Below are 140,079 nucleotides of genomic sequence, written 5' to 3' on the forward strand. Positions count from 1 at the left end.
AATAGAGATGTTTTAATATTCCCTCAGCTATGTGTATAAGGATGTTGAAAGTCATAAGAAAGTATACAATCCTGCACAGTGTTGACCATCTCAGGACTAGAGAAGAGATGACACTCAAAATGGAGGAAGGAACAGGGTGTGACCCTTATCCACCATCTTCTCCATCCGTATCGTGTGTGGGTGTGTCTGCATGTTGTGCAGACAGGTACTTTCCAAACCTTTGCTGCGTTGTGTGGTTTTATTGTTGCATTTTACAGCTTGATGCTGTTCAACTAAACCATATCGATATACAGATCGTTCTCTTCTTTCTTTCGGTTTACTGCATGTTTTATTTGATATCATTGGAGACTACTTAGTTTTGTTTCTTATCAAACCCACATACACCCATCAAAACCATTTGAATACACACATCAGGATGGATCTTTTAACAACTAGTAAATTATTTCTCAGGTTTTGTGTCATAGACCAACTGCATTTCTTAAAGCAAGGCCTCCTATAGTTCACTCATAAAGGCATTATTGTCGGCTCCACTGTTTATGGTCCCAAACATACATATACAAAATATGGGCGTTTCAACAACCATGTAAGGTCGAATATGGGAGTTGACTGGGTGTGGACAAGGAGCTTGTTCACGTGCCACAATCACAAGTTAATTGGAGTCTATGAAGACAAACGTGTGATATCGGTGGCTTACGCAGTGGTCATAAATCTGAGAAAAACGTTGCATACAGTTTTCCAGTTTTCTCCGTATGCACTTTTACAGATGAATTTACACAGAGTGTGATACAATTGGCCCCTGCTGGGGAGCACAACCATATACACGCACACACACATATATAAATACACACACATATACAATCACACATTGTTGTTCTCCATGTGTCTGATCTATACAGACTCTGAGGACTACAATGTGGAGGAAGGAGGTGAGAGAGTTAAGCACGTCTCTGACATCCTTGGTTTGGATGCTGCAGAAAGCAGCTTCAGATTATGAGGCCTCATGTATCTGTATGGAAATTTTTATTTTTAGGTTGAAGTATTAGGCAAGATTTACATCTTAAACATTCAAATACCAAATCAGATACAACGTCTGAGTAGAACAAAGTTTTGTGATTTTTGCTATTCAATTCAGTGCACTTTATTTGTTCTCGAAAGGCAGTTTGCAGAGGAATGAAGTACAGTTTAGCAAAAGGCTACTGTACTATCAAAGGACAATGGACAGGACTTGACAATACACTTTACAGGTATTGATTCAGGATTCCGGATTTACGCTTTTACAGTGAAATTGTAAAAATAAATTGGTTGGAGAGTTTGAGTCACAAATATTGTTTGCGTCTACAAATAAGGGGCTTTACTGATGAACATTACCTGGCCTGCTGTGTGGCACTGGACACTACAGGTCACAACACAATGAGTGGCTCAATAGGCTGATTCATCCTGGTTACTTATTCAATGTAGTTTAATCTTGAACAAACACATATTGATATCATTATTACGTATGTTAAACACTTATGTCCAGAAAACGTACTTTCCATTCAATAGACTGCACTGCTGAATCAGTAAAGTTAAGGTCAAATTAATTTACGTATAGCTACAGTAGCCTTGAAAACCAAAAGACCAAATGTAGCTCAAATAAATGTTTCACAGTTGTGATTTGTATTGTCATAAAATGGCCAATGTCTGACCTTGTCTGACCTTATCAGTTATTCTTAGCTTATGATATAGCTTATAATAACTAATAATTACTTTTTATTACATTACATTTACATTACATTTAGTCATTTAGCAGACACTCTTATCCAGAGCGACTTACAGTAAGTACAGGGACATTCTCCCCGAGGCAAGTAGGGTGAAGTGCCTTGCCCAAGGACACAACGTCATTAGGCATGGCCGGGAATCAAACCAACAACCTTGTGATTAATAGCCCGATTCCCTAACCACTCAGCCATCTGACCCCCGTTATAATTATTAGTTATTAATAACTAATAATTAATTCGTGATCCCCAATTTATAAATGCAACATCTGTTAGGGGCACTATTTCTTCATAAAACTGTCAGAGGATCAACCAAGACCAACCAACAGTATTGTACCAATTACTGGTAATGAAATGCTTGACTCCCAGACTTTCTCAACAGTGTAGACATCTTTCTAATAACATTTACTTAAAAAACATAGATACTGGTTAAAACTGCTCACAGAAGAAGCAGACTTTACTTGCCTGGACATAAGGTTGTGTTAGGAAGGAAATTAAATGTACTGGACTGCACAATGATCCCGTTGGATACTATGAACTCAAATCTGTACAAATAGTGCAAGGATTTATACAGCAACAGCTAGACTTGGAGCCACTTTATGTACACTAGTATGTAGCACAGCTGGTACATGTTTTGCATTACTAGACATGACCAGGGTTTCACGCTTTCTGGTAAGATGTTATAGATTTAAACGTTTAACTGAATGGTTATTGTTTATATTTCGTATTGATCTTGTAAATGCTGCAGGAATAATGCCCCCCCCCCCCCCTTCCCCCCCCACACACACACACCACCACCACCTCTTTAGTAGTAGTCTATACTGCTCTACTGTACTGACTAACATGTCTGTATATCTTCACATTCTGTCTCCAGGGACACACTCCCTCAAGTATTTCTACACTGGATCCTCTCAAGTCCCAAACTTCCCAGAGTTTGTGGCTGTAGGAATGGTGGATAACGTTCAGATGTTCTACTACGACAGCAACAACCCAAGAGCCATGCCGAAACAGGATTGGATGAACAAGGCAGCTGAAGGAGATCCACAGTACTGGGAGAGGGAAACTGGTATAGCAGTGGGTACCCAGCAGGTATTCAAGGCCAGCATTGAGATTGTAAAGCAGCGCTTCAACCAAACTGGAGGTAATGTCAAACACATCCTCAGACATTTCCATACAGATACATGAGGCCTCATAATCTGAAGCTGCTTTCTGCAGCATCCAAACCAAGGATGTCAGAGACGTGCTTAACTCTCTCACCTCCTTCCTCCACCTTGTAGTCCTCAGAGTCTGTATAGATCAGACACATGGAGAACAACAATGTGTGATTGTATATGTGTGTGTATTTATATATGTGTGTGTGCGTGTATATGGTTGTGCTCCCCAGCAGGGGCCAATTGTATCACACTCTGTGTAAATTCATCTGTAAAAGTGCATACGGAGAAAACTGGAAAACTGTATGCAACGTTTTTCTCAGATTTATGACCACTGCGTAAGCCACCGATATCACACGTTTGTCTTCATAGACTCCAATTAACTTGTGATTGTGGCACGTGAACAAGCTCCTTGTCCACACCCAGTCAACTCCCATATTCGACCTTACATGGTTGTTGAAACGCCCATATTTTGTCAGGTTTCTCAATAAACTTCTCAATTAACCTACTGTGAACAATGAATGATTCTTAGTGAAAAATGGTTAAGGCAACAAAAAAAAATGAAAAAGATCAAATGTACTCAATGTGAAATGGAGATATTAATTAGCGAAATAGGAGGAGCATCTTGTTTGGTGGCCTTAGGGTAGCAGTTACTTGAACGCTGATGGAGTAAAAAAAAAGAATTAATCAACCTATTGTGCCCTTATCGAAACGTGTGCAGTCGATGGCACTGATCACATTTGGGAAACCGGTTTTCGCTGCAAATTGCATTTTAATGTTGGCCTGTTCAACCGCAGTATAAAGTCATCTAATGTACCTTGGGGACAGGTGGATCATGTCATCCCACACCTCAGGTGTCACATGACTGAGGGTGGATTGGCTTATCCCCAACCTGTCTGCAGCTCCTGCTGAAATGGCCCAAATTCACACATTTTCTTTCTGGCTAAATAGGCTGAAGTGAGATAATTGGCATCATTTGTAGATTATCTCCACAATTGACTCCCACTGTAGATCAAGTCAAACTGTCATTTGTTATGCATGCACTTCCTGTTTGCCTCTCGGTCGCTCTGTGTCGCCGCATCACATCTCTAAACCTGGCGTACGCACGGGTTCTAACGTGTGCAGAAGGTACGCAGATTCTCACGTGTTTTTTCATAAATCTGAAACTCTGTGTAGAAACACCCGTACACGTTTCTGCCTATTTTCATGCGTACGCACCTTTGTACATTTGGCCCCTGAGCTGTAGACTCCCTGCCTGTCTCTGAGGGAACAGCAGAGGGCAGCAGAGCAGCAGCACGTCTGACTCTGAGATCACACACACACACACATACACACACTCACACACTCATACACACATCACAACATTACAACATCACATACAGAGACTCAATATCACACAACGTTTTATTCCCTACAGACACACTCACATCCAAGTCACTTGAACTTGAACATGCACACACACACACATCCACACTCATATACACACAAACACACACAGTCTGACAGTAAAGGAGTCTGGGATATGATGTCAGAACCATCATGATCTGCTGAGACTCAACATCACACAGTGGAGCTCACTATGAACACACTCATACACACCCTCAGGACACACTCCACACTTACACACGCATCAGGACCAGAGTACACACAGGACTACAGTCAGACACACAGATGCACATGTATGGACGTATCACTCTGTAGCACACACACACTGTCCAGAGGTGTTGGATGTGAAGCTCCAGTACTGTATCAGTCTTGTATCAGCTGTAGTAACAGACTGTAGTCATAGAGAACACAGAACACACCCTGGGCTCCAACATTCCACTGTTCATCTGCACCATCAGTAAAGTTAGAACACATCCAGGTCTGAATTCAGATGTCTGCTTCTCACACAGAGCCAGACTGTCATCCCACAGCTACAGTAGTTAGACTCTATAGAGTTGTCTAGGTGGGGGTCTGATATCGGTACAGTCTATAGGGTTGAGGCTGGGGCAGGGGGAGTAGGGGCAGGGAGGCAGGAGTGAGGCTGGGGCAACAGGAGTAGGGGCAGGGAGGAAGGAGTGAGGCTTGGACAATGGCAGGAAGGCAGGACTGAGGCTGGGGCAGGGAGGCAGGACTGAGGCAACGGGATTAGGGACAGGGAGGCAGGAGTGAGGCAGGGGCAGGAAGGCAGGACTGGGACAGGGGGTGTAGGGGCAGGGAGGCAGGACTGAGGCCGGGGCAGGTGGAGTAGAGGCTAGGAGGCAGGAGTGAGGCAGGGGTAGTAGAGGCAGGAGTGAGGCTGGGGCAACGGGAGTATGGGCAGGGAGGCAGGAGTGAGGCTGGGGCAGGAAGGCAGGACTGAGGCTGGGGAAGGGAGGCAGGACTGAGGCTGAGGTAGGGGGAGTCAGGGCATGAGGTAAGATTGAGGCTGGGGCAGGGAGGCAGGATGGAGGCTGTGGCAGGGGGAGTAGAGGCAGGGGGAGCAGAACTGAGGGTGGGGCAGGGGTGGGGAGGCAGGACTGAGGCTGGGGCAGGGTCAGAAGGGGCAGGGGGAGCAGGTGTGGAGTGGGGTCCCAGCAGGCAGCAGAGCGGGGGTCCAGGTAGGGGAGCAGGGCTGAGACAGGGGACTGGAGACGGGGACCAGAGTCAGAGCAGAGGGAACTGGAGCAGAGAGAGAAGCAGCATCAGGCCAGGGACAAGCAGGCACAGCAGGAGGACTAGATCAACACAGGAGCCAACGTCCTGAAGCACAGCCTGAGAGAGGCTAGGAGCTGCAGTCTGGGAGAGGCAGGGTTGAGGGTTTCTAGAGGTCTGGATGGAGAACACAGAGCAGCTGGTGGGCTGTGCTCTGCCTCAGCACACCTGTCTCCTCTCTCTCTGTCACACACACACACACAGGGAGGGGGAGAGAGAGAGAGCTGGGGGAGTGGCAGCAGGTTAGGGAGACCCAGGAGGAGAGGAAGAGGGCGTGGCAGGAGCTGATGTAACAGTGTATGACTCACCCAGAGCCCAGGCCCACTAGCTGGGGGTAACACTGTGGTCCGTCGGACTGACTTCAACAGGAAGGAGCGTCTCTTTTGTGTCTTCCTCCAGTCGCTGTGGTCCATAGTTTAGGGTTTCAGGACACTTCTTCTAAACGTGTGACGTCGACGATGACATCAGCTGTCACTGGTATCAAACTCCTGCAGGGTCTTTGTAAGAGGCGTTGTGGTGCGCCCCTGCATGTCAGCTGATGTGCAGGAACAGCTGTTCCTCAGCCAGCTGGCGTCAGCTCTGCAGGACCATGAGAGCCACCCTGCAGTCGTCTGGACATTCTGGTCTCTCAACAAGACTGTCTTACTCAGTGTGGATCTGTATGTGTATGTCAGTTATGTCTGTGTATCTGTACAGAACCACAGGTTTGAAGTGCACTTGTGTGTGCTTCTGTATCATATATAATGTAGCTGTGTTCATTTTGATGTAAAGTACGTAGTATTTGTGTGTGTTCCTATTGTACAGTAGTCTTACCATGGAATACTGTACAATACGTGTTTGTATTTATACTGTACAGAATGTTGTGTGTTTGTACCATATCTTATTTGACTCAGCAGGCAGACAGTACTGATGTTGGTCCCCTCTCTCTCTCTCTCTCTCTCTCTCTCTCTCTCTCTCTCTCTCTGTCTCTCTCTCTCTCTCTCTCTCTCTCTCTCTCTCTGTCTCTCTCTCAGGTGTACACTCATGGCAGCAGATGTATGGTTGTGAGTGGGATGAGGAGACTGGAGCTACAGATGGGTATAATCAGTTTGGTTATGATGGAGAGGACTATGTATCTCTGGATCTGAAGAATATGAGATGGATCGCTACAGCACAGACGGCGGTCATCACCAAACACAAGTGGGACCAGGACAGAGCCTTAACTGAGGGCCTGAAGCACTACCTCACCCAGATCTGTATTGACTGGCTGAAGAAGTATGTGGACTATGGGAAGAGCACTCTGAAGAGGACAGGTAGAGTCACATGACCCCATCAATGACATATAACTATGTACACACATTCTATTCATAAGATGAAGACAGTAGTAAACCATAATGTTTTCTGGAATGTGTACTTCAGTGAACATGTAAAAATGTGTGATGTTTGTTTGTGTGTTTTTCTTGTATATAATTTCTCTCTCTGTCTCTCTCTTCCTCCAGTCCCCCCCTCCGTGTCTCTGTTCCAGAAGAACCCCTCCTCTCCAGTCACCTGCCACGCTACAGGCTTCTACCCCAGAAGTATCATGGTGTTCTGGAGGAGAGATGGAGACCAGGTGTACGAGGATGTGGAGCATGGAGAGGTTCTCCACAACGAGGATGGAACCTTCCAGAACAGTGTTCACCTGACAGTGAAGCCTGAGGACCTGGACAGCGGGAGGTATGAGTGTGTGGTTCAGCTCTCGGGGGTTCAGGAGGACTTTGTCACCAAACTGGAGCGCTCTGTGGTGGAGACCAACCATGGAAACACTGGAAGGACCAACCCAGGTGAGACCAGCAGGGCTGAGAAGACAAATACAAATATACATTTGTTCATGTACTTCTCACATGAGGAGGATAGAATGATGGAGGGATGACTAGGAAGATTTATTTAGTGTTGTATCTCTATGTTCTGTTAAATCTAATATATACTACTGGTCCTTATTCCTATATGCTACTGGTCCTTATTCCTACTTATAAACACTTTCTTACATACAGTACATCTTTTTCCCTGAACCTTGTTGGTACCATGCCATGTTTAAGAAGTGTTCTACCTGGAGGGTTCTGCTACTGGTGACAACACACAGAGTTCTAGAATGTTTTTAATGTTAAGGCTCTCTCTTTCTCAGAGTGACCATCTGATCTCTTCCTAATGACTCCATAGAATGTGACATCACCAGCATGTGAGGCTCCAAGCTGCAGTCTGAATGTTCTGTGTTGGTTGTTACAGGTGCAGAAGGTTCTGGTCCCTCTGGTCTCATCATTGGAGCTGTGGTTGGTGTTCTTCTGCTGGTCGCCATCGTCTGTGGAGTCGTTATCTGGAAGAAGAAGAAGGATGCCAAGAAAGGTGAGAGGAGAGGAAGAACTTAAACCTCATCACTTTGTGTGTAAGGATGTCTCTAGTGCTCATAGTGGGGATGATCTATGATTTTACATTTACATTTTAGTCATTTAGCAGACGCTCTTATCCAGAGCGACTTACAGTAAGTACAGGGACATTCCCCCGAGGCAAGTAGGGTGAAGTGCCTTGCCCAAGGACACAACGTCAGTTGGCATGACCGGGAATCGAACTGGCAACCTTCGGATTACTAGTCCGACTCCCTCACCGCTCAGCCACCTGGCTCCCATTATGATCATAATTCTTCTAGTGATATTAATAATGCTGTGTCATCTCTGTTTCAGGCTTTTCTCAAGCTAACAGTGAGTATTAAACTGAAGTATCCAGACAGTGTACTATATTCACAGCATATATATTTTCACACAGATACCTATATGTGCATCACATAGACAATCCTTCTTAAACTTAAAAAAGAAAGTTTCTGGTAGTTCAACATTGTGTGTGTGTATCCATGTGTGACTACTTTCATGTCAGTTGTGTGTTCCTGGTCAGCTCAGTTGAACTGCTCTGGTTGTTTCTCCATGCAGCTTCTGATGATGGATCTAACTCCTCCAATAACACGGCACCAAAAGCATGAGGCCTCTCTGTTTAACCAATCACAGGTGAGTGTCTCAGGAAGTTTGTGTTTATCACAGTAACATGTTAAACTGGTATTTGAGACCTGATTCATCAAATCCCTGACTGTCATGAAGAGTCTTGGTTAATTCAGTGTGAATGTGGAATGGTAGTTTTATACCATAAAAGTTAGTGTTTACTGTACTGTGGTTTTAATGTGTCCTAACAGGAGAGAGGCAGAGACAAGTGGAGGATGGAGAGAAACAAAACTCACCAATCATGAAGTGCAGAAAGGAACAACGGCAATTTTACACTGTCTCTGATTACTAATCTGGTCTTAGTAATGAGCAATTAATAATATTTTGATCCTGAAAAAATGTCAGGATTTTATGTTCCATACAAACTACCTTGTACCATGACATACAGTAATTCTTGTTTTCATGCTTCACCAAAACATATTTTGTTTCTCTGTATTTCTGCTCAGCTGAATACTCTATTACTGTAAATATTATAATTAATGGGGCATGTTCTGCCATATTACATTATCTGTGATTATCAATGAACTGTCCAGTATTGGGTTCCTAGGGAGTAATGACGTAATGTTTAGAACACTGAGTTTGTTCACAGAGATAAAAACATTCCATGAATATAGTCAGAGACTATAGAGAGGTTTCTAACTGGGTTGAGATCAGATACTGTATGTATGATCATGCTGACAGCCTGGAGACAGTAGACAGATGACTCAGTGCTTCTGATGTTCAGATCAACAGCAGACTTCTCCTCTCTTTAGCACCAGTCTGCAGGAAGGCTCTGTTAGTGTGTAACTGTTTACTGTATTACACTAAAGGAACAACCTTAACCCAGCTTTATGACATCAAAACGAGGGGAGACGCTCCCCATTAGTCTCCTAAACATGTTAGAAGTCAGCTACACTCTTCTATAACTAACTGGAGAGACCATCTTAGAGTGACCAGCATAGAGAGATCTCAGTGAGTCCTCAGAGACCAGCTGCCAGTGGTTGTACTGTCATGTTGTTGCTGCTGGAGGCCTGGACAGTGGTTTCCTCCTGTTTCCTCCTGTTTCATTATCCATCTCTGATGGGAGCTCCATAGATAACAGTCTATAACATCTCCCCCCATATGTTGATTTAGTTCAAATATTACATTGTTTTGTGCAGCAGTGCTCTGCTATGTCCTTGTATAGCCGTTAAGCCTTCAGGATGGTGTACAAACTACTTTCACTCTTAGACAGCTTAATAACATAATTAACGTGGGGAGAGGGTTTGTTTTGATCCATGTGTCGGATATGTTTCTTCTGGTAGACAAATCCCTTATAGTGTTTTTTTGTGTGAAATGTTATTGTTCATCTCTTGATCTCTTATGTTTAGGGCAAGATGAGAGATATTATCACTTGTGTGATACATTTTCAATTTCAGAAGCTTCAGTGAAGATGCTTCTTTTGTCACAATTCTGATCTTTGGGCTTGGTTTATGTGGTTTAAATAAAAGGAGTTCACATGTGTTCTTTGTGTGTCCTGCTTGGAGAGCTTCAGTCAGTAATATAGTCAGTGATCAGAACTACATTCACTGTAATTGTGTGAGACTAGTTATGGGTATGATCACTACATGGTATGTATGGATTGAGGGTTTGCAGATGAAACACCAATGCACTGTAGATGTAACTGTTATTTGCTGTTTATGGCGTGTAGGCTGTCGTAGAATAATATTATATATATATATACATATATAATATAATATATATGTTTTCAACCAATTCTCAATGTTTGAAACAGCACTGGAACTCAGCAAAGTTTGAAGCAAAGTGTTTATTAGAATTCAGAATGACAGAGACTCCAACAAACGTGAGCAAGATCCTGGGATCAGACTGGAATTTCTCTTATATATTTTCCCAATTATTTTATGATGTTCTGCAATTGGTACAATACTTGTTGGTCACCGAATGCATTATGCATTCTTACCCTGCTGGTTTCCTTGATCTTAGGAGATTCAGATCAGGTGCTTTTTGCATAGAAAACTCCCATTTTCAGGCCTGCTCTGGCTTGAAGGCCAGCTGCTAGGTTCTGGGCATAGGGCCATAAATGAGCCACATGGTAGCTGGGCCTTGTAGTTTTCTATGGAAGAAGCATATACACAGAGTCTTCTCTCACACTCAGCCCCTAATCCAGATCTTTACATTTTGGGCTTAATATCTTCTACGTTCTAGTGGCAATAATAATCAGTCAACAGCTTTGCATCTGGTTTTCAGGAATATAGAATATGCTAAAAAGGTGATTAAGAGTTTAAATCATATAAATCCATAATCATTACCCATCTTCATAATTACAACAGTAGGATGTTTTCGCACAACAAGGCCCCATTGAGTGAACATTTTTGGGGCTATATCTGTTCTGCAACAATGGAAGTACATTTTGCCTTGAATGTTACATTCCAACAGGCAGGTGTCCCAGCATTTGTTAATTACAAACTTTGTGTTGGAACATGATAAGTTACTACATTCTCTTAAACATTATTTGGACAGGATTGTACTGCAGGAAGTAGTATATTGCTAATATCCATCTGCATAATGGCAAGAAAAAGGTGAAAAAGAAAGACAGACAGACCATAATAACCCTTAATGGTTGTTGTATGCAAGGAAGTCTGATGATCTGAGGCTCTTTTGCTAGATCCAGACACTGGAGGGAGTGGCACACTAAACCAAAACGGCCTCCACAGCATTTTGCAGCACCATAGATAGATAGATAGATTAGATAGATAGATAGATACTTTATTAATCCCTTGGGGAAATTCAGGTATCTCTCACAGCTCTCATATTTATGTACAGACAATGCAATACAAACAGACAATACAATAAGTAATGTACAGTGTAGATAAGATGTATATGTAAATTATAGGTGTATAGTGCAAAACAGTGTGAAGTCAATCATATATTAGAGTTTTATGACAGCTGGGACAAAGTACCTCCTAAGACGCTCAGTCCGAGAACGTAGGGTGTTGAGCAGCCCGCTACGAAGGCTGCTGGACTGTCCTGCCAGGACATGGTGGAGGGGATGATTAACATTGCCCATGATGGCCAAGAGCTTGCCCCGCATCCGTTTCTCCACCACAGTCCCCAGTGTGTCCAGGCTCTGCCCCACCACTGAGCCTGCCTTCCGGACCAGCTTGTCCAGCCGCCCAGTGTCCCTCTTGGACAAATTGCCTCCCCAGCAGACTGCAGCATAGAAGAGCACGCTCGCCATTACTGACTGATAGAACATGAGCAGCATCTCCTTGCAGACCTCAAAGGACCTGAGTTTCCTCAGGAAGAACAACCTGCTCTGTCCCTTCTTGTACAGTGCACCTGCATTAGCCGACCAGTTCAGCTTGTCGTCCAGATGCACCCCCAAGAACTTGTAGGTCTGAACCACAGCGATATCCTTGCCCTGGATATTAATAGGCTGCAAATGTGGCTTAGTCCTACGGTAGTCAATGACCAACTCCTTGGTCTTGCTGGTGTTAAGGAGAATACCCATGTAATACTCTTCTGTATTCTGGTATACTCCTAGTTGATCAGGGGTTCACCCTACACCAAGATAATGACGTAAACATACCTCCAGGCTATGTCAGAACTACCCTAGAAGAAACATGACAGTAGGGTTCAAGTCATGGACTGGCCAGTGCAGTCTCCAGACTTAAATTCCATTGAGTTGGTTTTGGAGGAACTGGAAAAAGGGTCAAAGCAAAGCAACCTACAAGTGCAACACATGTTCCCCTCTAGGGGGCGATGTGACTCCATCACTCACTGTGGGAGCTTCACTACACCTGCTGTTGTTGACCATGCAGGCAGGCAGGGGCTTTCCACCACAGAGAAGGGAGGAACTCAACCATGCAGGGCAGCAGGCCTACAGAACATCAAGGTCTGGGTTCCAGACAGAGTGAAACTGCTACTATAAATGACACCCTGTTTTGTGTGGGAGTGGGGCTCCCTAACCGACATACAGTAAATTAACTTCAGTGTACCCACTTTGTTACTTATGTGAAGCCTACTGAACACATCCACACTTGTGGTTATGGGAGGTGGTGACAAGTGTTAGAGGACATTTACATGCATTCATGTAGCAGACACTTTTATCCAACGAAAAGCACAAACAATATAGTAAGTATAGCACATAGTCAAGATCTAGAACAGTTCTGACTGTATTACAGTGGTTAGTGCCAATAAACAGTATTTCAACAGGACACAATGCAACAACAACATCATAGCTGAAATACATCATTAAAGGTCAAGTCCACACTCCTAGGATCTAACCCAGTGAGGGGCAGGGGAGGGTGTTATTCATCGGACCCCGGGTGAACCAGTTCACTGAGGTCTGTGGCACTGGCAGGCAGGCTCTCCCTAAACACACAGGCACAACGTTCTACAGATTCGACACAGTTCTGGGAGTTCTACAGTTCTACAGTCCAGGGCTGTTATGTCACCAGAAATGACAGAGACCTCAGATGTACCTCAGACATGGTGTGTGACCTCTGAGATCTTAGGGGACATGCACCATGCTGAGAGGCTGGCTGGATAATGAAGCAGGACCTGGGTGACAAAGGTATAATGTACCTAGTGACAGGGGTGACATAGATCTCTCTCTCTTTTCATCTCCTCATCAGCTTGCAGTTGTCAACATTGGTTTGCCAGCCACTCATCGCCAGATTGTTGTTAAATGCTACACGATATCCACAACTCCTTCTTGCTCTTGCTCTTGACGAAGGCGGTCGCATTTTTCTATCCTCCCCTCCCTGACCTTCCCTGCTTGGCTGTGTCTGTGTCTTGTCTTGTCTCAAGATACTCTCTCATCATCACTCTCCGAAACTAGAAGCATGGAATTAATTAGCTGGTCTCTTAATGCTATTGACACCATCTTCTCGAAGAGAAGCTCGGGTGCGGGGGAACCCAACTGTCCGGACGGGACGTTCGCAGCTGGCTACACGATGGACGCATGGGAGAATTGGCGTGTCGTGTGTCTAACGGCGCTTTCCGTGGAGGACGTTGAAGACATCTTCATATTCGGAACCATGATTACAGGCTTTCTGCTGTTTGGAATAGGCGCTGGCTTTGTATATCGTAAAATCAAGGAAACGGCTGCAGCCGTCAAAAGCCCCGTTAGGCTGCCCGATATGATTGATGCGGTGGGCAGAGTTGCTGGAGCTCAGTCTGTGAACTTACAACGCAGCATTGATTACAACAGGGATAAGTTTGCGGCTCTGCAGAGGAAGATGGAGGACTTGGAGACCTTCCTGAAGGGTGGACGCGAAAATTGAGTTGCGGCTACTCGTCAAAACAACTACCCCAATCTTATCCTCTTTCGGCCCCGTAACCAGCACAAGCCCTGGCCAGGGTCGTCGCTGGAAAACAACTCCCCTGGAGAGCGCTGAAGCGAGACTATCTTGCTCCTCCCTTCCCCCCCCCCCCCACCGACATCTGTGGTTTGGTCTCTTCCCGGGTCATGACCAAGGATGTCTCCTGGCCAACACAATCTGCATAGGGAGAATCGGACTGATTGTGGCCTAGGTCGAGGGCGCCAACCCAGACTTACTCACACATTAACTTTCACCTACTACAGATATCACCACCCCCCCACCCCCATCCAACGCCTTCGCCTGCTTGTTTCCCCAGGGTGGCTGGCGGGTCTGTGTCCAGCACCTACCATGGCTGCAGGTCCAGATGCTGCTTGTCTACCCCCCCCCCCCCCACTCCCCGTTGCAAGTCACGTGTTTTTGTAAATGTTGTTGTGCTTATGTGCTGAGGTTTTTGTCTGTTCCCACACTGTACTCCTCTAGGAGCATTGTCTGGGTGTTGCCTTTTTCTCTCCTCCTCTCTCCTCATGTTATGCTGTAACTTTCTAGTTGGCGCCGAAATTGGCTGCCTAGGTAGGCTCTCCTACCGAAGTAAATTCCTTGTCAGTGCAAACTTTCATGGCGAATAAAAACCCATTCTGATTCTGATTATATCAGTCACTGGATGAGGCTCTCCACCGGATCCCCAAGACCGACAAGATCCTCCTCCTTGGGGACTTCAATGCTCGGGTGGGGCAGAGTGACAGGATATGGAAAGGAGTGCTTGGCAGGCATGGTATTGGTCAGGCCAGCATGAGATTACTTACTCTCTGCTCTGAGCACAACCTGACCATAACCAACACCATCTTCCAGCAAAAGACCAAATATAAAACATCCTGGATGCACCCACGCTCTAAACATTGGCACCTGATTGACTATGTCATCATGAGACGTTGCAACATCAAAGACGTTCACATGTGCCGGGCCATGAGAGGTGCAGAATGCTGGACAGACCACCGGATGATAATGGCCAAAGTCCACATGAGCGTGCGCCACCCCACACGGAAACGTGGGTCCAGTGGGAGACGCTTAGACTGCGCCCGTCTGGAAGATACCAGCACAAGAAATGAGTTTCGATGCTCCCTGGCTGAAAAACTTGAAAAGCTAGAGCTCACTTTTAGTGGAGAGAATGCCACAGACCAGCAGTGGACCACTATCAGCTCAGCCCTTCATGAAGCAGCAGCCCACTCAATCAGCTATAAGACCAAGAATCACCAGGACTGGTTTGACAATAACTCAGACACCATCCGTAACTCGCTGAACGCCATGCACAAAGCACACCAGGCTACCTTGAAAAAACCCTGACAGCAATGGCAGAGAGCGAGGCATGAAGTGCAAAGGACCCTGCGGACAATGCAAAACAAGTAGTGGACAGAGAAGGCAGAGGAAATCCAGTATTCCGCTGATAGAAATTATATGCATAACTTTTACAATGCAGCCAAATCTATCTACTGCCAAACAAACCACTGCATTACACCCCTGAAAACAGCAGATGGGCTCAGAGTCCTAAAAGACCAGAGCAGTGTACTGGAGAGGTGGGCTGAACATTTTAAGACCCTGCTGAATCAGGACTCTGAAGCAGATCACACCATCCTGGATCAACTGCCTGAACTTCCACCGATTGACAACCTTAACCAGTCCCCGACCTTCCTAGAGGTTCTGTCAGCCGCTCCCTGAAGAACAACAAGTCTCCGGGCATTGACAATATCCCTGCAGAACTGCTTAAACAGGGTGGTTACCTCTGTACAAGAGCGTTACATCAACACATTATGAAAGTATGGGCTGATGAAAACATCCCACAGCAATGGAGAGATGCCAAAATTGTCACCATATACAAGAACAAAGGTGACAAGACCATATGTGGCAACCACAGGGGTATATAAATCCTTGCTGTTGCTGGTAAGGTCCTGGCCCAGGTGTTGCTGCAGAAGCTACTCAACAACATCACAGAGTCACTGCTCCCAGAAACACAGTGTGGCTTTAGAAAGAACAGGAGTACAGTCGACATGGTATTCACAGCCAGGCAACTTCAGGAAAAGTGCAGGGAGCAACATCAAGACCTGTTTATGGCTTTTGTCGACCTCTCCAAAGCCTTCGACACTGTGCAGAGAGACCTACTGTGGGACATCTTGCTCCGGTTTGGATTCCCTAGCAAGTTTGTCAACATCCTCCGTCAGTTTCATGATGGTATGAATGCTAGGGTGACAATCTGAAATCAGAAGTGGACGTCATCATCGGCCTCGATTGACAACTACAAGCAAACAAGTGTGTGTATGCATGAGAGTGTCTTTCTGTTAGGGTTAGAGTCATGGGAACATTTAGAGGGAAGCCATCATCTTTTTGTGCCCAAGGGCTCTCTGTTTCTGAAAAATGGAAGTGCTCTTCTTTGTCACCTGTCCGACTGTTCCGTAGGGCAAAGACCACCACTCTGGGCTGTAGAGACCGCTGCCAGCATTTAAAGAGTGAGGAGACGGAGTGTGTATGTGTGCGGGGGAAGGGGTGGGCTATTGGGTGTGTGTACATTTCTGTGTTAGACAGAGAAATAGGCAGTATAGTATTTCAGTCAAGACAATCACGTATTAGATTTGAGCATTTATTGTTACATGACATGGACATGTAGATTTGACTTTGGCGGAGTGGATGATCTAAGGGAAGCACTCCCTGCCTCCTCGATGCAACACATACATACATGACATATGAGGCAGGGAGCAATAGAGATATAATCCCCCTGATTGCTACCGAATCAGAGCACGTCTGTGGATCACCAGTGCTGAGCCAAGATCTTACGGAGACATTCTACCATGATTGTGATCCGGTAACCTCTCACCCATACAGGGCAGAGTTACAGCTATCTCTAGAGACCCATTCCTCTAGCGCCCGTCGGCAACCCCAAAGATGTACGCAAGGCGCATGTGCATGTACTATTAATGTCGCTGTGTGAGAATGAAATCAACAAATGTGTCGGCAGAGCACCCGCCGTTCCCTGGAGTCCAGGGAACGGTGATCTCTAGAGATATCTTGATTCGGACACTATGGATTCTGATTGATAGCTACCAGATCAGAGCACGTCTGCGAATCACCACGCCTAAACCGAGATCTAAAGAGATATTCTACTGTTATGGGTTAACAAGCTGACCCATCCACCATCTGTAACGCAGGCTCGTGTATTGGCACACTGCAAGTAGTAATTTGGCCACGTGGCCGCAAAGCTCGTTCACATTAAGCTCATAGGTCTCTGGACTCCTACAATGTCCAGGGCATTGGGGCGTACATAGCGCTCGTAAGCTGAGGACGACCAGTCCCCATCATCTCAGCGTGCCTAGGCACTTGAAGATGCCCAGGTGGCAGCCCCAATCTGGAAGCATTGCGATGTATACCAATCCAGGGACAGCCTGTCAGTGTATTGCTTGTTTTTTGTGTTTTGGCCACTAGAGGTCCTCATGCCCGGCTTGCTCAGCTTTGATTTTTGTTATTAGGTTCACCTGGGCCTCGTTCTGTTAGGTGTATTTAGGGGACTCTGTCTCATGCCTACCTTGCTTGTTGTTTAGGTTTTTCTGATGCCGGTTGCCTATGCAAGTTCTGAGTTTTGTGTTGGTTGGAGTGCTCCTTTTTGTTATTCTTACTTTTGCTGAGCCAATTAAAACCTTCAGCCTCCAGTACCGTGTGTGTCTCACTTTTGGGTTCACCCTCCTCCAGTGGCTCAAGAAGTGTGAGTGGAACCCTCACACTGGAATGATAGAATGAAAGTAGAAGTAATCTTGATTCTGAATGCTGCTCTCTTGCCCCGTTCATCAGCAGCCTGCTGAGGGCTCCAAACACCTTACAATAAATTGAATATCCGATACCAGTGTTTAACATGTCTGCGCTGTGCGCTCCTTCGCCCCTGCTTAGAACCACTGGTGGATGCATCCTTCATCCACCAGTGTGGATTGAAATACCTTCCTCATGAATTCGCCAGCAGACAAACATAGGCCTACATGTGCACCGCGCACGCACCCGGGCCTAAGGTCTAGCACCGTCGGAGAAAGGGCGGCATGCTTGCCTATCGGAACTCCTGAAATGAAACAAGACAGTGCGCCACACCGTCTCTATAGCCTGAATGAATGCGGTGCGCGATGTGAGATTCCCACACTCTGGTCCACGTCAGCAGTCTGACTAGATTGATAAGCACAGAACCTCCTTATGATGATGTGGACCTTGCTTCGATATCACAACAGTAACCTTTCCCTACGCAATAACAAGCAATCACGATGGAATACAATTTGTGTAAAGCCGTGGAATACGTCTCAAGTGCCAGGAAGTTAACTCCGTGGGCCACAGGGCCTTGTCCGGAGAGCGCGATAACCCCCAAACCCACGGAGGGAGCCGCGTCGATACGAAAATAGAGGCGGCGGACGACTCCACGGAATCGTGATAGAGAACTGATGCCGTGCCAACGGCCGCGCAGCCTACTCAGAAACGCAGATCCGACCGCAACCGTCGTCTACATTATCCCGAAAATTAGCCACGCGTCAATAAGTCCAACAGACGGGACGCGAACCCTGGGGCATGATGCATAGCGGAAGCAAGTGCCTCCGGGCCCCGCAACGACAGCAGGTCACGCACAGCCATAGAAGCGGCGCCTGAAGCGGCACTCACGAAGCCGAGGACGCTCTCCAGGTATCCAAGGGTAACGACGCCCGCATGAAACGCTATCAGTAATTGACGAAAAACTCAGGTGAACGGGCCTAAGGTCTACTCAAAGGACAGTGAAATGTCCACGCAATCAAACGCGTCCGAACATCAAGATGCACCGCGGGCGGAGACGATGGAACATCCACTACCAAATCGTCCAGCAGGTGCACAATGCCGACTGGTGCGCATAACCATGATCCAACACGGAGCCACCGACAGCATGTTGATGCGTGCGGGACGATTAGGTGCCACTGAGAGGCATGCAGCAGAAAGCGCGGCCCAGGGGTTGTTGCCTACAGACAGGCTGAGAAATAGCTATCTGCTTGAGATGTGAATGCTAGAGTTTAGTCCAGGGGTGGGCAAACATTTTGGCTCAAGGGTCACATTGAGCTTTTGAAACCAAGTGAAGGGCCACATACTATATGCGTGACAAAACATGTGAAGCCTTTGTTCTTTTTCACGTTGACACACAACTACTAGTGTACTGTAGGTATACATATGCTTGCAGAACAATTCTGTCACTGTACCATCTCTACCCTTGTAAAGTACAATCAAAGTCACAGCCACAAAAAGTAAGTGCAAACTTTAAAAAAAAGTATGTTTATATGACTGGAGACATAAAAATAGGCATATATGACATACTGTATATGACAGCAGATGTCTGATATACAGCACTGTAAAAACCACCTCCATTCTAAAAGTACAATCTGAATGACACAAATACTAAGAGCAAAAAGCATATCATTTGGTTCATGTTGAACGGCCTGTTTATGACAGCATATTAAGGAACAATTCTCATTTCACCTCCATTGTGAGCCATATTTACAGTTCTCAAATCATCTCAGCCCACAAAGCACCACAACCAGTTATTGTATTTCTTGCTCTTATTGTATTACTTGTATTGTAATAATAATAATAATTGTAATACGTGTTCATTGTCAGATGAATGGGGACAAAAGGCCTGTATCCAAGTGTATTGCTGGATAGTTCTCAACAATAACCATCACCATAAAAAAAAGCCTAAGACTGTTGAAAACAGAGAAAGAAAGCATAAGCCTTGCCTACCCGTCTTGGTGCTTTGGGTATTAATGTGAGCAATGGGTCTGGTCACCTCTCTTGGCAAGGGCATCAAAGTCTGGTGTCATTTTTGAGGTAGAGATCCTCAGAACAGCTGACAAGTGGTCATTTGTTAAATTTGACCTGTGATGGGATTTCTTGTAGTTCATGACTGAGAACATTAGTTCACACACATATGTGGACCCGAATAAAACCAGCATCCTCTGGGCGTGTTTTTTCATGTTTGGAAACATTGTTTCATTCAGTGAGCCATAAAACTGGTCTATTGTAGCTGTTTTGTACTTCTCCTTCAAAGCACTGTCACACTGGAAGTCGATGAGCTCCAGTTGTGTGTCTGATGGTGCTTTCTCACTGTCGAAAGATAGGGGGCATGATACAAGCTCTACCTCAGTCTCAATCTTGCTAAAGTCTGAGAAGCGGCGGGAGAACTCGGCATGCAGGTCGATCAAAGTGCTACTGTAGCGCGTTCAGTGCTGCCAGTGTCAGGAAATGAGCGAGAGAACTGCTGCTCATTTGTCTGGAGAACAACAGAAGTTTGGCCTTGAACGCTTTCACGTTGGAATACAGTTCATGCACAAAAACACCCTTTCCCTGGAGCTTCATGTTTAGATTGTTCAGATGCCCCAGTATGTCCACACCGAAGGCAAAGTCGGCCAGCCAGTCTGTGTCTTGTAACTCGGGGAAGTTGTCAGCTTTACCAACCGTATCCAGGAACATACCAATCTCCCCTCTCAGCTCCCACACGGCGAAAGACTTTCCCCAGGCTTAGCCAGCGCACATTTGAATGATGTAACAAGTCCTGGTGCTCTGCCTCTGTGTCATTGAGCAGCTGAATGAACTGATGATGGTTAAGCCCCCTTGCCCGTATAAAGTTTACAAGTTTCACGACCACTTTGACAACATGTTCGAGCTTCAACACACTTCTACACAGGGCTTCGTGATGAATAATACAGTGAAGAAATATCAAAATTCCTCCGAGTTTGGGCTTTCTTCTTTAACTTTGTCTTGTAATCTTTTTAGTAGGCCAATGTTCTTACCGGTTAGATTTGGGGATCCATCTGTTGTGACGTTTGTCAGTTTACGCCACGGTAGATACATTTTTTCCAAGCAGGCAGACACACTGTCATATAAGTCAGAGCCCCTGGTTGTCCCCATCATCGATTCCATTGCAAGAAGTTCCTCTGTTATTTCAAAGTTATCATTAATTCCTCTGACAAAAATTAAAAGTTGAGCAGTGTCTTGATGTCAGTACTCTCATCCAGTGCGATAGAAAAAGATTGAAGCCATCTGCTTTCTTTTTCAGCTCGGCGGTTAGCTCATCTCCTATTACTTCCACTCGCCTGGTGATGGTTTGGCGTGATAAGCTAATTTTCTCGAATTGGCTTTTACTATCAGGACAAAGTATGCTAGCAGTCTCAACCATACAGTCTTTCACAAACTCCCCTTCAGCAAAAGGCTTGCTATGCTTTGCAATTGTATGTGCCACTATGTAGCTTGCCTTAGTTACCGATTCTTGAGTAGAGGTCTGTTTAGTAAAAATATTTTGTTGGGCTTTTAAGTTCGTTGCAAGTTTAGAGGCCTTGCTTGCCTTTTCCTGAGAGGACAGATTGCTAGTGTAGTTAGCATGCTAGCTTGAGAAATTACCACTTAAAAACTGCAATACTTTCTTGGCATATCAGACATACCACCTTCTGTCCAACATTAGTGAAAAAGTATTTTGATGTCCAGTCTTCCTTGAACACACGACATTCAGAGTCCACTTTTCTCCATTCTTTCTGTCAACGTCGTCAAGAATGGAGGTGACCATGAGCGCATTCAGATTGACTGAATGTAGGCCTAATACAAGCAGCTGCTAGGCTGCTTGTATTAGCACCATCTATTGGAGTTTGTTTGTATGGCATGGAAGAAGTAATTCTTTGGCCAAAAATCGCAACTCAAATATAATGACATTTAATTAGTTTTAAAAATAGCTTGCGGGCCGGATTGAAGGGCCGTACTTTGCCCCCCACTGGTTTAGTCCATTCCCTCCAGAACAAGATGACACAAAGAGGGACTGTTGCACTCGTTGGTTAGTCGTAACTGATAACCTATGTACTCGCTGTGAATCGAAATATTATGACTTGAATAAAAGCGTCTGCTAAATGACTAAATGGAAACACAATCACAATAACACTGATAATATTGAATGTGTCAAAGCATGTAATGCAGATAGATGTCCCTTCATGCGATGATGCAACAGTACCCACACGTTAGCATCGACCCACTACTAGCCACAACGTTGGGGCACTCTGACACAACCATGATGTACCGGCCAGTCCTTGATGGTAGGCGATCTTTGAGCCAATGCGAGTTACGCCGGGCCTGGCTACCCGCATCGTTGCAACCGCCATCAGGGTGGTTCTCAGAGGGTGCAAATCCGGGTGAATGCCCGAAACCTCCCGCAAACACCCCCAACAACAAAAAGTCCCCCCCAGGATCGCAAGAGCCGGAAATATCAACACAGGCGAAAGCAACAACCGACAACGCAGGAATACGAACAACATTAGCAGCAGCACTGATCATGCAACAAATGCTGAGTGTGTGTGTGCGTATCCGTGCGGCCTTTTAATGTCGTCTTATCGGACGTGGCCCATGGGCTTGTGCTGGCTAACACAGGTGTGGTAATGAGCGGATGACGCTTGCTGCCCTATTGCCCTGCCTGAACTTGAAGTTGAAGTAATAAAAATTAGTTGAAGTAATAAAAATTAGAGAGAAGGAAAAGGAGTAGGGTTAACAACATGAGGTAGAAGAGAGATGAGAATGAGATAGTCTTGGCATGAGAAGGAGAGAGGGAGAGAGAGATGGAGGGAGGAAGCAACAGAGAGAGGTAAAGAGGCAGAAAGGGAGACAAGGGGTGGGAGCAAGAGAGAAAGGGAGAGGGCAAGAAAGACAGAGAGCAAGACGAAGAGAGAGACAGCGAACAGTCACATCTGTCATCACAAAACTGAAGTTGAATTCTCATTCTAGCCATAACAATGGCGACAGATTGAGTTGGACAGGGTTCACAGACTGTTCCTCCAGTGCCCCAGAAGCAGACAAAGCAACGCGGGTCGCACTGCTGTTATTGGAGAGCTCCACTGTTACACAGAGCTTGGCTGGGTTAACGCAGGGCATAGCTTTGAGAGACTCAACCATTCTCCATCTAACACACACTCTCCCTCTTGCTCTTTGGTTTCTTCTGGTGCATTTTGAAACAAGTGAAGGCAACAATTGTATTTGCCTTTGGCCCTTTTCCCATGCCTCCTATTAATTATAAAAATATTGCTTTCTGGTTTTTTTCTCTCTGTCTCTATTTCTCTGGGGCCAAATGTATCTAACTTTACATTCAACTGTAAAATAATCCATACAGATTACAAAACACAGTACGTTTATTTTTTTCTGAGATTTATGAACACTGCGTTTGTAAAGGGTACGCATGTTTGTCTTCATAGATCAATCAATCAAAATCTATTTGTACGGCGGATTTCATACACGGAGGTAACACAATGCGCCTCACAGTAGGAAGGAAAGAAAAAGGGGGGGGGGGGGGGTTAAAAGACACATAAATAAATGTTCCATACATGTTAAATAAATCCATTTTACAGTGAGTGATAAGCGAGATAGATTCCAATTTACTTTGTAGGAGGGTTTGCTTGTGTAAGAATAAGTATACTTGATCTAGTATTGTTGACGGGACACCACCTCAATATTGGGGTTAGGACATCGAGGAAACCTACGTTAAATATGTAATAATCAGTCGTCTGAAGGAATTAATTCTTTCTAAATGTAGAGCAGATCAGATAATGTGCGAGATAGATTCCAATTTACTTTGTAGGAGGGTTTGCTCGTTTAAGAATAAGTATACTTGATCTAGTATTGTTGACGGGACACCACCTCAATATTGGGGTTAGGACATCGAGGAAACCTACGTTAAATATGTAATAATCAGTCGTCTGAAGGAATTAATTCTTTCTAAATGTAGAGCAGATCAGATAATGTGCGGGAATAGATTCCGCAAATGAAAATTATACACAATCATTTATTGAAATACATGGAAATATAATTAACAGTAATGGAGATTGTTATTGGTTTAGTAAGATTTGGATGGGCTAACAAATGTAACAATTGGGGACAAACTGTGGAAAAAAATAAAATAGCGGGGAGAGTGGATAGAAAGATGCTGAGTGGACTTTACAAGCCAGTAGCATCACCACGAGTTCTTTACCTCTGCTGCATAACTAACTTTACAAGCTTGATGTTAAATGTCTCGTTTTCTAGAATTTTGTTTGTGTCCTATGGTGTTTTCAGGTAATATAGGCCCTTTTAGGCAGGTAAGTATATAAGCCTCTCGTTAATCCAATATTTTCCAGTAGCTTACTTTTAGATGCTTAGTGCGTTTTGAAATGTATATACTCTTAATGCACATATATTTGCCTACCATTCATTGTAATTTTTTTGTTTTGTTTGTATAACACGTAATGTTTCCTATGATGTAGTATTCATTCATGCTATGTGTGTGCGCTTTGTAATGTGTTGGCACTTCACATTCTCCAGGAGAGTGCTCGATTTGTCTAATTTCAGAGAGGTCAGGGAAGAATGTGTCAGAAATATTAATCTATCAAGCATTGCACAGTCAGTCAGTGAACAAGTTTAACCCTCGTGCTGCCTTCGGGTCACATGACCCAAAGGTTCATAACGAACCATCGTTGTGTTTACCCAATTTTACCCAATACAAAAACAAATAAAAATAATTTTCTTTTAACCATTCCAATGTGGGGGGTCTGAGACAGCCCGACAGTTAAAAGAAAATGCTTCACTCTGTTTTTGTATGAGGTAAATTTGTCGCAATACGACGGTGGGTCACAATGACTGATGGGTCAGAATGACCCGAAGATAACACAAGGGTTAAGAAAGCTTTATTGCTTGCGGCCGGCCCACAAGGAGACAAAAACATCACACGCCATTGTGCTACAAAGTTTGTCTGGTTCACAAGTCTTCAGGTAAGACCATTTATTGGTGAGAAGCCTCCTCCCCTGCATATCAGCTGTCAATATGATCGATCCCAGAGACAGAGTGCGCGTGCACGTGGAAACTTACAGAGTTCTCCGACCCTAGGCTTGACCATATGATTCCCTCAACACAGATAAGGTTTATTGCACCTCTAGTATGATAATGGTCAACCTAGGTCAGTTTGTTTACGTAAGCCTAGTGTCATCTATAGAAATGACTAAATGTAAATCATGTGGGGAGAGGGCTCTCTACTGACCAAGGAATGCTAGCACCAGTATTTTCAGAATATAACCTTACATTCTGTCTCCGACAGCTCCCCCCTGAATATACTGAAACATACAGGTGATAACATCAAACCACAGTTAATAAGAAGTAAAACATAGGTAAAAGAAATAGTCATCCAGTCAAATGGCAAAAATGGATTCAGACATAACGGGTTTCGCCCTATAGGGTTTTCCCGTTATCACTTAATCTACTGGTCATTCAACGTCTATGCACCTCATGGCAGACCTGGACTTCATCTCAGATCTCCTTAACCACACAATATCAAATAAAAACAAACATTGCAACAAGGAAATTAATACATAAATTATCAGGATACCAACATGCCTACTTGTTGTACATCTCTAAAACCATCAAACATTCAGTAAACTGTCAGTCAGGTTTTTCTAAGACAGTACAGTGATAGTTGAACCCAGGCCCTGATGTCAAAGCTCCTCTCCATGTCAGATGATAAGCATTTCTCTTCCAGGTCAGGGAGCCATAAACCTCAGTTAAACCTGTTTAAGTCACCCCAGATTTAGTCTCAGATGGACTCCCCCGGTCAAACTTATCTCCATTTTATAGATGGCAAAAGAAGCTCACCCTTCCCCCAAGGTGATCTCCTACAGAGCGGTTAGGACCTTAGGTCAACAGGCATTTCTCTCCAGCCTGCTGCTAAGACACACTTTGGCACACATCCTGAAATCTCCTTAAATGTTCTCAATTTCTGTTTCTTTTCAAATTAATATAAATTTTCTGTAGTACAAACAGGTTTCTCAAAAACAAAACATTAAGCTTTAATGCAACTCCCAAATAATACTTCATTAAGTCACATAAATGAAACAGTATTGTTATCTCCTCTTCCGACAGTCTATAACTGTTCTCAAAACATTCAAACTTCTGCCCTGGAACATAACAAATAAACTGGAACATCTTTACGTAACTGGTAGAACGTATCATGATAGGACTGTTTGTACCTAAATTTTATTCCACAGAAAAAGTTGTTTACTTATATCAAAAACTTCACTTCAGAATCTGTTTAACATTTGCATTGTTACCAATGAAACAGTTAAATCAGTACATCCATAGTCATAGCACCATTTAGTTCATACGTTTTTCAACATACAAAACGGAACGTCATTCCCAAGACAATTCCCATTGTTATCAAAGTCCAATTTGCTGAAACGGATGCCATGATTGTGTGTGGGCATGGTGATTGTGTAATCTTCTCATAGGCAATGTAGTCTAGTTGATTAAAACGGCAACCTCAACGCACTGAACTCTGCACTGTGCCTATAGTATTCCTTGATTTGACACAGAACGCGTTTCCTTTGTTTGACGCTATCAAACAAAGTTCACGCTTGCAATGACTCACGTGTACCATGCTATCTCCTCGATTATCACCTCTGAAACTAGCTAGGAATGACCCTGTTCACCTCGGGTCATTTCCAGGACTTTATGTGTCAAATCCGTCACCACAATCCAGTCTCCTTAGCGGACCTCTCACTGGATTTAAGACAGCATCTCTCTCCTGTCTGTGAATTTCAGAACAAAGTAGACTACACAGTAATTAAAATTACATTCTCAGAGGTCAGTTGAAAGCAACTGACTCGTCCTCGCCCATTCCTGAATCTTTACAACATTTGTTCAGCTCAATAAAGTTCATGCATATTATGTTTTATCTCAAATAGGGTAAGCTAAAAAGTTTTTTCTTACATTTTTTCTTGAATAGTTTGTAAATCTATGTGCTGTAAACACTCTTTCGTTATCTCCATCCCTCCTGTTTGAGACATGATTCATCCCATGGCTCAAATCAATACATAACGAAATAGATTCTTTAGTAACATAAGTTCCTCCTGTGAATTTTCATAACCCACCAGTTTGGTGACACTGCATATCTCTCTCATATCTGTTTCTTTGTTCCCTTTTTAGAAAATCAACTGTTAGTCTCATTACTTTTCTTTCTCTGATTCTGATTCTGTCAACTGCCTGTCTTCCCCCCTGCCATCCCCCCTGACCAATCTGCCCACACAGCTGACCTTCCCTGCCTGCCTTGCACCATCTCCTTGCCCTGCCCTCATTCTCCTACCCCCACAACCCTTCATTAAAACACCCCTTACTCCATTCCCTTTTCCTGTGCTGTCGTGTGTTTAGATCCAACTGTCTATTCCTGACAAAGTGTGTTTGATTTTACTTTGTGTACATGCATGAGAGAAAGAAAAAAAGAAGATAAGAAAGAAAGAAAAAAAGAGATGGAATGAATGAATGAATGTCCTTTTAGGAGCTACAGTCACAGATGTTGGAGCTCCCTCAACACTTGCGTGTGTATCTCTGACAGTGTGTGTATTTGTGTGTGTGTGTGTGTGTCTGTGCCTTCCTTAGTCATCATTCTGGATCCCAGGCATGCACACATCAAGCCATCAATTATGCTTAACAAATCATTCCCTGCTAAATTTCTGGCTCCTAGGGATAGACAGTGGAGGGGGCTGTTTGCAGAAGGTAATGGAATTAAAGAGTCTAGATTCAAGAGCTGACAGACTTGTAGACCATCACGTTGTATTGAACTGACCAGACAAGCAATTAAACACAGAGACAGATATCTCAGATGGAATCTGCTCTTGATGGCTGTCATCTCTGGACTGGACCACTACTCACTGGTAGTTGTGAGAGAGAAACTCAGTCAGTAGACTCAGTCTAATCAATACATTATTATAAGTCAATCTCCGCAATCAGTCCAATCAATCAAACTCAATAAATGTCCACTGATTTAAATCGCTTTAAAGTAAAAGCACTTTAAAGTGATGTACATTACTCAAAACATTAAGGGAACACGTAATCCTCACAGACACTATGAACAGTATCAACACCAAGTCAATTCAACTTTAGGGATATCAATCTGTCCAGTTAGGAAGCCTAAGAGATTGTGAATCAGGGTTGTGGTGCAAATGAAATAGAAAGAATCATCAGGTCCTTCAGTGGTGCCCCGTTCTCTTCACAGATGAGAGCAGCTTCACACTGAGCACGTGACAGACGTGACACAGTCTGGAGACGCCCTGGTGAACATTGTGCTGCCTGCAACATCATCCAGCATGACTGCTTTGGCGGTGGGTCAGTGATGGTCAGGGGAGACATAACCTTGGAGGGTCTCACAGACCTCCACTGCTAGCCAGCGGTACCCTGACTGCTGTTAGGTACCAGGATGATCCTTAGACCTCACACTGGTGCAGTGGGCCCTGGGTTCCTCCTGGTGCAGGACAATTACCCTCCTCATGTGTCCAGAGCATGAAGGCAGTTCCTGGATGACGAAGGTATTGATGACATTGACTGACCCTCATGTTTCCCAGACCTGATTCAAACTGAGCACCTCTTGGATGTTATGTATGGGTGCATCTGATGCCACTAAGCAGCACCAAAGACTATCCAGGAGGTCACTGATGCCCTGATCCAGGTCTGGGAGGAGATCCCCCCAGGACACCATCCAGGAGAGATATTGAAAAATACATGGAGAGACAGCCCAGATGAGAATCCTGAAGGTTGGTATGACAACAGAAAAGCTCTCAGTTTAGCATGACATTTTGACATTTAGATGATGATTTAAAACATTTAGCTAATTTTAATCGGTTTTATATTTTTAGTAAGACAAGAGTTTGTGTTCTGCTGAAATTCAAGCTTTTTCTTAGAGCTTCATGAAGAGTTAACAAATGATGTTCCTCCCCCACTCCATTCTGGTGTCTCTCAACCCCTCACACACTGTGGCAACCCATGGACCAATGGCACCTTCAGCACCAGGGACAGCGCCCCCACCCAGCACCCAAGCTCTCCAAGTTCAACACCCCTCAAGTTCCCCACTCCTCATAATTGGGGGACAGCACAGCTGCACCTCATTCCCTCATCAGTCACTGCCTACAAAAGCAGAGCCACAGCAGCTCAGAGGGAGAGAACACTACCCGAGGGCAGAGGAGTGAGAGCTGGTGTGCAGCACCACACAATGTAAACATGCACTCACCTGTTCTTTCTATGGCCACTGTGCAGGAATAGGCAGAGACATTAAGAGAAGCTTCCAGAGGCAGAAGAACCTCCAACGACCACAATCCTACTAAAGCTGACCGCTGACCTTTGAGTTTTCCTTTTTGTTTTTCACTGTTCATTAAATGCCCAGCTGTGCAAGTCTGACTTCCTGTATCTGACTCCTCTGATCTGGCTGTGCTACACATACAGGTCTCAGTGTGATTACCTCACATGGTGGAGCATGAGGGCACCTGAGACCGCTACCCAGCCCAGAAGGATCGGAGTGAGCTCAGGCCAGAAGAGGAAGATGGACAACTCCCTAGCACGCCTGCTTCAAGCCCACACCCAGCCAGACCAGGACCTGGGGCCCATGCAGGACCTCCTCTCTCAACTGGTGACACAAATCACCCCATCAACCCTGAGGGCTGCTCCGGTGACTGTCCTCACCACGCTGAAGCTGGAAGACGATATCACCTACCTGGAGAAGCAGAATCAGCAGAACTACATTGATCACTTCATCCAGACGCTGGAGAACTTCCAGGTAACAGAGGAAATGATGGTCGAGCAGAGTCCAGGAAGACACAGCGGGCTCTGGTTTGTCCAGACCACCAACGGCATCACCACCATCACCACCCAGGCAACACCTGCTCAGCCCCGAGGCCGTCTGGAGGCCGTGTCTGGAGGTGCTACACCTGCAGGGAGCAGGGTCTTCCTGTCTCAGTGCTGGTTGTCCAGGATTGTTCCATCTCTCATTGGTTCTGGCCAGGGGAGTCCACCTTCCAAGGACAGCAGCCAAGGGGAGACCAAGACGCCTGTGCTGCCCCCTCCTCCAGAGCCTCCTCTTCCCCCCTCTCCCTCCTAGGAGGAAGAAGCTCCGTCATGCCTGCAGAGTGCACGAGCCACAGAGGAGACGCTCACAGCATCGGAGAGACCTCAGGTCGACCCAGCCACTACCAGAGACAGTACCCTGCTGACTGAATCTTCTCTGTCTCAGTGTGGTTGTCACAACACACTGTCCAAGACACACACACACATATCAAGACAGTGGTCGGTTTCATGTACATTTCACTATAAGCTGCACTAATGTCTTGTTTTCCAGAGGTATAACCCTCGGTCTCTCTCTTTCTGTCTCATCCTCCATAGCCTTTAGTGAACCATCTGTTGAAGAAGGGTAGCATGTAGAAGTTGTCATGTTCACACTAAGGATACCTCTTAGCGACTATCTTACTCCTCTTCCCCTCTCCTTGCTCCCTTCATCCTCCTCCTCTTCTTCCTCCACCTCATTCCTCTACTCCTCATCTTCCTCCACATTTTGCTCCTCTTCTTCCTCCACCTCATTCCTCTCCTCCTCCCCTTGGCTCCTCTCTTCTTCCTCCTCCTCTTCCCTCCATTGGTTTCTCTTCCCTCCTTTTTCTGCATGCGTTCCTCCTCATTCTCCCCCTTGTTCCTCTTCTCCTCCTCTCCTCCTCTTCATCTGTCTTGGTCGAGAAGATAAATTGTCAGGCGAGGTTCTAGGTTCTCTTGCAACAGAACAAAATGGAGTGATGCTGCTCACCCCCCCCCCCACACACACACAAAGACGCTCACATACACACATACTCAAAGTATCCCACTCACACACATCAGCCCTACAAATAACCCCAGTGTGTTCTGGTCCGCTCCACTGGACCAGAACACAACCACTCCTCTAGCCCAGCGGGCAGAGCCTGCCGGGCAGAGCCCAGCGCTTCCACACCTGGGAGTACGACCCCAGAGGGCCGCTCCACAGCCAAGACATCCAGGTAGATCAGCTCACCAAGAGTGGGCTGACCACTGGAGAAGGCCCCACTGTGGTTGACCGTATTGTGATGGACCGCTGCATTAGTGGTCCATCACCACTCACGCCCTCGTCACCTCCAGCAGGGTCGTCACCCTGACCTGGCTGGATCTGACCCAGAGACCACGGGGCCCGGCCATCAATGCAGCATGTGTCCATGAGGATACCAATCTGGGGAGGGCATAATAAACCTGTTTAGTGTGGTGAACCGTGCATATAGATGTGTATGTGTGTGTGTGTGTGTGCGTGTGTGTGTCTACACACTATGTCTTCATTTGCCTTTGGGTACTAAGACTCACAGGCACCGATACTGTGGGTGCTCCGGAGCTCGATCACCACGTGTGCCAGACTGCCAGGAGGCTACGTTCATTTAAAATGAAACATGATTCTTAATTTCCCACAGAGCTGATTGTGGTTACGTGTCAGTTAAACTTTTCATCTCCAAACCTATCTGCATTAGTGAGAAGTGGCGCTGTCCTGAGTTGAAAGATAGCCTACTTTACAGCTTTATTATCGAGTTAATAGGCGTGTGTTCGTGGTGGCCGCTGTCCATTTCCTAAGGTTCTGAAATGCGAAAACATTTTTACAACGTTTTTTTTTTAAAGGGCGTGCGCCCGTGAGCACCCACGGAGGAAAACATAAATCGGCGCCTTTACTTACTGTCCTGCTCACTCATATCCCCCTAGCAAACAGGGCTGTTGTGATGATCTATGCAGTTCCTTTGCAAATTCCACTGTGATTGCGTTGTATATTTATACATGCTGTACATTAAATGAAGGTGTGAGATATGGGGAGATTCAGTAACTGCAACTGTATCTTTAATAGTTTTATTGTCGCATTTATCTCCCTGCCCTAAAGGAGTGCTACATCAACCCAGAGGAACAGGGAGGGCCAGCTTGGCCAATGTACAGCTTGGTGTGATGTGCAGTATATCAGTGTCTTTACTCTTTACTGTATGCGGAAAGGTTATGTTTTTACAATGCATAGCAATCAAATGAATTATTGTTATGTAAACCAGTCAGAGGTTAATATTTTTGGGACTTGATTGAGTAGCGGATCACCAGGTCAAGGAATCTGTGAGAGATTAGGCACAATGTAGCCTACCGCTAAATTGGGGGAATATGGAACATTTTGGAACAAAACTGGAAAACTGAAGTTCCATTTGGAACCCCTTTCAGCTCTGTGGGGGCTATTTAGAACTCTAAATGGTTCTTCAAGGCCTTAGACAAAATTCTATGTTAAGGTTTCTATTGTTACAAATGTACTGTAGACATTCTGAAGTTCCCTTCAGGGATGGTGGTTGTATGATATATAAGAGTGTTTATAATAAGACCTACAACAAGGGGCTGCTACTTGTGCTACACGTGTTCTATGTAACTTCAACAACGGAGAAACAGTGACACAGTACACACAACAGTGGACCACGCCAAACCAAAAAAATATGGATTTTATTACTTTTTTATTAAAATAATTCTGCTTTGGAAATTGAATAAACTTACAAAAATACACCACCTTTAATTTAGCATATGGAGGTAAATCTCTTTGAAATAAAAAGGTTTATAAGAATGAGAGAATCTCTGCGGTTTAGCTGGCAACATTCAGAGACTTGTTTGTAACATTCATGTTGTGTATGAAGAACCAAAGAAGAATACATAAAAGAGACTGTACTTTCACTAATAACCAGAAACACAACAGTGTGTTCTTACAGTCTCCTGTGCATCTCCAGTCCTCATTCACTCTTACATCAACTCTCAGCTTCTCATCAACTCTCTCTTCCAGAAAATGTTCAATATCAGACATCGCTGCATGATATGACATCATCAGCCGGCGCCATCAGAAGTCTGCAGAGCGGACCATCATGATCGTCATGGTAGAGGAATAGATCAATAGGGATGGATGGATAGAAAGTGAGTGAGATAGAGGTCTTACTGAATAGTGGGGAGGAGGGATGAAGAGAATAGTAGGTTTAAAATCAACCAATGGTCCTTACCTCCTGATGCCATCTGGGCACACTTACAGCTGCAGTGGTCGTTGTCCCTGTCCTTGGTGCTGAACGGGGTACCAGGGTGGGTCAGACTGCTGGTTTTGCCTGCTGTGCCACTGAAGCCCTGCGTATGGAGGCTGGTAGAGCAGAGAGGGAGGGAGGGAGGGAGGGAGGGAGGGAGGGAGGGAGGGAGGGAGGGAGGGAGGGAGGGAGGGAGGGAGGGAGGGAGGGAGGGAGGGAGGGAGGGAGGGAGGGAGGGAGGGAGGGAGGGAGGGAGGGAGGGAGGGAGGGAGGGAGGGAGGGGAGGAGGGAGGGGAGGAGGGAAGAGAAGGGAGAGAAGATGAGGAGAGACAGGGATGAGGGAGAGAGTGGGTAACATTACATGTAAGCTAGCTGGTCCATACACATACATACACGGCACAAATATATACTGTGAACACACTCGTACACAGTGTTGCTTAACCTGACACCTCAGTATAAATAGAACCCCCTTATTCCACTACATTTCTAGTTAGCAGGGTCTAAAAGTACATTTGTTGGGCTAGTCATCCCACTTGTTCAGCAGTAAATTCTCTATCATGAACTGGCTATCCGTGACACATAGCTTATGTGATTTATTCAAAGGTTGTAATTCCAACAGTGTTTAACCAGGCTTGGGTAGGAAGTGACCTATCAGGAGACTTCACTGGCACCACAGCCCTCTATCCAAGGAGACCCAGCATGAACCCAGTACTGTGGGGATGTTAGCCAGGGAGCTAATAAAACTAGCACATACTGAAGGAGATGAGATGGAACAATATCTCTGTGGTGGTTGGCAGCAGATTTAACTGGGTTTGCCACACACAGCGAACAATGGGGTTTCAAAACAACAGAGGTCTTTAATGCGTTTTACTCCACAGAGACTTTTGTGCTAAGCTAACAGAGGAGCTAGGCGGCCTAGAGTAAGTCCTCCAACTATTCCAAACTTAGTCATCTGTTAAAAAGTTTGCAACCTTCCAGTAACTGTTGAATGTAACTTCATGTGTTAGTTAGGTTTTCTTATCTTGAACACACTTTGGGTTCAACTCCAGGCCTCGGTTTAGACTCCTGTTAGCAATGGAGGGTTAGAGGATTGTTAGCAGCAAGCTAACGGTACACTAGCACTGAGGTTTCATTTCAGTTGGCAGTTTTCTGGCAGAGGCAGGTGCTGTGCAGGTGCCAGACAGGTTTTCCCAAAGGAATATGTTGGGGCAGCGCTAGCTGTGGTTATGACTGGAGAGACAGAAGCAGAAATGTGGCAGCTAGCCATCCTGTCAGATCATCAGTCTGACTGGCGGCCTGACTGACTGACAGAAGGAAAGGTTGTCTTAACTTCCTCTTGACTTGATTCCTATACATTTTAAAGCATGTTCTCCCTCCTCCCTCTCTCTCTGGCTATCTCTTTCTTCCTCTCTCTCTCTCTCTCTCTCTCTCTCTCTCTCTCTCTCTCAATTTATCTTCCTCTCTCTGTCTATCTCGGTCTATCTTTCTTTCTGTCTCTTCCTCTCCCGACAGGCAATGAAAGAAAAACTAAGCCTGGATAATGGTCCCTAATTGTGAGAGATTCCTGCCCACTATGTACAACTGTGAAGTATATTACTGTGGAATTATGCCTTTAGGAAAGTGAAGGGCTCTTAAATCTCTTCACGATTACACAGTTGCCCCTATTGTGGTTCCATGTACATAAAATTATGGCATAGTGACAACTGTTAAACTAAAAATTGTTCAGTATTGATCAAGATTTTTAATTGATGTGATTATTTTACACGTAATTCATACAATCAGACACTTGTAAAGATGTGCTTTTGACAGTTTGAAGATTACAATTATTTATGTTAGCTTGAACCACTTTGAAAATGACAGTGCGACTTTCCCACATTGAGATGTGAATGCATTATGTTTGCTGAGGAGAATTCTCTCTCTCTTTATCACATAAAGACATTACCTGCCACAGTCCCTCCAACATGTAAGCCCATAAACTCAACCATTTCCCCACTCCCCAGTAACAGATTGCAAAGCCCAGTTACATTCTGGTACCTGTAGTTCTTGTCCTCTCCATTTATGTAGAAGTGGTCGTAGTGTGAGTAGGCTTGGTTCCCCTCTCCATCCTGCAGCAGGACATGCAGACTGTACTCCTGGGAGATGGTCACATGGTGGATGACATCATTCCCCAGCCAGTACTCTCCAGAGGGGTCCCCAAAACCCTGGAGACAGGGACAGGGAGAGAGGAGGGACAAACTGAGCCTGCATAAAGACATACGGGAGACATCTAGTGTCACACACGATCTGTGTTTGTGTGTGTGTGAGACAGGGAGAGAGAGGGAGAGAGACAGAGAGAGAAAGGGAAAGAGAGAGATAACCTAGATAGAATGAAGAAAAAGACAGATCATACACAAAGACAGATAGAGAGCTCAGACAAACATGACAGATGCCAAGATGTAACACAAAATGTTAAATCTGAAATGAATGTGTTTTAATTGTGGTTGAACTGTAAGCTAACTGGTAACTGATTTAAATTTTTGGTTCTCGCTGTGATATATTGTTTTATTACTGTTGCTTGCTTTTTCCCACAGGTACATTTGCACTTATAGCTGTTCATGTTGTTTGGTTGTGACTTGTTTAACTACATGCTCTTATGGTTCTTCCCTTTGGCACTTACTTTGGTTGTTCACAATGTGTGCTTCATGTTTTGGCTACTCGCGATGTTTTTTGGCTATCTTGTTGTTATGATCAGTGACCTATGCACTTTGTAAAGCTCTCTCTTGGAAGTCGCTTTGGATAAAAGCGTCTGCTAAATGAATAAATGTAAATGTAAATGTAAGCTCCTTTGTTGATTGTTAAGGAATATCCTGGGAATAGTTTACAATTTGCAGACAAGGAGTTAAGTCAAGAGGGGGTGAAAGATTAAGAGGAATGTTTGTTTGACCTAAGGTGCTGACCACCTTGTGGGACAGTTGACCCTTGGGGATGGGTGAGAATCTTTTACGGCCTTCTATCCAAGATTCTTGATACAATCGGGTAGTTTGACTAGTGGGTGAAATCCGAAGACATGAAGTCTAGGTGATTTAAGAGTTAACAAGTTTTTGGGAATATGTTGATGAGAAGATGCTGGATTACCTTTACCTGTAACCTGATAAGACATTCATTGTGGAGAAAAAGTTATCCAATGTCTATATTGATTGATTGGCTGTTGCCTAGGGAGACCAGATGCTTGACAAATTCCAGGGTAGTCCTTTAAATATCAAATCTGAAGTTAGGTTGGGCATCAGAACTTGTGAGACGCTGTTTGGGCATACGCTAATTGTGATCCCATCACATGGACAGGTGGTTTTGTGTTATTGTCTTATGTTTGTGTGTTGATGATGGTTACGTTGGTATTAAGTTTTGTTTGAATTTAAAGGCTCATCTGGGGGGTCTTTATCACTCGGCTGAAAGACATTTGCGTTACGTGTCCTTCAGTAGATCGGTCTCAGAGTACTCTGATAAGTATTTCACGGTATTGAATAAAGAATTTGTATTAATCCGGCATTTTGAATATTTGAGTGCAGTGTCTTCAGAATTGTCCATTACAACAGACACACACACACACAGCAGAGAGAAACCTTGGCTAAACGTTAGCTGAACGTCGACACGCAGCATCAACCAACCGTTATCTAGCATCACTAGAGCCCCTGTCCTCCCACTGCACTGCCACGGACAAATATATATCATTCACTTCAGAAAATATTGTTCTTGAATAAGAAAAAATAAAGAAAACAATGAAAAATAACATGGGGAAAAGCAGTTTGGAGATCTCTGTTCACACTGTGTTTCATTCTCTAGCAGGCTGTGTTCATTTATCTGCTACAAAAGACGAGAGACAAATTGCGTCTGGTCGTTCAATCACAGGGCAGACTGGTCTCCTGTACACACAGGCTGTTATTTCAGTCAGGCACAGAGAAGTGGATATCAACACACAAACATTCCTGCTTATTTCTGCTACGTCGGAGGAATACTAACCACTCTCTTTCAGGAGGGACACCAGTGGTAAAACCATCTTGTTTTTGTTATTAATCACTTAAATCCAAATGAAATGTGGAGGTATGTTGTTTTTGTTGTGGTAGAGAAAATCACTTAGTCAACATTTTTTCATATTTCCTTAGATATAGTCCCTGGTAAATACTCTAAGAGGTTGCTATATACTTAACGTATTTGAATAACATAAGTATAACTAACAGCCACTTAATCTGTCTTTGAAAATCAGTTGCTCTTGCTATGTGAGTGATGGGAGTATTTGATGAGTAAGTGCCTTGAATGCATGAGTATGTGTGTGTGTGTGTGTGTGTGTGTGTGTGTGTGTGTGTGTGTGTGTGTGTGTGTGTGTGTGTGTGTGTGTGTGTGTGTGCGTATGTAGTGGGAGTCAGGTGGCTGAGCGGTTAGGGAATCGGGCTAGTAATCTGAAGGTTGCCAGTTCAATTCCCGGCCATGTCAAATTACATTGTGTCATTTGGCAAGGCTCTTCACCCTACTTGCCTCGGGGGGAATGTCCCTGTACTTACTGTAACTCGCTCTGGATAAGAGCGTCTGCTAAATGACTAAATGTAAATGTACTGTATGTGTGTGTGTGAGTGTGTGTGTGTGTGTGTGTGCGTATGTACCGTGTGTGTGTATGTACTGTATGTGTGAGTGTGTGTGTGTGTGTGAGGAGGGGAGGGGCAGAACAGACAGGGAGGATAAAGCAGGTGTATAAACAGGGAGTGTGGAGGGAGGAACACACACGGGCGGCCAATCAAAACAACCACAGGTCACTGGGGATCGTGGGCCTGTCAGTATCCCACGCCCACACACACACATACACACACACACACACACACATACACACACACACACACACAGACACACACATACACACACACACAGACACACTGATACTGTGTTCAGTATCTGATAATCTGCTGTGCTCTAATGATGCTCTTGTGATTCAATCTTAAGTGTTTGAAGCCTGTGGAAACATTCTTGATGCCCCTGGTTGTTGGGTGGAAAATGCATGTCGTAATTGTTGTCTCTGTATTTCCATGGCAACTGGTACACTATTGTGAATCCTTCTGAATGACACCCCTGAGATTATTTTAAAATGTACTGTTTTACATGTCTTGTGCAGTGTTGTTTTGTGATTAGAAACAGAGTTTTATAATACTTAATATTAGATATTTTAAAATATACCATGTATCATAATGTGTTGTGTAGTCCTTGTAAACGTACAGTTTTGTAGTCCTTCCAGCCACGATGGAAGTCCACTGATCCGTCTTTGCGATGCTGTAGAACCGTCCAGCCTCCTCCTCTCGTCTTCATGTCACAAAACACCTGCAGAGGTGAGAACACACTTCTGTTAAGACCTGTAAACACCTGTAGAGATGAACACACTCCTGGTTAGACCTGTAAACACCTGCAGAGGTGAGAACACACTCCTGGTTAGACCTGTAAACACCTGCAGAGGTGAGAACACACTCCTGGTTAGACCTGTAAACACCTGCAGAGGTGAGAACACACTCCTGGTTAGACCTGTAAACACCTGCAGAGGTGAGAACACACTTCTGGTTAGACCTGTAAACACCTGCAGAGGTGAGAACACAGAGAGAGAAAGAACGAAAGAAAGAAAGAAAGAAAGAGGGGGAAGGAGAGATAGAAAGAGTGGGAGAGAGAGAGAAATCCTGGCTTCAGTCACCCTATCGATCACTGTATGTTTTCTGTTCAACCTGATTACACATTCATCCTATGTAGATGTGTTTGGAAGGACGAACACTAATGAATCACAGCTATTCATCTCTCAGGCAGACAGAGAAATGTTGCCCAGTGGGGAAAATAGAGCTACATCTCAGTCTCTCTCAGGACTCACATGCAACAGTGTATGAATCACTGTTCATACACTGGGCATTTGCCCGGTGGGCCGACGCATTTTTGGGCAGAATCGCCGATATCATTTATATGTTGTTTTTTTTTTTTTTTGGTCGGGCCGCCCCAAAAATAACCGACAGCGGCCCATTGGTAAAAACATTTTGGTCGGGCCGGCCTATAGAGAACTGACAGCAGCCCATTGGTTAATTTTCTTTATTGGCACTGGCCTGACCCAATCAAATCCAGGAACCCCCTTCCCCTGAATCATAATAGGTGCGTTCGACTTCATGCAGCGCCGGCGTCGCCTGCAGCCTCCTGCAGCCTACTGCAGCCCGGCTGACTTGAAGCAGCCAATGGCATTCTCAGATTCAAGGCAGCCGGCTGCAGCCGGCCGCCGGCACTGCATGAAGTCGAATACACCTAATATCGCCTCCCGCACTGCAGGCCTTGAGACACGAGCTGTTGGCTAATGCGTATGCTGGTTTAGCATCGTTAAAGTTTAGCATCGCTAAAATGGAGAAACGACCACCAAAGCGCAAGGGAGGCGCAGGGAAGTTAAGGGAGAAAAAGATAACAGATCTACAGGTGAATGCCACAAAATGTGCAAACATTTCTAACATGTTGGGGGGGCTTTAGCTGCTTCAACATCAGCATTACCTGTAGAGGAAGGAGGAGAGGTGGCTGGTTCAGAGAGGCAGAAACATACTGACAGGGTCAGCGAAGAAGCCGAGGAGGAGGAGAGTGACCATGACAGGGCCATGGGAGCGAGTGAGGAAAAGATGGAAGAAAGAGTAGTTGACGACATGGTAAGGAGTAGGCAAATTAACAGGGACTCAGGAAGGGAGGGAGGCTGTGTGTGTGTGTTTGCATTGTATTTAGCAGACACTTTTGTCCAAAGCCACAAAATATGAATCTTACAATAATTTAAATGAACAGTAAACAGTTTTAAAAGTTGCTAAGCCAATATTAAGCAAAATAGTAATAATAACAATACAATATCAAATATCAATATGTATATATTTTTTTATACCATATACAAATCATAACTCTAAGAATTAATTAATTATTTAAGTGTAAGATCAACAGATAAGTCTTGAGACCCTTCTTGAAGGATCCAAAATGATCACATGAACGCAGAACACTAGGCAACTCATATTATAGAATGCATGCATATTTTAAGGACTGTCTGCAGGGAATGTGTCTGACCAGTCACGGTGGGTGTGGGCCGCCAGGGCCAAAAATGCCTGGGCCGATTTGTTGTCCCAGTCCAGCCCTGCCTGTTAGTGGAAAAACTCTGTTCCGAGTGTGTTCTTGATGGCTTGAAAGTATTTGTTTTGAGGTATTGCTTTTCCTACGCATTTCAAAGTAATCGCAAACTATTGTATTCATCAAATATACAGATATTATTTATATGATATTTATCCCACTTAGTACTGCTAGTTTATGTACCCTTAGTATAGTTAGTCCACATATTTAAATTTTAGGTATATGTTTATTGTATGCACCTTCCTGCCAAAGCAAATTCCTTGTCTGTGCAAACTTTCATGGCGAATAAATCCCTTTCTGATTCTGATTCTGATTCTACAGAGTGACAGTGTCTTCTGGACAATGAAATGATTGAGATATTGACAGTTGTAGTACTGCATGTGTAAAGTGGAAAAACAACTTGGAGTTGAACAGAAGTTGTTAATACAAGGATTAAAATAGGATTGGGAAAAAGTCCATTTACATTTATTTATATGAAGCTTCACTTCAACAAAAAAGTAAAGGTTTAAATATTAGAGCGGGTCTTTCAAACTGAGAGGAACATACTTGGTTGACAAGAATCTAGAACGTAAAAAGACTGACCCTCTCCCAGAAATAAAAACGTTTTATTTTTAGGGTTGCTAAGAATGAACCTACCCACGTCCATGCAGGGCCCAAGTCCTCCTTTGGTGACAAAACTCTGACACACAGGTACTGCTGAGTGGACGCCCTCCGCTGGGAATTTCCGACACGGCAAAAATCTGAAAGCTTTCTAGCTCTTTTCTACAAAATAGATCCTTCAGACAAGGTCAAACCAGGGTTATTGTTGTTTTTCACAGAAAGCTAAAGAGAAAAAATAAGTAATATTCTGTGATCATTATTTGGCTCCATTTGTATTTTCACCCAGTGCTCTGGCCACCAAACCAACACGCTCTGTTCAGGAACCAAGGACTCAAATAGATGTTTATGAGAGTCAATTCCCTAATAAGGTTATGAGACTGATTTTGAACAGACTAATACAGAGTATTCCATATTTTAAAAGAAACACAATTTAAATGCTGACAGAAAGTCCTGTGTTGCCATTCAATGTTTTCCCCCTGGTAACTGTCTGCAGCTACTGTAGGTTCACTGGGGACACCAGGGGTTATTACTCCTTTTTCAAATATGGTCTTATTGTTTGGACAATAATACTCACTGGTGGAACAGACTGTCAGATTTTTATTCTATCAAAAACAAGCTCTGCTACTGGAAAACAAGGAAAAATCACAGAACCCCTATAGTAGAACTCATGAAACTCATGAGTCCAATGGACCAGAGCTTCTATTAGAAATCTAGAAGATTCCTCCAAAGAATGTTTAAATCAATGACTTGATCACAGGATAGGCAAACGTCAGGCCAAATTTACAGCCCACACAAATATGTGATTTAGTCTCTGGCTCCTTTTGCAAACCACACATACACTTAATGACACACACACAGAGAGACTCTCTCTCTCTTCTCTCTCTCTCTTTTTCTCTCCCTGAATAGAAAAATAGGGCAATTTAACCTGCCCCACTTTAATATAACCACCCAGTTTGGCCGCGCCAAGGGCCCGAGTGTGTACCAGCTTGCATCTATGTAAACCTGCTAGGCTCCACTGCTGGCAGCAAACACACAGTAGTACTGCCAAACACTGGCTGCTGTGACCACAGGAAACAGAAGAGGAAGGGGGGAGGGAGGGAGACACAGAGAGAGAGAGGAAGAGTGGGAGAGAGTGGGGGAGAGAGTGAAAGTGAGGGAGAGAGAGGTGGGGGGGCAAGCGATACAGGGAAAACAGAGAGAGAAGGCTTTTGTGAGAAAGACATTGTGTTTCACTCTAATAAGGAAGTGGTTCCAGCCAGAAATGTGAGGGTTGGTTGGGTGGGGGTGGGGGGGAAGTGTCATCCACTGGTGGGTAGCTGGTGATGCAAGTTCTGTGTGAGCGAGCCAAGGCTGCTCCAGGTCAGTAAAAGGGCCTCCTAAGCTAATGGGACTTAGCATTCAGATGCACAATCCCTCACTGTGGGGCCCTGAGGCTCCTGATGCTGATTATGAGAGCTTCCTGAACCTCGACATGGCATTTCCACCTCACCTCGATGCCAGACAGCTCTGCTAGCGCTGCATTACACTAAACATACCCTGACCTTCCAGCATTCCACGTGGCCGCCTCACAAACAATACACCAGCTTAAGATTGTGTGTGTGTTTTCGTATGTGTGCATTATCAAAACACCTAGAATAGACTGTTTTGGAAGCTCATGTCAATTTTTACCTGAAATGTTTTCAGGTAAAAGAAAGACAAATGTGGACAAACTGATATCAAAGAAGGAACGACATTTGGTTACACAGTATGTTAACAACATGATTCCCTTTGTCAGGAGTTCAATAAAGTTGCTGTGACTCAGCAGTCTCCTGAAGATTTAAATAGGAATCACAAATAGTTTATTTGAATAAGGTATGACCTCTATCACCTCCACCATGAGAGTGTCACATGTGTGAGTCATCCATCCATCTATCTATTCCATCTATTTATCTATCGATCAATATATTGATCGATATATCGATTTAGCAATATATTGATAGATATATCGATATATACAGTATATACAAATACAGTGTATTTATGTCAAAGACTAAAAGTTTGGGTCCACGATTGACCTCTGACCTTGACGGTGCTTGTGGAGTTGGGGAGCCGTATGCTGTAGACGCCGCTCTCTGTGACCCCTGACCTGAAGAGCTCAGCACAGTCCCTCAGACTGGACCCCTGCTCTATAGGAGGGGTGGAGATTTCTAGAACAACAAGATTCACATTCTGATCAAGACATCAGCAAGAATCAACCTTCAACTTCAGAAATGACAAATGACTTTTAGTAAATAATATAACAGTAATGTTAATATACAGTATACAATATAATGTTCACATCAATTAAAAAAAAAAAAAAAAAAATTAATTTGTCCAACTGAACTCTTTTAATCATGTTTAGATCTAACAAGATTTAACATATGCATAAGCAGCATGTTTGAAGTTAGAACAGCTTGATTCCTCGACCTCCACACATCCCCAGCCCAGAGTCTCACCGTTGCAGTGTGTGACCAGAGCCAGGAGCTGCTGCACGGTGTCTGTGAGGGAGGCCTGCTGTCTCTGCAGCAGGCTGCTGTTGTGGCTGGACGCCCCCAGCCCTGCCTGCAGCTGCCCCACCAGCCAGCTCTGCCTCTCCACCAGCTCCATCAGGTCCTGCTGCTCCCTCTGGTGCCTGGCCTCCAGGGAGGAGACCCTCTGCTCCAGGAGACTGGGGGACACATGGGGGTGGAGGGGGGGGAGGGGGGTGAGAATTGGAGAGGAGTGGGGATTGAGGAGTGAAGAGGAGAGGGAATTGGAGAGGTGTGAGGTCAGAAGAGGCAAAAAGAGGAAGAAGCAGTAAAGGAGAGGAGAAGGTGGTGGAGATAGGAGAGAGGAGAGGAGAGTAAAGAGAATTGGAGAGGAGTGGGGATTGAGGGGAGGAGAGAGAATTAGAGGAGTGGGGATTGAGGAGAAGAGAGAGAATTAGAGGAGTGGGGATTGAGGAGAAGAGGGAGGATTGGAGAGGAGTGGGAATGAGGAGGGAAAGATAATTAGGAGAACAGAAGAGAGGAGAGGACACAGTAAAGGAAACAAGAGAAGTGATGGAGTGAAAAGAGGAGAGGAGATGAAGGCTAAAGGAAACCTTGTTGTTTATCCATTTCCTTTTTGCAGCACAGGGCACACAGTAGAATGAGCAGCCAGTCTGGATGGAGAAGAAGGCTGAGTGATGGAGGGAGGGGAGAGTCTCATTGGTTCAACATCACAGAAACACCTGTACAGCAGTAGTGTCTGCAGATGGACTTGCAGAACAGGCCTCTCAATCACCACCCAGAGGCAGGGATATGACAAGCCACCATCTTGTGTGTGTGTGTGTGTGTGTGTGTGTGTGTGTGTGTGTGTGTGTGTGTGTGTGTGTGTGTGTGTGTGTGTGTGAGAGAGTGAGAGAGAGAATTACATTGTGAATGGAGTCGAAGAGAGATTGGGTTTATACAGTGTGTGTGTGTGTGTTTCTGTGCACGTGTATGTGTGTGTGTCTGTGTCCGTGCACGTGTGTGTGTGTGGCTGTGTGTGTGTGTGTGTGTGTGCATGTTATTGCTAGCTGCAAATGAACATCATAAATCCCCGTCCTGATCTTTATAGCTGTGACTAACGACACTGCGGCCATTATTTATTGAAACAATCCAGCCGCCCTGATTGGACAAGCTACTTCCCAGCATTCCGCTCCCTCGCCCCGCTCTCCAACACGTTCCCTCCATCTCTCACCGCTACACACACACACACACATTTCTGCTCACACCCTCCGAGGACACTTGTCTCTGTGAATATCGATCTCAATGGCACTTTTATTTCACATTGTCTTTGTGTAAGAACACTTGGCCAGCCAATCCACCGTGAAGCACGGCATGTGTTGACTTGTGATTGGACGAGGGTGAGGGGGAGATGATGTCATGATCCAGGAAGGTTTCAATTGTTTAAAGAGGATCGAGTCTTTTACGTTTTTTTCTGATTCTGAGTGAAGCATGTCTGTGACTTTTTCTCAAGACGCTTGAAGCTGGGAAAGCATTTTGCTCATTAGAACGTTACAGACTTTTAACATGACATCTTTCTCTCTCTCTCTCTCTCTCTCTCTCTCTCTCTCTCTCTCTCTCTCTCTCTCTCTCTCTCTCTCTCTCTCTCCTTCTCTCTCACCCTCTTACTCCTTCTCTCTCTCTTTATCTCTGTCTTCTGTCTCTCTCTCTCAGCCTTGGGAAGGGATAGGTCCACATGTTCTGGTAGTACACTACCAGTAGTCGTACACTACCAGAACATTTCTCACAGATTAGCATGTCATTTGTTGAAAAACCTAACTCTTTCTTCTTGTTGAGTGGGCGGTGGATCAAAGCTCACTCACAGACCCCGAGGCTACAACAGTAGCCCCTCTGAAAAGCAACCAGAGATTCATTCCTCTTCTTCATTCCTCCTCTTCTTTCTCTTTTCCTTCCCCTCCCCTGTCCTCCTCTTCTCTTCTTCTTTCTCTTGCAAGTATTCTCCTTTCTCTTTGTCCAGATCTTCCCTGAATGCATCTGTACTGTCACCACCCAGTGCCAAGATTGACTTGTTTCATCTACTGACGCATCATGAACCTGGTGTAAGCATGTACGGTGGGGGCGAAGGGTCAAACAGACCCAGATGGGCAACTGTTGGCCGGGCCAGATAAGTCAATTATCCAGAACTTGTTCAGGAGGCTAAGATGATAAACAAGCAGATAGACAGACATAGTATATGCACTCTCTACACACACAAACACACGCCCATACACAGGCAAGTATACACACACATGCACATGTGAGAATACAGACACACACAGTTGAGAATGTAGACACACACAAATATATAACGCACACACACAAGTAAGAACACACAAAAACACAACTGAGAATACACACACACAAGCACAGGCAACAATGTACACACACACAGGCGAGGACACACAGGTGAGAATATACACGTAAAGTACATACACACACAGGAATTTGCACACCAATAAAGAGTGTGCAAGAGTACAACACAAAAATACATACATCCAAACACACAGTTCACATACTCTCTACACACTGTGCAGATACACACACATACGCAGACACACATAGTCACACACCTATGCAGACACACGCACACACATATAGACACACACACACAAACGTTTACCTGTTTTTGTGGTTGAGTCGTGAGATCTCCTGGGTCTGCAGCAGGATGTGGTTCTCCAGGCGGCTGGTGAACAGAGAGTTCTCCAACAGCTGGATCTCCAGCCTGCTGGTTTGGTTCAACACCTACAAGAGGGAGGGATGGATGGAGAGAGGTATGGAGGTATGGAAGAAGGAAGAGAGGGATAGAGAGATGAATATATTATGGGAGGGAGGTATAAATGGAGGGAGTAAGAGATGGATAGAGAGAAAAAAACAGGGAAGGGTGGAGGTTGAGAAGATGGATATATGGATGTATGGATGTATGGATGGATGGATGGATGAAAGAGGACGAAGGGAGGGAATGAGAAAAAACTGAGGATAGTTGAAGGAGGGATAGATAGATGAAAAGTTGAACAGGTGGATAGAGAGCTGGATTTTATCGACAGTGAAAAGAGAAGGCTGACATGTCAATCCACCTGTGTTTTGAAATAAACAGTTAAAAGACAAATATTTGCTCTGGTTGCCTCATCATGCATCACTACAGGGACAGCTAACAAAAGGAGAGTGAGAGAGAAGGATGCTAAAGCTACAAAGAATGAGAATTGTGAGGGATTAAAACAATCTGTAATAACAGCCATGTCATATCTACAAACACATCTGTGTTGTGGTACTGTGGGGACTTGTGTTTGAACTGGCTAGTTGTCAGTCACCTAGCTTGACCTAGAACGTCAATCAGAGTTTACTCAGCCCAAATATCACCTGTTACAAAGAGACAGTCACAAACTGTTGACCTGAACTTGTGTCTGGCCTTTTCCCAAAGTACATAACCCATCAGATTCAATTGAACTTGTGACTTTAAAGACTTGCTAACATATGATAACTTCCTCATAGGCAGTTTGAGTATTGAAGTTGCTATGATTTTAGCAATTGTTAGCCACTAAAATGAACACTTTGTTGTTAATTTTAACTCTTCTTTCCACACTAGAATCAGTTGATGTATAATTAGCAAGATGTAAGCTTTTTAGAGTTGTTTCTTACACTTAAGCTACAGTTGCTAACGTTACCTAACCATTAGCTACTTAGAGGTCAGTAACAATATGTTAATACTGTTACAAGACCAAACTGTTTTCCACTTGGCTGCTTGTTATTGGCGGACCTGGGTCTCCACATCCGTCAGTTTGCGGGTCTGCTCAGCTGATTGGCTCAAGAGGTTGGTTCCCATTTCCAACATGGCCACCGTCTGGGTTTGGACAGCGTTCCTCTTCATCTCCTCCATCCTGGAACGCACGTTTTCCTGGATGTAGTTCTCTAGCTGCTCACAAGGGACACAGGAAACCCATTTCATTCCATTTATATTTATGAATTTAGACTTCTATCCAAACCTTTACATTCCATTACCATTATCTTAACATTTGCATTCAATACTTATCTAAACCTATACATTCCATTTACATTAGCCTATTGACTTATGGGTGTGGGACTCGAACCCATGAGGAAATTTACAAAGTAATGTAGGCGTGGAACCAGCAGTGGGGTGTGGAACTCGAACCCACAACACACTGTACACTGCAACAACACTGCAGGATGGAACATGACCTCGTTGGGATGAGCAGGATTCATAACCCGACATACACATCCCTGTCATCCCTGCTTGGTCCTTGTTGCAGAGGAGCTACTAAGCTCCTGCTGAGTTAGTCATATTTTGCCTGTGGAGGTTCAGTTGGCTTGTCAAAATATCATCTGAACTGTAATTCATCCCTGCTCTATCTAACTGTATTCATAATCCCTCTCCTGATAACACAGTAAGGAAGCACAGCATTCCACACGTGTGTCCTGCTGGTGCAAGTGCACGTGGGAGTTGGAGTTCATTAATTACCTTTCATATTGCGCTTGATTGCTTTATACTGGAGTGGCTTGGAACATGACACAATGGACACACACACAATACAATAACACACATATACACACACACCTAATCCAGAAAACACACACATACATACCTCAATCAATCCAAAACTCGTTGTACTTTATAGGAGTAGTAAAAATAAAGGCCCATCCGTCTCAGGGCCATAAACAGATTTCTTTATTGATGTGGCTACTTTGTGAGAACAGAACATGCTAGACTCATCCACACGTCACTCTCTGGTGTTTTTGTTCAAACGTTTCCATTGCTGAGTTATGGAATTCACTCTAGCAGGAGCTGCTTGGAGCCTAGCAATAAATCAGGGCTGGGTATTGTAAGGTACACATTCATATTTATGTCTCTGAAGAGAAGATGTACAAATTTAGTCTAAAGGGAGAATATTCTTCAGAATAATTCTGCTAATAGGTGGCTAGCCACAGCAATGAGGGGTGAGTGTATTCAAACAAGGCTATGATTATTGGTTTTCACAATAAAACTGTATTATTCTGAGAATAATAGCACAATAGACACTGGCCACAATAGCGCCTTCTGTTTTCAATCAAATACCGTATAAAGACAAGAAAAAGTAAAGATTAATCAGCATAAAATTGTTGACTTTGGAGTCATTTCTGGCTCTATAATTTGTTATTTTTCTCTCTGTCTCTCACTTTTTGTGTCTCACTCTCTGTAAACCTAAATATATCCTTGCTACTGTGATGTATAGAGACATCTGAACAGGAAAGAAATACATTATGAGCAGAGCTGGGAGAAGAGATTAGTAGTGGATTACCCTCTGCCTTCGAACCTCAAAAGGGAGGAATATATCTGTCTTTCTATCCCTCTCTTCCTCTATTCATCTTTCTGTCACTCTCAATCTTTCTCTCATTCTCCGTCTCTTTGTCTCCCTCTCTATCTTTCTCTCCCTCTCTATCTTTATCTCGCTCTCCTTCCTCCCTCCCTCTTCCTCTTCCACAGATATCAGAACACAGCCCAGCGTGTCTCCATCACAGTACATGATGTAGTTCAGTCCCTGAGGTCAATACAAACTCCCTTCCCTGCTGTCAGAAACACAGCCAGCTAGTAGATCCTATGTGTGTGTCTGTCTCTGTGTGTGTTTGTGTGTGTGTGTGTGTGTGTGTGTGTGTATGTAAATCTCTAGCATTAGGCCCACAAAGAATGCTGTCTGAGCAGGAATATAAATGGATAGCAGAGGTGTAAATCAGCTTAGAGGATATCCACCACTTGATGTCTTCATTTGCTGAGTCAATAGGATCATTGTTCTCTATCTGTAAGAGTTACACAGACAAGGGAGTTTGCGACTGTGTGTGTGTGCGTGCGTGCGTGCGTGTGTGTGTGCGTGTGTGTGTAAGAGAGAGAGAGAGTTAAAAGCTTTTAGTACATTTAGCAAGTTTAAAAGAATGATTGTCTTAATGAAATTAACTTAATTATTATGTGAACAAAGCAGGCCACTTAAATCTCCTTAATCTCCAGACTCTAATGCAGGATACAATTAACTCTACCAACATTTAGCACATCAGAGACCGCACACACACACACACACACACACACACACAGCTGCTGGGGGGAGCAAAGCACACCACATGGGGGGTGTGGGGGAGGATGGAACAATCCCACAATGCTGTGTTCTTGAAACACTACAAAAATAATCTGGAACTGAATATTGCAGCCCTGATTTAAGAACTCACTGTAGTAACATGCTGGATCGTGTGTGAGTGTGCGTGGGTGTGTGGGTGTCTGAGGTGTGTGTGTGTGTGTGGGGGGGGGGGCAGTCTTGGGTGTGTGTGTCTGCATTTGTACAGCAAGACTATTGCCAAGATTATCTTCCGATTCCTTATTTTAGAAACACACACACACAATCGAACACACACACACCCTCATTACAGTAACAGTTATAACACTAGGTAGATGACCCCTGAACTAGAATGGTTCAGAAGTGTTAAAAAATATACATAGACAGTTCATTGGTAAGACAAGGTTTGTGCTTGTGAAAGCTATTAATTACCAGTTTTTGTTTAAATGAACTGAAACATTATTTTGTGTGCGTGTCTGTGTGTGTGTGTGTGTGTGTGTGTGCGTGTGTATGTGTGGCGGAGGAAGACTACTGGTTTAATGGTCTGATGCATATTTGGCTGATATGCTGAACGTCTTGTCTTTCCTCTCATGCTACAGGGACTCTTGGCTACCCAGCGGTCTTAAATAGAGACTCTCTCTCTCTTTCTATCACACACATACACACACACACACACATACTGTCAGAAGGCCAAAAGAACACTGAGTATCCAGTTGATTATAAATGATCACTAAGAAATGTTACTGATGAGGCCTTGTCAACTCTACTGCGAAGACTGTGTCATCATTATCAAGTCATCATCTGTATGATGATGGCTTTCACTACATCATACAGACTGCTGGAGGAGGAGAGGGTGAGACAGAGAGGAGGGAGAGAGACTAGGGAGGAGAAAAGATAGGGAGAGGGCGAGGGCGAGGAGAGAGGTAGGGAGAGGAGGGTCAGAGAGAGGAAAAGGAGGGAGGGAGAGAGGAAAAGGAGAGAGGATAGAGAGATTGAGAGAGTGAAGGTAGGAGTTGGGGTAAGGAGAGAAAGACAGAAGATGGATAGGATGGAGAGAGATAGAAAGAGAGAGAGAATAAGGAGAGAGTGAGAAGAGAGGAGAGGAGAGGAGAAGAGAAGAGAGGAGAGGACAGGAGAGGAGAGGAGAAGACCCTTGAGAAGACTATACCAGTTATTGTTAGCCAACACACACACAAACACACCAAACACATAAACCAAACACATGCACCAACATATACACAAAGACACTAAACACAAACACAAATACACGCCTCCCTTCCCCCAGCCAGCCCCTGAGGTACCTTACCTTCTGCAGCCACAGTGTGTTATTCTCTGTGGCGCTCTCCAGGACCTCCAGCTTTCTCTGGTGCCAGGAGGGCCGTGGCTGGCCACCACCCCCCTCAGGTTGGCCTGGGCCTGGGGCTGGGGCTGGGGGAGAGTCCCTCTGGAGGGAGTTGGTGACCCGGAAGTCCTTGAGGGGCGAACAGTGGTCGACCTCGGGCAGCAGGAAGGTGTAGCTGCAGGGGCCGTGCTGCACACGATGTGGGCGCCGCTCTGAACCAATTACCACAGCCGACAGGTAGACCAGGTAGGTGAGGGACAGGGCGAGGGGGAGGCCCATGTCGGGCAGGGGGAGGAGGGGGAGAGGTGAGGGTTGAAGGGTGGGGAAGGTGTGTCCGGTGAGTGTGCCCCTACTGTCTGAGTCTCTGTTGACTCAGTTGTTCTCTCTCTCTATCTCTCTCTTTCTCGTTCTCTTTCTCGATTTGTTAAAAACACACCAGGTTTCTGTCTGGCTGCTGTGTATCCTCCAGTGTAGTCCTGTATCTCTTCTGTGGCAGATGCATCCAGCGGTCTTCCCCAAAACTCAGCAGTGCTCCATCATCCCCGCTGTGTGCTGTCAGGACAGACAGACAGGCAGGCAGACAGGGAGCGAGGAAGACAGACAGACAGACGGTTGCCGGGGCTGGCCGGCTGCAGGGAGACGGGATGTCTTCCTGTTTGCCCCCAGCAGAGCTTTGCTGCAGGAAACAGGCTGAGAAGTACTTTATCTAGCCTCTGGTCTCCTCTTTTCTTCTGGTTGTTTCTTTCCGTCTCCCTCTCTTTTTACTCCAGCTGTGGTGTCCGTTCTGCCTGGATGGAGAGCTGAGAGGAGGAGTGGAGGAGGAGGAGAACAGGAGGAGGACAGGAGGAGGAGAAGAGTGGCTGGTTTGGGGATGTTGGCTGAAATGGCAGGGCTCTTAAAGTTACTGGAGAGTGTATGGCTCTCTACACCCCCTCCTTACTTCAGTACATAATCACTCAACAGCCCCTTTCCCTTCCTCGCTCACTCTGTTATCCCTCCCCCCTCCCTCCTCCCTCCCTCCCCCCTCCCTCCCTCCCCCCTCCCTCCCTCTGTTCTACATCCCTCCCTCCACCGTCCCAACTCTCCCTTCCTCCTTTGTAACAGAGGGGTTAGAAGAGGAAGCCACAGATATGCACACTGCAACCACCACAATAGAAACAACTGGGAACATTCTCTGCTCGTTATTTCTCCCCCTCACTTTCTCTTTCTCTCTCTGTTTTTCTTGCTTTCTTTCCCTCTATCTCTCACCCTCTCTCTCTCTCTCTGTCTGCTGTCACAACCCCCTCCTGTGGATTGGTTTGGTCCCCACCTGTAGGAGAGAGCTGGTCTGGTCAGAGACATGTTTGTGTGGACTGAACCATTATGAACGCGGCAGGGAGGACCTCCACAAATCCTCCTTCTGAACAATAAAACGTATCCACACAATAGATGGACAATTCAAATGTTATATTACACTTTGTTTGTAACCTTTTTGTTGTAATATAATACTGACTTTTACTTCAACTTTGACTTTAATATTTAAAACCAGATGTACATATTTGTTTTATGAACTTCAATGTGGGGAAGTAAAAATATGTTAAATTAATAAATAAAATCTAATTTAAAAAAGTTTAACCATATCCAGATTAAGATTTGTTTTTATGTTTATTTGCTAATAAGTTTAACTCTTGAATCTCAAAGAGACCTTGGCCATGTTGTTCCCACGTGAAGCAGAACTATACATCAGGAGTTGTTATTGCTGGAGGAGAGGAGTGCATGTAGACCTAATCCTCTGGGTCTACTTAGGATCAAGTTGCCAACACCACCATGGATTCATGGCCTCCAGTCCTGCTACCCCTTCATTACCGTTCTCTCTTTTTCTCTTTCTTTCCATCTACAGGCATCTGTCTCTCGCTCTTCTCCATTTCTTTCTTTCTTTCTTTTTCTTCTTTCAGTCTTTCTCACTTTCTATAGGTATTTCTCTTTCTCAGTCTCTCTCCTTTTCTTTCCCCCCCTACCTCTCTTTTCATGTCTTTTTAGTCTCTCCTTCTATATCTCCTGGTTTACCCAAATCTTCCCGTTGCGTGATGAGACAACCGAATAGGCCTACCGTGGCACCGTTCAGATCACGTCTTGCCGGCGCTTCTCTTTGAACCCCTTGTGTGTTCACCTCACTCTGCGTGCTAATGACGCTGATCTGCAGCACATAAACTCGTTCAATAATAACCGTCAAGTCGACCCCGAGGTTGGGTGGCACTTGTGCACGGAATTATTCAGACGTCAGACACGGTTATACTGATTACACACGTAGACGCGCCGGTTATTTCGTCAACGGGAGATATCCACTGTGCGTTGTGAACAGCGCGTTCACAACGCGCTGAAATAGACCTGGACCCAATCTTAGTTTTTTTTTATTACAGAGACAGACAATTGATTTGCGTGCATGATGCTCTGGGATGATAACGTTGTTCTAGGAAGTAGTGAATAAGTTATGATGAAACGTGATTTTCCTCCCCAGACTCCCCAGAAACACTGTTGAATCACTTTTCAACCCATTTACCAACGTTCTAACAACACTGTGGGAACTTTCACATTGGGTCTCGATATTAAACGGCCTAGAGATACTCTCCAGACTGAGTGATTTGCTGAATCACTTCCAAGACCATAGTCTACACTTTGCCCAGAAAAGCCATGTTCCATATCGCATCTCTTGATAACACTGAGTTAGTTGAAAAGCAATATTCATATTTCCCCAAACTCTTATTGCAAAATGGCCATTACAGAATTCTATGTTTGTAAACTAAGAACAATGTTGCGATTTAGATGCTGCTTCTAGATGGATTGAACATGACAACATTGTATAGTGGTTGGAGGAGGAAGGGTTGTCCTCTTTGTAGAATAATTATTGTTTTTTGGAACTCACTGACAACGTAACATTCTGTTGAAAGTTTCAGAATCTTGCCCTCCCGCATGGCTTGTATTACAGTAAATGTAGGCTACACATATTTTTCACACTTTATAGTATTTGATTTATTTTGAGGCAATTTTCATCTTGAGGAAAAAAAACTGTTGAAGCACACAGTGGAATAAAACAAAATCTTAAGTAAGTTACTCTAGTAAGCTACTTACTGACATAAGATGCATCAAGTAACTTTAGGTGTGCCCTAGCATGGCATCACCATATGGGCAAGACCAACAGCTAAACTCATAGATTAACTATCCATAGAAAATGATGAAATATGTATGCTGTATAACTTGCTGTAGTTTTGTGTTTGTATGAAGTTGTGTAGTTTGTATTTCACTTCTTGATTCAGCTCATAGTCACACATATCAGGTTTGAATCTAAAAGCACCACCTTTCCTAACCTTCCCACACACACACACACAACCTCATACACACACACAACTTCATACACACACACACAACTCAGTCATCCAAGTGTGGTTACTCAAGAGCTGATAAAAGAACAGCAGCAAATGTACACATTGTTGGAGGTGCTGACAGGAATTTGATTTCAGTCCAGACTTCCTCAAGTAAAACTCCTTTTCTACAGTCATGAACATTACATCTCTTCTCTCTCTTCTCCAAACTTTGCCCTTCCCTGCTCTCTCTCTCTCTCTCTCTCTCTCTCTCTTTTTCTCTCTCTCTTTTTCTCTCTCTCTCTCTCTCTCTCTCTCTCTCTCTCTCTCTCTCTCTCTCGTGCCTCCCACTCTCACAGTGTATATCTCTTTAACGCATGCACGTACGCACACACTCTTACACACACACTCTTTCTATACATGCCTCCCCCTCACAGTGTGAGTACGGTTGGTTGTTGGAGACAGTCGTGTCTCATAAACTCTGTCAGCGGACTGAGAGATGAGTGAAGACAGGAAAAACAAACCCATGATGATACTGCACCACCAGGAACTGTTCAGAACTGATCAAAAGAGTGAGAAGAGGAAGTCTCACAGACCTCAGACACACACAGAGGAGAAGACCCACTGAAACGTTGTTACATTTCATCTACTTTTCAGAGGGGGATGCCAGGAGCCAGAAGAGAAAACCACATGACCCTGTTGAATTCTTCCCACATCGAAAGTGAATTGCATAATACATGAGTTGTGCTTTATTGACATCTTAAACACATACTAAATGTTTATAGTTCTACTCAGGTCATAGCTCATGGCATCATGTCATTAATCGCTTGGGAAATGTTTTTCAAATTTAATGCAAATCAAAACTGAAAAGATCTCGCTGGGGCATAACTGACCTCAGAGCTGTAGTCTAGATACATCTGCTTTGTTAAATTAGGATTAGTTCCATCATTTTCACTGGGCTGTAGTTACAAGCTTCCCAAGAGGTGTGTGGTTTGTTTACGTTACTCAGAGTTAGGTATTTCCCTTTACTCCCAGTAGGCCCAGAATGAGACCAGCTGGTGAATTTGAAAGTGACTCCCAGACACCCTTCTCCCTGGCCTGGGTATGGGGATCTATCTACCGTAGAGTGTCTTGTGCTGTTGCCATGTGAACATGAAAACGTTAAATGCTTGTGAATGCACCCAGGCACCACACCTTTGTGGCCTGGAGGGAGTTAAAACCTACTTCGATTGTCCATCACTCTTCACAGTAATCTCCTGTCAGGATTCAGGAGAGAGCAGAGAGAGATAGCAGGGAGCAAGAGAGTGAGAAGGAGAGAGATAAAGAGAGAGAATGAGAGAGTGAGAGCAGAAAAAAGAGAGAGAGCAGAGAGAGATAGGGACACGGAGTGAGAGTGAGAAAGAAGGAGAGAATGAGAGAATAGAGAGAGAGAGAGGGGCAAGGAGACTTGGAGTGAGAAAGGAGAGAGAGAGCAGCGAGCGACAACCCAGACCTCCCTGAACGCCCACTCCACACTGAACAGGGGCCTGCCTTCCAGAGAGCGTTCAGAGGCAGCATCTGTTTAAGATCTGTTCATCAGCTGCTTTGTTATCCTCCTTCTTGTCAGCCGGGGCCAAATGAGACAGATGAGCGATGTGCCAAGCACAGGACTGCCTGTGTCTGTCTGTGTTAGAGCACCTGTCTGTCTCTCTGCACCTGCCTGTGTCTGTCTGTGTTAGAGCACCTGCCTGTCTCTCTGTACCTGCCTGTGTCTGTCTGTGTTAGAGCACCTGCCTGTCTCTCTGCACCTGCCTGTGTCTGTCTGTGTTAGAGCACCTTTCTGTCTCTCTGCACCTGCCTGTGTCTGTCTGTGTTAGAGCACCTGCCTGTCTCTCTGCACCTGCCTGTGTCTGTCTGTGTTAGAGCACCTGTCTGTCTCTCTGCACCTGCCTGTGTCTGTCTGTGTTAGAGCACCTGCCTGTCTCTCTGCACCTGCCTGTGTCTGTCTGTGTTAGAGCACCTGTCTATCTCTCTGCACCTGCCTGTGTCTGTCTGTGTTAGAGCACCTGTCTGTCTCTCTGCACCTGCCTGTGTCTGTCTGTGTTAGAGCACCTGCCTGTCTCTCTGCACCTGCCTGTGTCTGTCTGTTTTAGAGCAGCTGTCTGTCTCTCTGTACCTGACTGTTCCTGAAGACAAGCAACAAACTGTGGTGAGCCGCTTAGTGGAAAAAAAGCTACAACCATGAGAGTGTGACTGAGAGAGTGAGAGAGTGTGTTGATATAGGTGAAGACAGAGAGAGTGAGAGAGAGAGTGTAGATATAGGTGAAGACAGAGAGAGTGAGAGAGTGTGTTGATATAGGTGAAGACTGAGAGAGTGAGAGAGTTGATATAGGTGAAGACAGAGAGAGTGAGAGAGTGTGTTGATATAGGTGAAGACTGAAAGAGTGAGAGAGTGTGTTGATATAGGTGAAGACTGAGAGAGTGAGAGAGTTGATATAGGTGAAGACAGAGAGAGTGAGAGTGTGTTGATATAGATGAAGACTGAAAGAGTGAGAGAGTGTGTTGTTATAGGTGAAGACTGAAAGAGTGAGAGAGTGTGTTGATATAGGTGAAGACTGAGAGAGTGAGAGAGTCTGTTGATATAGGGGAAGACTGAAAGGGTGAGAGTGTGTTGATATAGGTGAAGACTGAGAGAGTGAGAGAGTGTTTTGATATAAGTGAAGACTGAGAGAGTGAGAGAGTGTGTTGATGCAGGTGAGGGACCTGGCCTGATGCAGGAAGGCCTCAGCTCATGTGATACACACTCTACCCAGTGAGCCACCATGGCGGCCCACACATGGACTACATCATAAATAATTTAATACATGTAAGCGTGTGTGTGTAGATCAGCCAAGCATTGTAAAAAGACGATTTAACAGCCTTCATAAACCCGGGACAAAACAGATCCAGATCCTCAATCTCTCCCTTAATTCAGTCATTTCCATCTCTTCAATCTCTCTTCCATCTCTCTCTCTCTCTCCTTCAATCACCCTCTCTTTCTCCCTCTCTTGCTGTCTCTCACCTTCAATCTCTCTTTCTCACTTTCTCTCTCTCTCCCCCCTCTCTCTGGCAGTCTTCTCTCCATCCTGACCACCAACCACTCCTATCAGAGTGGGACTCATGTCAGTGCTGGTGTGTGATCTCTCCCTGCACCAGTCACAGGTTGTTCCCCCAGCAAGCTGCCTCACATTATACACCATGCAAACATTCTTAGATGTTTAAAATCAATCAGTGCAACAAGCACTTTAGGAGACTAGTAGCGGCAATTTCACACCACTAGCTAGTTTGGAAAAAGAATACAACCCTTTCCCGTATATCCTGGTGATGATGGGGTGATGATGAAGGTGTACCAGCCCTGTACCCAGAAGGTCTGTGTCATGTAATCACTGTTCAGGTCACTCTCCTTCTAGTCCTGTTACCTGCAGTCATATCGTCTCCAGTGACTGTGCACATGTGTGTAATGTAAATCATATGTGGGGGCTGTGTGAGTGTGTGTGTGTCTGAGGTGGGGCACCTCTGGTGTTGCTTTGTAAGGTTGGGGAATACAAAGTATTTATGGTTGGACCACATATTGGAACCAGCTGTTTCCAGCTCACATATTCAATTTTTTTTGTGTGTGTGAGTGTGTGAGTGTGTTAGGGCAGGATATTATCCCCACTCCCCCCACACCCCAGCAAAACCACCCTCACCACCTACAAAACATCAATGACACATCAGCAAGCCTGTTCACCAGATCTAGGTGGCTTGTGTGTTTTTCCGCTCTATAGTGTGCATTTAGGGTAATTTATAAAACCATGTATGTGTGTATGTCTCTGCTTACAGTGTGTCCACACAAACCCTATAGGTATCTGTAGTTCCACATGCTTGTGATTCTACATGTATGTCATTCTTAATGTTGTTTCCTGTCAAGTATAAGGTGACCTTTGACCTCACAAACACTCAGTTGTCAATTTCCTCTTCCTGGATGAAGCAGCTGGGTGTAGTTATCCTTTTTCACCAGCCAGAGGGTATCCTGTGTGTATGTGTGTGTGTGTGTGTGTGTTTGTGTACTGAGGCCCCTGAAATCTGGTTTTGACACCATCATGTGATTGGTCCTCATTAGTGTCTTACCTTTATCGCCCACCAGGCCCGCTAGCCGGCTTTGTGGAGGAGCTGGACATGCTCCTCAGCGTCCTCCCGGATGATGGAACCCCCCTGATAGTCCTTGGGGACTTCAACATCCACCTCCAAGGAACTCAGGCCGTCGACTTCTTGTCTCTCCTGACCTCCTTCGACCTGACGCTGCTGAGCACACCGGCGACCCACAAGGCAGGCAAACAGCTAGACCTCATCCTGACACGTAACTGTATCACTGACTTAACCTCTGTAACCCCACTGCATATTTCTGATCACTACTTTATCCAATTCTCTATCTCTCTCCCTCCAACTCCTTCTACCTCCCCTCCCCTTGTAACTTTCCGGCGCAACCTCTGCTCCCTATCCCCCTCCCATTTCTCCTCTATTGTAACATCCTCCCTCCCCCCCATTGACGAGTTCTCGTCCCACCCCACTAACACTGCCACCGACACCTTGTTAACCACTTTAACTGCATCACTTGACTCTCTCTGTCCCCTGTCAACCAGGCCTGCACGATCTTCTCCCTCCTGCCCGTGGCTTACGGATGTTATTCGTGAAGAACGGTCCACCCTTCGGGCAGCCGAGAGGAGATGGCGCAAGTCCAAAGGCGGTCTGGACCTTGATAAGTATCACTCCCTCCTCAAATCCTTCTCTTCTCACATAACTGGTGCTAAAACCCTCTACTTTCTGAACAAAATTAACTCTGCTTCAAACCCCCACAAACTTTTCTCTACCTTCTCCACCCTTCTTAACCCACCTCCCCCACCCCCTCCCTCCACCCTGACAGCAGACGACTTCTCCTCCTTCTTTGAGAAAAAAGTCGCCGACATTAGCAGTCGGTTCCCTAAACCCACCTTTCCTACCCTCTCACCCTCCATGACTGACCCAACTAAATGTCTAAACTCTTTTTCTCCCCTGTCTGAGGCAGAGATCTCTGACCTCATTCTCTCTCATCGCCCCACCTCCTGTCCCCTTGATCCTATACCCTCCCCTCTCTTTCAAACCATCTCCCCCTCCATCATAACTTTTCTTCTCCATGTCCTAAACTCCTCTCTCACCTCTGGCACCTTCCCCTCTGCCTTCAAACAGGCTAGAGTTACCCCTCTACTCAAAAAACCCTCCCTTAACCCTGCCGTTCTCCAGAACTACAGACCGGTATCACTGTTACCCTTCCTTTCAAAAACAATTGAACGTGCTGTATCTAACCAACTGTCTAACTTTCTCTCTCAGAACAACCTGCTTGACCCCAACCAATCGGGCTTCAAGACTGGCCACTCCACAGAGACTGCCCTCCTTTCAGTCACCACTGCCCTCCAGTCTGCCAGAGCGGCTTCCAGGTCATCCGTTATCATTCTGCTGGACCTTTCTGCAGCGTTTGATACGGTTAACCACCAGATCCTGCTCGCCAGACTTTCTGAGATGGGCATCACTGGCACTGCACTCCAGTGGATCTCATCCTACCTGTCGGGAAGATCCTACCAGGTTTCCTGGGGAGGCAAACTGTCGGGCCCTCGCCAGCTCTCCACTGGTGTCCCACAGGGCTCCGTCCTTGGACCCCTCCTCTTCTCTCTGTACACCACCTCACTTGGACCAATCATCACCTCCCATGGCTTCTCCTACCACTGCTACGCTGACGACACGCAGCTGTACCTGTCGTTCCCCCCGACCGATCCGGGGATCTCAGCTAGGATTGAGGCCTGCCTCACAGACATCTCCGCCTGGATGACCGAGCACCACCTCCAGCTGAACCTCGCCAAAACAGAACTTCTCATCATCCCGGCTAAACCCTCCATCTCCCACGATCTCTCAATCACCCTGGGATCTGCGACGGTGACCCCTTCATCCTCTGCCAGGAACCTTGGGGTTACCATGGACGACGAGCTCTCCCTCACGGCCCACATTGCTGCGGTCTCCCGGTCGTGTAGATTCACCCTCTACAACATCCGGAAGATCAGGAGATACCTGTCTGAGCACTCCACCCAGCTGTTAGTCCAAGCACTCGTCCTCTCCAAGTTGGACTATTGCAACTCTCTGCTCGCTGGTCTCCCAGCATGTGCAACCCGCCCTCTTCAGAGGATTCAGAACGCGGCGGCCCGCCTGGTCTACAATCTACCCAGACGCTCCCATGTTACCCCGCTCCTCATCTCTCTCCACTGGCTACCTATCATGGCCCGTATCAGATTCAAGACCCTGGTATTGACCTTCCGAGCAGTGAACGGGACTGCACCCGTCTACATCAAGTCTCTCCTGCAGCCTTACACCCCCACCCGCCACCTACGGTCTTCTTCAGACAACCGCCTGGTGGTCCCACCGCTCAAGACCGCCCGGTCCCAACACAAGCTCTTCTCCTGTCTGGCCCCCCAGTGGTGGAATCAACTCGCCACCTCCATCAGAGACACTGACTGTCTCTCCACCTTCAAGAAAAGGCTCAAGACGCACTTGTTCCGGGAGTACAACGGTACTTAGGAACGGTTCGCTTGACCCGATGTTAGTTTCCTTAAGGATCACAATGACTCTTGCTTAGAGACTTGTTGCTCTTGTGGTTAGTGGTAACTGATTTAAATTTTTGGTTCTCGCTGTGATATATTGTTTTATTACTGTTGCTTGCTTTTTCCCACAGGTACACTTGCACTTATAGCTGTTCATGTTGTTTGGTTGTGACTTGTTTAACTACATGCTCTTATGGTTCTTCCCTTTGGCACTTACTTTGGTTGTTCACAATGTGTGCTTCATGTTTTGGCTACTCGCGATGTTTTTTGGCTATCTTGTTGTTATGATCAGTGACCTATGCACTTTGTAAAGCTCTCTCTTGGAAGTCGCTTTGGATAAAAGCGTCTGCTAAATGAATAAATGTAAATGTAAATGTACCTTTCACAAGTCTTCACAGGTTTCTGGTGTTGAGAATCAGTGTGTGTGTGTGTGTGTGTGTGTGTGTGTGTGTGTGTGTGTGCGCGCGTGAAAATGGTACAGGAAAACTGCTTTCATACCTCCATGTTTTATCAATCAGGATATTCTGGAGAGAGGCCTTCCATATACCAGCCTGAGGTGATGGATAGTAGGTTTGACCAGCTGTCTCCGGTGTTTACCCACATCTTTAACACCTCCCTTGAGACATGCCATGTGCCAGCCTGTCTCAAGTCCTCCACCATCATCCCTGTACCCAAAAAGCCAAGGCCAACAGGACATAATGACTACAGACCCGTCGCCCTGACCTCTGTGGTAATGAAGTCTTTTGAGCGCCTGGTGCTGGCACACCTTAAATCCATCACTGACCCTCTACTGGACCCCCTGCAGTTTGCCTACAGAGCCAACAGGTCTGTGGACGATGCAGTTAACATGGCCCTCCACTTCACCCTACAGCACCTGGACTCCCCAGCATCCTATGCCAGGATCCTGTTTGTGGACTTCAGCTCTGCCTTCAACACCATCATCCCCGCCCTGCTTCAGGACAAGCTCTCCCAGCTGAACGTGCCTGATTCCACCTGCAGGTGGATCACAGACTTCCTGTCTGACAGGAAGCAGTGCGTTAAGCTGGGAACACAAGTCTCTGACTCCCGGTCCATCAGCACCGGATCACCTCAGGGCTGCGTCCTTTCTCCTCTGCTCTTCTCCCTGTACACCAACAGTTGCACCTCCAGTCATCCGTCCGTCAAACTCCTGAAGTTTGCGGACGACACCACCCTTATTGGGCTCATCTCTGGTGGAGACGAGTCTGATTATAGGTGGGAAGCGGCCAACCTGGTGACCTGGTGCAGCCAGAACAACTTAGAGCTCAATGCTCTTAAGACAGTGGAGATGGTTGTGGACTTCAGGAGGAACACAGCCCCACTCACCCCCATCACCCTGTGTGACTCCCCAGTCAACACTGTGGAGTCCTTCCGCTTCCTGGGCACTATCCTCTCCCAGGACCTCAAGTGGGAACTGAACATCAGCTCCCTCATCAAGAAAGCACAACAGAGGATGTACTTCCTTCGGCAGCTGAAGAAGTTCAACCTGCCAAAGACAATGATGGTGCACTTCTACTCAGCCATCATTGAGTCCATCCTCACCTCCTCCATCACCGTCTGGTACGCTGCTGCCACTGCCAAGGACAAGAGCAGACTGCAGCGTATCATCCGTACTGCTGAGAAGGTGATTGGCTGCAATCTGCCTACCCTCGAGGACCTGCACACCTCGAGGACCCTGAGGCGAGCGAGGAAGATTGTGGCCGACTCCTCCCACCCTGGACACTCCCTGTTTCAGTCACTCCCCTCCGGCAGAAGGCTGCGGTCTATCAGGACCAATACCTCACGCCACAAAAACAGTTTCTTCCCTTCCGCTGTTGGCCTCTTCAACAAGGCCAAGGGACCACACTGACTCAAATGACTTATTGCTTAAAACACTCTGCTTTTGCACTGCACCACAACATGGTATCTTGTACATTTGTATTTTTTGTAATATTTGTATTTTTGTATTTTTATATTGTAATTTACGGCAACTTATATTTATCCCACTTAGTACTGCTAGTTTATGTACCCTTAGTATAGTTAGTCCACATATTTAAATTTTAGGTATATGTTTATTGTATGCACCTTCCTGCCAAAGCAAATTCCTTGTCTGTGCAAACTTTCATGGCGAATAAATCCCTTTCTGATTTCTGATTCTGATTTCTGATTTACACTGGCTGTTTGAAGCAGGCACATTCACAGGACACCCATACGTGCATTAAGGTCCTTCCTGTAATTATATATTTTGCTTCTAATTTGTAACCACTATGACTCTCAGCTAGGCCTGAGTATAACACTCAGATCAACTTCACCCACTTTTACAAACATACCTACATACACACACTGGACACACATACACACCTACATACACAAACACATACACACACGTGCACATTCATACAAAAATCTATTCACTCTTGTACATACCTACTTTTTCATACACACACAGACACAAACACATGCACAAAAACACACATGCACACACACACACGTATGGAGTATCTGGATCTAGCTCCAGTGAAAGCTTGTGAATGATGGTTTTAATGTTCCATCCTCTCCCATAGACCATCCGTCACACAAGCATCGCTCAGACATCAAGGAGAGAGGGATGGAGGGTGAGAGAAGGAGGGAGGGAGGGAGAAAGAGAGATATGGGAGAGGGGAGGTATGGGGGAGGATGAGAGAGAAGGAAAGACAGAAATATGATGGTGGAGGAGAAAGGAGGTAAGAGATTAGGGGGAGCAGGAGGGGTTGAAGGAGAGATAGAAAGAGAGGAGAGAATGAGAGGCAGAATAGGAATGAATGAGATGAAGGGAGAGAGGAAGGGATGGCGTGAGCAGAAATGAATGAGACAAGCAGTGCTGTGTGGTGGAGGGAGGAGAGAGGGAGGAGGGAGAGATCAAATGGGGGAGTGAGAGCAGAGCTGGAGAGAGAGATGAGAGTCATTTAGACAGACTGATGGTGATGAGAGAAGGCTTGAGATCTCTCAAATTGTGATAACGGTACAGCAATGTGTGTGTGTGTGTCTGTGTGAACAGTATGGGCGTGTGTGTGTGCATGCTTGTGAGTGTGTGTGCATACTTGTGTGTATGCATGCATGTGTCTAACATTGAGGCTGGGCCTTATAGGTCTAATAATAAGTATTGAAACTACTGCAGCAGAGGTAAGGTATCCTTGTTTCTACATGTGTGTCCTAGGATGCTACAACACACACACCAATGTAAACATCAGTACAGACACACACACTATTTTAAACATCAGTACAGAACATGTCCTATAACTCATGGTCCTAATTTAATCAGTGTATTGCGATGCTGTAAATATTGTTTGTCGGTTTTCATCAAATGTTGTGCAAATGCTACCTACATGCAGTGTAGGAGAACAAATAGAATATTGATTCACAGAAACCTTCAAGTGTTTACTGAAGCCTCTACCAACTGTTCACCTCTCTCTCTCTCCCTCTATTTCATTATTTCCTTCTCTCTTTCTCGGTTTCTTGCTTTCTCGGGCTTGCTCTCTCGCTCTCTCTTTTTCATAACCCATTCCCTTTTTGAAAGATCCAGGATAATGGAATTCCTGTGTTGAATACCTATGAAGGCCAGATTTGTTATTTACAATGACAGAGCTATTGTAAAAGCTGACATTACTGGCCTGTTATTTGCTTTTATACTTGCGAACATAAACTGACCATTTAGTAAATCACAGTCTGGTATGACATCGCAAAAACTGTGCCAAGAAGTGAGTGCTTTTGTGTTAGCTGCCACTGTCTGTGTTATTACCATCGACTCTTCTTCAAATCAAGAGCCATGATCACATACAACCCGAAACCATTATAATCTGGTTGTTTTATTCAATCTAGTCCAAACAGAAGAAAGTATCTTACCTAGAAACCAAACAGTACTAGCCAAATATTGTGTTTGGTTAGTAATCTTTGACCACTGAGGAGAGAGAAAGAGATGAGAGGGAGAGCAATACAGAGTAAAAGAGAGAAAGAGGGAGACTTGCAATCACCCTTCCTAACCACTAGATGACGCTCTTTATGGTGGTGGGCAACACATGGTATTTCGCCACCATCTAGTGGAGATACATTTATCTGTATGAGCTCCAGACCAGTGTTTCCTAACCCTTGTCATCAGGACCTCCTGCCCTGCATGTTTCAGATGTTTCCCTGCTCCGACACACCTGATTCAAATGAATCAGGCTTCTGCTGAGATTCATAATGACCCATTCCTTTGAATCTGGTGTACTGGAGAAGGGAAACATCATGCAGGGCAGAGGGTCCTGAGGACCAGGTTTGGGCAACACTGATCTAGAATAGATTCATCATTTATAATGGAGCTATGCATGTTGTCTGTGGTCAGAAACAAAGAATACCAGGATTTTCACCTGAAAGGTTCATATGTAGGACTAACAGGTTCATGAGATCTTTTCCTGCTTTACAATAAAATGTACCATCTCTCAACGAATAACCATTCTATTCTGTTTTTAGATTCATAACACAGCATAGATTTGTTATAAAAAACAATCACGTTTGATTCAATTTATGCAAATTTGCAGCTACAATCAGTGAAAGAAAAAGGTAAAACCATCCTGCCTAAATATGACATGAGAGAAAACAACAACACTACTCAACTGTCAAAACTCAACTCCCTCATTCTGTACAAAACGTCTACAATAAATGACTGTCTCTACTGCAATATCATCAGAGAGAAAGAAGAATATTAACAACCAATCAGCCACTTCTTTAGAGAAAAGTATAAATGTGCACATTTACAAACAGTCCTGGTCTCTTCAGTTCTCAGGCACCACTGGAAAGAAAAATTAATATTTGGGTTGACTATTTGAACATTCAGTAAATATTGTAGTCTACCTAGACTATGTGTAACTATAGCTGTAATTATATTTTATACTATACAATTTAATATAGGTATTGACAATACTATATGCAGTATGCACTGTATATACACACATGTATATAACTATACAGTATATCTATAGTTAGACTATAGTGTATAGTGAGAACTACTGAACATTGGGGCTTGTATAGCTCTGTGATTCAGCATTTCATTTGACTGCAGATGAAGAGGTACCAGGTTCAAATCACCCCTGTACCCTTAGAATAAAAGGGCCTATTAGACAGATAGATAAATCCATCCTACTTACCCCTGGCCCCTATGCAGCTCCTACTCTTTAATTCTCCTTCTGCAACAGAGACACGTTAGAAGGATGGTTAACTAAACACCAAGCCAGCCTGAAGTAAACGCAGCAGGTAGGAAGAGAGTCAGACATGAGGAAGAGAGTCAGACATGAGGAAGAGTCAGACATGTGGAAGAGTCAGACATGTGGAAGAGAGTCAGACATGAGGAAGAGTCAGACATGTGGAAGAGTCAGACACGGAGGAAGAGAGTCAGACATGGAGGAAGAGTCAGACCTGAGAAAGAGAGTCAGACATGGAGGAAGAGTCAGACATGAGGAAGGGAGTCAGACATGGAGGAAGAGAGTTAGACATGGAGGAAGAGAGTCAGACATGAGGAAGAGAGTCAGACATGAGGAAGGGAGTCAGACATGAGAAAGAGAGTCAGACATGGAGGAAGAGTCAGACCTGAGAAAGGGAGTCAGACATGGAGGAAGAGTCAGACATGGAGGAAGAGAGTCAGACATGAGGAAGAGAGTCAGACATGAGGAAAGGAGTCAGACATGAGAAAGGGAGTCAGACATGAGGAAGAGAGTCAGACATGGAGGAAGAGTCAGACATGAGGAAGAGAGTCAGACATGAGGAAGAGTCAGACATGTGGAAGAGAGTCAGACATGGAGGAAGAGAGTCAGACATGGAGGAAGAGTCAGACATGAGGAAGAGTCAGACATGGAGGAAGGGAGTCAGACATGAGGAAGAGTCAGACATGAGGAAGGGAGTCAGACATGAGGAAGAGAGTCAGATATGAGGATCAGAGTCAGACATGATGAAGAGAGTCAGACATGGAGGAAGAGAGTCAGACATGAGGAAGAGAGTCAGACATGAAGAAGAGAGTCAGAGGAGCATGTGTGTTACCTTCTCCTGTGTGTCAGCAGCAGTGGAGTCTGAGGAAATACAAGTAAGAGTTAGGCCCCGTCCACACTAGCCCGGGTAAATACAAATACGCGTATTCGAATTGAAAACGATCTCCATCCACATTAGCGTTTTCATATTGTTTTCCAAATGTTTGCCGTCCACACTAACACGGGTACATGACAATCATTGTCATGGTTACGCCACTCCTGCCCCTCCCTCCAACCACGCTGCTCTGTTTACATACTCCTCTGGCAATACTATTTGGTGTTGTATAATTTAAAATTGTCCCACCAGCTAGCTGTTCAGCCAGGTCTCACCCAGAACTGCCGCTCTATGTTTGGTTTAAACCGTCTTCTCTGCCTTGTCCCCCTATCGTTCAGGCACACAGGAGTACAACGCTCGCCTTCTGCGTAGGAGTAACGCATATCTATTAAGTGATACTATTTGTACCTGAAGTACACTAACTAAACTGGTAAATAAATTATAGAGACGGAGCAGCATATTTATTTCACCTTCCATGTTCATCTTGACATTATAGCTAGTGCTATAGTCTAGAGCGCAAGCTACCCCCAGTGCCATGGCAACTGAACGTCATCGTATGTGAAAAGCTCCGTGGACCCCGTCCACAGTACTACGCCAACCCAGCGTTTTCAAATGTCTCCGGCTAGGGGAGCGTATTCGAAAAGCTCAGTTTTCAGTGTCCCAATACTCCGTATGAGTGTGGACGGGAGGTGCAAACGCAGACATATGTATGCGTTTCTAAATTTACCCGGGCTAGTGTGGACGGGGCCTTAGACACATCTTCCACCACGCTGATACTGATTGGTTGGTTGTTTTGGTTTTTATTTGGTTAGTAGATTAGTGGGTGGATGGATGCATGTATGTATAGATTAATAGATAAATGTATACAGTAGATAGATGGATGATGGTTTATTTACCAGAGCTGCTGATTGTCCAGGAGAAAACCTTGATCAAACCATAGAGTCCCAGCGCCACGGCAACCATCGCCATGGAGTCCTCAATAGAGGGAGTGCTGACTCCTGGGAGCGACAGAGAGAAAAAGAAAGAGAAATGAGACCATATGAATCATACTCTTCTATTAAATCATAAACATATCACATTTTACTTTTTTCTTTCATTATCAATGTTATCTGCGTATCACTGTAAGACTATACTGTGCAGTATCTCAATCACAATACATAGGCGATTGTAAATACATTTACACAGTACTTTACATAGTATCATAAACGATGTGTTATGAATCTCATAAGATGGTTAAAGGCTGTGATAGGCCAGCGGTGCCGCTCCTCTCACCAATCACGTTGAGGGAGACGCTGACTCGTCGGGTGCCCCCCTGGTGGACGGCCACACAGCTGACCTGCCCCCCCCGCTCACCCCCCACCCTGGCTGGGTCCAGCTCCAGACGGGAGCTCTGGCTGTAGGTGCCGTCAGAGGCCTGCCTGTGGCCCGTCACGCTGCCCCGGCCCAGGTCCTGGACCCCCCCTGCCCCGCTCAGCTCCCAGCCCAGCTCCAGGGACAGGGGGGCGAAGCCTGACGCCTCACACTGCACCACCACCAGCTGGCCCGGGGAGGAGAGGGGGAGTGGGGAGGGGAAGATGGAGAGGGAGGGGGGCTCTGGGAGAGACAGAGGAGGAGAGATATACACAGAGGAGAGGAGGAGAGATGCATGAAGGAGGAGAGAGACAGAGAGGAGAGAGAGGGAGGAGGAGAGATACAGGAAGGAGGAGAGAGACAAAGAGGAGGAGAGATTACAGGGAGGAGAGAGAGAGGAGGAGAGATATACAGAGAGGAGAGAGAGGGAGGGCAATAGAGAGAGGGAGGGACAACCAGAAGAAAGGAGTGGGGTTTTAAAGTAGGATCACCACTTTCATGCTCTGGTATTGTCCATAATGTAGGAGGTTGTTACTGTCAATAAGAATTAGTGCATGAATAACTCTTAAATGAATATTCATGCTGCAGCCTCACTCTCCATCTCCAGATATGTTTATAATATGAATGTCCTATTTTAATAGTATATTTACAGTGCATATAAGTGTATTGTAGCTGAGTCTCACCCACTATCTCCAGGTCCACCGCCACCTGAGCCAGCAGATAGGGCAGATACACCGTGCAGATGTAAGTTCCAGAGTGGCGCACCTGGGCTTCCTGCAGGATCAGTGATGCGTTTCCTGTCTTGTGGAGCGCGTCGATGTCCAGCCCCGCCCCTGCCTCCCAGTTATCAGCCAATCGGTCGTCTTTGCCGTCATAGGCCAGGACCAATCGTCCGTCGCCCCTGAACTGGTACCGCCACTCCACCGCAAAGCCCGACCCGGAGAGGGGAGAGGAGGGGTCCACCCAGAACCCACAGTCCAGGAGAACCGGTTCTCCCAGTCTGGACTGGACCCTCACGGTTCTGCTGGACACACTGAGGATCACTGGGGAGGGGAGGAGTAGGGGAGTGAGGAACGGAGGCAGGCAGGGAGAAGAGGAAGGAAGGAGGGAGGTATGGACAGAGGGAGAGAAAAGGAAGGAGGCAAAGAAAAAGTAGAAAGGAGGAGAATGAGAACATCAGACTGATCTTGCATTGATGTTAACCTCTCCCACTCTCAGCTGGTCTGTATCTAATGTAGATGTCTGCACCTTGGGGTTCTGTAGTTGCCGTGGGAGCACGCATGACATTGGACAGGGTCAGCTGTCTGTCAAGGCCCTGCAAGGCAGCAGAGTACCAATCAGCTTGCAGGTAGATAGGGCTGAGGGCAGAGTCTGTGAGCGGAGCGGCCCATTGGACGGTGGAGGGCTGAGGCAGGAAGGGGTTGAGCTCACACTGGGGTTTCTCCACAGCACCCCCTGGTGGGTGGAGGGAGGAGTGGCAGAAGGTGGCAGCAGGGTCTGGAACACACAGGAATCACAAGAGGGATTCTTTTATCAGTGAGATGTGACATATCAACCAGCTTAAATGAATCATGAAACTAAATTTACTGAGGTTAGAAGTCATTGCTAGTTTTCCAACTAAAGGGCATCTCAGTGTGTCACGGCCAAAATGCCAAACACATCCAGTCATAGTGACTGTTTAAACCTACCTTTTATGTAGTAGACCCTCTCTGGGTTTATGTCTGACGACGGGTTCAGTCGTGACCCGGTTCCCTGGATTTCTGGGTCGGTTCCGATGACCAACAGAGATTTCTCCTGGGTCATAGCCGCAGGGAACCCTCTGCCTGGCTTCTCTTGCACGAACCAGCACTCCAGAACCGGACAAGTCGACGCACCGACTGGAGGAGGAGACAGCGATGTAGCTTGTTTTGCGCATTTCAATGGAACATTTTAAGACAAACTGTTTAAATATATTAAACATATACAACTGTAAAGGATTTATTTACATAAAAGGATATATGGCGTTAGCTGCAAATTACTTTGGCTTACCGTTCATGAAGTAAGTTAGTGCAAGCAAAGAAAACTTGTAAATTGTCGAAATATTTGCCATGATTGTTGTCGATGGGCAGTTGTACCAATCTGTCTGCAGTTTTAAGTTTCCACGTAGGCCATTTCTTCACGAAGAATTATGTTTTGGTCGTAGGATTTCCCCTGAAATTCCACTTTTTGTTTCACTTTCACTTTGCACGCATTATCATCCACACGGTGGCGATCTAACACAAGTTTTGGACAGAATACATGAGTGACTAGCGGCCTATGACCAGTTAATAAGGGGTTATTTCAGGACATGATCAGATCCTGGAAAGCCAAATATTTTAAACATTGTGAATATTGCATCTTGAAACAGAATAGAACATTCTGCATGCCCTCATGATTTCTCTATGCATCTAAAATCATTTTAAAACTTTCAAGGCCTACATGTTTTATTGCCTTTTACAGATTCTGATCTCAACTTGCTGTTGTTAAGCTGGCTTGTAATTAAATCTTAATTGACAAGAAATATGCCAGAATGAACCTGGTCTCAAGAATCCAGACTAACAGGGTGGCAAAAAGCATGTCATGGTTGAAAGAGAGCCATGTAAATAAAAGTATGGCTCTGGGTTGAAAGAGAGGCAGACATGAACCTCAAACCAACTTCCTGGTTGTCATTCTGTTGTTGCCAGTTGGCACAGAAACACTCAAAGTGGATCGACCAGCCAGTCAAGTGACCGGGCAGCTGATTTCTCAGAAACATCAGATGCAGTTTAGAGTTTCTACCTATTAGGGCGCTGTTACCCAGTTCATAAGAAGGGACTTTCCAGTCATAAACGGTCTGTATTCATTGACTGGTTTCAATGCCTCACCGGGGTCCATGGCAAAATGCTCTCAAGGAGTTCCATTCTCAGTATTCCAGAATAAACATAACATCTAAATACAATGATGCCAGAACATTTGAAAAGAGGGTAAACTACTTTAATACATGCTTGGCTCTTTTGTTTATGTTTGCATTACCATGGTGAATGGTGAAGTGCATGTTTCTTCTGAGAAGGCTGAAAGGTTTTAATGTCAGACAGGACGTGTTAACAGTAATATACCGATCATCCTCACAATCAACATTGACTCTTGATACAACTTCCTCACAAAGAAAAGTAAGAACAACTCAAGAATATCAAACAAGCAACCAAAATCACCTGCACCATTCCTCTCACTCCTCCACTCCACCATTCCTCTCAGTGTCTGTGTTAGAGCTGAACAAAACATTGTTATTCTGACAATGTTGCAATAGAGATGTTTTAATATTCCCTCAGCTATGTGTATAAGGATGTGGAAAGTCATAAGAAAGTATACAATCCTGCACAGTGTTGACCATCTCAGGACTAGAGAAGAGATGACACTCAAAATTGAGGAAGGAACAGGGTGTGACCCTTATCCACCATCTTCTCCATCCGTATCGTGTGTGGGTGTGTCTGCATGTTGTGCAGACAGGTACTTTCCAAACCTTTGCTGCGTTATGTGGTTTTATTGTTGCATTTTACAGCTTGATGCTGTTCAACTAAACCATATCGATATACAGATCGTTCTCTTCTTTCTTTCGGTTTACTGCATATTTTATTTGATATCATTGGAGACTACTTAGTTTTGTTTCTTATCAAACCCACATACACCCATCAAAACCATTTGAATACATACATCAGGATGGATCTTTTAAAAACTAGTAAATTATTTCTCAGGTTTTGTGTCATAGACCAACTGCATTTCTTAAAGCAAGGCCTCCTATAGTTCACTCATAAAGGCATTATTGTCGGCTCCACTGTTTATGGTCCCAAACATACATATACAACATTCATACTGTCAGTGTCATTTTGTGCTACTTTCACAAATTTTCACTAATGTTAAACTGTATGTTTTTATAGTACAATACATTCTAGTACTTTAAATGATTTCTAAATGTAGTTTGGTTGTGACCAACCCTTACAGGACACACACACACACTCTGTAAGTCAAGCAGACAAAGATATCATCTGGTGTTCAGACACAGAGGCCTCATTACACCCTGGCTCCAGCACAACATGACAAAGACTCATTCTGTAAAGTAAAGTCTATAGGTAGGATTTAAGACATAGCTGACAGGAAGAGAACTATAGCCAAAACATTGACGATCATTACAGGATGGGTTCACCAAACCACCACAGGTTACGTAGTCTCATACTTTTCATTACAGAATGAAGCTGTTTGGGATGCTGTTGTTTTCAGATACTTGATCTTCCTTCAACACTCAGGCTGCACAACAACCAAAGGTCATGATAACACCTGACCTTAAGACTGGCATAAACCTCTGAAGAAACTATAATTATTTTTTTTAACTATGAGCAATGAGTTTGCATATTTTCTTCTGATGATTATATGAATCCGATATACAATTATATTTTAATTAAATCCTTAAGCTCATGGACAAAATCCTCTGACTTTCAAACTGTAGCATAAACAGGCCATATAAGAGGCTTGAACGTAATTTCAACGGAGTTCTTACTTTTGGTTTCCAAAACAAACCTTTTCTACTTTGTCTGCCTTGGATTTTAATGACGCGCAACAGCAATCTTAATTTTCATTGGCTCAAATCGCCAGAATATGAGTATTTACCGGTAAGAGCGCTACGTTCTCTCATCATTGTCGCCTTACTTCTTGACAGGGAAAGTCAGTCTCTGTCAGTTCTGATTCAGCAAGAAGCGTCGAGTGAAGTTCTTGTTTAGCTACATTCTGCGGCTAACATAAAAATGAAAGTCCTCTTTCTTCTCTTCCTGGTGATAAATGGAGCGCACGCGGGTCAGTAAATTATACATAATTTAAATTACAAAACGTATATTTAAATAGCATGAATGTTCTTTGATAATGTGTTTGTAAAGTGAAACAGTAAAAGGTTAATCGAATATGCGATTATTTCGTTTGCCTCTTCTGTTTGCTCTAATCAGTAAATAGACCTATACAATCAGAATCAGTATCCCTTTATAACAGCATATTATAATAAAATGTGATGTAGTAAGTAGAGTGTAGTTGTAAGTATGGCCTTGATCTGTCAAACTATCTCATAGGCTAAGCAAAATATGTTGTCACAGAGACTTCATTTCAGTGAGCTATGCTAAGCCTACATCTGCTTGGTATGAGCTACAATGTGAGCTGGACAGTGTTGACAAAAACTGGACTTGAGTATCTGAGGTTAGACATTGGTTGTCCTCTATGTTCAGCTAACCAACCGTGTGTGGCTCCATTCTGCTCTATGATTAATCACTTTGTAACGTGGCTGTGTCAGATCTGCCTGGTAACTAGTTACACCTGGGTGGGGAGAAACGCACCTACATATACACACCTTTTATTTTTAGATTTAAGTATTAGGCAAGATTTACATCTTAAACATTCAAATACCAATCAGATACAACGTCTGAGTAGAACAAAGTTTTGTGCTTTTTTCTTTTCAATTCAGTGCACTTTATTTGTTCTTGAAAGGCAGTTTGCAGTGGCATGAAGTACAGTTAAGCAAGTAATAACACAATACAGGATAACACTTTAAAAGTACGTAAATGCACACAGTAATGTACAGTGGTAATGTGTTTAAAAACAATGTAAATAGCCAGTAAGCAGCAGTGCTGTTTGCAGTAAGTGAAAAACATGTCTAGTGAAACTACAGATAGTCTACTGTACTATCAAAGGACAATGGACAGGACTTGACAATACACTTTACAGGTATTGATTCAGGATTCCGGATTTACGCTTTTACAGTGAAATTGTAAAAATAAATTGGTTGGAGAGTTTGAGTCACAAATATTGTTTGCGTCTGCAAATAAGGGGCTTTACTGATGAACATTACCTGGCCTGCTGTGTGGCAAAGCCTGGACACTACAGGTCACAACACAATGAGTGGCTCAATAGGCTGATTCATCCTGGTTACTTATTCAATTTAGTTTAATCTTGAACAGACACATATTGATATCGTTATTACATATGTTAAACACTTATGTCCAGAAAACATAATTTCCATTCAATAGACTGCACTGCGGAATCAGTAAAGTTAAGGTCAAATTAATTTACGTATACCTACAGTAGCCTTGAAAACCAAAAGACCAAATGTAGCTCAAATAAATGTTTCACAGTTCAAATCAAATTTATTTGTATAGCCCTTTTTACACGCAAGCATGTCACAGAGGGCTTCACATATGCCCATAGAACTGCCCCTCAACCAACCTAAACCCTCAAGGAAGACAAGGAAAAACTCCCCAAAAAACTCTCAACAGGAGAAAAAAAATGGAATAAACCTTGGGAGGAGCAATTCAGAGAGGGATCCCCTCCTCCAGAGACGGTTGGTGAGAGAGAGGAGCAGAACACAGGATAAGCAAAGTCATACAGTGTCGGTGGGTTTTTAAAACACCAATATCCATTGTTCAACTTTATAGATGTAGGACAGGACCGGGAGACTCGCGACCAGGTCCAGTGTTGGCTGACCGACAGTTGTGATTTGTATTGTCATAAAATGGCCAATGTCTGACCTTATCAGTTATTCTTAGCTTATGATATAGCTTATAATAATTACTTTTTATTAATTACTAATAATTAATTCTTGATCCCCAATTTATAAATGCAACGTCCGCTAGGGGCACTATTTCTTCATAAAACTGTCAGAGGATCAACCAAGACCAACCAACAGTATTGTACCAGTTACTGGTAATGAAATGCTTGATTCCCAGACTTTCTCAATAGTGTAGACATCTTTCTAATAACATTTACTTAACCCTTGTGTTATCTTCGGGTCGTTCTGACCCATCAGTCATTGTGACCCACCGTCGTATTGCGACAACTTTACCGCATACAAAAACAAAGTGAAGCATTTTCTTTTAACCGTTGGGCTGTCTCAGACCCCCCACATTGCGAAGGTTAAAAGAAAATTATTTAGATTTGTTTTTGTATTGGGTAAAATTGGGTAAACACAACGATGGTTCGTTATGAACCTTTGGGTCATGTGACCCGAAGGCAGCACGAGGGTTAAAAAACATACTGGTTAAAACTGCTCACAGAAGAAGTATACTTTACTTGCCTGGACATAAGGTTGTGTTAGGAAGGAAATTAAATGTACTGGACTGCACAATGATCCCGTTGGATACTATGAACTCAAATCTGTACAAATAGTGCAAGGATTTATACAGCAACAGCTAGACTTGGAGCCACTTTATGTACACTAGTATGTAGCACAGCTGGGACATGTTTTGCATTACTAGACATGACCAGGGTTTCACGCTTTCTGGTAAGATGTTATAGATTTAAACGTTTAACTGGATGATTATTGTTTATATTTCGTATTGATCTTGTAAATGCTGCAGGAATAATGCACCCCCCCCCCCCCCCCCACACACACACACACACACACACACACACACACACCACCACCTCTTTAGTAGTAGTCTATACTGCTCTACTGTACTGACTAACATGTCTGTATATCTTCACATTCTGTCTCCAGGGACACACTCCCTCAAGTATTTCCACACTGGATCCTCTCAAGTCCCAAACTTCCCAGAGTTTGTGGCTGTAGGAATGGTGGATGACTTTCAAATAGACTACTACGACAGCAACATCCAGAAAGACGTGCCCAAACAGGACTGGATGGACAAGGCAGCTGAAGGAGATCCACAGTACTGGGAGACAGAAACTGGCAAACGTATGGGTTTCCAGCAGCAATTCAAGGCCAACATTGAGATTGCAAAGCAGCGCTTCAACCAAACTGGAGGTAATGTCAAACACATCCTCAGACATTTCCATACAGATACATGAGACCTCATAATCTGAAGCTGCTTTCTGCAGCATCCAAACCAAGGATGTCAGAGACGTGCTTAACTCTCTCACCTCCCTCCTCCACCTTGTAGTCCTCAGAGTCTGTATAGATCAGACACATGGAGAACAACACTGTGTGTATATGTGTGTGTGTATATGTGTGTGTGTGTGCGTGTATATGGTTGTGCTCCCCAGCAGGGGCCAATTGTATCACACTCTGTGTAAATTCATCTGTAAAAGTGCATACGGAGAAAACTGGAAAACTCTGTACGCAAACATTTCTCAGATTTATGACCACTGCGTACGCCACCGATATCACACGTTTGTCTTCATAGACTTCACTTAACTTGTGATTGTGGCACGTGAACAAGCTCCTTGTCCACACCCAGTCAACTCCCATATTCGACCTGACATGGTTGTTGAAACGCCCATATTTTGTCAGGTTTCTCAATAAACTTCTCAATTAGCCTATTGTGAACAATGAATGATTCTTAGTGAGAAATGGTTAAGGCAACAAAAAAAACGGTGAAAAAGATCAAACGTACTCAATGTGAAATGGAGATCTTAATTAGCGAAATAGGAGGAGCATCTTGTTTGGTGGCCTTAGAGTAGCAGTTACTTGAACGCTGATGGAGTAAAAAAAAAAAAAGAATTAATCAACCCATTGTGCCCTTATCGAAACGTGTGCAGTCAATGGCACTGATCACATTTGGGAAACCGGTTTTCGCTGCAAATTGCACTTTAATGTTGGCCTGTTCAACCGCAGTATAAAGTCATCTAATGTACTTTGGGGACAGGTGGATCATGTCATCTCACACCTCAGGCGTCACATGACTGAGGGTGGATTGGCTTCTCCCCAACCTGTCTGCAGCTCCTGCTGAAATGGCCCAAATTCACACGTTTTCTTTCTGGCTAAACAGGCTGAAGTGAGATAATTGGCATCATTTGTAGATTATCTCCACAATTGACTCCCACTGTAGATCAAGTCAAACTGTCATTTGTTATGCATGCACTTCCTGTTTGCCTCTCGGTCGCTCTGTGTCGCCGCATCACATCTCTAAACCTGGCGTACGCACAGGTTCTAACGTGTGCAGAAGGTACGCAGATTCTCACGTGCTTTTTCATGAATCTGAAACTCTGTGTAGAAACACCCGTACACGTTTCTGCGCCTATTTTCATGCGTACGCACCTTGGTACATTCGGCCCCTGAGCTGTAGACTCCCTGCCTGTCTCTGAGGGAACAGCAGAGGGCAGCAGAGCAGCAGCACGTCTGACTCTGAGATCACACACACACACACTCATACACACACACACACTCATACACACATCACAACATTACAACATCACATACAGAGACTCAATATCACACAACGTTTTATTCCCTACAGACACACTCACATCCAAGTCACTTGAACTTGAACATGCACACACACACACATCCACACTCATATACACACAAACACACACAGTCTGACAGTAAAGGAGTCTGGGATATGATGCTGTCAGAACCATCATGATCTACTGAGACTCAACATCACACAGTGGAGCTCACTATGAACACACTCATACACACACTCAGGACACACTACACACACTCAGGACACACTACACACTCACACACACATCAGGACCAGAGTACACATACACACAGGACTACAGTCAGACACACAGATGCACATGTATGGACGTATCACTCTGTAGCACACACACACTGTCCAGAGGTGTTGTATGTGAAGCTCCAGTACTGTATCAGTCTTGTATCAGATGTAGTAACAGACTGTAGTCATAGAGAACACAGAACACACCCTGGGCTCCAACATTCCACTGTTCATCTGCACCATCAGTAAAGTTAGAACACATCCAGGTCTGAATTCAGATGTCTGCTTCTCACACAGAGCCAGACTGTCATCCCACAGCTACAGTAGTTAGACTCTATAGAGTTGTCTAGGTGGGGGTCTGATATCGGTACAGTCTATAGGGTTGAGGCTGGGGCAGGGGGAGTAGGGGCAGGGAGGCAGGAGTGAGGCTGGGGCAACAGGAGTAGGGGCAGGGAGGAAGGAGTGAGGCTTGGACAAGGGCAGGAAGGCAGGACTGAGGCTGGGGCAGGGGGGATAGGGGCAGGGAGACAGGACTGAGGCTGGGGCAGGGGGAGTAGGGGCAGGGAGACAGGACTGAGGCTGGGGCAGGGGGAGTAGGGGCAGGGAGACAGGACTGAGGCTGGGGCAGGGGGAGTAGGGGCAGGGAGGCAGGACTGAGTTAGGGTCAGGGGGAGTAGGGGCAAGGAGTCAGGAGTGAGGCTAGGGTTAGGGAGGCAGGACTGAGGCTGGGGCAGGGAGGCAGGACTGAGGCAACGGGATTAGGGACAGGGAGGCAGGAGTGAGGCAGGGGCAGGAAGGCAGGACTGGGACAGGGGGTGTAGGGGCAGGGAGGCAGGACTGAGGCCGGGGCAGGGGTAGTAGAGGCAGGACTGAGGCTGGGGCAACGGGAGTATGGGCAGGGAGGCAGGAGTGAGGCTGGGGCAGGAAGGCAGGACTGAGGCTGGGGAAGGGAGGCAGGACTGAGGCTGAGGTAGGAGGAGTCAGGGCATGGAGGTAAGATTGAGGCTGGGGCAGCGAGACAGGATGGAGGATGTGGCAGGGGCAGTAGAGGCAGGGGGAGCAGAACTGAGGGTGGGGCAGGGGCGGGGAGGCAGGACTGAGGCTGGGGGAGGGAGGCAGGACTGAGGCTGGGGCAGGGAGGCAGGACTGAGGCTGGGCCAGGCGGAGTAAGGCCATGGAGGCAGGACTGAAGCTGGGGCAGGGTCAGAAGGGGCAGGGGGAGCAGGTGTGGACTGGGGTCCCAGCAGGCAGCAGAGTGGGGGTCCAGGTAGGGGAGCAGGGCTGAGACGGGACTGGAGACGGGGACCAGAGTCAGAGCAGAGGGAACTGGAGCAGAGAGAGAAGCAGCATCAGGCCAGGGACAAGCAGGCACAGCAGGAGGACTAGATCAACACAGGAGCCAACGTCCTGAAGCACAGCCTGACTGAGCAGAGGCTAGGAGCTGCAGCCTGGGAGAGGCTAGGAGCTGCAGCCTGGGAGAGGCTAGGAGCTGCAGCCTGGGAGAGGCTAGGAGCTGCAGTCTGGGAGAGGCTAGGAGCTGCAGCCTGGGAGAGGCTAGGAGCTGCAGCCTGGGAGAGGCTAGGAGCTGCAGCCTGGGAGAGGCTAGGAGCTGCAGCCTGGGAGAGGCTAGGAGCTGCAGTCTGGGAGAGGCAGGGCTGAGGGTTTCTAGAGGTCTGGATGGAGAACACAGAGCAGCTGGTGGGCTGTGCTCTGCCTCAGCACACTGTCTCCTCTCTCTCTGTCACACACACACACAGGGAGGGGGAGAGAGAGAGAGCTGGGGGAGGGGCAGCAGGTTAGGGAGACCCAGGAGGAGAGGAAGAGGGCGTGGCAGGAGTTGATGTAACAGTGTATGACTCACCCAGAGCCCAGGCCCACTAGCTGGGGGTAACACTGTGGTCCGTCAGACTGACTTCAACAGGAAGGAGTGTCTCTTTGGTGTCTTCCTCCAGTCGCTGTGGTCCATAGTTCAGGGTTTCAGGACACTTCTTCTAAACGTGTGACGTCGACGATGACATCAGCTGTCACTGGTATCAAACTCCTGCAGGGTCTGTGTAAGAGGCGTTGTGGTGCGCCCCTGCATGTCAGCTGATGTGCAGGAACAGCTGTTCCTCAGCCAGCTGGCGTCAGCTCTGCAGGACCATGAGAGCCGCCCTGCAGTCGTCTGGTGACAGCGACAGAGGAACATGTCACCGTCCTCACCTGAGATGTGACTGAGGTGATGGAAGTAAGAAACCATCCCAGCAGAGGGAGGGAGAGAGCAGAGAGACGCTCCTCTGTGTTAGAGTCTACAGGGAGAGACCCATACTGAACCCCTGGTATCTCCCTGGAGGTCTGGTCACACACACCCCTACCTCCCACACACCGTCTCTCTCTCTCACACACACACACACACACACACACGTTACAGCAACACCACTGCACTGAACACAGTGGCTACCTCCAACCCAGTGCTGTAGATGTCACCACGGCAACATCAACCAGTGTAGATACACCCTCTCTCTCTCTCCATGTCTCCGTGGTAACGCTGCCAGTCTGTCAGTCTGTCAGTCAGTCTGAGTGGTGAAGGAGTGACATCAGTAGAAGAGAGGGACGACACACACACACACACACACTGTGCAGGCTGTAGGTCGTGTTGACTCCCTGTAGCGGTGACAGAGAGTGTGTGTGCTGGGGTGTCAGCTTCAGGACTGGCTGCTTGAACCTCTGCTGGATGATGATGACATCATGATGTGTGACCTCATCCTGAGCGAGCACCTCTGTGGTCCTGTGTGGTAGAGTGTCCTCCCTGACATGAGGTGGGACCAGCTGAGGTAGAGCACACACTCGAAAACAGGACTCCATGTCTCTCTGGATACTTTCACACTGGGTCTGCCCCCCCCATGATAGACCAGTGTGTCCGGGGGGGTTACTGTCCATCAAGCTGCCTCTCTCTACAGGAACAGGAGATAGGGTCCTGTCCTATGGAACATTCTGGTCTCTCAACAAGACTGTCTTACTCAGTGTGGATCTTAGTGTGTATCTGCATGTGTACATCAGCTGGGTGTGTATCTGTATGTACAGAACCACAGGTGTAGAACAGATATATGTAGTATGTAATGTAGCTGCATGTATTGTGATGTAATGTCTTTGGCGTGCGTGTGTGTGTTCTCCTACTATGGAATACTGTGGGTGGTACAGACCCGTCCTCTGTTTTAACCTGCTACTGCTACAGTATTAGCTTTTATTGTACAACATGTATTGATAGTTAAACTGTACAGTATGTTGTGTGTTTGTGCCATGTCTTCTCACACTCAGCAGACAGGACGATACTGATGGTGGTGCTCTCTCTCTCTCTCTCTCTCTCTCTCTCTCTCTCAGGTGTACACACATTACAGAGGATGTCTGGTTGTGAGTGGGATGAGGAGACTGGAGCTACAGATGGGTATCATCAGTATGGTTATGATGGTGAGGACTTTATATCTCTGGATCTGAAGAACCTGAGATACATCGCTCCAGTGCAGCAGGCCCTCATCACCAAACTGAAGTGGGACCAGGACAGAGCTTGGCTTGAGCACAATAAGAACTACTACACCCAGATCTGTATTGACTGGCTGAAGAAGTATGTGGACTATGGGAAGAGCACTCTGAAGAGGACAGGTAGAGTCACATGACCCCACAATGACACATAACTATTAGGGGTGTAACAATATATCATGGCACAATATATAGCAATGCAAAAATATTACAATATGTATCTATTTTATCCTTTTGGTTGAGCTACCAGCACGCGCCCTGGGTCACGTGTCCATTCACTGCATTCACAGGAATCGCTTGAACTGAGTTAACTAAGTTGTATGTACAACAAAGAATGTTATTGAAATGTTTAATTTAATATGTTGTTCAAAATATTGTGATCCATATTGTATTGTGAACCCAGTATCGTGATACGTATCGAATTGTGAACTGAGTGAATCGTTACACCCCTAATAACTATGTACACACATACTATTGATATGATGAAGACAGCAGTAAACCATAATGCTTTCTGGAATGTGTACTTCAGTGAATATGATTTTGATTGTAAAATTGTGAGAAAGACAGTGATGGTTTAAAAAAAAAAGTATTTTCTCCCTATCTCCTGATCCCTCTCTTCCTCCAGTCCCCCCCTCCGTGTCTCTGTTCCAGAAGAGCCCCTCCTCTCCAGTCACCTGCCACGCTACAGGCTTCTACCCCAGAAGTAACATGGTGTTCTGGAGGAGAGATGGAGAACAGGTGTACGAGGATGTGGAGCAAGGAGAGGTTCTACCTAACGAGGACGGAACCTTCCAGAACAGTGTTCACCTGACAGTGAAGCCTGAGGACCTGGACAGCGGGAGGTATGAGTGTGTGGTTCAGCTCTCGGGGGTTCAGGAGGACTTTGTCACCAGACTGGAGAACACCAAGCGAGGTGAGACCAGCAGGGCCGAGAAGACAAATACAAATATGCATGTGTTCATGTACTTCTTCACATGAGGATATAATTATGGAGGGAAGATTTATTTAGTGTTGTATCTCTATGTTCTGTTAAATCTAATATACACTACTGGTCCTTATTCATATACATTACTGGTCCTTATTCATACTTATAAACACTTTCTTACATACAGTACATCTTTTTCCCTGAACCTTGTTGGTAGCATGCCATGTTTAAGAAGGGTTCCACCTGGAGGGTTCTGCTACTGGTGACAACACACAGAGTTCTAGAATGTTCTTAATATTAAGGCTCTCTCTTTCTCAGAGTGACCATCTGATCTCTTCCTAATGACTCCATAGAATGTGACATCACCAGCATGTGAGGCTCCAAGCTGCAGTCTGAATGTTCTGTGTTGGTTGTTACAGCTGCAGAAGGTTCTGGTTCCTCTGGTCTCATCATTGGAGCTGTGGTTGCTGTTCTTCTGCTGGTCGCCATCGTCTGTGTGCTGGTCGTTATCTGGAAGAAGAAGAAGGATGCCAAGAAAGGTGAGAGGAGAGGAAGAACTTAAACCTCATCACTGTGTGTGTAAGGATGTCTCTAGTGCTCATAATGGGGATGATCAGTGATCATAATTCTTCTAGTGATATTAATAATGCTGTGTCATCTCTGTGTTTCAGGCTTTGCTCCAGCTAACAGTGAGTATTAAACTGAAGTATCCAGACAGTATACTATGTTCACATTATATCTATTTTCACACAGATACCTATATGTGCATCACATAGACAATCCTTCTTAAACTTGAAAAAGAACGTTTCTGGTAGTTCAACATTGTGTGTGTGTATCCATGATGTGTGACTACTTTCATGTCAGTTGTGTGTTCCTGGTCAGCTCAGTTGAACTGCTCTGGTTGTTTCTCCATGCAGCTTTTGATGATGGATCTAACTCCTCCAATAACACGGCACCACAAGCATGAGGCCTTTCTGTTTAACCAATCACAGGTGAGTATCTCAGGGAGTTTGTGTTTATCACAGGAGTGTAGTTATTAGTTCAACTGATTTTATTCATAATTCATTCTTTCTAAAAACACGATCACTATCACAGACTTGATCAATTCAGTAGAGTAGTACAGTGAGGTATAGTTTCAACATGCTGTCAGTGTTAACCCTGGTGTTGTGTGTGTTTGTGTGTTTGTGTGTGTCTTTACAGAAATGATGCAGAGGAGAGAGGGCACAGACAACTAACTCACTTGAGTGATATGCAGAAAGACACCAAGACAAATTGACCTACAACAGAACCTTCTCTCATAATGACTCAAAAATAATGATTACTGATCTTTCTATGTCTGAAATATTTCTCTGATCAGCTAAAAGATAAACATTATCAATCAGATCTTAATGAGTAATTTGTTTGATAGTAGTTTGTAAACACCAACTTCTCTTCCGAATGTTTTCAATCTGGTTCCAGTCTTCTTTATGTTCTGCTTCAGGGTTGTATAGCCGTTTAACTCAGAATGGTGTATAAATTATCTTCACTCTTCAACAGCTTTATATTGATTATGTTGGCTTAACATTTAATATTGTCAAGATTTTATAATGAATGTTCTAATAAGTGGTTGGTTTCATTCCTTTACTTGTTTTGATGTAGAATATATAAAACTTTTATTGAGAAAGAAGGTGTGCACTTCCATGCATGAATCACTTTCACATGTAACAAACAGACATCATTACAGAGATACAATGCAAACATTCATTCATCAGAAACAAATCCATCCAACTATTGCTAACTCAGTCCAACCTGTTTTAACAATGTTGGTTCATTCCACACAAACAATGGCCATGACTATATAACTATAAAGCCTATATGGCTATGAATTGTTTATTATTTAATTTGATTCTTAGTTTTAAGATTACAAGTGAGTAAGAATTGCAATACCGGTCAGATGGATGTTTGTTTATATTGCAGTGTAAAGAATTCTATTTTAGTTAAGTATCTCTTGTACTTTCTTATTGTTTCATTCAAATGTTTTGGGATTGTTTTTTACTAGCTTGATAAAAGTGGTGGTGGGACTATTGGATGGGTTGCAGTGCATATGGGTAACTTAAAAACATTTCTTTTAGTTAAGGTTTTTAAGTTTGTAATTAAACATACATTTGAGATAAAATTCACTTGTACTGTAAATCTAAAATAAATGTACAAAAATGGAGGGGAATTTGTCTTGTGTCTTTTCATTTATACTGCACATTTATGTATATAAAAAAAATCTCTAAACTTGCCAGAAGAAATTACAGGTTGTCCATGTTTGTTATTCCAAGTGTTCTCACCGACCTATAAACAATATTCAGTTTTTCACACAGCAGCATGGACCAGATGTTCATGCAGCTGTGTGTTACATGTGATCTTATAGTGTTCCTGTCTTGCCTGCATCTGGGCTTGAACTCTCGCTGGCGCGGGTGGTCAGTGAGTTTAGCCAATTCACATTGGCTACACTACATAGTTCTATTTGAAGATAAACTTCACGTGGTTTAGACAGCCAAATGATTTCATAAATTGACATTTTATTCAATTAGCAGATGCTTTTTAGACAAATGGTACATAGTACAGCTGAAGAGCAAGTGTCAGAAGTGCATAATTCTAACCCTATTTCTGTCAGGGTGTGAGGTGGGGTAGGACCCAAACGCAGGAGAGATGCAAGGCATTGTAGAAACAAAGGGTTTTATTATCCAAAAACGGGAAACAGATAGGGTACTCACACGGACATGGGTAGTAATGACAAGACAAAGACCGGACACAAAACAGAAACCTAAATACACAGAACCAAACGACACACGGGTGGACACAAAAACGCTAACGAGAACGAGACACAGGTGAAGACAATGACAGGGAAACACTAGGACAGGGCAAAACCAAAAACAGGGGGGCACGGCTGTGGCCGTGACAGTACCCCCCTCTCAAGGGACGTCACCCGACGTCCCACAAGGCAGGGGGTCGGAGCAGGTCCGGGGGGCGGCCCGGAGGCAGGGCAGAGGGTAGGGGCAGGTCCGGGTGACGGCCTGGGGGCCGGAGCTCAGGCACGGGGGTGCGGACGAGGAGGCGCCTGGGAGCGCGGACGAGGAGGCGCCTGGGAGCGCGGGCATGGGGGCGCCTGGGAGCACGGGCACAGGGGCGCGGACACGGGGGCGCCTGGGAGCGCGGGCACAGGGGCACGGACACGGGGGCGCCTGGGAGCGCGGGCACGGGGGCGCCTGGGAGCGCGGGCACGGGGGCACGGGGGCGCGGGCACGGGGGCGCGGGCACAGGGGCGCGGACACGGGGGCGCCTGGGAGCGCGGGCACGGGGGCGCCTGGGAGCGCGGGCACCGGGGCGCGGGCGCCTGGGAGCGCGGGCACCGGGGCGCGGGCACCGGGGCGCGGGCACGGGGGCGCACTCCACTATGGGGCGCCGTTTGAAAAGGTTGCACGTCCGTTAATCCTGCTCATTTTTCGCACATTTAGTACAAATAAATGCAGCACAATTTTCAACTGTCACTTTTTTAAACATTTAGAGGGAAATTCATCTAAATACATGTCATAACTTATCCAGAGCAGTATGCAAAATAATAAAATAATATTTTATAGAACTGTTAAATCTAAATGTTAAATGTTAAATCTAAATGTTAAATGTTAAATCTAAATGTTAAATCTAAATCTAAATGTTAAATCTAAATGTTAAATGTTAAATCTAAATGTTAAATCTAAATCTAAATGTTAAATCTAAATGTTAAATATTTAACTAAATATTAGCTAAATATTTAACTAAATATTAGCTAAATATTTAGTTAAATATTTAGCTAAATATTTAGAAACGAGCCAATAGCTGAGCTCCTGGCAAGAGCGGTGCACACAGCCCCACCCATACCTGGATCAGTGGGTGCAACAAACTATTGCGTGTACAATAGTAAAGTACAGTTCAGCAGAATAAGTATCATAAGTGCAACATCAAACAAATGGTAACTAGGGTCCTGGTGTAAGTCTACTAAAAGTGTCTAATGTCTTTAATATAGTTTTTACACTATTCTAGTGAGATGTATGAACACCTAACCAGTACATACAGAGTGGGTTATATTTCATATAACAAACTGGAAGCTTGGTGCAAGTGAAGGTTGGCATGGACACAGATCCAGCCTATCAGGAGGTTGGTTTTGTATCTGGGTGGAGCCAGGAGAGGTGGTGTGATAACACAATGTCATTTTCACTTCCTCTTTCAACTGTTTATAAACACTGTTCTCAATATGACTGTGAGCACTCATTGGTTGAATACATTTTATTCTGAGTTACATTAAATATAATTTAGATCAATGTAAATAAAGGAATGGAAAACAGTAGTTTAATTAATTTTATTTGAAGCATGTTGACATCAGACAGGAACTGACAGATTATTTGTATTTTAATATGTAAGTGTATGTTTGTGTGAATGTTTGTGTGTGTTTGCGCTGATCTGGGATCAGAACATGCCCTTCCTGTAGCGATGGATCAGCTCTGACACGTCCTCCTTACACACTTTTATCCAGCCGTCCTCCTGCATGTGGTACACTGAACACACACACACAAACACACGCATGTACACACACGCACAAATGCACAGACACATAAAGACATAAACATCTCAAAAACACCTCACCGTGCTAGTACCTCCATATACCAACGCTTCTACAGCAAACGACACACACTAGGTTTAGAAAATCAAATTCGCAGTAACACACACAAACAACACAATAAGCACACATTCACTGTTTACTGTTTATAAACCCCAAAAAGGAGGCAAAGAAATCTGGTCGATCATGCAGAGACACTCACGGTTGACCACTCCTCCAGAGTAGGCGTCCCGGTGGGTGGCGTGGCATCATGTTGGACAGCAGCTTGGAGGCAGCAGACACTGAGATCCTCTGCTTGTTCCTCAGCTTGTACAGCCTGACACAAACACGCACACAAACGATTTACTAACCCACCACAAGTCTGGTGGCATCAACACACACTCTGTGGGAGGTCACACGTGCAACTACCAGCACTTAGAGTGTAAGTCACTTTACTTACATTTACATTTACATTTATTCATTTAGCAGACGCTATTATCCAAAGCGACTTCCAAGAGAGAGCTTTACAAAGTGCATAGGTCACTGATCATAACAACAAGATAGCCACAAAAACATTGCGAGTAGCCAAAACATGAAGCACACATTGTGAACAACCAAAATAAGTGCCAAAGGGAAGAACCATAAGAGCATGTAGTTAAACAAGTTACAATTAAACAACATGAACCGCTATAAGTGCAAGTGTACCTGTGGAAAAAACAAGCAACAATAATAAAAACAATATATCACAGCGAGTACAAACATTTTAAATCAGTTACCACTAACCACAAGAGCAACAAATCTCTAAGCAAGAGTCATTGTGATCCTTGAGGAAACTAACATCGGGTCAAGCGAACCATTCCTAAGTACCGTTGTACTCCCGGAACAAGTGCGTCTTGAGCCTTTTCTTGAAGGTGGAGAGACAGTCAGTGTCTCTGATGGAGGTGGGGAGTTGATTCCACCACTGGGGGGCCAGACAGGAGAAGAGCTTGTGTTGGGACCGGGCGGTCTTGAGCGGTGGGACCACCAGGCGGTTGTCTGAAGAAGACCGTAGGTGACGGGTGGGGGTGTAAGGCTGCAGGAGAGACTTGATGTAGATGGGTGCAGTCCCGTTCACTGCTCGGAAGGTCAAGTACCAGGGTCTTGAATCTGATACGGGCCATGATAGGTAGCCAGTGGAGAGAGGTGAGGAGCGGGGTAACATGGGAGCGTCTGGGTAGATTGTAGACCAGGCGGGCCGCTGCGTTCTGAATCCTCTGAAGAGGGCGGGTTGCACATGCTGGGAGACCAGCGAGCAGCGAGTTGCAATAGTCCAACTTGGAGTGGACAAGTGCTTGGACTAGCAGCTGGGTGGAGTGCTCAGACAGGTATCTCCTGATCTTCCGGATGTTGTAGAGGGTGAATCTACACGACCGGGAGACTGCAGCAATGTGGGCCGTGAGGGAGAGCTCGTCGTCCATGGTAACCCCAAGGTTCCTGGCAGAGGATGAAGGGGTCACCGTCGCAGATCCCAGGGTGATTGAGAGATCGTGGGAGATGGAGGGTTTAGCCGGGATGATGAGAAGTTCTGTTTTGGCGAGGTTCAGCTGGAGGTGGAGCTCGGTCATCCAGGCGGAGATGTCTGTGAGGCAGGCCTCAATCCTAGCTGAGATCCCCGGATCGGTCGGGGGGAACGACAGGTACAGCTGCGTGTCGTCAGCGTAGCAGTGGTAGGAGAAGCCATGGGAGAAGAGAATCAGAATCAGAATCAGAATGGGTTTTTATTCGCCATGAAAGTTTGCACAGACAAGGAATTTACTTCGGTAGGAGAGCCTACCTAGGCAGCCAATTTCGGCGCCACTAGAAAGTTACAGCATAACATGAGGAGAGAGGAGGAGAGAAAAAGGCAACACCCAGACAATGCTCCTAGAGGAGTACAGTGTGGGAACAGACAAAAACCTCAGCACATAAGCACAACAACATTTACAAAAACACGATACTTGCAACGAGTGGGGGGGGGGGGGGGGGGGGGGTAGACAAGCAGCATCTGGACCTGCAGCCATGTAGGCGCTGGACACAGAACCGCCAGCCACCCTGGGGAAACAAGCCGGCGAAGGCGTTGGATGGGGGTGGGGGGGTGGTGATATCTGTAGTAGGTGAAACTTAATGTGTGAGTAAGTCTGGGTTGGCGCCCTCGACCTAGGCCACAATCAGTCCGATTCTCCCTATGCAGATTGTGTTGGCCAGGAGACATCCTTGGTCATGACCCGGGAAGAGACCAAACCACAGATGTCGGTGGGGGGGGGGAAGGGAGGAGCAAGATAGTCTCGCTTCAGCGCTCTCCAGGGGAGTTGTTTTCCAGCAACGACCTTGGCCAGGGCTTGTGCTGGTTACGGGGCCGAAAGAGGATAAGATTGGGGTAGTTGTTTTGACGAGTAGCCGCAACTCAATTTTCGCGTCCACCCTTCAGGAAGGTCTCCAAGTCCTCCATCTTCCTCTGCAGAGCCGCAAACTTATCCCTGTTGTAATCAATGCTGCGTTGTAAGTTCACAGACTGAGCTCCAGCAACTCTGCCCACCGCTTCAATCATATCGGGCAGCCTAACGGGGCTTTTGACGGCTGCAGCCGTTTCCTTGATTTTACGATATACAAAGCCAGCGCCTATTCCAAACAGCAGAAAGCCTGTAATCATGGTTCCGAATATGAAGATGTCTTCAACGTCCTCCACGGAAAGCGCCGCTAGACACACGACACGCCAATTCTCCCACGCGTCCATCGTGTAGCCAGCTGCGAACGTCCCGTCCGGACAGTTGGGTTCCCCCGCACCCGAGCTTCTCTTCGAGAAGATGGTGTCAATAGCATTGAGAGACCAGCTAATTAATTCCATGCTTCTAGTTTCGGAGAGTGATGATGAGAGAGTATCTTGAGACAAGACAAGACACAGACACAGCCAAGCAGGGAAGGTCAGGGAGGGGAGGATAGAAAAATGCGACCGCCTTCGTCAAGAGCAAGATAGCAAGATAGCAATGAGGTGATGATTGGTCCAAGTGAGGTGGTGTACAGAGAGAAGAGGAGGGGTCCAAGGACGGAGCCCTGTGGGACACCAGTAGAGAGCTGGCGAGGGCCTGACAGTTTGCCTCCCCAGGAGACCTGGTAGGATCTTCCCAACAGGTAGGATGAGATCCACTGGAGTGCAGTGCCAGTGATGCCCATCTCAGAAAGTCTGGAGAGCAGGATCTGGTGGTTAACCGTATCAAACGCTGCAGAAAGGTCCAGCAGAATGATGACGGATGACCTGGAAGCCGCTCTGGCAGACTGGAGGGCAGTGGTGACTGACAGGAGGGCAGTCTCTGTGGAGTGGCCAGTCTTGAAGCCCGATTGGTTGGGGTCAAGCAGGTTGTTCTGAGAGAGAAAGTTTGACAGTTGGTTAGATACAGCACGTTCAATTGTTTTTGAAAAGAAGGGTAACAGTGATACCGGTCTGTAGTTCTGGAGGACGGCAGGGTTAAGGGAGGGTTTTTTGAGTAGAGGGGTAACTCTAGCCTGTTTGAAGGCAGAGGGGAAGGTGCCAGAGGTGAGAGAGGAGTTTAGGACATGGAGAAGAAAAGTTATGATGGAGGGGGAGATGGTTTGAAAGAGAGGGGAGGGGATAGGATCAAGGGGACAGGAGGTGGGGCGATGAGAGAGAATGAGGTCAGAGATCTATGCCTCAGACAGGGGAGAAAAAGAGTTTAGACATTTAGTTGGGTCAGTCATGGAGGGTGAGAGGGTAGGAAAGGTGGGTTTAGAGAACCGACTGCTAATGTCTGCGACTTTTTCCTCAAAGAAGGAGGAGAAGTCGTCTGCTGTCAGGGTGGAGGGAGGGGGTGGGGGAGGTGGGTTAAGAAGGGTGAAGGTAGAAAAAAGTTTGTGGGGGTTTGAAGCGGAGTAAATTTTGTTTAGTGTTCATTCTTAGCTTAGGTTATTCTCAGTTGTCAGTGAATTATTCCGTAATTTATTCAGTACTACTATTTTTTTCTTACCTTTGTTATATTGTTGTTAAGTATAGAGGCTCAAATATGTTAGGATTCATAATTATTTATTACACATTCAGATTATTATTAGAGTTTAGACAGGCCGCTAGGGATTGTCAAGAGGAGCAGGACCAAATAATGCCCATGCACTTTGTTACAAAGGGCTAACACACTTTAAACACCTCTAGTTACTAACTCACTTTACACAGAGACAGATTGTTCTCAGATTATACACATAAAAACTGAAAAATATACATACACACAGTCACTGATATTAAACACCAACACACACTCTTATATCTTACACCCACCACACACACACACACCAGCGTCTGTATTCAACACCATGAAACTCTAACTGTCCCAGCCCTCAGAGAACAGCATCAGCAGCTGTTTTACGACGGTATACTTATCTCAAAGCCCAAAAGTTATTTTAAATAAGATTTCGAAAACATGGCAGAATAATGTTATAATGGTAGGCTACACTTTAAAACAAATTAGCGACATCTTGCGGAGAGAGTAATCGTAGGCTCCTACAATAACAAGAACTACGCCAGCCCAGTCGACAACATTGATAGCATGTTGAAGCTCTCTGACAATATAGGAAGATGTAAAAAAATAAATAAATAAAAAACACTGTCAAAATGGACTAGTTTAAAACTTTCAAATAACAAGAAACCATTTTCGAAAGATATAAAGACAAAACAACTGTAACCTCCCACAAGCGAAATCGAAAGTGTTTTAACAGGATGTCTTTTGATTGTCTGAGGAACGCGACGAAAGTGGAAGTCCAGTTCAGCCCACGGTAAAAAATATTTTCAATAAGTTATTTTATTTTTACATACTAATGCAGTTCTTTAGCTTATTTCAATAGATGGCATCGAACGTGTGGAAATATTCATCTCTAATAGCTGCAGACCTATTGATCACTTTTGGTCTCCATGGGGCAACCAAATATTCTGCCTCCGTCTGTCTGACACAATTATGGATAATGGCTGGAATACGATGGCTGTTCCTTGGCATTATCTTTCCAGCGTGCCTCGGCATAAATGGTAATGTCCTACTGAAAAGATGCGCGGCAACTATGTGCCTCCTGTGCCCGGTGTTTGAGACCGGCGCAGTGATCCTGCTGGCGCGGCATCCCGAAAATTGGAGCGGCTGCCTCTCTTCACCAGGGAAAACTGTTGTGGCCACAATCGCTACAGGTACTGCCTGTCTTTTCTGGGAGGTGAGTTTCCCGGATTGTGTGGGAAAAGTTCTGGAGGGCTCTAAGGGAACGGAGAAGAAGCAGAAAGCCCGGGCTCTGTTCATCAGGGTGATCCGTTACTCCAGACCCGACGCGCCGTTTCTCGGCGGAGCCTTTCTCTTCTTGGCGCTTGCAGTTATATGTAAGTCTATAGAGAACACTATATCGCGTAGTATTACTATGATATTATCTTGAGTTTAGGGTATCCCATTTACTTGTCTCATGTATGTGCTGTGCAGGTGAAATGTTTATTCCATTTTATACGGGTAAAGTGATTGACATCCTCGGAACCAATTATCAAGCCGGCGAATTCCAGTACGCTATATTATTCATGGCGCTCTTCTCTCTGGGCAGGTGAGCCTCTTACTTTCTCTTCACAGAGGACCACCACATGAAGCAGTCCCCACAGCCTTACACTATCCTCTGATTTAAAGTTTTAGTTGATTATGTTGATTTTGCTGTTAGTTAGGCTATGCTCTTGGATCACTGTTAATCCTATGTTTGCATATCTGTGTGTGTGTGTGTGTGTGTGTGTGTGTGTGTGTGTGTGTGTGTGTGTGTGTGTGTGTGTGTGTGTGTGTGTAATGGCCCTCAGCTCCCTGTCGTCAGGTTTGCGAGGAGGCTTATTCATGTGCATGCTGTCAAGACTCAACAAGAGAGTGCGCATCATGCTCTTCCAGGCACTGGTCAAACAAGAGGTTGGATTCTTTGAGAATACCAAGACAGGTCAGGCACCTGATGACTTTAGCCTTCTCTATGTTTTAGGTAGAGAATGTCAAGTACATGCTCTACTATTTGTTACCGATTCTTCTAAAAAGCCAACTTCATTATGTCAAACATAAACACATATAAAACACATAATTCACTTGGTTGTTTTACTGGAGAAACTTGGCATTTGGCAACTTGGATAAAAATTGTTACAGTGAAATGAAGATTGCATATTTTTTCATTGCATCTTGTCAAAAACAGATTAAAAACTACTCTATTGAACTGGAATCCAGTTATTTACTAAAGCAGCTTACTTGCTCATTGTATACAGCCTCAACTGTCCTTGTGTACTCATCACATTCCATAATATTACACAATGGTAAAGCCACTACTCTTTCCTTTACATGGGAAATTTGAACCAGTGGGTAGGAGCAGAAGGAGTCAATTGAAGGTTAAATACCTTCACTACCAAACCCTAAAACATTATATTTGTGCTTCTCTCCTCTCATAGGTGACCTGACATCGCGCCTCTCCAATGATACCAAGCTGATGAGCCAGTCAGTGGCCATGAATGTGAACATCCTATTGCGTGGCGTGATTAAGACAGTGGGCGTGCTCTTCTTGATGGTGAACCTTTCCTGGAGGCTCACCCTCGTCACCTTCATAGAGGCCCCGCTAATCGCCATCACCCAGAAGATATACAACACCTATTATGAGGTGAATTGGGGAGACAGGGAATCCTATTAAAACGGCACTAGTAAAAAACAGCTGTTACACCAACATGTAACAGATATGTGATATTTAGGAAAAACTAATCCTCAAAGTCTTGAGTTCTCTGTATTGAAGTGCAGATTGACCATCGGGTTTTGATAATGTGTGGTACTGTTTGTCGCAAAGTTTTTGTCCTAGTTAAAAGAAGGTTAGTAAACTAATAAAACTTCATCTCAACCCTGATTTTCCTTTGCAGCAACTGTCCAAGGAGGTGCAGGACTCCATGGCTCTGGCCAACGAAGTGGCTGGGGAGGGAATTGCTGCTGTGCGGACCGTACGGAGTTTCCGCTCCGAAGGGAGCGAGGGCCGTCGCTATAGCAACCGGCTGATGCAGATCCACAAGCTGAAGATTCGCAGGGACACCGTCAGAGCCGTTTACCTGCTTGTTCGCAGGGTATGACGTCAGCATACCAAGACTAACAGTATTGTAGTATCTACACTCTAAATCTAAAATGCTACTTTACTCCACTAAGGTCGTTGCTGTAATATCATGTCTACTCTTGCAATATAAGAACAGTACAGTATTATCTGTACTTTCAACTTTGCTGCAAAACAATAGTTATTAAAAGTTGTATGCGGTAACCTATGGTTTATGAACAGACGGGAAAAAAAGAAATTCAATTTACCACCAGGACACTGATTTACGATTCATAAGAATTTCCAGAAGATAGATGCTTTAACGTTCTATGTTTTGTTCTATATCCGACGTTCAGCTGATGGCGCTGGGAATGCAGGTGCTGATGCTACACTATGGCCGCCAGCTCATCAGAGTGGACCAAATGACCACAGGAAACCTGGTTTCCTTCATCCTTTACCAGGAACATCTGGGGTCCTACATCATGGTATGTCCCTCTGGATGCCTAGCATCAGGGTGGCCTCGACATCATAAGACACAAGACCTGTTTTCATTCTTAACATTTTTTCTCTATGAATTCAGGCATAACAAAGCTGCTGACATCATGCCATCATGCCTGATGTCAGCAGCTTTGTTTTATGTGCTTTTTTGGACATACTTACCAATATCACTGCTGAAACCATGCACCAAATCAGTGGTTCTCAAACCTTTCTGGCTTAAAATGGCCCATTTGCTGAGTTCTGAATCTACCCCTTACACCTGTATTTATATTGTATAAATACATATTCATACCCATGTTTTCATGATTTACGCTCATATTTGTTCATTTTCCACTTTCTCTCACGTACCCCCTGTTGTACCTCTGTGTACCACTAGGGGTATGCATTCCCCTATGAAGCCGAGGGAGGAGTAGGACTTTGTCAAGCGTCCACCGTAGATCCTTTTGTATGGCAATCCATCCAATATGTGAGCCTTGTGTGACAAACAGTCTCTACTTCTTCCACCCTGCCCCAGTCCGTGGTCCACATGTACTCCAACATGCTTAACTCAGTGGGGGCGGCTGCTAAGGTGTTTGAGTACCTGGACAGAGAACCGCTGGTCAGCACCAAGGGAGTATTAGAACCAGACCACCTAACCGGCCATGTCCAGTTCCAGAACCTCACATTCTCTTACCCCTCCCGCCCAGACGCCCCCACCCTGAAGGTACCAGTTTCTTTTAACATAGTGTAGAACAGTGACACACAATGCTAACTACAGGCTGTTTTAAAGGGGCATCTTTTCACAATCCTAAATCTTTATCAAGGCTCATTTTTAAGCTCTGTGGTGCCATGTTTTAAAACCTGCCCCTCTGTAGGACTTCTGTCTGGAGCTACTTCCTGGTAAGCTGACTGCCCTGGTGGGGCCTTCTGGAGGAGGGAAAAGCACTTGTGTGAGCCTATTAGAACGCTTCTACCAGCCCCAGCAAGGAGCGATCCTATTGGACGGAAGGCCACTAGAGAGCTACGAGCACTGCTACCTCCACAGGAAGGTAAATTACAGTGGTGATACAATGAAGCAGATGGAAAGCACCTGCTGGAATCTATTTGTCCTGAGACAAAGTTAGCGTAGGTAAACCAGTGCTTTCAAGGCTAAACACATTTTTTATGTAGGCCCAGCGGCTTTACAGTACCTGTTGGCAGGTTGTTGGTCATCAAGCTACACACACGTGACCTGGGTTTAATCATTGCTTGTCTAAGATGGTCCCCTGTACTCCCAGGTGGCCATGGTGGGCCAGGAGCCGGTGCTGTTTGCTGGGTCGGTCAGAGACAACATAGCCTACGGCCTGGAGGACTGTCCTCTGGAGAAGGTGCAGGAGGCTGCTCGCAGGGCCAACGCTCACAACTTCATCTGTGAGCTGGAGAAGGGATACGACACGGGTATGGATGAATGGATGAGGTGAAAGGATGGACGGATGAATGGAGAAAGAATGGATGGATGGATGGAGAAAGAATGGATGGATTTTTTTTTATATAAATACATTTTTGCCTGTTGTGGTTTGAATGGCTTGACATACCGTATTCTAAAGCATTCTAACCTTTACTAAACCTTGTTGTGTGTGTTTGTGTTCATGCGTAATACACTAGGCATCGGGGAGAGTACAAAACAACATGATTTTGAAGAAAAGAGTGAAACCTTTGTTTTGGTTTTGTATTGTACTGGTGGTGTGTGTGTGTGTGTTGCTTGGCAGACGTCGGGGAGAGAGGGGGCCTGCTGTCCGGAGGCCAGAAGCAGCGTATCGCCATCGCCAGAGCCCTCATCAGAGACCCCCAGGTCCTCATCCTGGACGAGGTCACCAGCGCCCTGGACACTGAGAGCGAACACATGGTAAAGTAGTCTGTCAAGTTCTCTCCATGACATGGGTTTCTGATCCAAGGTGTATTTGTCCATCAAGCTGTGTGTAACGTTTCAATGACAAGAAATAAGAGTATATTTGGTCCAACCTCTGCTCAAAGGATGTTTATTGTCTCTGATGTCCTGTTTGTGGTTACCAGGTCCAACAGACCCTGGCCAGCTGTCCCTCCCAGACCTTGCTGGTTATAGCTCATAGACTAAAGACCATCGAGGAGGCAGACCAGATTGTTGTAATTGGTGAGGGCAAGGTGCAGGAACAGGGGACCCACCAGGAACTGATGGACAGGAAGGGAACTTACTATCAATTGAGAAAGATGACCTTTATAAAGGTCAAAGGTGAACCAAGTGGAAAGGTGTTCCAGGAGGAATAGTAGGAACCCTACTGAGAAAGACTGATTTTGAGAAAGATTTTGTTACATTAAGTATGGTTTGTCATGTATGGTTCTGTTCTTCACTTTTAAGTTTTGTACTTGTCTTGCGTACCCAAAGCACAAATTCATCTGGTTAATAACACTTCACTATTCTATGTGACATTTGGGTAGAATGTGTAGTAGCTCATGATTGTTGATGGTAAATTTCTACAATAAATTGAGAAAGTTAAAGACACATTTCAGTTTATTTATGCTTGGTAAATATTCCATTTACAATACATTATTCCATCTTGGAATCTTCTTTTCCACTATTGCAAATGCTGTCTTTCACTCATGTGGCGCAAGGATCATAGAATGTTGGAAGCTGATTTCCCATGATGCATTTCTCTTCTACGCCCTTGTTATCGATGGTAACTAGGTAGGCCACACCCCCACTGGAACCATCTCTGTTCATTGCCAGAGCGAGAGCTGGAGAATGAGAACAGTACACAGTATTCATATGTTTGATAAGTGCTGAATGCTTAATAAATACTGTCATGTCAAACACGACTTAGAAATACTTTAAGCTATTTGGTCTCAGTTGAGGTTGATTTACCTATACTATGAGGACTGACCAATTGGTCTCATTGCAACAGTTAATCTAAGCAAGTCCACCAATTGAATTTAAATTCAATAAGTACCAAATATTGCCCGGAATCCTGGCAGTGTTGACTTACTGTTTATCACCAACTGCTGGCTCTCCTCTCTGGTCATGCCAGGTCTAAATTCTGCATCCACAAACCCATAGACATAAGCACTTCCTGACCCTCCCACAGCAAATGGCTGTCTGGATAGCAGTCCATTTAGGGTCACGTACACCTGCAAAAGATGGGATCAAAACGAAGATGTAACTAGACCAGTCGACGAGATCTACATGCCACGTACTGCATACTGCTCCTGACCATCGCTGAAATAGACACTCTAGAACTGTCCCCTGGTACTGCTGTAGGAAAGTAACTGTTGATTTTGCTAACAAAATCCCACCTCACCTTAAACTTGTACTGACTGGGAAATACCATCCTGTGTGCTGTCTGCTCCTTCCCATCCCTTCTTTACCTGGTCTCTCTTTCTCTCTTACAGACAGACACACACACACACATGGGTTACCTGACCCCCTGCCCTCTTATCCCACCCTCCAACGATGAGATGGGCTGAGAGTTCCTCCTTGTACTTGTAAGTGACGTTCTTCACCAGGGTGGCAGCCGAGCGCACCAGAGGGTCCTCCTCTATCTCCACACTGACACAGATGACACACATTCAGGTGGCGTCCTTAAACACACATCAATAGATACTGTATCTACGCACACACACACACACACATGATGATACTGACACGCAGTATATCGCAACTCTTGAGGGGCTAGAGACATGCAAAATGTATGTTAAATACTGTTAAAGAGTGTGTGTATGTGTTTGTGTGTCTGAATGTGTGTGTTGGGGACACCCACATTTAAAACCCAGTGCCCATAACAATGTAGAAAATACAGGGCTAGAGGGAATTTCCAAATAGTGTTTCCCAGAGGATTATACTGCCAGTTCTACCTGTGTACGTCCAGCTGGTAGTTGACGATCTCAGCGATGGTCTGGGCGTCAGCAGCGGAGCCCGACAGAGCACAGTAGATCTTATCATGGAGGGGAGAGAGCTTGTTCATCACACGGTTTACAATGGACTCTCTGGGTGATGGAGAGGGGAAGAGGAGAGAAAGGGGAGAGAATAGGGAAAGGGGAGAAGGTAGGCCTAAAGATTTGTTCCATTGACCTTTGTGACCATGGAAGAACACGCACAGCTTCCTAAGGCTACACAGTACACACGCTGTGATGTTTTTTGTAACACCTGCACTACTTTTGTATTGTCTGTATACTTATAGCATCCCGTTGATTCATTAACATTCAAATGACACTTACCCAGCTGACACCCGTGAGTCCGATCCGAGCACAACTCCACCATCAAACTCAACGGCTATGATGGTCGTCTAGAAGTTAAAACACATAATATTTGCCTCTACTAGTTTTGCCAGTACTAGTTTGACGATGTGTTTTGAGGAATCAATCCACTTATGCCACGATGGAGGTGGCTGTTGAACTACAGAAACACGCATATATACCATGCACGTCGTTGAGTTTACGTTCATTAGTGGAAATATTTTAGTTAATCCTGCTTTGTGTAATTCTAAATTAATATAGGTGACTTACTCCCATCTTCAAGCCTCTTGAACCGACATCACTCGAACTGTCCATTTCCATTTTGCAACTATTTGTTTACAACTGTTTTTAGCTAACAAATGCGGCGTCTACAACTCCTATTTTACAAAATAAGCTTAATTGTCGTGTTGCGATAACTGAAATAATACAGTTTGTTTGTTTCACTTTCATGCTCTCCTCCGCAACCATGCGCGCTCAATGGGTAGGCAATGCAGCGCGGACGCGCGCGCCAACGTCACCAGATTACTGTAGGGATGCACGCGGATTCACACCTGCATGCTAACATTTTCTTTACGTTTTTTATTATTTTTGGATTAACAAGCTCTAAAACTTCCATGTATTCTGTCAGAGCACCTCTATGTGCTACACACAAAGGTTTATACAGCAAGTTTGTACACCTGTCATGAACAGTAAAGGAATGAGGGTACACTTTATTGCCAGGTTTATGAACTGAGTTTTTCGACATATTTAATGTATCAGAAATACCTTGACGCAGGAAAAAAACAGTGACCAAGATTCAAATGGTCAAGAGTGGCTGTTACAATGTTCCAGTTAACAACAGTTACTTTTAGTGTGACTTTAATAAACATTATCATCTAAACATATAGGAGCACAATACAAACATCTCCACATCTACAGCAGGCTGAGCATCTGGTCCTATGAGTGCTGTAGAACAGGCAGTTTATTCCCGGGGATCAGCTGTCGTTGAGCACCAGATTCATCCACCACAGCGAGGTGCACCACTCCACCACTCACGTTATCTCTGTTCATCGCCAGTGACAGCGCTGAGTGGGAGGAATCAGGACAAATGCAGTCCAAACAAATAAAGTTAAGAACCACAATAGACCCTTGACCTCCATCAAATCATTATAACCTTTATCAGTGTTCTAATGATCTTGCCTGGCACTCATTATTATAATGAAAGTCGGAGACAAGTGTTACAATTATAATATACTTGAAAGACCAAGCACTCACACTGTTTTGAAAACAAATGTGTTTGTGTGTCTGTGTATGACAAAAGTTTACCATTAGTTGTGAATGTGATGCACTGGTCCCTGGTCATGCCAGGTGTGTACTTCGCATCTGTGTACCCATAGATGTAGGTACTTCCTGAACCTCCGATGGTGAAATCCTGCTCAACTATCATCCCTCCCAGTGAGACATCGAACACCTAGAGAAGAGAGAGAGATTGAGCGAGGAAGAAGGAGGTAGAGAGAGAAAAAAGGGAGAGAGAGAGACATCGACAGAAAAGAAGAGGAAGAAAGTGAGAAGACAGAGAAAAAAAGAAGGGAAAGAGAGAGAAACAGAGGTGGAGAGAAAGAGAGCGATTTGAAACTGTTCAATCTTTACTCCAATGAGATTAATGTACATACAAACATTTTTGGGATCAAAGGGATAACTTTTTGGGAGGGCATACTTTCGAATGTGAAACCCAAGCTGAAGTAAACTGTTAAAATGTCACCAATTAAGTGGTCACCTTCAGGCCCTACCCCTCCGTTTGTCCTACCTGTGGCCCTCTTCTGCGGTCCCAGCCTGCCACGATGAAGCCTGCGCTCAGCTCCTCCTTGTTGTCGTAGCAGAACTCCCTCATGATGGACGCCACCGACTGCACCAGTGGAGGCTCGCCCATCTGCATGCTGGGAAACAAGAGCCAGGATGTCGCTGTCTGCAGTAGAGGTTCTGTGCATTCATCTAGGTTCTGGTTCTAATGCTCTCAAAGTTTGATATAGGAATGTTGTGTGCATCTTGGATGCTGAGGTGGGTTTATGGTGTTTTCATCTCAACATCTCTACGTTCATACTTTTAGAAAGCTTTCAAAGCTATTTCATTATGGCTTTGTGCTTCAATGTGCTTTTATTGGTACATCTTGTGGAGCTTATTAGTTCACAGTCTGTAGGCTACCTGTGTAAGTTGAGTCTATAGATGACTGCGTTGGTGACGGCCTGAGCGTCTGCCAGGGAGCCTGACATGCAGCAAAATATCTGGTCATGAATGCGAACCACTTTGTTTATGACTCTGGATGACACGTACACTCTGGAGAGAACAGCCGACATTACTGAGGTTATAACAATTACACTGAACAGTGGTGGTATATCCAGTTAACTTTGCTACTAAGGAAATTACTTTATAACACTAAACAGAAAACAGACTTTAATTAATATGATAGCCTATATTTGCGTACCTTATGTATATTCTTTTCTGTATGTATTATATGTATATTATTCTATTGTCTGTAAGAATGGTGTACCCACCCTCCCATTGAAGCACGGGAATCTGATCCTATCACCACTCCTCCTTTGTACTTAACAGCAATGATGGTGGTCTGGACGTGAACATTTAGGTGATTGAGGGATGGGGGGCCAAAGACACAAAATTAGGTGTGGAAATAAACAATAAGCCTAGTGTACACAATTGTCGTACTAGTGCAGTGCAACGAATATGGCAAATACTTCACACTTTCACTTTCACAATCAGAACAATTATGCAGAAAACAAAAACTAATAAATTGGTCATAACCAATAAATACCACAAAATACACTACTACATTAGCCTATCAATATATAAAGTAGAGCAATTAACCATTTTTAATGGCAAGAAAATGAAGACAGACACAACGACGTACATCAGGGCTGTCGTCGTGAGCTAGTCTAATTATATGGAAACTAGGAAAAAGCAGAAAGACAAAAATTGTTCTAATGTTGGGATACAGTTATTTACTACTTACCCCTGTGCTGACTTCGGCTGACCTCCATTCACTATTTGAGTTCATTTTGAGTTTATGAAAAGAGGGGTCTCAAAATGTTGCTTCGAGTTTAATATTAGTCAACTGTGTTGCCTAGATTAAATTAATCCTTAATCGCTGTTGGAGAAAACAGGCAGTGTTATTACTAGGTCAAATAATTGTTACTCAGACTAGCCTAAACGGAGTTTAGTTGCAGAGACAAAGTACCACCCTACATGCGCTTTGACCGTTTAGGTGCGTACGCCTCCACTCGGACAGAAAGGGGGGAAGTTCGGTGTCTGACTAGTTAGTTACCGTTGAGCAGGCAAGTGTCAAAGATGACCTCTCCTTATGTGCTCGAGATGAAGGATGGAGGTTTCGACTTCGAAAACTGTTTTAGGTGAGATAGGCCTACACATTTATATTAATTTAATTTAAAGTGTAAACCCTTGCGAAGTTGAATCTACAAAAGCAGTATTAGTCTTTTGTTTAGGTTTTTATTCTGGGGTTTGACGAGTGAAAGTGAAAGGAAGACACGAAGCCTGCTTTAGTAAATACTTATAATATCGGATTTATTTCAGTGCTATTCCAAGTCAAAGCAAAACTTATTACGCCAATATCGATGCTTTAAAGTTACTCTCAAGTGCTGAACTATATAAACATGTATTGGACATACACCTTGTCTGTTTCTGTAAGGTGATAGGCTATGACTGTCAGTAATCTACATTGTCTATTATAGAAATGCACATCTCCAATCTTCCGGGGCAGAAACGACTAAACTCAAAGCCATGAAAACGGGGACCACAATTGCTGGGATGATTTTCAAGGTAGCTTAAAGTATGCTTGATTTGTGTGGAGCATCAAGCCAGTAACTTGAGGATTTAGACAACCTGATATCATTTTGTAATTCATTAATTCAAAATAACTGTGACAGTGACACCACAGTGTTCAAGGATAGGCCTATATTCATTGTTGTATGGAAAAGGCAAAATTATAGTGATATTAGTATTTGTTATCACTTGATTATGGAATAACCTGTTGTAGGAGTAGCCATCTTGATGATGGATTGTGTGTGTGCTACATCTCTTCTCAGGATGGCGTGGTCCTGGGAGCTGATACCCGCGCCACATCTGGGGAGGTCATTGCTGATAAAAACTGCTCCAAAATCCACTTCATAGCCCCCAACATATAGTGAGTTAAGACTACTACAGCTATACTTACCTTAACGTTTTCAGACTCACACTACACATTACTAAATCACAGCTAACAGTGCTCCTCACGTGTGACATCACAACTGTGCTTTCCACAAAGTGCCTATCACACCTAAAATAACATATCACAACCTTCATGTGAGTTCTAGAGTCTTGTAAAGGTATAATGCATGAGTCAACATAACAGGTAACAACATGAAACCACTATGTTTTCCCACTAAGATAAAGCACTGAAACGTGATAAGTCCTGGCTGAGCTAGCTACTACAGAATTATGCCTTTTTGTTTTTGTAACAGTTCTCAGTGCATCACCTACTCTACACTGTGTCTAGCCTCAACTGTTTCCTCCTGGATTTGATGGAGACATCCAACTCACTTGTGAACCCTTCATAAAACACGCTGCTTTAGCCAGCTCCGCCCAGAAATAAAGTGGCTGTGTTTTGGATTTACGCTGTAGAGTGAGGTTAACTACTTAACTACTAATAACTGCATTGTCATGTGTGTATACATGTGAGCCAGTACGAATGACAGGAAGCAAACCAACCAACTCAATCCACTTGCACTATGTTGGTACAGTAATAGTGAGGTTCTGTTGTCTGCAGCTGCTGTGGCGCTGGTACGGCTGCAGACACCCAGAGGACCACAGACATGCTGCGCTCCAACCTGACCCTGCAGTCCCTCTCCATGGGGCGCAGCCCCCGGCTCGTCATGGCCTGCCGCATCCTTCAGGACTTCCTGTTCAGGTCAGGCTCCCTCTGACACACAGGTCGTCCTCATGATGCCAGGACAATAGAATGGAACGGGACAGGGTTGATTAGACATGGAAAGAATATGTCTGTGTCTGGCACAGTATAATAAAATAGAATTGTAAAAAACTGCTTTACATTGAATGTCATCTGTTTATTCATTATATTACTATGGATGGTGGTCTTTTTTGTGCATTCTAACATTTCATACATATTTATTCATATAGTACATTCAATTCATAAATCATTTCTTTTTGGCAGACATAAAGGTCAGATCAGTGCTATGCTGCTGCTGGGTGGGGTTGATGTTACCGGCCCTCACATCTTCACTGTAGGGCCCTATGGCTCAGTCAACAAGGCCCCTTTCGCCACCATGGGTATGTATGCACATCGGATGTAATTATGTATACCTACATGAATTTCCCATTCAAAGACACCTGGTCAATAGACACTGATCTGAGATTAGGTTTAAGGTAGGCCTATGGAATCAAAATACATGTAGTTGAATTCTAAATAAGACCTGTTCTTCGATCAATGCTGCTACCAAGCAAGAGACTGGTTTGGATTAGTTTCCATCTGGGTTGTCCCATTGAAGTCTGCAAGAGAGGAAGATAGTTTGGGCCATAGAGAATCAGCATCATTTTAACTAATGTTCTCTATCTTTTCCATCTGCAGGATCAGGTGACCTCCCTGCACTTTCTGTTTTTGAGGACCGATACAAACCCAATATGACCGTAAGTCCCAATCACAGTATATTGTTTTATTTTGCCTTTCATGAGTTCATATAACTGATTATATTTAATATAATCATAAAAACTTTACATAATTTCATGTTAATATAAAAAAAAAGTATTTATTATTGTGTATTTATACAGAAATTACGTGTAGCAGTTCTGAAATAACTCATAAACCAAGCATGGAACCCTAGTCTCATCATTTTTAAGTGACCCAATAACTTCTTTACAGATGAAAAACTTCTGATTCTTACTTTGTCTGCCAGGAGGAAGAGGCTAAGAAGATGGTGCGTGATGCCATAACGGCTGGCATCATGAACGACCTGGGCTCTGGCAGCAACGTGGACCTGTGTGTCATCAAACTGGGCGGCGTGGACTACATCAGACCTCATGAGACGTCCAACTACAAGTGCCAGAGGTGACCCCATTTTCACCGCCATTTCTGCTTGCATCATGAGGAGGGAATAATAACTCTTTGTTCAAGTCATTGTGCTAGAATGAAGGGGAAACAGCAAAAGTGTTCATTGAATCTTAGATCAGTACTGCTACCAGATAGGAGACAGGTTTGGTATTACTCTTCACCTTTTCTGGTTTGTTCTTGTATTTAGATTTGGAATTTTAGCTAATCTTTATAACCTGCTCACTACATACTTACTATTGGTCCTTACTATATATGACAAGGAAACAGAGTATTTCTACAGTAATATTGCATTGGATATAGATAATTAAATAATATAATATTGTATTATCTGACATTTTATGGAATAAAAATGCTCTACTGCAGTGCAATAAATAAAAAAGTAAAGGTTGCATTAATAATGCAAAGATGTGTAAAACTGCTTTGTCCCACATCTCATCCAGGGTGGGGAAGTATCGGTACGACAAAGGAACAACGGCCATACTGAATGAACAGATCACCAAACTACCACTGGACATGGTACAGGAGAGAGTGCAGCAAATGGAGACTTCCTAACAACTTTAACTAAACTAAAACTGCAGATCCACATAACCACCACTATTACAACAATGCTCAAGAGTTTTCATTTATATTTTCCTGTCATGTTTTGAAAACTATTATTAAACTGATTCTTGTTAAAAGTTAAATGTATTCAGTTTCTCTCTGCTGTATTATTGACAATTGAATACACTGTCCCAACATACATTTAAATAGCAAACATAAGACTAAATATATATTAATACTTAATATATAAATGTAATGTTTATTCAATGTTTACAAAAACTAATTCCACACCATATGTGTCTTGAATCTTAGCTCCATTGTTAGGAGTACCCGGATCGGAGCTAACGTGTGAACCACAACGCTGCATTGCAACTCGTGACATCACTGTGTACTAATAATCTGATTGGTTGGAAAATAAAGTGTACGCGCTCTCCGAACAAGAAGACAACAGATACCCTAGATGGCATCTGACAAGTTGTGTGTACCTGCCGTGCCAACAACCTGGCCTTGCAGGTTAGTCAGGAAAGTTTAACCAGAGACGGTTGAGATTAAACTCGGCAAAATGGTCTTTGTTTAAACTGTCCCGTCCTGCAATCTCCATCTGAAGTGTCCTGTATTGTGTGTTCCACTTTAAAGTCCTGTTTTATAAAATACATTGTCGATCAATATTACCTGATATTAGGTCAGGTGAGTTTTACATACATTGACTTGACATTTACAAATACATGTTCCTTTCCATCTATTCCCAAGGTCATTTGTAAATGTTTTCATTTTGAATGACGAGTTTTAAGGATTTTGAGTTAATAAGAACATCTTTTATTTACACAGATAACCAACGTGCTTCTATTTAATTCTCTTAACAAAAAAAGTATAATGTGAGTTGATCAAGACGAAATCCTTCACTTTTTGATTAGAGTGGTTTGGGCGCGCTCCCGCGAGGGGTGCTTCTGATCAGTTCAGGTCTGGTGGCACAACAACTGCTAAACACCTGGGCACATCAATACGATGGGAACACACGCTGTATTATCATCCCTTTGGTTGTCAGTATCAATGGTTTAAATGCACAAGCATCCCGCGTCTGGTGTTTAAGACGCATCCTCATCCATTCAAAGCAAGAGCAGTTCATCTCCTTCTGTTACGCGCGTGTTATTTAATGGGCACGAGTAGCCAGAAAGAATTACTTTCGGTTTTGAGTTCGAGATGCGAGAACAAGGAAATCTAATAGCATCACAGATAATGAAAATGGCTCTTGTAGACGTCTGCGGCGTATCGGACTGGGTTAAAGAAGAATTCAACGCGAAACGAGCGTCAGTGGATAAAGTTAACCACTTCAATTTCGCTGCGCAAAGACAGGAGTTTGCTGTACCGGTTGGCATAGATGTAAGTAGCCGAACACCTGAGGAGATTTACCTGACAAATAGTTTTGTCTGTCTGAACATCAGGGGCTCCTATAGGTCATGCTATTACAACTTAACCATTATCAGAGCATTTTTACCACATATAGTTCCATTTACTTAAGTGCACATTTTACTTAAAGGCCATTGTTTGTTTTCGGTTTTTACACTCACTGGAATGGTATGAACCAGTTCTAGACACTGTTGCTTTAAGGGAAGTATGTTGTCGCAATGTCTTCTCCACATGAGTATAACCACAGGTAAATAATAACATAATTAGGGTATGTCATTATCCTGTTTCTAATGCACATTTTGATAGCACTATGTTGATGTCTGTATTCGCTCAGCCTGCACAGTTTTTGAAGCCCTTGACTACCAGTGAGGAAGGAGTTTATGGGGTGAAGATTGAGCTGGAGCATGGCACCACTACCCTGGCCTTCAAGTTCCAACATGGAGTGATGGTGGCAGTGGACTCCAGGGCCTCCTCTGGGTCCTATGTCAGTGAGTAAAACACATTCATGTGACATGCCTGTCACATATGACATACCCTCCCAGTGCTCATATGATCACTGAGACATACACACCGTGTATGGCAGTTTATGTTATTGAGTGTGTATGTGTGTGTGTGTGTGAGCTCTGTCTCTCTAATTCACAGGCACTCAGATGTTCAAGAAAGTGATAGAGATTAACCCCTACCTGCTTGGGACCATGTCAGGAAGTGCTGCTGATTGCTGCTACTGGGAGAGGGTCCTGGCCAAAGAGTGCAGGTGAGGGAGGTCAATGAGGAGAGTGACTTTCTGCTGCATCTGATTAGTCAACCAAAATATTAAAGTAGCACTGATTCCATGGTTTATGCATTCATCCATCCATCCAGTCATCATGTCATTTATTCAGTGTTATCATGATTTATACTAGTACAATGCCCGTGGTATATATTTAAGACTATGACTGTTTGCTAGTTCTACTAGTAAAACAGACAGTGTATGCAACTAATATTGTTTGTTGAAATACTTTGCTGGAGGACTTGAGGCCAAAACTGTCGCCCTCAACCAGGGATGACATGGACTTGCCCCTGTTATCAGTAGGTGAGCAAGGCGATCAGTCAGATGGCCACTGGCAGTGCTCCTGGGAGAATGGGTCTATAAGCAGTTCTGGGACAATCTGGGACAGGATTTACTGCATGTGTTGCCTGAATGTGTTTGAGCAGGGGAGCTGCTGTTCGGCTGTCAGCGGGCAGTACTAACCCTACCAAATAAAAAAGACTAAGAAGCTTGAAGCTTTTCTCTGTGCAGACTATAAGATATATTCAAAGACCCTTCCCAACAAGATTACCAACAATTGTGCACCTGGTCATGATGTGTACCAGGGAGGTCCAGTTGAGGACCAGGGGGGCAGGCTGATACAGGTTGGTCAGGGAACAAATGCCAGGGCTGCCTTTTGTCAGGCCAACTGAACACCCCAGCCGTCGAGCCTCTGCTCGTGTTGCTGTGTAGAAGGCTGCAGGGGGTGCAGTCACCAGGGCAGGTTTAAATAGTAGCATTACAGCCCCTGCCTATGCAGATGACATCAGTGTTTGTTGGGGGGGAGCGGGATGTGAGGTCACTGGAGAACAGCCTGAAGGTGAATGAGGGGCCATCATCAGCTATGGTAAACTGGAGCAAGAGTGAGGGGTTGTTATGTGGGATTTGGAGGGATGGTTTTCCTTCCCAGTTGGGCTTGGAGGAATGGGTCAGAAAGAACTGGGAGGGTGTAACACAGGCTCTCTGTCTGAAGCTTTCCAAGTGGAAGGGCCCGAGTACAGATTAGCAACAACCGGGCAGTATCTGGTTGTGCTCAACCCTCCACAGAGCCTCCTGGAGATCCCTGGACGAAGGTTTTTTGTCTGGCAGAAGACAATGATCCTGTACCTGCCTGTGAAGGAGGGGAGCAGGGCGTGGCTGCTCTTCAAAGCTGGGTTGCGGCGTTTCGTCTGCAAGCCATACAGAGGCTATTGTATAGCTCGGACAGCTGCTGCTGCTGGGGAACTCTGCGGGTGTTGATTGAGGAGGGCTGGGAGCTGGACCGCCATGTGTTTCGAATGAGCCAGGAGGCGCTTGACACATCAGACTGTTACGCCGCTGTTCTGATAGCCTGGCTGGGGGTCAGACCCTCATAGAGGCGGGGCCATGTGTTTGGGAGGAGCCAATCACCCGTAACCCAAGTTTGCAACTTCAGTCCGTACCTGCACCCATGACAATGCAGGAACGCCTCAGGAGGGGGGGCCTCAGTAAGCTGTGTCACCTGTGCAAGACCTGGGTGACCCCTCTCTTGTACTCTCCTCCGTACTCTCTCCTACTCTCTCTTACAATATTTTCCATACTCTATCCTACTCTTTCATACCGTCTTACATACTTTCTACTACCCCATCCTCTTTTTCCCATTCTCTCCTTACTGTCTTCTATTCTCTTGTTTACTGTCTCTTCTGCTCTCTCCTACTCTTCCATACTCTTTCAAACTGTCTCCTACAATCTCCGATACTATCTCCCCTAATCTTTGTCCCGACCCCTTTTCTACTCTCTCTCAGGATCTACAAGCTGAGGAACAAGGAGCGGATCTCTGTGTCTGCTGCCTCCAAGCTGCTGGCTAACATGGTGGTGGGCTACAGGGGCATGGGCCTGTCCATGGGCACCATGGTCTGTGGCTGGGACAAGAAGGTCAGTCCAGGTTGCCTCCACACAAGCTTCAGATCTCAGCAATTCTGAGAATTGTCCTGAATGGCTAGTGTTGTAAGCCAGGTTAGGGTTTCTAATTTCTTTAGTTTGTTTTTATTTAGGACTTACTGTTACCTAGACAAATATATTGGTGGTAATGTTGTTAGTAATGCTGAGGAGAATGTAAATAGTATGGTACCGATCATAAGACTAACAGACACTGGTTACCTCAGGGCCCTGGGCTGTACTATGTAGATGACAACGGAACGAGACTGAGTGGGAACATGTTCTCCACCGGGTCGGGCAGCTCTTATGCCTACGGAGTGATGGATAGCGGCTACCACTATGACCTGAGCATCCCCGAGGCCTACGACCTGGCGCAGAGAGCCATCTTTCACGCCACACATAGAGACGCCTACTCCGGTGGAACAGTCAACAGTGAGTTTTAGTTCAGTGTCAGCGTGTTCAGTGTGTGTGTGTGTTTCTGTGTCTGCATGTGTAAGTACTATATTTGTATATCTGTGAATGTGTGTCTTTGTGTGCGTGCACATGTTTGTGTGTCTGTGAGTCTGCGTGTTGGTGTGTGCAAGCATGTGTGTGTATCTTTTGACAGTATCTTGTGCTTCCCAGTGTACCACATGAGAGAGAGTGGCTGGATCAAGGTGTCTCAGGAGGATGTTGGAAACCTGTATTATCGCTTCGCCAATGAAAAGAAGTGACTCTAACCTTCCCCTGCTCAAACAAATCTGTCAAAAAAGGACTGTGTAAATGATAATATCAAATGAACATACCCTCAATTTTGACAACAATAATAAAATATGCATAAAAATGTTGATTTTATTTTATTTGTTCTATGGTAACGGTTATGTAAAATGCTGATTTTTCACAGTTACATTTCAAACGCATTTTCAGTTAACCTGTGTGTTTTTATACAGGTTTTTGTTCATGGTTTTGGAATAGTATTAGTATGCAAGTGTACCAGAAACAGCCTGTACAGGAAGGCAGCCAAATAGACAGACTGGTGAACATGGCACATTAGTTCAGATATTCTCATGGCAGAGAAGAAGAGATTAAAGATAACATATTTGAACCAAGATGCCTATGATTCCACTTATCATCATGGTCTTGTCCTGTCCCACACATTGTAATACAGTGCTATTGCTTACAATAGGAGGTTACAAAAACTGGCAGTTCTTTCAAAGGTATTTAATTTTTGCTTGTGAATGATAGACCTATCAAATATAAGACTTCAAAAAGTCAAACATTGTCAAACATATTTCAACACAAATATTGAAAGAATTCTAGCAAGAAGCCTTTTTCTTTTGGTTGCGGCAATTGTTAACAGGATAAACTGGATATCTATCCTCATGCAAGTCTAAATTTTGTACCTGTTTTTACTTGGCAGCACCACCATGTGATCAACTGGCACCAGTCCTCAACCCTAAGGCAGCCATTTTATGATAGATCAAAGCTTTTGTTGGCACCATAAAATGGTAGCAGAGTGCCTTTTGAAAAATAATGTACTTCCCCATTTATGATGCCCTGTTTAGAGGTCAAAGGCCTTTTACCTTTCCAAATCAGGAAAGAACATATCACATATATACACACTGATAACATTAAACGGTAACACTGTACAAAAATGGTGCATTAATGACAATTCATTAATGCTTTAATGAATGCATGCATGGGATCTAGTTCTCACAACCAGATCAATAAGTCATTGGTAAAATTGTTTTGTATGAACTACAGTGTGTGGTTTGTTTACAGGTGGTTATGTCTGTGCATGAGAGAAGAGGAGAGGCGTTGGTAAAAATCTTTTTAACATAATTTCTGACATTGAGCTGAACTGCCCTGACAGATTTGAGGTGCACATTGAGAAGGAGAAAGGGTTAGAGGGTGAGGAGCTGGGGAATCAGTGAGAGACTGGGGGTACAATGGCATTCCAGTGGACCAGCATATTGGCTCAGGAATCATAGACTTTTTTTGCTTATTATTTTGTTGCATCTCACAAGGTGCTTAGACAGAGCCTGGAAAGTACCAGCCCAACCTGCTAAAGTCCAGTTTTGCTCATCGGGTTGGCTCCGTGCCTGGCTGCACAGCGCTGGTGGCTGAGGAAGCCATGCCAGCATGCCAGATCAGCACCTCCCCCTACCGGCATATACACAGACCAGGGGTGTTGAAGATAAATCCACCATTTTGTCGAAATGGCGGATGCACAGTGCGAAACATATCAATTTACCCCTAAATCTTTTTTATGTGCAGATTTCCAAAACACTGTGGTGGAGTGAGAACTCCACCACAGTGTGGTGGAGTTCTCTGGTCCAAAGGGGAAATGTTTTTAAGCTCCACCGCTTGCATGTCAGGCATGCCTGTACAGGTACCCGATAATTGAATAAATGGATGCATGTGGCATAAACTTTCATTAAATGAACGCTGTTCGAGATGAAGATGAAAGTGTAGAAGCGTGTTGGAGGATTTGATGCACTGCTCGTATTTCTGTTTCTAATCTACTCCCTACGTTTGTCTTTTGGTTTTTATTTTACTTTTACAAGGTTTCAAATGTATCTATTGTTTACAGGAAGGAAGGAGGGAGAGATGAATAAAAGGGAAATACCTGCGGCCATTTCACATATAGATCACCACATCAGGATCACAAAATGGTGGCCTTGCGACACAGTAATATGCTCTGATTGGTGAGGAGGTGGGGGCCGTGACTCTTGGTAATTGGATGATCGACCTCGTACCAGACCGTACCGTTTGGAGGGAAGGTGAGACTGCCAGCCACCACGAGCCACGCTGGAAAGTCCCCTGTTTCTTAGCTTTCTCTTTCACTTGAGGGAAATGGGCCACTGCCAGGCTCTGACTCAGCCAAGAGCTGAACCCAGGCACTAACAAGACAAGCCTTGGGTCACATGACTTACAGGAACGATTTCATGCAGCGATATGAAAACCCAGTTTCAATAGGGTCTAAGATTACCTGGTGTAGTCCTAACAAACAAAGGGTCAGCGTTGTGTATGACATCCAATTTACATGTATTCACATCAAATTTGTTTGTGAAGCCCTGTTTACAAGCAATGTCACAGAGGGCTTCACAGATGCCCATAGATTGGCACCTATAACCAACCTGGTTAGTGTGGAGGAAATCGGTATTTTACACAACACAGTCACAAAAGACACAACACAAACATTTCCCTCTGTAATGCCGGGGGCTTCTTCTTTGGTGAAGTGGTGGTCTCGAGACTCATAGCCCCTCCCACATGTCAGCAGGCTGCCACTACAGTGTTACTGCAGTGGTTAAACTACTGTCATGAATGGAGATGACATGGCAGGAAGTGTCTGACTTCCTCCACATGAAAGAGGACACCTCACCCCAATAACCTCCGTCTGGCTCGGGGTTGTGTCAGGACAGGACTGCCTCGGGGAGCACAGTAATGTCAGTGGGAGTAGCAGTTGCTGTTGATTTATTTTGAGTTCAAGACATGTTGATTTACTATGTACAATATTTTACGATATGCATATTATCATGATGCTGAACAACAGTTAACACACAAGCCATAGAACATAAATCAGAACGAATCAAGGACTATTTGTAAGGCTGTCTTGTCTCCAGTCTATAACAAGGGTTAAGATTAGTACACAACACTACAGTGCAGTATGCTGCTATCCAGTTGTGCAAATTAATCAAAGATTCTCATACATGTTTTATCTGAGTCCACAGAAGTTATTAGATAGGGTGGGGTATAGTTCAATGGTTAGAGCATTTGGATGTTGCTCAAGAGGTCACAAGTTTCAATTCTCACCTGTGTTGACCTTTGCTTTGGATAAAAGTGTATGCTGATAAATCAATACGTTGTTATAAAAACTCTGGGGGGTTGGGTCTGGTATAAAACCCTGCTTTGTTTTTGTAAACCCCCTAAAGTTCCTTGGACACTCCTGTGTCAAACTGTACAACAATTAGAAGCATGTGAGTGTCAGGGAAGTCCCTGCCGCGCTCTGATGGGGTGAGAGAGATCTCAGGGTTTGATGGAGAAACAGTGCTCCAAGAGGTATGAAAAAACACTGCTATTCTCCCAGATCACGTGATTTATTTGCAAAGAAAGCCCAGCCACAATGGGAGTTTGGCAGTTTATCCAAGTTGTCACGACTGAAAACTGTGGAGCTCAACTTGAAGTACCAATACGCGGCATCTTCTGCTCTCTGTTGGTGAAATGAGGAATAGGAATTTAGGTGTGACGTGTGTGTCACGTCCTAAAATGAACACATGGAAGCTGAATCTCTATGTGCTCATCGAATGATCAATTCTAACTAATCTGGGGAAATTATTATTATAAAAAAATTACTTTTAAGGTCAAAGCTTTGTTGTGAGGATGTATTGGTAAAGTGAAGAATTTTACATAATGTACAGTACTGTGCAAAAGTCTTAGGCACAATAAAAAATAAAAAAGGTTAAGGAAAAATGCTTTAAGAAATAATGAAATTAAAAAATGTAACAAAAGGTTTAGCAAAATTGCACTTTTATACTGCTGCACAAATTATAAATTATATTACATATATTTCTTTGATTCAACGTTGCATTCAAATCTGATACACTTAAACAAAAAAATGCAGCAACATTAAATTTATATTTACTATAATTCTAATTTATTTTTACTACAAATAGGTACGGTACAAAACTTTCTGCATCACTATTAGTATCCTCATCTGCCTCCTCACCGACGAGACACCAGAGATGTTGCCTACTAATTACATAATAAAGTGCTTTGCGCAATTCCTGTGTTGTTCTTAATTATGAATTAAATAATAATAATAAAAGCTGCCCTCGTGTACACACCGCCCTCATCGAAACATGTAATTCAAGAAAAGCTGTAGCATTTAATTGAAGAAATACAGTATGAGACATTATTTGTGTAAAAACTCTTGGGTGCCCAAGACTTATGCACAGTACTGTATGTATAACTTCATACATGAAGTTATACATACATTATGTAAAGTTATTTACTGTCACTTCGTTGAATTGGATGACAGACATTCTAACTGAAGAAAGATGGGATACACTCAAAGTTTTTTTGTCATCACAAAATGTAATTCATCATTCATTACAGCCTTAAATGCACTTGCATTTAAAGACCACTAGATGGCGGACTAACACAGTAAGATAAAACACACGGCAGCAAATGCGACACAGAGAGTGAACAGCAGATGGAGCTGGTAGTTCAGACATTCTGCACCGCATTAGCATAAAGAGCAGATAACTCGATTGAGTGGAAATATTACTATTACAGTATCAGGCAACTAGAAAATACTAAACATATAACCAACTGAACTCAAATATACCATATAAACATACAAAAGGTTGTATGCACCGTGCACAGGATTGTGCACGGTATGCAAAAATACTTAAAAGGAGCATACAGAAATCTTATCCTGCTCCCTCAATATTACAATGTGTATATTTGAACACCTTGATGTAGATGTAGCCTACATTCAGTGTCCAGAAAGGCTAGCTCTTCACCGATGCCATCTTTGTGGGATTGTTTCCCAGACATCAATTAAGCCTAATCCTAAATTCCTCCAAGGACAACAACATCCTCAGTGCAGGGCTTTGATTAATCTGGGTCCGGGAAACTACCTCTGACGAAGGGTGTGTCACACCCTTCGTGGGAGTCAGATGGCTGAGTGGTTAGGGAAGCGGGCTAGTAATCAGAAGGTTGCTAGTTCGATTCCCGGCTATGCAAACCAAATGACGTTGTGTCCTTGGGCAAGGAACATCACCCTACTTGTCTCGGGGAGAATGTCCCTGTACTTACTGTAAGTCGCTCTGGATAAGAGCGTCTGCTAAATGTAAAATGTAAATGTACCCTAATCTAATCTAACGATGATGTTTAATGGGTCGACAGACTTGTCCCTCTGGTGCCTCCTTGTAAAAGTGACCTTTCTTTGAAGACAAACACTTGATTCAAACCTGGACAATAGGGCCACAAAGGGCCACCTCCAATCTCACTGCTCATAGTCAGCATAATCTGATGAAACTGTAATAAGGAGGTGGATATTTCTCCTGGCTGCGTCCTTAAAAGTCATTTTGGATTTGATCAGTCGATATAGCAAAATGTATAGAAAAACAACAACACTGACAGTTGCAGAAACTCTTCTGAACAACATCATGCAGCCTAGTTGTTGTGACATGGAAAAGGTCTTTCACCATAATGGAACTGGGTCTCTATTGTTTATCGTATCATTCTGTGGGGAGAAAAACAGAAGGTGCTACAAAAGGACTGCATACCAGCCATTCACACCTTATATGACCTGGTGGCTCTCAATGTCTCTCTCCCTCTCTGATAGTCTCTCCCTCCCTCTGGGCTGGTCTCTCCCTCCCTCACTGTTGGTCTCTGACAGACATGGTAAACCTGTAAAAGACTGTAAAAAAACAAATTGTCCCAGTGTTTCTGTGGCTCTCTTTTCCTCCATTCAAGCTGTTACAGTCTCAGTCTCTCTTTCAATTCTATTCTTTATTTTCTGTATTTGTCATCTGCCTATCTTCCTGTGTCTCCCTTTTACTCTATCTCATTAAAGTAAGTAAGTAAGTAAGACTTTATTTATATAGCACATTTCATACAAGAATTGTAGCTCAAGTTGCTTTACATAAAATCAATAAAAACAATAATACAAGTGATAAACAATTCAAACAAAAATAAAAATCCCAATAAGATCTCTGTTCAAGAGAGAAAACAACTTTAAAAGTAGGAAAACCCTTTTGAGATAAAATTACTTAAATGTTTCGGTAAAAAGGTAGGTTTTAAGCTGTCTTTTAAAAATGTCTAGAGTGTTTGCTTCCCTAATATTTATGGGTAATTTGTTCCATAGTTTTGGGGCCTAATTGACAAAGGCCAAATCACCAATCTTTTTGTGACTGCTTCTGGTGACCTCTAATAGGCCTGCATTTGATGATCGCAGTGTTCTAGCTGGTGTGTAGTTTATAAAGGAGTTAGCAATGTAGATAGGTCCTTGTCCGTGTAGAGCTTTGTATGTGAGGAAAAGGACCTTAAAGTCAATTCTGAAGGTAACAGGGAGCCAGTGTAAAGTAGCTAGGACAGGACTAATGTGTTCTCTCCTTTTAGTTTTGGTTAATAATCTAGCTGCAGAATTTTGAATGAGCTTTAGTCTTTCAGTGGTTTTCTTGGGAAGACCAGTGAAAAGTGCGTTACAGTAGTCCAGCCGGCTGGATATAAAAGCATGAATTAACTTCTCTGCATCATTTTGGTTTATGAATGGTCGTACCTTTGCTATATTCCTCAGGTGAAAGAAAGCAGTTTTGGTCACTTTATTAATGTGAGAGTTGAAATTCAAATCTGAGTCCAGGATTACACCGAGACTCATCACCTCTGGTTTAAGACAGGGGGTTAAGCCTCCAAGATTATTAATAAGCATCTCTCTTATGGATTTGGGGCCACATAGTAGGACTTCGGTTTTGTCTTCATTTAATTTAAGAAAGTTATCATTCATCCATTTGTTTATTGCCAACAGGCAGTTGGTAATGGAATTGATGGCCGTTGCATCGTTGGGTTCAGTGGATATATATAGTTGTGTGTCATCCGCATAGCTATGGAAATCTATGTTATGTTCTCTGATTATGTCGCCGAGTGGTAACATATAAAGAGAAAAAAGTAATGGACCTAAGCAGCTTCCTTGAGCAACCCCGTAGCAGTTCTCATGTTTCTTGGACCTATGGTCACCTAAACTAACGTAAAACTTCCTTCCTGTGATATATGATTTCAGCCAGTTCAATACACTATCCGTGAACCCAATAAGCTTTTCCAGTCTATTGATTAGGATGTCGTGATCAATTGTATCAAATGCTGCACTGAGATCTAACAGGATAAGGATAGAGACTTTATTTGCATCAGAGTTTAGTCTGAGGTCGCTAATTATTTTGGTGAGAGCAGTTTCAGTACTGTGATATTTCCTGAAACCTGACTGCGAGACTTCCAGGATGTTATTTTCTTCAAGAAAAGAATTTAATTGGACTAAAACTATCTTTTCCAGTACTTAACTAATAAATGGAAGGTTTGATATTGGTCTGTAATGTGCAAGTAGACTGTTATCCAATTTGGGTTTCTTTAATAGGGGCTTTACAACAGCTGTTTTGAAGGCATCTGGGAAGACGCCAGTTCTAAGGGATGTGTTTATAATCTCTAGCACCGGACCTGAGACACCATAAAACACTCGCTTAAAGAATGTTGTGGGTATAGGATCAATATCTGAGATTGTGGAGTTAGATTCGCTGACAATTTTGGAAAGTTCACTAAGTGTGATACAGGTAAATGTGCTCATGGTTATGTTGCAGAATCTACTGATGTCAGTTTCGACCCCACTATTAATAATACTCGCTCTGATCAAAGTTATTTTGTTCTTGAACAAAGCAAGCTCTTCACATTTAACTACTGAGGATGGAGGTGCGGCAGGGACAGTGTTTAGCAGCTGGTCAATGGTGGAGAAAAGAACTCTGGAATTTCTGGCATTTTCTGTAATAATGTTGGAGAAATATTCTCTCCTTGCTAGACGGATGGTTTTGTTATAGGTGGTTAGTGTATCTTTGTAGATATTGTAGTGGATAGTGATCTTTGTTTTCCTCCATTTTCTCTCTGCTGCACAGCATTTTCGTTTCGTTTCACTAACATTTTTATTTCTCAGCCATGGGGAGGTTCTGCTTGTGCACTTCTTTTTGGTTTTCAGTGGTGCAACAGAGTCTAACACAGATAATAGTGCATCATTGAGGTTCTCTACCATTTCATTCAGAGAGCAATCATGGTTAGTCGGCTCATATAGAGCAAATTGTTCAGAAAATGTCATCATAGCTGTATCGTCTAAATATCTTCTATGGACTAAGAATTCTTTTTTGGTTTTTGTTAGGATAATTTCCACATTAAAAAGTATATAATGATGGTCTGAGAGGGGTAGATCAGTTATTGAAATATTATTCATATTTAGTCCAGTTGTTATCACTAGATCTAGTGTGTTTCCGTGCCGGTGTGTTGGGTCTGTTATGTGTTGAGTTAGATTGAAACTGTCAAGGAGATTTAAGAGCTCAATAGTTCTTGGGTCTGCTTTTTTATTTACTTGGATATTTAAGTCTCCGTTTAAAACTACTTTGTCATATCTAGTGACACATAGTGATAATAGTTCAGAGAATTCTTGTATGAATATTGGCGAGTGCTTGGGTGGCCGATATATAATAACAAAAAGTATTGATTCGGTTTTGAGCTCTATAGCAAGATATTCATATGATGTGAATTCACCTAGCTCAGTGATTTTGAACAACAGTTTAGAGGAGAAAATAGCTGCGACTCCTCCACCTTTTTTTGATGTCCTTGAAACTTGGTGAAAGCTGTGATCAGGCAGACACGCTTCTATCAAAGTTGCTGTTGCCGTGTCATTGTTTAGCCAGGTTTCTGTTAGACAGATGCAGTCTAAGTTGTTTTCTTTGACCAGATCATTAACTAGGAATGTTTTGTTATTTAGTGATCTAACATTTAGAAGGGCCAGTTTCATCTGTGGGGTATTAACAGATAAAACAGGGGTAGATAAATCTGTTGGAAGAATATGGATAGTTCTGTGACTTCTAACACTAGTTTCAGGTTTGTAACCATGCATTTTACCATGCCATTTTCTGTTTGTGATGATGACCGGTATGTCCAGTGAAATAGCATGGTGGCTGTCCTAGCGTAGCTTTTCTTTGGGAAAGTCTCTGTCACTGAGCTGTTCCATCACAAGGGAATTCATCCGGGGGGTGCAGATCTGTGCAGGGCCCATGTCCTTGCAGGAGGCTGTTTGAATGTTCAAAGATTTTTTTATGAAGAATCTTTCTTCTTTCTCTTTCTTTCTTGTTCTTTTTTGTCCTTTCTTTTCTTTCTTTCTAACTTTCTTTCTTTAGCTCCTTTTCTCTCTGCATGTTCTTCCAGTATGGAGATTGTGTTGGGGGAGGGACGGTGTGAACAGGCCTGAGAACGATCACTTGATTGCCACGCATGAAATCAGTGGTATATCAGACTCCTTTACAAACTGTGTGTGATCAGATGTTTTAGCTAAAATCGCTCTCTCTCTGATTAATGTAAAAATATTTCTTAATAAAAACATAAATGTAAGTACATACCATGCCTGTAAAAGTAACTTGTTCAAATACAAAAAGACAAACAGATAATATGCAGAAGATACAAAGTAAATAATGTAAGGAGTCAGGTGGCTGAGCGGTGAGGGAATCGGGCTAGTAATCCGAAGGTTGCCAGTTCAATTCCCGGTCATGCCAACTGACGTTGTGTCCTTGGGCAAGGCACTTCACCCTACTTGCCTCGGGGGGAATGTCCCTGTACTTACTGTAAGTCGCTCTGGATAAGAGCGTCTGCTAAATGACTAAATGTAAATGTAAATGTAAAGGTTGCCTCAACAAAGTAAGTTGCACAGGAAAACCTTTATAAATCTAAGAAACATATGCTTCTGAACAGATTACTCTCTCACGCTGAGATTATAAAGCATCTTAATCCTAATCTCATTTCAATCTGATGATCCTCTTTGCAGATGTTATCTCTGCCTCAGTGGTGTTATCACTTTGTAAATAATAGAAGGTGATGTCAGTCTGTGATGTCATCAAACATTGATCAGACCTGATGCAGAAAACAATATGATGGGTTATGATCTGTGTGTGTGTGTGTGTGAGTGAGAGAGAGAGAGAGAGAGAGAGAGAGAGTGAGAGCCAGAGAGAGAGAATGAGAAAGAAAGAGAGAGAGACAGACCGACAGAAAGAGAAAGTCTCGCTAAACATCAACATAGCACAATCTTTTTATTACAAGGTTCACGTGGTATGCTTCCACATTTCTGCCTTCAATTTTCAGCATGAACATTTTACATTCATCTGAGTAAGCATGTCTGATGTTTGACCCAAAACCTCAATTCTAGATACAGTGTTTGTGTCTCGGGTTCATTCACATATTATCTACTGAAGGACAACCATGAGAAGTCCAGGAGAATGAGGGACATGTGACAAACAAAAGCCGGTACGAGAGGTATATGGAAATTATGGAACCTTCATTTGAATACAAGGCTGTATCAGAAGACACAACCATGCAAATGAAGGCAGGTGTGGGATGATGATGACAACACAGACAAATTCCACATAGTAATCAGTCATAAGAGAATATATAGGAGGAATGTAAAGCTGAGAATGGAGGGGGATATTCAGGGAAAAAGCTACAACATATTAAAAAACAATAACATTCCCAGGAATATTGGATATTTTTTGTGCAGTCCTTTGATACAGGTTGGGGTTAGACAGAATGCTAAAGTATGTTTGTGTTTATGAATGCGTGTGTGTGTGCGCTGGGGGGTTGGGGGGGGTTGTCATTTCATAACTGCAAACTGTGTAGAGAAAGACCACAACCGTGGCAATTTATTTTGCTCGCCTTCTCAACAACTGCTAGTCCTGTCCGTTGTCAGGGGCTGGCTGTTGCCAAGGAAGGCTGCTGTTGCCAGTGAATGAAATGAGCCGTTGGCAGGGAGAGAGCTTCCCTGGCAACCACTTCCTCTGCTGGCCAAATGATCATGTGACAGGGCTCTCACACAGAGGGTTCCTATGACTCAGAGAAGAGAGAGAGAGAGAGAGAGAGAGAGAGAGAGAGAGAGAGAGAGAGAGAGAGAGAGAGAGAGAGAGAGAGATGATGATGGACAGACAGAGAAAGGTAGAAAGTGGAAAAGAAAAGGATGATGGAGTATTGAGTGTGAGTGGCCCAAACATTTGTCTGGTGTCATGGAGGGAAGGCACAACAACCTCTTGTCTCCTGTATGAACCATCTCATTCTTATTAGATCATTAACTACTAAGTCAGGTATGGCCACCTTATGAAGAATGTTTTGGAAAGCCAGAGACAGTATGCTAGACCCTGCCAGTGTTGAGGTCAGTGATGAGTGTAAAGTTCCATTCTATCTTTTGTAAACCAGCTTTAAACAACAGGAAGTCGCACCTTATGTGCACATGCAACTATTTCTGTTCTATATCTGTTTGTAGAGCTGTAGCCTACTCTTGCAACATGAAAATCGAACTGCACTGCATCAACACTCGTGCTCAGAACATATTACTCTGAACAAGCTGTACTTCTCATTTCCTATTATTTTGACGTTTAGTTAAAACTGATCTCAAATCAGTATAATGTGATTGGAGACGGATTGTCGTAGTGACACGGACACATGCGCTTGTGGCAAAACGCATGCGCAATATGTTGGACGTCGTGGGCAGAGGAGGAGGAGGAGGAGGAGATATGTTAGTGGGAGACGACACAACCCTTTCCTACGTTTGGCAAAGGGAAATTGTGATTTATTTAAGTGTAGGTAATTGACTCATTGATGTAGTTATGAAACAGGAGAGACAGGTCGGTAAATAGCGACGTTGCTGCGGTGAGGGGATTTCCAAGCCAAATCACGTGGTTAAATTTGGTCCAATCGGATCTAAGTGCAACTTCCTGAAAGTATGTCCTTTGTTCTGGATTTCGCAAAGATATCTACAAATACGATCGATTCTTGTTTTTTATTAGCACTTTATGGACGGCGGAATCAAAAATATGACGGCACAATACCACGGCTGGCTACAATTGTAATCATTCCCTTGGAAGCGTTTGTGTAACTTCTGATAAACATTGCGACTAGGTCTTATCTGATCACATGACCCCCCTCCCCCACTTCAATCCAATGAATGGGGGAAGAAGTCGGACATGTTTGAGAAATGTGATGAAAAAAAAGTGTCGTGTTGGAAGACAAGAAGATTATTGAAGGAAAGTTTCGCTTCCCATGGATTTACACATCGAGTTTGACTGAAATCATTTTTTATTTCAGACCTACTTTGGGGATTAAATTAGAAACAATATGTTTTGAAATTAGCATTTTTATTTTTATTAACAAGCACCTCTTTCTTTAAATTGAGTTTTTCCTCATTCAAATGTATGTTACTAGTCAGTATTTATCGATAGATTCTATGCCAAATTCGAGTGACATTGTAGAGAACGTATAACCTTGTGGTGTGGGGGATGGGTGCGTTAGATAACCCACATGTAGTGAGCTGCTTGGGCCTTGTCGAAAGAAGACTTGTTTTCGTTGGTATAACCTTGCATAGTTCTTCGTTTAGATAACTTTTCAGCAGTTCAAAGTTAATAATGTTGTATCTAATGTGATTCAGGTTGTTCTCGATATACCAGTTATTGAATAGTGTCAGTGTTTCTGGGGTGTGGTGCTTTGTGGAATTCGTTAACAACTTGAGACGTAAACTATATTTGATTCTTGGACTAATACCTTAGTGATAGATGAGCTTTTAGTCGTTTTTTAATGTATTATTTACAGAAGTATACGAGAAGTGAGAAACTGCTGTGTCATTCAATGGAGGGCAATTTCTTGGCCAGTTTGGCCTATCTGAATTGATGTTCTAATACACCTTGTCTTACTCCAAGGCTTTTCAACAGGTGAAACCGGAGACTGTTACAAAACTATTGGATATGCTGTAGTTGAAGCTCTGTACTAGAGTTTGTGACTTATAGGTATGAGAATGCTTAAACGCTCTTCCTGAGTGCGCCCTTAAGAGCGACTCTGTCTTTTGCCTATGTCGCAGCCATGGCCGAAATACGAATAGCCTACATTTGTATTTGTCGTTAATACCGTGTCAATTGCAATTAGTTGCGTTCGCAATGCAGTTTGGGGATAATTGTGATAGCCATGCAGACTGGGTAATTCAAGATGGCGATCTTGCCGCACTTTCGCAAAGCCAAAATGCGGATTCCCTCTTTAAGGGAAGTGCTGTGAATGCATGGGGGAGTCGGGTTTCAGAGTCTGGCAAAGTAAAGAGGCGCGTGACTGTACTTAATAACCAATGGGCTTTCTCTCTGTTTACAGTGGAAGCGCAAAGCTAGACTTTCATTGACCAATCGTCGGCGCTGCTTGGCCCACGTTGACGTAATGTAATAGGACAAGCAACGCTGCCGGTTTGAGTGTTTCATCAGACGCTTTCGTAAAGCACACTTGTCAAATTCGTCTTTTTAGACTCAGCAAAGTATCAAGTTTGAAATTCTGTAAATGACCAGTTTTAAGTTGAGAATAAATATTATATACACGTATTCCTGTTGGGTCTTCAAAACAGTCTAGAAGGGGTGTGGAAACGTTTAGCAGACGTGTTGACTAGCCAATGGGAACTGCGGGGGCGTAGTCCTTTTAACGTACTCTGTCCAATCCAGTCAGTGGTTGGTCTATAAAGTATCGGGTGTAGCCAGGTTTCGCCATTTCGCTGAAGCGGTGAGTAGTCGTGAGCGAGGGGGACTGAAGGATACTGGAGGACGATCAGAACCAGAATAACGGTCTAGTTTACAATCAGAATCCGGATCCATCCCGATGGAGACGGCTTTAAACCCGCCCCTTGAAAGGTACTGATGGGTAAACTTGACCTAGACCTCACGATCTGACAGGATATTGTTTACATAATATGTAGTCTTTTTCATAAAAATTGATGGAATGGACGAACTCATTGCAGCTTGTGTACGCCGGGGGTTAGCGCTGAAAGTGGCTTGTTGTGAAAAGGATGCGTTGATTCTTGGAACATACTGGCAATTGTTGGTCGGTGTCGTAGGTTTTTTTAAGGCACTTACACCAATTATTTGCATTTAGTTGGCTGTTTTTGTGCAAGAAACATTCGTAGAAAAATGCCGTTGCCCGCTCTCGTTCTTATTTTACTAGCTATGCCGGCGCCATCTTCCTCTCTGTTTCAGTGATCGGCGAATAGCTGTATAGCCGCTTTAGCTATCTAGCGTTGCAAAGCCAGGCACTCAACCGCGGTCCTTTCAGACCCTCGTCTGCTCTTGTTTTGAAGCCGTTCGGGCGTTAAGTTTGCTGGGCGTGAGTGTAGGCTAGTCAGTATCGGCTGGAATAGTGATGGGTGTGAAGTTAACGTTAGCAAAATCCGATAGCTTGGTTTGTAAGGCTGGAGGCTCATTTCGATGGTTGTCTGTGATGGGAATTGGCTAACGTTACCGAGAGAAGCGTTTTTACGCTGTTTTGTCTCTAAAATGTGCCGGGTTGGGGTAGTCTCGCCCTCCATGTCCATGTTGTTTTTGTGGCCATGTGATAATTGCATGCGTTGTTTGAGGTGGTGATGGCGCAATTTTCCCAGGATGTTATGATGTTAGCTAGATATGTTAGCTACAGATAATTATATTTCCTGATGAGACAGGGTATGCTACGTGGGATGTCACAATCAAACGGTTAGGGGTAAACTTGTTTCGACTCATGGGTGTTTTCGATCAGAATGGAGCGCGGTAGCCTCAAGGAATAATCTAGGGTGGTCGGCTGAAGGGTTGCTTGGAAACGGGATTGTTTCGGGCTATCCTTTCGCCACCTGTCACTTATAAGCAGATACTAATACTACTTACCAATAAGCTACCTTATTTAACTGCTCAACCAAAAGTAGAACTACATTTAATTTCGGTGATCATAACATGTGCAGGTAGATAATATATTTTTGTAATCTGGTATACCAACCACTGAATTCATAGGGCACCAAGTTCTCGTGCATTTAGGAGTGTGAATGTTAGGTTGGAAGTTATTGATGAGTTTATATAGGTACTCGTTTACTAAATGCATGACTAGGTCATTTTTTATTTTTACGTAGAATATCACTTTTCTATGTTAGCTTGTAGCTGCAGTATATTCTGCAATTTATTGTGTATAAAGGTTTAAATTATACAATAAAGTACACCGTTTTATAAAAATGTGTTTTCATACTTGTGTCATTACATAATAATGAATTATTGTTTTTAATTAACATTTGGTAATGTATTACTGCAATTAAATTATTAAATGTTTGAATTGCATATTTGTAGGAATTCCAGGATATGTAGGATGTGCTTGTCCGTCCCAGGGATGTCGTGGACCGATTTTCTGTTGAATAAGTTACTTTGAATGGATGGTCAAGGAGCTGCCCAGAGTAGTGTTCTAATGGTGTTTCCAGTGCTAAACAGATGTTTTATCTAACCATTTATCTGTAGAACCACTATAGCCTTATGTAAGCAAGCACTGCAGGGTGGTGTCTCTTAGGTTATCCATGTTATATAGTATGTAATGTTAAATGGTAATTGTGATGGTCCAATGGTAGTAGGTAATGACTTGTAACAAGGTTATTATATAGACTAAATGCCTTTGGTTCAAGATCAGTGTCTGAACTGTATACACATCTACGAAGTCTTCCCCAGTATTGTGTCAGTAGGGCATGTGTGCAGGGTGAGCCAGAGTTTGTGGTGTTATTTTGGTCTGCATGTGAAAGGGATTCACGAGAGCCTTGAGATCCCCTGCATTGGTTTAAAACAATAGAGCCGTGACTGCAAGTCTAAATCACATTCACAACAACGTACAGACTGGCACATGTATTAAGTACATACATTTCTCAGATAACAAAAGCATTTAATGTGGTACAATTTACTCAGCCTTGTTGAAGAACCAGGGAAGATATCCAGACATCTTATTCCAACCTGATCCCCGCAAATCTAATAGTGTGCATGCTGGATTCAGGGTTAGGAACGAGCGTTTTGAACCATGCCTCTATCTCTTTCATGGCCAGATACACTCCTGACAATGGACTGTAGCCTTGGGATTGGTTATGGCCTGTGTCCAACTCCTGCCCTCACTGTGCCTGTTGTAACTGCTGTTAGTAAGTGGGGGGTTGGGTTTTGTTACCATGGCAATACCACCCTATCGATCAAAGGAGCAGAATTGTTAGTCTCGTTGCCAGGGCGATGTAAGAGGAAGCTGGCTGTAAAAAAACAACAAATATATGCAGCCCCTCAGTGTAAGTAGAACTATGTTAACCACAATGCATCTTGTGTCCTGTTTTCATTTCTGCTGAGTGCACTCCAGGAAATTGTCGATATAAGACAAGTCTGAGTCAACAAGTGTTGATCAAAAAGGGGTGTAACCCATATTCTATTTTGGGGTGTCGTCTATGGCGTTCCAGGTTATCACAATGTCAACAGGAAAGTCTCCATCCAGGTCCTGCACTGTCACCACTGAGTCCCACTGAAGACAGGGAGAGGTCACCCAGAGCAGGAAACCATGACAGTCTTGCACTGCCAATCCTAAGTGTCCTATATGAACATGTATATCTACACGTAGTCTCTGTGCAAATATAGGCTACTGGTGGCGAGTAATAGATTTGACACAATGGGCCTATGGTTGGACAGTATGTACTTGTGGATGTATGCAGAGTTAGAACACAGTGAAACTATGAAACAGCCCCTTGTCAGTGTTCTCAGTGTGACGCAACAGTTCATACTCCGCCGAGTCCCGCCCCTCATTAATATTCATGCATGCACTGTCAGAAGCCCATTGGCCAGCAGTTAACATGGTAGAAGTCAGAACTGTTAGCCCAAGGCCTCTTGTGTGAAAACCACCATAACCATGCCCGGACACACTCAGTCAGCCGAGCAGTCCTGCTGAGAAGTGTGTGTGTGTGTGTGTGTGTGAGACTGTACCCAGGCCCGTTGTGTTTTTGTGGAGAGCAGAGCAGTGAGCTGTGACAAGAACTCTTTCGGTAGTGCTCCTGCACAGGGGAGGACAGGGTCTAAGCACCCAGACCTGCTGGTGCTTGACCACGCAAAGACAAAGGCACAAGAAGGATACGATTAAAGTGAAAACTGGTTATGCTACATCTAATGGTGACATTTTCCCCCTATCCCCCTATTTCCTTCTCTTCCTCCATCCTGTCTTCTTTCTACCTCCCCCCCTCTCCCACCAACAGCTCCATGGGCGGGGTCGAAGTGGGCATGTCGGGCGTCGTCATGGCAATGGAGCAGGGCCCCCAGGGCCCGGGCAAACGGATCAGGAAGCCGTCGCTCCTGTACGAGGGCTTCGAGAGCCCCGCCCTGCTCCCCCACGGCCTCAACCCCCCCGCCGGGCCCCCGCTGCCCCCCGTCAGGGACCCCAGCCGCCTGGGCAGGGCCACCAACCAGCTGCAGTTCCTCCACAAGGCCCTGCTCAAGTCCCTGTGGAGGCACCACTTCGCCTGGCCCTTCCACGACCCCGTGGACGCGTCCAAGCTCAACCTGCCGGTGGGTGTCGGCGGCGGGGCGGGCGTGCGAGCGCGTCGGTGCGGAATATTCACATGGTTGATCTTTATCCGCGTCCTCTTTATTGACTTTGTCTATCTCTCTCCGTCTCCCCCCTTGCCCCTTCCTGTCTCCCCCTCCTCCCTCCAGGACTATCATAAGATCATCAAGCAGCCCATGGACATGGGCACCATTAAGAAGCGTCTGGAGAACAACTACTACCGCAGCGCCAGCGAGTGCATGCAGGACTTCAACACAATGTTCACCAACTGCTACATCTACAACAAGGTGTGTGTGTGTGAGAGAGAGACCCTTTATTTATTTATCCAGCCTGTAGCCCCGATGACCTACGCGGTCACCGGGGCTACAGGACGACATTAGTCGTTAGGGTTTGGTGAAGATCAGGGCGAAGGGTCGCAGTGTCTACCCTCTACCCACTCCTTAAGGGTTCTGCTTGTTGTGACGAAGGATCAGTCAGCTCTTTCAATAAACGATTCAGAAAGTGATCCTGTAATGAACCCCCCCCTGTGTGTGTGTGTGTTCCCCAGCCCACAGATGACATAGTGCTGATGGCCCAGTCTCTGGAGAAGGCCTTCCTGCAGAAGGTGGCCCAGATGCCCCAGGAGGAGATAGAGCTGCCCCCCCCGCCCCCCCGGGGCAAGCCTGGCAAGCCGGGCAAGGGCCGCCGAGCAGCAGGTGAGACGTGGGGGGGGGACTGGGGGGGGGGGGGGGGGGATTGGGGGGGGGGGGGGGGGACTGGGGGTTCAGACGGATGGGACTAGGCAAAATCTTAGTAGTTATTTAAAAGGAAGCAGTCGGTACTGCTAAGGGCAGTACACAGTATTCAAATATCACACACAGGGAAACTATCTCAGTATTGCTCTACTGTTCCAATGACACACCAATGCAGAAGACAATTTGAGACTATTTTAAAAGACTTTTGCAGAGAGGTGTATACAGAAGTGTTTGTTGTCGGGTTTTTTTACCTGTCTGTAAACTCACCCTTTTGTTTATCTCCCTCCCCCCTTCCCCCAGTATCAGGAGGGGTGACCACAGCCCACCAGGTTCCCGCCGTCTCCCAGTCGGCCTACTCCCCCCCCACCCCCGAGACGCCAGACTCTCTCCTCTCCACCCCCCCCCAGACTCTCCTCTCCAAGAGCCTGGCCCACAGCGCCCCCTCCATGCTGGGGCTGCCCCCCACACAGCCCACCACCAAGGTACGCACCCCCTCCGCCAGTCCCGCTCCTTGAGAACCACGTGTGGACACCCCCCCCCTCCGTCCTCTAGTGCAGCTCACCAGAATCTGAGGGTTATCTGGTGGAGCCGGTTGATGAGCTGAGTCGGGTCATTTCTAACTGGGGTTGGAGGGAAGGGCGGTAGGGAGGTAGCTATCCAGGGCTGGACAGACCTCATGTAGATGATGCGCAGCTTGAACAGATGTATTGCATACGTATCCTGTGAGCCATGTTCAGAATGGAATGTGGTTCTAGTTCTCGAATCTTCCGAATGCAGCGCTAGAACAGCAACATTAAAAACATTCCAGAACTACGAGCGTTGGGAAACACCCCCCCCCCCCCTCTCTCTGTGTCCTCCCCGCAGAAAAAGGGCGTGAAGAGGAAAGCGGACACCACCACCCCCACCACCATGGCCCTGCCCATCACCATGGGCGTGGGGGGCATCGGCCTGGGCATGGGCTCCGGCCACGACTCCCCCCTCACCCTCACCTCCCTGGGGGGCGACCACGGCCCCGCCCTGGGCCTGGGGATGGGCGGGCTGGGTATGGGGGCGCTGGGCATGCCCATGGGGCGCGGCGGGGGGCCGAAGGCCCCGGCGGGGAGGCGGGGGGTGAGCGGGCGCCCCATCAAGCCCCCGAAGAAGGACCTGCCTGACTCGATGCTGCCCACCCCGGTGAGGCGGAGCAAGCTGGGGCCCCAGCTCAGGTACTGCAGCGGGGTGCTGAAGGAGCTGCTGTCCAAGAAGCACGCCGCCTACGCCTGGCCCTTCTACAAGCCCGTGGACGCCTCGTCGCTCGGCCTCCACGACTACCACGACATCATCAAGCAGCCCATGGACCTCAGCACCATCAAGGTACACGCCCGGCGCTTTTCCCGCCAAAAACACATTTCCACTTTTACAGTCATTTAGCAGATGCTGACATTTAGAATAATAGTAACAATACTATTGACAAGAAAGAAATGTTATTACACATAAGAATGGGTAATTCTTATGTTTATGTACTTTTTAATATATTTTTTTTATTATAAGAGGATGACTGTGCTAAAATGTCTTTACACCTGTCAGGAAAACAGAGTAAAACTCAGGGCAGACGAAAGGAAAGTAGTTACTGAAATGTAAATGAGCCCTAAAAGTGTTGAGGCGGTAACTGTGAGATGGAAAGGTTCTAACCCCCCCCCCCCCCCCACTCCCCCCCCCCTCCCCCTCCAGAGGAAGATGGACAGCAGAGAGTACAGGGAGGCCCAGCAGTTCTCTGCCGACGTCAGACTCATGTTCTCCAACTGCTACAAGTACAACCCCCCAGACCACGACGTGGTGGGCATGGCACGCAAGCTGCAGGTACACCCCCCATGACCTTTAACCCCAGCGCCAGATTAGACCTCTGATCTTAACTCAACTAATTTACTGTTCTACTATTTTTATCTCTATTTTGTAACACTCAAAACAACTTAAATCTTATTCTGTATTCTAAAGTCCCATCCACTTTCCAGGTCGATAAGCTTTGATAATAACCGTGTTTGTGCTGTTAGTAACGGCTGGTTACCCCTAGTAACCGTTCCCCCCCCTCCCCCTGCAGGACGTGTTTGAGTTCTGCTTCGCCAAGATGCCGGACGAGCCGTCGGCAGCCCCAGCCTCCCGCGGCGCCCACTCCTCCTCCTCGTCCTCCTCGTCCTCCTCGTCCTCGTCGTCGGAGAGCGAGCCGAGCAGCGAGAGCGAGGAGAGCGAGAGCAGCCCGAGCTCCGACAGCGAGGAGGAGAGGGCCACCCGGCTGGCTGAGCTGCAGGAACAGGTGTGTACCCAGGTAGAACAAACTCCACTGGCGTACGCACTCACACCCACACACACCCACACACACTCACTCAGACACACACACTCAGTCAGTCACACACACGTTCTCAGATGTAAGCACACACACTGTCAGGCATGTCTACACTCAGAAGTACGCACAGCAAGCACATTTTTACAAATGCACACGCCTGAATATAGACGTGTTTGCGTCCGAAATCGTGAGATCAGGCTTTAACCACGGAGGCAGAAACACAATCACACTGACGATCACTGATCATTTCAGTTTTTTATAAATGCTAAGCTTGGCTAAGCCACCACGGGCATTGACCACTCCCCGCCCTCCCCTCCTCCCTCACCCGCTCCTCCCTCCCCTCCTCCACCCTCTCCAATCCCCCCTTCCTCCCTCCCTCACCCCTCCCCCCCTCCCTTAACCCTCACCCTCCCCTTCACCTCCCCTTCCTTCTCCCACATCCTCCTCCATCCATCCTCCATCCTCCTCCCCCCCCCCCAGCTGAAGGCGGTCCACGAGCAGCTAGCTGCCCTCTCCCAGGGCCCCATAGTTAAGCCCAAGAAGAAGAAAGACAAGAAGGATAAGAAGAAGAAGAAGAAGCCAGAGAAGCACCGCCGGGCGCCGGTAGAGGAGGAGCTGGCGCCCGTCAGGCCCCCCAAGGCCCCCAAGACCCCCAAGGTCACCAAGACTCCCAAGGTCACCAAGACCCCCAAGACTAAGAGCAGCAAAGGAGGCAGCAGCTCCACGCAGGGCAAGAGGGGCCCGGGCAAGAAGAACAACAAGAGCAAGTGAGTAGCTCCCCCCTGCTGGTCACTACTGATGCTGCAGGCTCGCGTGTTGACGTGAGCCGTTAGGCTGCTTTTCAGTCCTCTAAAGTGCATTTGGAGACCGGCTTTGCTTAACCCTTGTGCTGCCTTCGGGTCACATGACCCAACGGTTCATAACGAACCATCGTTGTGTTTGCCCAATTTTACCCAAAACAAATAAAAATAGTTTTCTTTTAACCTTTGCAATGTGGGGGGTCTGAGACAGCCCCAACGGTTAAAAGAAAATGCTTCACTAATGTTTTTGTATGCGGTAAATTTGCCGCAATACGACGGTGGGTCACAATGACTGATGGGTCTGATGACATGTTTTTGACTGATGACCCGAAGATAACACAAGGGTTAAAGGTAGGGTAGGTCATGTTTTTGAGAGGAACCTTTTTGTCATATTTGCTGAAATATACCACATCCCGTGACCAATCAATGAATCAGATGCTCTGACAGTAAAATGGAATACATCCGATATCCGTGGCTGTCGCAGCACTATAATAACCGTGACCCATCATTGGGTCAGATACATACCCTGCCTTTTAAAGTCATGCAACATGCATGTCATTTAAGCCCCACTGTGGTCGTAGCTCACCTATCTCCCCCCTCCTCCCCCCCAGGTCTAAGAAGTCCCAGGGCATGATGCTGAGCATGCAGGGCCACGGCGTGGCCCCCGCCTCCATGCTGCCCCACTACGACTCGGAGGAGGAGGAGGAGGTGTCGCCCATGTCCTACGACGAGAAGCGCCAGCTCAGCCTGGACATCAACAGGCTCCCCGGGGAGAAGCTGGGCCGCGTGGTGCACATCATCCAGGTACGGGAGCAAACACACACACACACACACACTGTAGACACACACTAAAGCAGGGACAGAATTTTTTGTAATATTTTTTTTTATATGATAAATAACAGAAACAAAGGCATTCAAATAAAACGGTTTACGATAAAGACGATTCCAGTAGAGCTGGCCAGGAATGTATTCCAAAACTGCAGTGTAGACAACCCAAAGCCCAGAACAACCACAGCCCATTCACACACACACACACACATCTCCCAGGCAAGAGACGCGTGTTAACATGTGGCTTGTCTCCCCTGCCTGGCCAGGCCAGGGAACCCTCCCTCAGAGACACCAACCCAGAGGAGATCGAGATCGACTTTGAGACCCTGAAGCCCTCGACGCTGAGAGAGCTGGAGAGATACGTGCTGACCTGCCTGAGGAAGAAGCCTCGCAAGCCCTACGGTGAGACTGGCAGACAGAGAGACCAGGCCGCTGGGTTCCCCTGTCGACTGTGAGGGTAGCAGGGCTAGTCCAGAGAGACCATGAGTCCTGTGGTAGTGGTGTAGACTGAAGGTAGCAGGGCTAGTCTAACCCGATAGTGTTACAGCCATATCGTTTTTACACAGAGATCCTGCAGTATTTTCGTTAACAAGTTCAACCGAACCAAACAAAGCCAGCCTAATGCCGCCCTGTATGTGATTTGAGATAGCATGCTGGCGTTCTGGAGGCGTGATGTCATTGCTAGCGTGTGTATTCCCGTCATGCCGGTTTTCCTGTTTACACAGACGTAGTTTCAGCTCTGCACCTCCGCTTACCCCCCCCCCCCCCCCCCTGCCAGCTTCATGCCGGTACAACGGTCCCCCTGTTCTGTTCATATATTTTAAACAGAACTGTGAAGCAGGACATCACTGCCCTTGAATAGGTTGTGTAGAAAGTGCCGGAGAGACCAGTGTTGTAGACTGGAAGTGTAGAGAGATGGCGAGAGACCAGTGATGTAAACTGTGTGTAGCTTGGCCCGTTCATGATCCAAACCTTGAGATGGGAGAGAAAGGGGTGGTGGGGGGTGGGGGAGGGATTGCAGAGAGAGACCAGTGATCTTAAGCCCTCCCGTGTTCTTACCAGTCCTGCGCATCGTGTTCTCAACCCTGCGCTGTCCGGTGTGTGTTTCAGGAGGAAAGAAGGGCGGAGCGGGGAAGTCCAGGGAGGAGCTGGCCCTGGAGAAACAGATCGAGCTGGAGAGAAGGCTGCTGGACGTGTCTGGACAGCTCAACTCTGGCAAGAAGCCAGCCAAAACCAAACGTAAGAGAGAGAGAGAGACACTGACACACACACACACACAGACATACTGATACACACACACTAATACGGATACATAGACACACGCATGTGTCCAAGAAACCACAGCGAGGGCATACATACAATCCAAGCGTTTCCTCCAACAACAAAATAAACGCACAGAGAAATGTAAACACAGATGAGATAACAGTATTTCCACATCTGTGGTTTGTGTGGTGTATGTGGGAATGTACTTCCTTGTTCTGTGTCCTCAGGATGGCTTGTGTGTTGTCTGTTGAAAGGTGTGTAACCCTGCTTGTGTCATGTGGTGTATAACCCTGTGTGTGTCCTGTATGGTGGGTGTGTGTCCTGTATGGTGGGTGTGTGTCCTGTATGGTGGGTGTAACCCTGCCTGTGTGTGTGTTCCAGCGGAGAAGCCCAGCGCTGTAGAAGCCCACGCCCCAGCCTCTCGTCTCAGCGCCAGCAGCTCCAGCTCCGACTCTTCCTCCTCCTCCTCTTCCTCCTCCTCCTCAGACACCAGTGACTCAGACTAGGGAGGGGGAGGGGCCCCCCCACTCCCCCCCCTCCCCTCCTCCCTCCTAGCAGAACCACCATTATAGTTGTTGCTGGATCAGAGCTGTTGTCAGCCAGATAAACTGGACCGGAACACTGACAACCAGGGTTCCAAACCTACGGTTCCACAACAAGGGTTCCAAACCTACGGTTCCACAACCCCAGGGTTCCATCTCCAGGATTCCAAAACCAGGATTCCATCCCCCGGGTTCAACACCCCCAGGGTGTGTTCCATGTGGCCCTGGACCAGGAGAGAGGAAGACACTGGGATGTTCCCTGTGGTGTAGAACCCGAGTGGAGGGACCGAGAGAGAGAGAGCTGTGGAGCCTGACAGAGAGGAGAGGGGGGGAGAGACCTCCACGCGAACTCTGGAGATGGATAATGATGGAGGGGGGAGGGGGGGAAGAATGTCTTTCTCTTTGGAACTTCTCCTATTACCCTGTCCTTCTCCTCAATACTGTGTAAATACGGTGTACAAATATATAAATATCTATTTTTCTTTTATAAAGAAGCATTTAAGGACTCCCCTAATCATAGGGGAACTAGCTGGTGTGGACAGACTGTCTTATTCTTTTTTTCCTCTTTGCTCGTTTATTTTTTTCTTCCCCCTTCTTTTTTTTTTTTTTTATATAACAGACTGAGGTATAGAGGGTTTTAACAGGTGTGTGTGTGTGTACGTGTGTGTGTGTTGGCACGGTTTCATCATGATGCAGCCTCGCTTACCGGATGCTAATGTAAACCACCTTTAGAGCCCTTCATGTTAAAGCACCTTGGCTCAGTCAGCAATAGTACAAATCAAACACACTGGGCGACACATGGTCTTAGTCTTCTCAACAGACGGCCTGTTCAAACAGATGTCCCCCGTCATGCCTGGACTACACAGGAGTCCTAGCGTCAGGGGAGGAAATATTCTCACACTGTCCTGTTGGCAGACTAGTTTTATGGCGAATGACGCCACCTACTGGAGGACAATGACAGAAGCGCATGACTACAGTGCTAAAAGTAAGTGTAGTCCTCACCATGGCACGAGGAGGTTCCGTCTGAGAAGTGAACAGCTGTGTGATGGCTCGGTCGCGCCACGCCTCCCCCTTTGTTGTGAGTTAGCGTTTTTAACTGTCTGTAAACAATGTGTTTGCTTTGTTCCTTTTATGTGACCACTCTTCTGCCAATAAACCGTGAGCACATCTCTACTTCACCTGTGCCCGAAAAACGAAAACTTACCATCGCTTCCTCCCTCGTCTCCTTTCCTTATCACCTTACTTTATGTCTCCTTACCGTCTGCATGCATTAGGTCTGCAGAGCTACGATGCTAGAAGGGCAGGAACAAAGCTAATCGGCTAGAGGCTAGCAAACTGCTTTATCTTCATTGGTAGCATTTGATTTCTTAATGTACTTTTAGGAGTAGTTTATCAGTGGCGTCTTTAGTAAGCTTTCCTGGGGTGCTGTACTGAATGACATCCCTTCCCCCCTTTCTTGCTCCATGCCAACCACTCTATCGTATGTAAGAGCATATAGAACAGCACTATTTCTAAACAACTTGGCCTTCTGACAATTTTGGCAGCTGGAATGTTTGAAACTTATTTTAGATTAATCAGATTTTCTGAATAAGTTAGGAGTCTCCATTTTTTTGGGGGTACTTGACAGATTTTGTGAGTTTATTTAAAGTCCTGAATCGTGCTTTTTAAAATCAGTTCTGGGGTGTTTTCAGTTATGTTTATGTGTTCTATGGGTTAGCTATTTATTTTGGGTGGGGATTTGAGCGAAAATGGAAACCAAATTAGAGACATTTTATGTGGTAATACTGTCATGGTGAATACTACTCACAAACATGTACATCTTAAGAAAAGGTTACACTGAAGATATGTACATATTCTACAATTGCACAACTCTGGAGCATGTTTTTTCGTTGTCACCTGGAGATTTCTTGATTTGCTTTCAGTCGTTTTTATTATTCCACCTTAATTCTAGTGGATGTTTTAATTGTGTTTTATAAAATAAAAAATACAAATATCAAACGCTTGATCTTACTCTGAAGTGTCTGAAATGTTTTTGACCTCACTTTACTGAACATAACAGCAACTGTAGGCCTATAAGAAATAACAATAAAATTACTTCACTAATGGGCAATCACCAGAATTGCGTCACGTACAGTATCACTTGCAAATACTTTGATGGGGGCTACTTAATTTGGCTCACTGACAACAGTAGATCGTTTTAAACTACAAATTAAAGGGGATGCTATTAGTCATTTGACAATTTGAACATATGTAAACAGTCCCAATAATAGTGACCACGGCAAGTTACTACTGTACCTCGTTGGACTGCTAGATCTTAGTTTTTCCTTGTCCTGAGGCGCCATCTATCTGTCGGAGAGGGAAAAACACAAACAAGGGCAGAAACATGGCAGCCACCACAAGACTCATATCAAGGTTGGCAGTTGTCACGGGTTAGTCTCCTGTTATTCCGTCTCTTTATGAATTTACGTGCAACAAGGCATGTCTGAGGTAGGTAGCCTAATAGATTTGCGATTGTGAAGAGGTTGTGGGGGAACTACTTAAACGGTATGGACCACGATCTGCGTCAATAAAGCAGCGAAACAGGATCTGATGTAGCCTACTACTTGCATTCAATTGTACACGAAGGAAAATGGTCTTACCATTGCACGCCTAAATCCTACTTTTGTTGTATCTCGGGAAGTAGAACAGTGCTGGCTGGAATGTTTAGCAAATTAAGTGTATTTCCATTGTGTATTAGGAGTGTATGTCCAAACTCCTAATTTATGTCCACATATGGGCTATTAGGCTACACATAATAATTAGAGGAAATGAACAAAAAGCTTTAATATGCAACAATTGTTAACTGCCTAAGCCTCTTATCAATCATTTGCCTCAATCAATCATTTGCATGCCTACATGTAACACACCACAGACCAAGGAGAGTGTACCAAAATGCCTGTTGCTGTGGAGCCTGACCCTTCACCCCCTTGCATGTCTCATTCTGTCCAGGAGGGGGCAGTGGGATTGGCCGAGCTGTCTGTCAACGACTCGCATCCGAGGGCGCCACCGTGGTGGTCGCTGACCTTAACGAGGATTCGGCCAATCAGACTCTGGGAATCCTGACCCATGACCTCAAAGGTCAAGACCACATGGCGGCAGCCGTGGATGTGTCGTTGAAGGAGAGCGTGGAGAAACTTGTCACTAGCATACAGGTCAGACCCACATACACACAACATCATTTTTCGACTATATTGAAGCTATATATATATCATGTAAATCTTTCTCTCATACACACTCAAACACTTGGCTTTTTCAAGATCCGCCATGAATGTAAGCAAGGTGGTAGCGGTCGGGGGAGGAGTAAAAAAAGTGGAGAAAATCAGACAGTCCGTCGCCAGAAAGTCATTTCCCATCATGCAGATTGCTTGGCTTGGCGGAGGAGAGCAATTGCAGTGGCTGGCCCCGCCTCCTTGCTCTCGTGAGATGATCGCGTGTCACCGTGACAACCGGATGATTTCCTGATCTCAAACAAGCCTACTCGCAGAATGAACGCAGAATGAAAGATAGACCTACCCCTTGTGTTGGTACACACACAGCTGACTAGAGCCCCTCTCGTTCCCCTCCTGCAGTGCCGGTACTTCCAGCCCCCCTCCGTGTGTGTCAACGCCGCAGGCATCACTCAGGACGACTTCCTGCTCAAGATGGAGGAGGCGGACTTTGACAAGGTCATCCGGGTCAACCTCAAGGTAGCTCCGCCCCTGACCTCGGACCTCCACATTTAGGAGCCCACTCTCCCTGTTCTCCTTGCTCAACCCTGACATGAACCCATCGCAATGGACGTAAAGATGAACATGAACCCTGACTCCGGTTGTTTATTGTCTGTCTTACTGCCTTACTCCTTATCCTACCTCCTCTCTTCCTCCATCTCCTGTTTGGGTCCTCCGTCTCCCCCTTTTCCCACCCCTCTCTGACGTTTTCCTCCCTCCTCCTCCCCCTCCTCCCTTCTACTGCACGCGTCCTCTGTCCTCCTCCACTTCCTCCCTCCAGGGTAGCTTCCTCTTCACCCAGGCTGTGTCTAAGGCCCTGGTGGCCTGCGGAGCGCCCAAAGGCTCCATCATTACTGTGGGCAGCATCGTGGGCAAGGTGGGTGAGACAGACATCTTTACTGCTGGCGGAATCAAAATGAAACCTACGTACCAAATCAATCTCTTAGCGATTGTTGAACTCTAGACAGAACCAATAATTGGTAAAATACCCGAATATGAAAGCTTGGTATCAAATTAACCTCTTTTCGAAGATGATTGACAGATGAATAAAAACAGTTGTTTTGATACCATGTGTAATACGGTATTGACTGTGTCGACTGTGTTGTTGATGCTGTGGTTTTGCTGTGTCTACCTGCTGTCCAGGTGGGTAATATCGGCCAGGCCAACTACTCTGCCTCCAAGGCAGGAGTGGAGGGCCTCACCAGGACTGCTGCCAAGGAACTGAGCAGGTGAGACCGCAGCCAACATCCCAGAGAGAGACACTGTCTACAGCAAGGGGTGAGAGAGAGAAGAGGAGCTAGTAGGAGAGTGAGTGATTGAGTGAGTGAGTGAGTGAGTGAGTGAGTGAGTGAGTGAGAGAGAGAGAGAGAGAGAGAGAGAGAGAGAGAGAGAGAGAGAGAGAGAGAGAGAGAGAGAGAGAGAGAGAGAGAGAGAGAGAGAGAGAGAGAGAGAGAGAGAGAGAGAGGGAAGAAGATACTCACCACAGGGCAAAAGTTTGGAATACTGTCCAAATGTTGCTGTTACGGAAAGAAATGGGTACTTTTTATCCACCAGAGTGACATTCGACTGATCACGATGTATTGTCAGGACGTTCATAACGTGATAAAGTACTGTTGCAATTAGAAACCAAACTTTTTCACAACTTCCCCTACGACTTCAAAGAGTTCTCCTCAAAATAATCCTCCACATGCAGCAATGACAGCTTTGCGGATCGCTGGCATTCAAGCTGTTAGTTTGTTTGACCTCTCACCCCACTTCCTGTAGCACTTGCCTTATGTGACTAGCTTGTTGGACACTTCTCACGCACCTTACAGTCAGCTGATCCCACAACATCTCAATGGGGTTAAGACCATGCCAGCCAGTCCATCAGTCAGTACTGTACTCCTGACAATGTCTGCTTCTTTGCCCACTCTAGCCTATTAGTTTTTTCTGTTTTAAAAGTGGCGTTGTCTTTGCTATTTCCCCTGTAAGGCCTGCACCCCTAACTCTTCTCTCTACTGTTGTACTTGAAACTGCTGGTGAGCAGGTAGAACTTAACGAAGCTGTCAGCTGAGGACATGTGAGATGTCTATTTCTAGACAACTAGAGACAGTGATGTACTTTCCTCTTGTGTAGTTGTACATCTAAGCCTTCCACATCTCCTTATGTTGTTTTGGGCAATTACAAGCATTGAATAGCTTTCATTCCTCAAAGCAATGATTGATGAGTTTCTAGAGAAAGCTTTTTCTTTTGAGCCCTTTTTGACCGAATATTGACCTTAAGATATGCCCATGTATTGAATACTGTGCCAACTCAAACACAAAAGACAATTTTAGGTTTCATTTAACAAACCAAGTAGCTTTCAGTTGTGTTTTATATAATGAGAAGTGATTTTATAGTACCAAAATTGCAAATTAGCATGACTACTAAGGATAAGGTGTTGGAGTGATGGCTGCTGGAAATGGGCCCTATCTTGATTTGATCAAAAATACATTTTCTTTCTAATAGTAAATAATAAATGTGCCAATATCTTTCCTCAAGAGCAGAATCCATACATGATTCCAAACTTTTGCCACCCAGTGTATATATATATATGAATATATACAGAGAGGACAACGTTTTTAGAAAAGGGAGTAGTATAAGACTGTCTGACTTGCTGTCTTGCTGTGTGTGTGTGTGTGTGTGTGTGTGTGTGTGTGTGTGTGTGTGTGTGTGTGTGTGTGTGTGTGTGTGTGTGTGTGTGTGTGTGTGTGTGTGTGTGTGTGTGTGTGTGTGTGTGTGTGTGTGTGTGTGTGTGTGTGTGTGTGTGTAGGTTTGGAATCCGGTGTAACTGTGTCTTACCAGGATTCATCTCCACTCCCATGACTGACAAGGTCCCAGAGAAGGTCATCAGTAAGGTGGGATCCAGCCTCACACCACCATACCTGGATCATTACTGTTATATATGACCTATGCTAAATGTGCTGTGTGTGTGTGAAGATAACCTCCATGGTTCCATTGGGGAGGATGGGAGACCCTGCAGGTATAAATACCTCTACTGCGCTCCCAATATAGAACTACTCTGGTCACTACCCTGTTGTGTAACACCCATCCCCCACCCTGTCTAACCCCCTCCATCTCTATATCTCCATGTAGAGGTTGCTGATGTCTGTGCCTTCTTAGCCTCGGATGACTCTCGCTACATTACCGGTGTCAGTATTGAAGTAACAGGTGGGTGACTAGTAATGCCTAGGGATCAGGTTTGACTGGCAATGCCTTGAGATAATTTCACTCCCTATGTCTCAATACTCAAACTACCATTCAATATAGTATGCCAGAAAAATATTTTGTATGCCCCAATACATAGTATGTCCAAT

The 140,079-nt window shown here is 44.9% G+C and overlaps 11 protein-coding genes, 1 long non-coding RNA gene and 1 pseudogene across 17 annotated transcripts in view; 7 read left to right on the forward strand and 6 right to left on the reverse strand.

Moving 5' to 3' along the window:
• The first annotated feature begins 2,597 nt into the window (after positions 1-2,597).
• On the forward strand, positions 2,598-10,067 carry LOC136962691 (class I histocompatibility antigen, F10 alpha chain-like). 3 transcript variants are annotated; one of them, XR_010878920.1, is made up of 8 exons: positions 2,598-2,895; positions 6,595-6,873; positions 7,060-7,383; positions 7,826-7,942; positions 8,278-8,295; positions 8,521-8,595; positions 8,778-9,689; positions 9,729-10,067. XR_010878920.1 is itself a non-coding variant. In XM_067256569.1 (7 exons), exons 1-6 carry the CDS (start codon positions 2,598-2,600, stop codon positions 8,568-8,570), a joined length of 1,086 nt encoding a protein of 361 aa, XP_067112670.1. In that variant the 3' UTR covers positions 8,571-8,595; positions 8,778-10,067. The 3 variants fall into 3 exon arrangements, 2 of the variants coding, with proteins under 2 accessions (XP_067112670.1, XP_067112671.1); XM_067256569.1 differs by having other exon boundaries at positions 8,778-10,067; XM_067256570.1 differs by lacking the exons at positions 8,278-8,295; positions 8,521-8,595; positions 8,778-9,689; positions 9,729-10,067 and having other exon boundaries at positions 7,760-7,898.
• LOC136962698 (uncharacterized) lies at positions 6,416-86,637 on the reverse strand. Its single transcript, XR_010878921.1, has 3 exons — positions 86,593-86,637; positions 86,165-86,328; positions 6,416-6,429 (listed from the first exon to the last, which is right to left on the reverse strand). It is a non-coding gene; the product is annotated as an uncharacterized lncRNA (long non-coding RNA).
• On the reverse strand, positions 20,133-20,777 carry LOC136962430 (general transcription factor II-I repeat domain-containing protein 2-like; annotated as a pseudogene).
• Positions 30,664-50,772, reverse strand: LOC136962431 (angiopoietin-2-like). Its single transcript, XM_067256211.1, has 11 exons — positions 50,458-50,772; positions 46,814-46,969; positions 45,680-45,801; positions 43,009-43,220; positions 42,596-42,720; positions 38,036-38,137; positions 34,832-34,998; positions 32,783-32,913; positions 32,461-32,465; positions 30,859-30,963; positions 30,664-30,711 (listed from the first exon to the last, which is right to left on the reverse strand). Exons 1-11 carry the CDS (start codon positions 50,770-50,772, stop codon positions 30,664-30,666), a joined length of 1,488 nt encoding a protein of 495 aa, XP_067112312.1.
• On the reverse strand, positions 63,959-70,085 carry LOC136962690 (tapasin-like). The gene is made up of 10 exons (XM_067256567.1): positions 69,920-70,085; positions 69,580-69,768; positions 69,140-69,388; positions 68,575-68,934; positions 67,814-68,134; positions 67,438-67,539; positions 66,500-66,528; positions 65,614-65,652; positions 64,903-65,258; positions 63,959-64,680 (listed from the first exon to the last, which is right to left on the reverse strand). Exons 1-8 carry the CDS (start codon positions 69,978-69,980, stop codon positions 65,641-65,643), a joined length of 1,323 nt encoding a protein of 440 aa, XP_067112668.1. The 5' UTR covers positions 69,981-70,085; the 3' UTR covers positions 63,959-64,680; positions 64,903-65,258; positions 65,614-65,640.
• Positions 72,579-83,963, forward strand: LOC136962692 (major histocompatibility complex class I-related gene protein-like). The gene is made up of 8 exons (XM_067256571.1): positions 72,579-72,733; positions 75,417-75,683; positions 80,686-80,964; positions 81,467-81,754; positions 82,186-82,305; positions 82,438-82,455; positions 82,684-82,758; positions 82,967-83,963. Exons 1-7 carry the CDS (start codon positions 72,685-72,687, stop codon positions 82,731-82,733), a joined length of 1,071 nt encoding a protein of 356 aa, XP_067112672.1. The 5' UTR covers positions 72,579-72,684; the 3' UTR covers positions 82,734-82,758; positions 82,967-83,963.
• Positions 86,638-91,349: 4,712 nt separating the features above from the next.
• tap2a (transporter associated with antigen processing, subunit type a) lies at positions 91,350-96,200 on the forward strand. Its single transcript, XM_067256226.1, has 11 exons — positions 91,350-91,746; positions 91,844-91,958; positions 92,200-92,330; positions 92,824-93,029; positions 93,280-93,477; positions 93,797-93,925; positions 94,453-94,641; positions 94,793-94,966; positions 95,195-95,354; positions 95,666-95,802; positions 95,970-96,200. The coding sequence occupies exons 1-11, from the start codon at positions 91,350-91,352 to the stop codon at positions 96,198-96,200; spliced, it is 2,067 nt and encodes a 688-aa protein (XP_067112327.1).
• Positions 96,201-96,461: 261 nt separating this feature from the next.
• psmb9a (proteasome 20S subunit beta 9a) lies at positions 96,462-98,469 on the reverse strand. Its single transcript, XM_067256575.1, has 6 exons — positions 98,433-98,469; positions 98,145-98,212; positions 97,782-97,913; positions 97,347-97,476; positions 96,917-97,058; positions 96,462-96,668 (listed from the first exon to the last, which is right to left on the reverse strand). Exons 1-6 carry the CDS (start codon positions 98,436-98,438, stop codon positions 96,532-96,534), a joined length of 615 nt encoding a protein of 204 aa, XP_067112676.1. The 5' UTR covers positions 98,439-98,469; the 3' UTR covers positions 96,462-96,531.
• Positions 98,470-98,869: 400 nt separating this feature from the next.
• psmb12 (proteasome 20S subunit beta 12) lies at positions 98,870-101,220 on the reverse strand (the record flags this gene model as incomplete). Its single annotated transcript, XM_067256227.1, has 6 exons — positions 98,870-99,226; positions 99,468-99,612; positions 99,949-100,078; positions 100,344-100,475; positions 100,694-100,764; positions 101,167-101,220. Coding segments are annotated over 6 exons (660 nt in total), but the record flags the coding sequence as incomplete, so codon positions are not given.
• Positions 101,221-101,501: 281 nt separating this feature from the next.
• psmb13a (proteasome 20S subunit beta 13a) lies at positions 101,502-104,904 on the forward strand. The gene is made up of 8 exons (XM_067256572.1): positions 101,502-101,563; positions 101,903-101,990; positions 102,257-102,354; positions 102,976-103,116; positions 103,381-103,496; positions 103,795-103,853; positions 104,120-104,271; positions 104,715-104,904. Exons 1-8 carry the CDS (start codon positions 101,502-101,504, stop codon positions 104,824-104,826), a joined length of 828 nt encoding a protein of 275 aa, XP_067112673.1. The 3' UTR covers positions 104,827-104,904.
• Positions 104,905-106,056: 1,152 nt separating this feature from the next.
• On the forward strand, positions 106,057-109,731 carry psmb8a (proteasome 20S subunit beta 8A). The gene is made up of 6 exons (XM_067256573.1): positions 106,057-106,194; positions 106,556-106,709; positions 106,864-106,975; positions 108,772-108,901; positions 109,132-109,336; positions 109,529-109,731. The coding sequence occupies exons 1-6, from the start codon at positions 106,057-106,059 to the stop codon at positions 109,615-109,617; spliced, it is 828 nt and encodes a 275-aa protein (XP_067112674.1). The 3' UTR covers positions 109,618-109,731.
• Positions 109,732-121,197: 11,466 nt separating this feature from the next.
• Positions 121,198-135,301, forward strand: brd2a (bromodomain containing 2a). Of its 4 annotated transcripts, none has more exons than XM_067256562.1 (13): positions 121,198-123,342; positions 126,705-127,014; positions 127,162-127,299; positions 127,560-127,707; positions 128,047-128,228; positions 128,611-129,099; positions 129,457-129,585; positions 129,824-130,048; positions 130,547-130,833; positions 131,478-131,670; positions 131,961-132,096; positions 132,808-132,933; positions 133,339-135,301. In XM_067256562.1, exons 1-13 carry the CDS (start codon positions 123,311-123,313, stop codon positions 133,461-133,463), a joined length of 2,520 nt encoding a protein of 839 aa, XP_067112663.1. In that variant the 5' UTR covers positions 121,198-123,310; the 3' UTR covers positions 133,464-135,301. The 4 variants fall into 4 exon arrangements, with proteins under 4 accessions (XP_067112663.1, XP_067112665.1, XP_067112662.1 ...); XM_067256564.1 differs by having other exon boundaries at positions 129,824-130,036; XM_067256561.1 differs by having other exon boundaries at positions 121,199-123,342; positions 132,805-132,933.
• A 573-nt stretch (positions 135,302-135,874) lies between these two features.
• The window catches only part of hsd17b8 (hydroxysteroid (17-beta) dehydrogenase 8), a 5,443-nt gene continuing 1,238 nt past the window's right edge, over positions 135,875-140,079 (forward strand). The window contains exons 1-8 of the mRNA XM_067256574.1: positions 135,875-135,928; positions 136,488-136,690; positions 137,108-137,224; positions 137,526-137,621; positions 137,888-137,973; positions 139,536-139,620; positions 139,703-139,745; positions 139,859-139,933. Of these exons, the coding sequence (XP_067112675.1) occupies positions 135,883-135,928; positions 136,488-136,690; positions 137,108-137,224; positions 137,526-137,621; positions 137,888-137,973; positions 139,536-139,620; positions 139,703-139,745; positions 139,859-139,933 (751 nt within the window). The 5' untranslated portion in view covers positions 135,875-135,882. The remainder of the gene's footprint in view (positions 135,929-136,487; positions 136,691-137,107; positions 137,225-137,525; positions 137,622-137,887; positions 137,974-139,535; positions 139,621-139,702; positions 139,746-139,858; positions 139,934-140,079) is intronic.

Source organism: Osmerus mordax, chromosome 18, assembly GCF_038355195.1.
Source record: "Osmerus mordax isolate fOsmMor3 chromosome 18, fOsmMor3.pri, whole genome shotgun sequence".
Classification (NCBI taxonomy): domain Eukaryota; kingdom Metazoa; phylum Chordata; class Actinopteri; order Osmeriformes; family Osmeridae; genus Osmerus; species Osmerus mordax.

What these genes read in the sequence shown, in the direction of transcription:
- LOC136962691 (XM_067256569.1), top strand. Translation starts at nt 2,598, where the DNA reads ATGTCTGTATATCTTCACATTCTGTCTCCAGGGACACACTCCCTCAAG. An exon ending in GCGCTTCAACCAAACTGGAG is followed by an intron (nt 2,896 to 6,594) that starts GTAATGTCAAAC and finishes TCTCTCTCTCAG; the next exon opens with GTGTACACTCATGGCAGCAG. An exon ending in CACTGGAAGGACCAACCCAG is followed by an intron (nt 7,384 to 7,825) that starts GTGAGACCAGCA and finishes TGGTTGTTACAG; the next exon opens with GTGCAGAAGGTTCTGGTCCC.
- LOC136962431 (XM_067256211.1), bottom strand. Translation starts at nt 50,772, where the DNA reads ATGGGCCTCCCCCTCGCCCTGTCCCTCACCTACCTGGTCTACCTGTCG. An exon ending in TGACGGATGTGGAGACCCAG is followed by an intron (nt 45,802 to 46,813) that starts GTCCGCCAATAA and finishes TCCCTCTTGTAG; the next exon opens with GTGTTGAACCAAACCAGCAG. An exon ending in TCTGGTCACACACTGCAACG is followed by an intron (nt 42,721 to 43,008) that starts GTGAGACTCTGG and finishes TTGTTGTTCTAG; the next exon opens with AAATCTCCACCCCTCCTATA.
- LOC136962690 (XM_067256567.1), bottom strand. Translation starts at nt 69,980, where the DNA reads ATGGCAAATATTTCGACAATTTACAAGTTTTCTTTGCTTGCACTAACT. An exon ending in ACTAACTTACTTCATGAACG is followed by an intron (nt 69,769 to 69,919) that starts GTAAGCCAAAGT and finishes CTCCTCCTCCAG; the next exon opens with TCGGTGCGTCGACTTGTCCG. An exon ending in CGTCTCCCTCAACGTGATTG is followed by an intron (nt 67,540 to 67,813) that starts GTGAGAGGAGCG and finishes TGTCGCTCCCAG; the next exon opens with GAGTCAGCACTCCCTCTATT.
- LOC136962692 (XM_067256571.1), top strand. Translation starts at nt 72,685, where the DNA reads ATGAAAGTCCTCTTTCTTCTCTTCCTGGTGATAAATGGAGCGCACGCG. An exon ending in GATAAATGGAGCGCACGCGG is followed by an intron (nt 72,734 to 75,416) that starts GTCAGTAAATTA and finishes TTCTGTCTCCAG; the next exon opens with GGACACACTCCCTCAAGTAT. An exon ending in GAGCACTCTGAAGAGGACAG is followed by an intron (nt 80,965 to 81,466) that starts GTAGAGTCACAT and finishes CTCTTCCTCCAG; the next exon opens with TCCCCCCCTCCGTGTCTCTG.
- tap2a (XM_067256226.1), top strand. Translation starts at nt 91,350, where the DNA reads ATGGCTGGAATACGATGGCTGTTCCTTGGCATTATCTTTCCAGCGTGC. An exon ending in CTTTGAGAATACCAAGACAG is followed by an intron (nt 92,331 to 92,823) that starts GTCAGGCACCTG and finishes CTCCTCTCATAG; the next exon opens with GTGACCTGACATCGCGCCTC. An exon ending in ATCTGGGGTCCTACATCATG is followed by an intron (nt 93,926 to 94,452) that starts GTATGTCCCTCT and finishes ACCCTGCCCCAG; the next exon opens with TCCGTGGTCCACATGTACTC.
- psmb9a (XM_067256575.1), bottom strand. An exon ending in TACCAGCTGGACGTACACAG is followed by an intron (nt 97,477 to 97,781) that starts GTAGAACTGGCA and finishes CATCTGTGTCAG; the next exon opens with TGTGGAGATAGAGGAGGACC. An exon ending in ATAAGAGGGCAGGGGGTCAG is followed by an intron (nt 97,059 to 97,346) that starts GTAACCCATGTG and finishes CATCTTTTGCAG; the next exon opens with GTGTACGTGACCCTAAATGG.
- psmb13a (XM_067256572.1), top strand. Translation starts at nt 101,502, where the DNA reads ATGACCTCTCCTTATGTGCTCGAGATGAAGGATGGAGGTTTCGACTTC. An exon ending in TTCATAGCCCCCAACATATA is followed by an intron (nt 102,355 to 102,975) that starts GTGAGTTAAGAC and finishes TGTTGTCTGCAG; the next exon opens with CTGCTGTGGCGCTGGTACGG. An exon ending in GGCCCCTTTCGCCACCATGG is followed by an intron (nt 103,497 to 103,794) that starts GTATGTATGCAC and finishes TTCCATCTGCAG; the next exon opens with GATCAGGTGACCTCCCTGCA.
- psmb8a (XM_067256573.1), top strand. Translation starts at nt 106,057, where the DNA reads ATGGCTCTTGTAGACGTCTGCGGCGTATCGGACTGGGTTAAAGAAGAA. An exon ending in TCTGTGGCTGGGACAAGAAG is followed by an intron (nt 108,902 to 109,131) that starts GTCAGTCCAGGT and finishes TGGTTACCTCAG; the next exon opens with GGCCCTGGGCTGTACTATGT. An exon ending in CTCCGGTGGAACAGTCAACA is followed by an intron (nt 109,337 to 109,528) that starts GTGAGTTTTAGT and finishes TGTGCTTCCCAG; the next exon opens with TGTACCACATGAGAGAGAGT.
- brd2a (XM_067256561.1), top strand. Translation starts at nt 123,311, where the DNA reads ATGGAGACGGCTTTAAACCCGCCCCTTGAAAG. An exon ending in GCGTGGTGCACATCATCCAG is followed by an intron (nt 131,671 to 131,960) that starts GTACGGGAGCAA and finishes CTGCCTGGCCAG; the next exon opens with GCCAGGGAACCCTCCCTCAG. An exon ending in GAAGCCAGCCAAAACCAAAC is followed by an intron (nt 132,934 to 133,338) that starts GTAAGAGAGAGA and finishes TGTGTGTTCCAG; the next exon opens with CGGAGAAGCCCAGCGCTGTA.